The sequence below is a fragment of the Melozone crissalis genome, unplaced genomic scaffold, assembly GCF_028551555.1.
Source record: "Melozone crissalis strain CALT ecotype California unplaced genomic scaffold, PUWL_Pcris_2 ptg000016l_1, whole genome shotgun sequence".
NCBI lineage: Eukaryota > Metazoa > Chordata > Aves > Passeriformes > Passerellidae > Melozone > Melozone crissalis.
In genome coordinates, this window is record NW_026535794.1 from 50,087,280 (window position 1) to 50,207,065 (window position 119,786).

Genomic DNA, 119,786 nt, shown 5'->3' on the forward strand with positions numbered 1-119,786 from the left:
ATCCAGGGTTGAAGACAGAGTAGCTTTATTTTACAGTTTACTGGTTTGTGGAGCAAACTGGATACCAGGATATATATTATTTTCCTACAGTCACTGAAATCAAAATAATTATTTAAAAAATAAAAAAGTGATCACTGGGACATGTGCAGCCCTTTCCGTCTGTGAGGATGCCTGTTTCAAGTCTGCAGTGACAGAGACATGTAAGAGGAACAACTAACCTTGAAAAGACTCACCCAGCTCTCATCCTTGCTGGACCAAAGATCACTTTGTGTACACAAGCAGATCTGTGTCATAACAGCCCTCCTCGAGGTGCTTCTGTGCCACTTGGAGGAGAATCATCTCTCAGAATCACTAAGGCAGCAGTCCCAATTCTTGTCTGCTTTCCTGGGCAGTGTCACCTGTGGGTGTTTGTTTCTCATCCCACACTTACAGTTCCTCTACTATTATTCTGTATTATTATATGCTGGGGAGATGATTCTGCCTCTTTACTCCACTCTGGTGAGACCCCACCTGGAAAGCTGCATCCAGCTCTGGGTTCCCCAGCACAGGAAGGACATGTACCTGTTGGAGCAAGTCCAGAGGAGATCACCAAGCTGACCAGAGGGATGGAGCACCTCTCCTGTGAGGAAAGGCTGAGAGAATTGGGTTTGTTCAGTCTGGAAAAGAGGTGGCTGAAGGGTTACCTTACTGCAGCCTTGCAGTACCTGAAGGGAGTCCACAAGAAAGACAAAGAGAGACATTTGAGTATGTAGTGACAGGACAAGGGGGAATGGATTCAAACTGAGAGTAGGTTTAGATTAGATATTAGAAAGAAATTCTTTGCAGTGAGAGTAGTAAGATACTGGAACAGGTTGCTCAGAGAAATTGTTGCTGCCCTGTTTCTGGAAGTGTTCAAGATCAGGTTGTGTGGGACTTTGAACAACCTGGTCCAGTGAAAGGAGTCCCTGCCCACAGTACATGACCTCTGTGATCCCTTCCAACCCAAACCATTCTGTGATTCATTTCTGTTTGCATTGTTTGATGTCAAGTAAATAGAGTAAATTAAGGGAGAATTGTCTGAGATGCTATTAAAAAATCCCCAACCAATTATGTTTATTTGAAGCTTTTTTGGCTGCTCCATATTATTATCATTTTAATATTAAATAATTCCTTTTTGTTTCCCAGAATCTTGCTCTCTGATGTCCTGATTTTTATAGCTTGTGTGTTGCCACAATATTGTAATACGTTTTACAAGTATCTTTTTATAGAATGAGCTGGGTTTTAAAAAAAGAACCACAAAAATAACAAAGCCACCAATGAACTACTACTATTTGTCAGTAGTCCTTCCTTTTTCAAGCAGAATGGGTGCCCTCTGCAGGTAACTGTTTTCAGATGAGGATTTTGGATGTGTGCCTCCTATTACTTCTGAGTGTCAAGGTCTTTCCAGTATCAACCTGTACTATTTTGTGTGTTTTAAAATTGATACTGCAGTCCTGGCTGCAAATTCCAGCAAACAAATGGCACTGAGTGCACCAAGCAGCTGGTTTGCATCTGAATATGATTTTTCCCTAAAGTGTGGGTGTGAGGAGTGGTGTTGGAGTAAATATTTTTCCTGCAATTTGACAGTGTTTTCATCATTAGGCTGGGGTTTTTTTAATCTTGGTTCATGGCAAGAAGGTGACTGACTATAAGGTTGCAGTCTGCCTGCCACCAGAATGAAATGAGCAGGCAAAAAGGCTGCAATCTAAACACTGCTGAGAAGGCATCTTTCTCCCTTAGAGAGGTCTTTGTGTATTCCACCTTTTTTTTTTCTCTGCAGTCAGTAGTGCCTATGCAGGTTACAGTGTTCAAGGTCTCTAGACTGTGTGAAGGGGGAGCTGAGTGCCTCTCTGAGGCCAAGTGCAGTGAAACAGCCCTTACCCTGGCTCTGTAGCACAGGGTTTGCTCACTGACACTCCAGGACACTGTGGGGGGACAGGAGGGGAGAAACAGGGATGCTGGTGAGCTCTGAGCTGTGCTTATGCCACACTGGCAGTAGCAAAGCCCTGCAGCTGGGCAGCAGCAGGAGCACAGCGAGTCTGGGGAGCAGGAGAGCGTGTGGGGAGCAGCCGAAGCCATCAGCTGCCTGCCTCTTCTGGAGGGAGGGACAAAAGGCCTGAGAGCAACCCAAGTGCAACTGCAATCTGAATTTGAGTATTTGTTTTCTCTTTCCTATCTCCCATCACTGCAGCGACCATCTCCTAGCTGAACACAATGCTTCACCTTCACCTCACCCCAAAATGCTTTTCTGGCACAGCCAGCCTGAACATTATCACCACCACCAGTATCCCACCAGCAACAACAGCTACCTGCGGTAAGTGAAGGATGGGGGTGATTTTTTATCATAATAATTATAATTATAATGCTATAATACACAGGACTGCAGAGTGTATCTGCAACCTTTGCTAATCCACAAGCTGAAGCCTTCAAATAGAGCTGATGATTTGAAAGTAATTGGAACAGTAGAATCAAAATGGTAGAGGTCTACTTTGCAGTAGTCCTACAATTTTCACAAGCTACGTCACTGTATGTGCATGCTACTAATAGTGTTAGGAATGTTTTCCTGCTTAATATGATGTTCACAGGTGTATTTGGTTTGGTTGGTTGGGATTTTTTAATTACATTTGCAGTCTGTAGATAAAACTCCCTTTATATGAAATAATACAGACTTAGAAGTACCTTGATGTCTCATATCTGCTTTGATTATTTGCTGCAGTTCAACTGATCTGTGGAACGAGGGGTTTGGGCTGCTTGTCATATCAGTGCAGGGTAAATGTTTTGCATTGAAATTCTCATGCAATATACAGCTTATTGCATCAGCATATTCCTGTGACCTGTGAACCTACTTAACCTCTGCATGATTGAAATATTATTTGTGTACAGTATTCAAATTTTCTTATAGTTAAAAATTATTGTGCTTCAACAAGAGCTAGGCTCATAGATTACAGATAATCTTGATGTTAATTAAGTTTCAATTTATAATGTGGTTCACTCTTTGTATTAAACTTTAGCTTATTACTTTTTGGCTGAATAGAATGTACATAAACATAACAGTGTTTAATAATTTATCTTGATGTGGCTCTTACTGTATTGGTAGCCTTGCAACTATTGCTGCATCACAACATCACAAGTTCTCTTGCAGAATTGTTGAGTAGCATGTTTTTACTAGAAATGTGTTAAGTTTTAGATTTTAAAACAAGCAAACCAGCCAAAAAGAAACCCCAAGGAATTGAGGCTATATTTGGGTTCCAAAGCCTGAAACTAATGAAACTGCAGTGGAGTTTTATAAAATCAATCCATCTCAGTACAAAGGTGAGAGTGATCTGAAATTCAGATTGGTTAACACAGATAGCAAGCACAGCACTGTTTCTATTGACTCAAGCAATAAAGCAGAAATGAAGGATGGGTGCTCGAGTTCCCACCTTGTTTACAAGTGACACATGCGGCTCCAGCACAAAAGGAAGCAAGCCACAAGGGAAAGTGAGGGTGCAAAGTGTCACTCCTCCAGTCTTCCCTTCTTCAGCCACAGGGATGTTGGTCCCCTCACAGCTTTCCTCTGGGCCTGTTTACTCCATGTCCTTGCCTTTCCTTTCCTTGCCTTTGCTCCCTATATTTGCTTCTATTTTCCCACCCTTATCTAAAAATCTGCCATTTGAGTCCCTCTGAAGTTGCTCTTCCCACACACTGTTGAGCAGCTGCCTTTAGGTTTGGATGGCAGCCTGCATCTGTGTTGTGGGACTGAAATACAGCATAGGGGAGGCCCTTCCATCAATTATGGGCTGTGTGCAGGAGCTGATCTCTAATGAAATTGCCCCTCAAGGCCAACTACCTTGAGGAGAAAGAACACAAACCAGTCCAGGCACGAGGCTTCAGTCTGCTCTTAATCATTGAGTTGCTTGGCTCTGTCCTCAGTGCACCTTTAGTGAAACAGCACACCTCAGTCCCACATCTGGGCATCAGTAAGGCTGCTAGAGAAGCAATCGGCCTCAGGGGAGGATGCCAGCCAGCAGCAGTGATAAACAGATGGAGAAAGGAGTGTCCCAGGATCCCCATATCCCAGCAGAACTGCACTTGGAATGCTTTTTTGCAAAAGCAAAATTGAATTGGCAAAATCAGACTTCCACTGCCTGCACTTTCTCTCCATCACATCATGTCTCCAATTCCAGTCACTGGGTCTGCAGAAATGGAATGGCAGGGCCACAGACAGTGTTGTCTCTGACAAGTTAGACTTGTGGATCTGGCTTGCTCAGAAGCAATTTGCGTGCACTGCTGATCCTCAGCTGAGGATGTGAGAATGGCACTGATCAAGGAACCTGCCCCAAAGAAACACATCACAAGGCTGTACTTGAAAAACAGCAAAAACCAAACAATGCACACCTCTACAAAACTTCTTCTGAATGAGCCAGGGATACAAATAATGCTGAAGAAAAAATACTTTCCCTTTAATATTCATGTTTTAACAGAAAAAGGGCATTTTGTGTCCTAAAATAGGTAAAGATAACATCTGCAGAAAAACTAGCAGTCACCTTGTTTATCATGGACAAGCTACACCCAACTTTTAAAGACTGAAATGCAAGAGGATGGGTTTCACTGTGTCCTCTCAGGATGCCCTCAGGAATGATTGGAATTTATGTCACAAGAAAACAATTCCCAGTATCAAAATCACCAATTTATGATCTCGTAACTGCTGTGTAGCTATGTTAGCATAGGTCTAGTGAGCAGAGAAACCAGTTTTGCTATGCATAAATCAAACTGTATGTGGCCTCTCTGGTCTTATAGCCTGTCTTATCTGTCAGAAGTAGAAAGTGCACTACTTCAAGTTTCCCACAAATCTTCTTTTGTAAAACTTACAAAAATGGGGGTTTGTGTTGTTTCTGCTGCCTGGGTATTGCTGGCATCTTGTCAGGCACAAAAGAGGAATTTTGCCTGTGGTAATTTCAGTCCTTCTCACTCAAAGCTGTAACATGGTAGCTAGTGCCCACCTTAGTGGCTTGTCCATGAGCCCCTGCCTTCTTAATAAATTTCACTTTTTCTAAGCTTCTCCTTATATGCAGATGAGCTGTTCATCTCTGCCCAGACAGGCAAAGAACTGTTACAGCAATTACAGCAGGAATAACACCAGTACTTTTTTTTTTTTTTTTTTTTTTTTGAGAAGATGGCAGACATTTTAACTTACAAACTTTCTTTGAACACCATAAATCATGGTCGGCATACCTCTCTTTATCTTTGAGGATGCCATATGCACATTTTGAACAACAGCTAGTATTTTGTTCACCATTAATGAAGTTAGGGCCTGCCTTTATCTTTTGCAAAACTTGTGCAATTGTACTTAAAGCATGTTACTATAGGATGAAAATCCATTTTACAGTCTTAACAGTGTTCTGTCTTAATAGTTTTTACTCCACACATAACACTTTAATGAAATTAATAGTAATAATGAAATCCTAAAATTATGTAAGTATTCTCTGAACTGTTAAATATGAAGGGAATTTTTTTGAGAGTAGAGAGGGGCCCTCATCAGTGTGTATCACTATCTGAAGGGAGGGTGTCAAGAGGACAGAGCCAGGCTCTTAGTGGTGCCAAGCAATAGGAGGAGAAAGGCAATGGGCAGAAACCAATCCACAGGAAGTTCCACCTAAATATGAGGAAGAACTTCTTTACTATATGGGTGACTGGAACACATTGCCCACAGAGGTTGTGGAAGTCTCCCTCACTGGGGATATCCAGGAACAATCTGGATGCAATCCTGTGCCATGTGCTCCAGGGTGTCCATGCCTGAGCAGAGAGGTTGGATCAGATGACCCAGTGTGGTCCCTTCCAACCTGACCCTTGTGTTCCCCGAGGATCCCTTCCAAGTCGGAATATTCAGTGAGTCTCTGGGTTTTGGCTGTTTTTCCGGGAAGGCTCCTCGGTGTACTCTGGAAAAAGCAACGGTGCAGCGGTTTGGGTTAGGCCTTAAAGCTTATCCCCGCAGCCATGGGAAGGGACACCTCGCACCGAGCCCGGCTGCTCAGGGCAGTCACGGCCCCTGAGGTCGCTGGGAGCGGTCGGGGCCCGGCCAGCAGCGGCCATTCGGGGCGGGGAGCGGGACCCACGGCCCTGGAGGTCTCTGGGGAGCGGTCGGGGCCCGGCCAGCAGCGGCCATTCGGGACAGGCCCGGGCGCCGCCGCCCCTTCCCGCTCCCGCCCCTGCAGCCGCCGCCGCTTCCGGGGCGCGCTCCCGCCATGCCGCGGGCCCGGGGCGGAGCGCAGGCACGGCTCGCTCTCGTCACGCTGACGTCACCTGGCGTGAGGAAGTGCCTCCTCATTGGCCGGGCTTCCCCCTCTCCCCTCCGCGCCTCTCCCTGATTAGCCCTGCCGGTGGGGCCCAGCCAATCGGCGGCGCCGATGGCGGCCAGGCACCGCCCCGGCAGGCGCTCGGGGGTGGAAGCCGCCGCCATGTTGTCGTGAGCAGCGGCGGCGGCGGCGCTGCGGGACGCGCCGGAGCGGCGGGCGCGGGCCCCCGGGGCGGCCGTGACCTCCGGCGGCGGCTCCTCCCCGGCGGCGGCTCCTCCCCGGCGGGCGCCCGCGGTGCTGCTGCTGCTGCCGCCGCAGCCTCCCCCCTGCGAATGATGCGGCGGGAGGCGCCGCTGGGCTGGGTCGGAGCTCGGGCGGCGGCAGAAGCGGCGGCGCTGGGCAGTGTCCGGTCGGAGGCGGCTGCCGCCCGGTCCCCAGCGCCCCGTGGCGGCCGGGCGGGCGCAGGATGCTGAGAGCGACCCCGCGCCCTGGTCGCGCTGCGAGGAAAGGGCCCCCCCGGGGCTGAGCGCGGAGCCGCCCCCGTCCCCCCGCCCCGCACGTGCTTTTTCCCCGCTCTCCCCCCGTCTCCTCCAGCCCCCTCGCCCGCCCGGCACCGCCTCCCCGGCGGCCCCGGTGTGAGCGGCTCCGCCCCGTCCGGCTCCTCCCGCGGCGGGAGCGCGGCGGGGCCGGCGGAACATGGCGTGGGTGCTGAAGATGGATGAAGTGATCGAGTCCGGGCTGGTGCACGACTTCGACGCCAGCCTCTCGGGCATCGGGCAGGAGCTGGGAGCCGGTGCCTACAGCATGAGGTAGCGCATCCCATCCCATCCCCGCCGCCGGGCGCCGCGTCCCCGCCGGCCTCCTCGGGCCGCGCTGCCCTGCCCGTGCCGTGGGCACGCTGAGGCTGCGCGGGAAGCAGACGGAGTTTCTCCTTTCCCCCCACCTTTTTTCTTTCTTTTTTATTTTTTTTTTTTTTTAACTCCTTCGGCTTTTCCCGAGGCGCGGGCCCGTGCCGGAGGGGCTCCCGCCCTGCCCTGCTGTACTGGCAGGTGGCGGCTCGGGAAGGGCGGGCAGCCGCCTGCGCCGGGGTGCTGCTCCTTTTATATGCCAAATCCCTGCCCTAAAACTGATATTTCGGTGTCTCTTCGGGGTGTAACCCGACCCTGTGTTCCAAACTATGGTCGTCTTACACTCGGCAAATGTATTTCTGTCGTGATAAAGAATAGGTGTTTCCTGCCGGGTTTAAAAATGTTATTTCTCGAGCAGGTAAACGTTGTCGTTAAGAGTGGTAGTATGGTTGTACTTTATTCAGTACTTACTCTGTATTTCTGTGTAGTGATGGGGTTTTTCTATGTAGTGTGTCTTTAATGATGGGGTTTTTTTCCTTGCCGTGTAGGTCTCTGTTGGTAGCCAACTTGGCGGTTTCCTTACCTCTTGTTTGTTTTCCAGGTTTTACAAAGTTAGTGTTTAAGTAGCCTTTGGATGTGCCTTTTCGAAACGAAGTTAAAACTGTACTTGTTTGAGTAAATTTTAGCTTGCTCATGGGCAGAATGTGTGGATTCCTGAGTGACGACTTAGTGTGAAAAAGAGAAACTGTTTTGGAGGCAACGACAGACATTTTAAGTCCAAGGTTTTCGACAGGGTTTGTCGGTGTTAAAGGATTTTGTCTGGAGAAGTAAAACACTTGCATTTGATAGTTTTGATGGTCTAGCCTGTATAAAAGGCACGTTCTCTCTCAAGGGAAACTGGAGCTTGCAGGTGACCACAAGCTTCATCTATTATGTATGCTTTAAGGCAGGACATCCCAGGTAAAATGTTTGGAAGTGCAGTGTCTTTGCTGGAAGTTACAGAAAAGGGCTTCTGCTGGACAGAAATGAGGACACTTTGATAGTGTTTGGTATTGTGAGTTCGGTGGATTTATGGTGGGACATGTATTTGATGGGGGTTTTGTTCTGTGTGGGGTTTGGATTGTGTGTTGGTTGGTTGGTTTGTTTTTTGTTGTTTTGTTTTGGTTTTTTTTTTTTAAATTAAAAATAACATTGAGAACTTGCCAGTTCAGAGAGCGAAGTGATTCATTTCTCTTGATGAGAATATTCCTGATTTTATATTCAGCTTGTCTGGATTTTATCCCACTTCTGTCCCGTTTCTGTCTTTGCCTTCAGACATTCATCCCATGAAGTGGTGTGCCAGTTTTTGTGGGCAGCTATGTGGTTGTTGCCTGGGTGGGTTCTAAGTGCAGACATCAATGGAAAATGCATGTGCTCATGTTCAAGAGCTGCTCTTCTCTATCTTGATTCAGTGCTTTCTAGGATCTCTTATGATTAAAAGTTCTGCATTTTGACTGTTAGGTTTTTCTATATTTTCCTGTGTATTCCTAACTTCATTTCTCATCCTAGTAATGCACCTACTTCAGTTTCTAGGAACTGTAAGAAGTATCATCCTTATTGTTGTGGGATAGATTGTTTTTTTCTGGTCATATAATCCTGTTATGGTGGCTGGCTAATAGGCTCGCATATACCTGCCTATTAGGACATTTTGAATTACCACAGAAAGAGTTGTAGCCATTAAAAACAGCACTTCAAAAGTAATATTTTATAAGTTAAGCTATATATTAGTCTTGAATCTTGTTATGCACTTCCTCTGCAGAGTATTTTTGGAAAACATACAGAGTAGTAGTAGTATTTGTAGCTACAGTCACAGACCCTATAGTTCAAGAGGTCACCTAATTGCCATCAGTGTTTGTTGGATTCAGATTCTCAGCACAATGTAAGTAAGTTATTCTATATATTGGTTAGATTTCTACTTCAGAGAAATGATGGCCTGTCAAGTGATGTGAGAGGGGAAAACCAAAAGAAGTGGCAAAGCATGCACAGGAAGGATACTGCTCTGTCACTGTTCATTGTGCCACTGGAAGTTAATTACTTGTCACTTGCTAACAAAGCAAAAGAAGAAAATTAAATATTGCCTAGAGGAGAATTCTTGGAGAAGTCCTCAAGGTATATGCCCCTTTGATTTTCTTAGATCTGCATGTAATCTCTTTAACTGTTGGGGTTGTATATAAAGGAGTTGATACTTCCTGGAGTTGATGGTAAGTCAGAGCCCTTAGATAGAATTTATGGCATTACTCCTGTGTTTATTCTTCCTGGAAAAGTTGCACATGTTCATTGATCATCAGTCCATTATAGGACTTGTTAGAAGGCAGCTAAGTGCCTCCTGAATTTCCCTTCAGATTCACAGTTTTAGTTTTAGATACTTTCTGAAATTTCTTTATCAAGTCTCAATACCCATTTTTTTTCTGGTAGCACCTTCTCATGCAAAAAGAAACTACCTATAATCACAAAATTAAATTAAACTTATTGTAACAGTTGTCAGATGCGTCAACACGTTCACCAAAACCCATATAAAAACATTGTACCCTTCAGTGATACTGAGTTTTGAGTTAATTTAAGGAAGTTAATGTTTGTTTCTGTTGATAATGGCACCTATCATGGTTTCTTTTGAATCCCTCATAATATCCGTTATAACACAGAAGTAGTTGTGTATGTTTGAGGATCACTCATGGTTGCTATGAACTATTAAAAAATGGAGGCTGTTTAAAGTTAAGTTTCAAAGAACTGCCTGTCATCTTTCTACCAGAATTCCATTTTTTCTCAGTGAATTATTTGGTTATTAAATCACTATACATTGGGTTAATTGAGCATCAATAGACAGAAAAATACCTTAATGACTAAATTTTTATGTGTAATTTGAAAGCTTAGTATATGGATTTATTTAAATGTTTGCAATTCCAATGGTGTTTGTAGTGGTACAATTCAACCCTGTCATGGGGAACTTGACAATTATTTCAGGAGTAGCTGTTTTGGTACAAAAGACTGTATGAAAATACATGCAGGCAATCCTCCATTTTTGGAGAACCAAGTCAGTTTGCCTGTGCTGCATCTCCCAAACACTCAATTGTCTTTGGAGAATGCAGCTGTGTGCTGCCTTGGTTGAGGAGAGGGAAAGCCTGATGCAGTCTTCACTCTTGTCTCCTCACTGTGCTGTGGGGAGCCTTGGCTGGTGAGGGCACTTTGTGTACCAACCTCCAGCACTGTTCAGGCTGAAGGAACTCTGAGATGGTCAGTCAGGAAATGCTGTCTGTCAACTTAGAGCTCTCTTTTCAGGAGGAGAAAGGGAGGGTGTTCTCTAACAGCTTTTGGGTCCTGACAGCCTTTTCGGCTTCTGATAAACATGATTGGGTTGTGACAGTTACTGCCTTAACTAAATAATTGCTGGGCAAAACCAAAAAAGAGTTCTCGTTCAGGCCCTGGTTTTGGCTGCTGTTACATTATGACAGGCAAATTGCTGTTTATGTTTCCCCTAATGTCTCCCACTCTTTTGACCCTCTACTGCTGCTTATATTGGATTTTTGATAGAGGAATCTTTGCTGATGCTATCATGATTATTTTTTTCTTTTCTGCTTTTTTAGATGTACAAAGTATTTTCTGCAGAATACATTATAATGCTTCTCTTTTAGTGATCTGTTCTATTTTTTTATGCATTGCACTGTAGAAAAAAAAAATCACTTACATATACTCTCTAAAATAAAATGTCAAGTACTGATTGAATTGGAGCTCGATTCTTCGTGCAAGCACACAAGTAAGTAAATACCTGTGAGGAAATAGGCATTTGAAGGAAAAGTGTGTCCATAAACCTAAGCTTCCTTGTTCTGTTACCACAGATAAAACATGTTGAAAGATAAACCTCGTGTTCTAGATCGTTGACATTGGCCTGGGTTTGAGTTTTTTTGTTGTTTTCTTCCAAGTTGAGTGTGTGAATACATTACAGAAAGTCAGGGGGCAGTTTAATTTTTAAGGAAAAGACTTCAAAGCGCAGAACTGTCTTCTCTGTTCCTCTGTCACCTCTGATGTTGGGTGTACATAGCAGATTGAGAGCAGGGCAGCAGGTCTGCCTTCATGTGCTCTTCTGCATGTAGGAGCCATCTGTACTGGAGCCTGCTGTGAGTGAGAGCAGCTGCCTGACCTCCCTGTGTTGGAGGAGTGGATTTGTCATGGTGACATTCTTACTTCTTTTCCTTGGTAGGAAGGACACGTGATGTTGTTGGCATTTTCTTCTTTCTTTGATCGGTGGTTTCTTGTATTTTGTGCCAGACTGCCCTTAAATTGAAGCCTTTCTCCATCTGAGTTTCTGTGGGATTCCCAGGAACAGCATGACATTTGCACCTGTTTCTCCTGGGTAGGATTTCTCGGACAGCTGCTGCAGAGAAGATTGTTTCCCAGAAATTAATTCCAGGGGTACTTCCCCCATCAAACTTGCTTTTTAGGAAGTACCTGGTCTCCTATTGCCTTACATTTTCCTATGGCTTGCTCATACCTCTGAACAGTTCAGAGCTTGGCCTTGAGACCATAACTCTTAATTCAAAGACTGCTTGAGAAAAATTTTTCTTAAAGGTATTTGTGCTCGTAAAAAAACATGCTTTAAAGTTTCAAAAGGCCTTCGGATGCTTTAGTACTCACACCCAAAAGTATACATACATCCAGAAGATAGATAAGGCAGATGATTGATGGAACATCAGTTTGAATTTTGTGGACAGAGTAGTTCCTGTTCTTGTAAGGACAGGAAGTTCTTCATTTATTTTTTGACCCTATTATTATTATTATTAGGGAGGGGTTTTTTTGTATGTGTGTGTTAGGCTTTTTTTAAAATGCTTTGGACAATGTGTGGAAAGAAGGTTTTAAATTTTTAAGGAAGGTGTTTTGAAGGCTTACAAACACATTTCACAAGAATGGGGGGATAAATTACATTTTTCTTGGTCTTTTTGTACTATGTTCATCTAGGGTACATGACGTAGGAGAGCTTCTCACATGTGGTGCATCCCACTGGATGCTTTAGTTCAAGTGGTAACATTCACCTTACTTCCTCTTCTAAGCCTTCCTGCTTTTGTATAATGATGCTTCATGTATGTACCTCTGTAGCATAAGTAGTGTTGAGCATAACTTGTGTTGGAGGATAGGTTTGCTGCCTGCATTTGGGGTGTAATGAAGACTTTCTGTTGGGTTGTTCTCTGGGTAAATTTTCCTCCTCCCTATAGGTGCCTTTCATTTGAATGCTTTAGATAACACATGCTGAGGAACTGAGATAAGACTTTTCTTACTAGAGCTAATAGTTTCAAAAACTTGGTCTCGGAGTTCCTTCCATCAGGAGAGTAAATCCTGCTAGATGGACTTTCTCAAGTTATACCAGAAAATATAACAAAAGATGCTATTTGTCCTTCCCAAGGTTACTACTCACCCATACATCAGCTTGCTTGTAGTTCTAGAGCTCACTTAAATGAGACAAGTGAAGTAAATGAGTCTTTATTTCACAAGATCAAAAATTAATAATGGGAAAAAAAGGAACAGAATCAGTCTCTCTTCTCTGTTCTCCTGTAGTCTGAAATAATTTCAGCAGTAGCTATTTTGGAACACTTGGCTTTTCCTCCATGTGGGCTGCTCTGCCAGTGGGCACTTCAGTTTAGGTAAGAACTTTAAGTTCAGGTTCTTTGCTGTGTGAAATAACTTAAGCAAAGCTGGCACTACAACCCCTGTCTCTAATCTGTACTGGCCTAACAAAACCAAGATTTCACCAGGTGAGGAAGAAAATGACTGAAGGATGCCTACATAAGTGTATGTAAGCATGGAGGCTGCCAGGGCTTGACTGTGGGCAGATGATTTGTTCTGCTGGGACATTGGCTTATAAATGCAGAAATTGTAGTGGGGGTCTGAGAGGAAAAAGGCTGGAGCTGACAAGGTTGATCTGTTTTCTGTATTGTGTTTGTTTGTTTGTGGGATTTCTTTATGGGTTTGGTTTTTGTCGTTGTTGGGTGTTAAAATAGAATCAGTCTAAGACTAGAGGTGGTAAAAAGACTGATTTAGCGTCTCCATAGTTTCTGGTAATGTGATTGATGCAATAGCATATATTAGATGCAGTTTTTCATCTTTAGCTTCAGTAAAGAGCACTATTAAAAATATTAAGTTCCTGTTTCCTATTCTATTTCCCATTGTAAGCAGTCCTTGCATCTTTTCTTCACCTGTGCTGCAATGAATTTTTATTTGTAGAAGATGTTTGTTGCTGTGAAATTTAGCTAGTCCCTGATCCTTAAACTGATCCTTCAGGTCTTAATTTGAAATACCTTATTGACTGTTTTAATTGCAGCTTTAATCTCTTTTTAGATGGGGAAAGAGTGTATGTGGAAATGCAAAAAACACTAATATTTCATTGTTTGCAAGTGAATGAATCAAAATATTATTTAAATCGTATTTATATAAACATGGTCTAGGAAGGAGTTTACATTGCATTGGCTTGTCTTTTCCTTTGGAATGTATTAGTACTCAGAAGACTTTTAGAGGAAAAAATTGTCTTGTGCTGTCTTACAGAGTATTTTTTAGAATGGTGGCATTTAAGAATGAACATTGTGCTCTCTTTACAGCTAAATTGTAGGCTTGTAGAGCTGGATGTCTTTATTTTTCCTTCTTCTGCAGTGGCAGTTAGTCACTATGCTTTGTAAGTATTAGCAAAAGCTGGTTTAAAGCTGCCTAAATTGGTGTATTTGCAGGCTTCCAATGCAAAGTCTCTTAGCTAATTCATTAACCCCACATCACACTTTCTTAAGCCAGACCAGCTACATTATAAACTTCAAATTGTGAGTGGAAAATGAAGGCTTTAAAGATATTTTTCACAAATACACAAAAGACTTCTCTTTAATCATGTGTGTTATGTGAAGGCAAGTGCTGCAGAACTTACTCAAGAATTACAGGTAATTTATTTGATGAGATACTTCTCATGCCTTGCTTGTTGCACTTTGACTCGTGTGTATTTTAAACATTGCCCTTGTTTCCGTGTTGTTGCCATTTTAAAGTTCCTCCTCATAATGGCACTTGTGTTTTGGGTGCTGAAGTGTGTGGTGAGCGTGGGTTCCTGGTGCAGCAGTGCTGTCCTGAGAGCACACTTGCTTCCCTCTGCTTGTCACTGTCACAGCACTCCCTCTTGTGTTGGGCTGCTCCTGCTGCCCTCCTGATGACATCGGGACTTGAAGCAGCTCCTTCCTTCACTTTCTTCTGAGTCATCCTCAAGGAGCACTCACCCATCTGTGGATTTTTCTGTCCTACTCACGGATTCTTGTCTCTGTATGAGAAAACTCTTTTAAGGGTGTCCACTCTCTGAAGTGGTTATTTCGCATCTTCATTTGTAACTTAATTCTTCTCTGGGCTGCAGTTTGAGGAGATGGCATCAGAAGTAGCTAGGACATGGTTCAGTAGGCTTCTAATGCTTTTTTGGGCAGTGTCCTGCCTTGTCCTGCTCTCATCAGTCTTTGTAGCATCTCCTGTGGTTTCTTCCTAGTGAAGGGGAAACTATATGGGTGTCTTTTTTCGGTGTCTTTTTGGGGATTCACGGTACAGTCTCTCCAAGGCTTAGACAAACTTCTTAGACTTTTTCACCCTTCATAAATATTTTCTTGTCAATATAACGTTTTCCAAGTAGTCAGGGAGTAACAACCCTAGTGGAATGTGGCACTTGCCCTGAAAAAAAGTTGGGGTGCCCCTGCACTCTGCGTATCTAAGACTTGAGCAGACCAAGTCTTACATTCTAAGCCTATGTGACATGAAAACATTAGGTGTAATTTCATTTTTTGAATTTATTGTGATACACTTTTTTGATTCTTCAGATATGAGCTGGAATTCATTAGCAATTAATAGACTTTTCTTTAAATAAAGCAGACTCTTGCAGAAATGAGGAACAGTAAAAAAGCAGTTTTACTTCAAAAATTTTAGTGTACAACTTAGAAATAGTTGTGCAATACAGGCATTTATAACTGTTTTACAAAATATATCAAATCCATGTTTGAGATCAATGCAAGAGATAGAAACAAGATACATGTTGGTAAAAACTAAATTAACAGGTGAGGTGGTGTGAGATCTTAATTCACATTTGAAACCTTTTTAAGGAAAGTTGCATGGATATGCAGATGATGCATGAACCAAAATTCAGTGCAAGAAAAGCTCCTAAAAATCTAATTTATGCAGGATTTCTGTATACAAGGAAGATTATTACTAATACAGATTATTAATTTCTGTAGAAAGCAGAAGATGTGTTTGCTGGTTGTGGTGAAGCTGTCTCTCTTACCACAGCTTGTGGGCAACACGGATTGCTCTTTATTCTCTAGAAACATAGCATTTCCAAAGATTTTCTGGTGGTTATGCATCATAGATAAGTGAAGTGAATCCTGGCATAAACTTTTCATAGCTTATGTTTTGTGAGTCTGCTGCTTAATCATTTTTGAGCTTATCAGGGTGCCAAAGCCTAAGAAAAGTGTGAGAATGCCAACAGAATTAATAGCTTAACGTAATGGTACTAAATGAGGAGAGGGATACTTTCACAGTGTAGGTAACTCACTTTGAGAAATACGTTATTCCAAACAGAAAATTAAAACCTTGCTTTCGTTTGCATGTTTATTAGGCAAGCTTGGCTGTGTTGACAGGTGAAAAGTTAAGAGAGAACTGATTTTTTAAGTGGAGACAGGAAACAAAGATTAGATTTTCAAAGCATCAGTAAAATTATTTGTCTGCTTAAGTCCCATAGTATTTTGTTTATGCATCCTTGCCTAAAGTTCTGGTGGAAAATCTTTTTGATACTGCTCATATAGAATTTTGTTAGTCATTTTATTAGTAAAATCTATATGTATTTCACTGTGGAGCTTTTTAAGTCACAAATAACTTTTTTCTTTAACTTCAGTCAAAACAGGGCCAACAGTCTCAAAGTTGTGTGGTTTTTTTCTTTTCAGTGATGTTTTGGCGCTGCCTATTTTCAAACAGGAAGATTCCAGCCTTCCACAAGAAAATGAGACCAAGCATCCACCTTTCCAGTATGTTATGTGTGCTGCAACATCTCCAGCAGTCAAATTATATGATGAAACTCTCACATATTTGAACCAAGGTTGGTACATGTGTGTGAATGCAGCTTATGGTGCAAGCCTGATACTGGAGTGGTATTTCATGTTTTGATACGTGTGTGTCTGTATCCAAAATAAATGCCTGTCAGGAATGAGGTTGTGGATGTTGAGGTTGTAAAGATGCCTTGCTAGTAGTCTTTTTGTCCAGTTTGTAGGCTCACAGCTCTAGTATGTTGTTACTTTCCCTTTGGATTCTGGTAGGAGTGGGCTCTTTCTTCCTTTGTTGGTTTGGTTTTGGTTTTTTTTTTCCTGTTTTGTGTTGCCCCTCTTCATCCCCCAGTAAAATCAAGCCAACAGACCTTTTAGGAGACAAATTTCAGGCAGTAATAGCTGAAAATTCGTGACTAATTTGGCATTTCTGTTTAAATTTGATTGATAAGAACAAGTTAATTGGATATATGCATGAGGTACAAACAGCCCTCAAAAATCATAATAAATGTGAAAATGTCAGTCCCTGAGGTGGTGCACAGAAGGAACCACTGTAATTGCTCTCAAATGAGTTAGACATGTCTGTCCAGAACTGTATTATGTTTAAACACAATCACAAGTGCAGTTACCTTTGGAATTTGTATACATTTACCAGAAATTAACTAGATAAATACTTTATGTGAATCAGGATGGGTTTTTTTTCCTTTTTCTCTGGGTTTTAATTTGCATGAAAATTGATTTTTTTTTTTTTTTTTCTTAGAGAGACCACTGACTGCTGGGTAGAATAATCTGAATGTAGTCATTGCTACATGATAAAACCTTCCTCTGAGAAGATTTACATTGAGAATTACATTGGTGTCCTAATTTTAGCCAGCTAGTATTCTCAACTTAAAATCATTTATCATTTGTTTTGGATCATATCAATGACTGCATACATCATAACAATGTCAATGGCTGCAGCTCTTCTTCCCCCTCCTCTGGCTCTAAAGCCCTAGGATCTCCAATCCTTTATCTAGTTCAGCTTTCTTTGTCTCGTGGATTTTGACTCTAAATCTCAATAGACTGTGATGGAATATTTACTGTGATTAGATATTCAGCTGAAGCTGACTCTAGAAGTTCAGATCTTGGAGCAATGATGGTTGGTTGTTCAGGGGTTTGCAGAGTTCTTGCTGTGAAATCTGTTAAATGGGTCCGTTGGAAACGTACTGGGGTTGTGGGACAGTGTTTTGGGTTGGCTGCTGTTCAGCTAGATGTGTATGGAACAGCAGAAGTGGTATGGAAGAGAATTGCTTTTAAAAGGGAAGCATTCTTTGGGTTGGTTTACACAGTGCAGTAAAGCTTGGAGTTCTGTGAATGCAAAGAACTGCTTGGGAGAGATGGGATCCAGCTTGGAAAGGGCAGTGGAGGTATCTTAGCCAGCTTGTGGCTGACCTGGTAGAGAGGGCTTTGAAGTGGGAGCAGGGAGGGAGGGAGTGACTGACAGCAGCACTGTGAGGGAGTGATGGCCATGGCTGATAAGCAAAGAGCATGAAAGGGAACACAGCATCTCCAGCATTTGGATATGAGCAAGTGAGTGCCTGTAGAGCGTAATTCCAAGTCAGCATGGTGAGGTGCCTCTGAAGTGCACACACAGCAGTAGTGCAAGCAGCATGGGAAGTAAGCACGAGGATTTAAGACATCTGTGTGATTTGGGATCACTGTGACACGGTGGGATGGCTTGCAAAGTGCCACGTTACAGTCTGGGGAGATTAGCTCTTAAGGAAAGGCAGAGCAAGAGGATAAGGGAGGGGAGGTTAAGCATTATGTGGGAGAACAGCTGGAATGTCTGGGGTTCTGCCTAGGGGTAGGTGATGTTCCAATTGAGACTTTATGGGTAAGGATTATAGATGGATATTATGGATTATGTCATATGGATGACATTATAGTGGGTGTCTGCTGTAGGCCACCTGACCAGGATGAACAAGTAGATGAGATGTTTTTTGAAGAGCTGGAAGTAGCCTCACATGCACAGGCCATGGTCCTTGTAGGAGAACCTCAAGGAATGTGGTGTCTCCTGCAGGGACAGCACAGCAGGGTGTGACTGCAAAGTGCTGATTGACAGCTTCCTGATCCAAGTGGTAGAGGATGGCTCTGCTATACCTTGTGAAACAGGGAAAGGCTCATTGGGGTTGTGAGTATCAAGGTCAGTCAGGCTTGTTTGCCAAGATGGTGGACTTTATGATCCTGAGAGGAAGAAGCAAGGCAGAAGACCAAGATCACAGCTTTGAGCTTCAGGAGAATAGAGTTCCGTGAGATAAAGCTCCAAAGGGAAGAGGGGCCCAAGATAGCTGGTTAACATTCAAGGATTATCTCCTTCTAACTCAAGTGCAGCAAATCCCAGTGAACAGTAAGTCAGGCAAAAGTGTCAAGAGGCTTGCATGGGTAAGCCAGGGAAGTCAAATACAAAAGATAGGCATACAGAACATGGAAGTAGGGACAGGTAACCTGAGAGGAGTACAGAGATGCTGTCCACGCCTGCAGGGGTGCAATCAGAAAAGCCAAAGCCCAGCTGGAACTGGATCTGGTGAGAAATGTCAAAAGCAAGGTGGTCTTGTGTAAGTACATAAATAGCAAGAGGAAGACAATTGAAGTGGGCCCCCTGGTGAACAGGACATTGGCCATGGTGACAGGGGCCACTGAAAAGGCTGAAGTACTGAATGCCTTCTTGGGCTCAGTCCTTTGTGGTATCACTGGTCTTTAGGAATCCCAGGCCTTAGAGATGAGGGGAAAGTCTGAAGCAAGGAATGTGTACCCTTGGTGAAAGAAGAACATCAGGAAATACTTAAGCAAACTGAACAAACATAAATCCACCAGTCCTGATGGGAAGCACCCACAAGTGCTGAGGGCAGTGGCCTGTGTCACTGTGAGGCCACCATTAATAGTCTTTGAATGATCTTGGTGACTAGGAGAGGTGCTAGGGACTACATCAAAGCTAATGTTGCTCTGATCTTCAGAAAGGAGGACCCAGCGAACTACAGGCTTCCTGGGAATGTGAAGGAGCAGTGTTTCCTGGCAACCATTTCCTGGTACATAAAGTTCAAGATCATCAGGAGTAGTCAGCACAGATTTCCCAAGGGGGTATCGTGCTTGACCAGCTTGATGAACATCTGTGATGAGCTGGGTGGCATGGTAGACAAGGAGAGGGTAGTAGATACTGTTTACAAGTGATTTCCTTCAGTAAGGCTTTTGCTGGTTTCTCCCATGAGAGCTATACCAAGAAGCTTACGAGGTATGGTCTCAGTGAGCAGCTTTGAGACACTCAGAACCAGCCAGGCTTAGTGCCAGGCACTTGGCTGTAGGTGGCCTTGCCTTGAGCAGGGGAATTGCCAAAGATGACCTCCAGAAGTCCCTTCCAAAATTGAACAATTCACTCACAAAACAAATTGAACAATTCATTCACAAAAATCCAAATTTTGGGATTCAATTCAATTGAATTGAATCCCAAAATTGGGATTTTTGTGAATGAAGCTGCCACAGGTTCAGTGTGAATTTAGTTCACACTGGATTCACTTACTGTCCATAGCTGTGTCACCTTGCTCCTCTGGCTGTTCTCCAGGAAAGAACAGAGAAAGTAAGTGTATGTAGGTCTTATATAGGGATGACAAAGGTGAGTGCTGTGGTGCTTTAACGCTTTCAGAGCAGCTACATGTCCAAAACTGAATGTATCTATTCCTGTCTTGAAAATTTCCAGAGCTGTTTTTACATTTTCAAGTCTCTTATTCTTTGATTTTTATCTTTATCAAATCTACTGTCTATTTTGTACCTATGAAATGCTAGCCATACTTATTGAAGAAATAATCAGAATTTTTTCTTCACCCACTTTCCTACCCCTCCAAAAATGTTGAGAGAGGACAGAGAAATATTTGAGAAAGTTTATTAATATTGCCAGGTCCAAGAAATGCTGACTTTAAATATAGTTGAACTTACATGTGATAGCTGTGTGAGTAGAAGAACACTGGTAATTGAACAAATCACACTAACAGGAAAAGTTTCCTCCTGTTGAATACAGGAGGAGGAATTATATATTATTTACTCCGCTGTACCAGGTGAACATCTGTTTCATATGAATTTATGTCATCAATGACTGTATCAATGTTCACATGGTGCTTGGGTAAGGAAAGCCTGTACATGTGTAGATTGTATACATAAATATGCTTATTGTGTTTGAGCAAAAAAAAACCCCTGAAATGGTCCATAGTTAGAAGTAACATCAGTCTGTGAAAAGTGAAAGGAGATGAAGAAGTTATTTGCTCATTCACAGGGTTATTGCCTTGTAGGGCATGTCAGAATATCTTAAATGTGTTATACATTGGGCCATAAAGTTAGTTTGAAGGGCAGTGTAGGTGATGATTTTCCTTTACTTCATCTTAGTGAAGATGTTGAAATTTATTTGGTCCCATGTTTTAGTTAGGGAAACATGATTTTGCAAATGAATATGTGCTGCTTACTCTGGAAAGAAAAAAAATCCTTGTAATTAAATAAATTGCTAGAAGCTTTGCTTTTGAAGCACAGCAGTTTATCATATTCACTGGAAAGATAGGTTTGCTTATACTGTTGATATAAATGATAACTGTCTCTTTTAAAGGTCTATTTCTGAAATCATACAGAGCATAAAATCATACAAAGGCAACAGGTAAATGGACAAAATTAAACAGGGGAGAATAGTACTTATGTTTTGGAGAAAGTATGAAAACTCTGCAAGAGTTTGTTTTGGAAGACCAGTTAATGGTTCTTAGCATGTTGCCAGTTGGCATTTTTAAAAAAGAAGGAATTCGGCCTTGAAATGTTTTGTTTTCAGAAAAAAAAATAGAGAAGCAAGTAGTTACACTTTATACAAAATTAAATAATTAAACTTTGAAAATATCTGTGGTTTTAAGGGGACCAAAAAGCATCACTTTGTTTTGTTAATTTGCATGGTGTGAAGTGCATGTTGCTATCTGGATCTCTCAAACTCAAGTTTCAGGTAGTGGTATCCTGGTGTACTGTGAACCAAAAGCTAATCTAAATGCATTAAACACAAAATAACCTTGTGCTCTTGCTCTTTTACCCATGCAATTTTTTTCCTCTTTAAAGGTCAGTCCTACGAGATCCGGATGCTAGATAATCGGAAAGCTGGAGACATACCAGAGATCAATGGAAAACTGGTGAAGGTGAATTTAAGTTCACTAGATAGTGTTACTAACAAACCAAAGACTGTATGTTCTATGGAATTATTTTTTCCTGCTGTCACTAGGTATTGGTCAGAATATGTGACCAGTGATGTTTAAAATAAAAACATGGATATAAGTACCCATTGCAGACTTGTGTGCACTGCAGACCTAAGTATTTATGCAAAGCTAAAGATAGTTGTCTGTAGATTTTGTATCCAGTGTCTTCTGAGCCATCACATTGTCCACTTCAAGTGATCAGGAGAGGTGAGAGGAAGGCAGAGGATCATTTAGATAAAAGTGGAGGTATTGTGATCATGTTTCTTAAGTGTTACAGAAAGCACATGGAGCCAGCCTGTGGGTTTTGCAGCAGTGGGCTATTGGAGATACATCCTTAGGTGAATGGATCTCTAATTTTGCTGCTTGTTGAGCAGTTTGTTCCACAGCTGAGCCCCTCTCCTCAGTTCCAGATTTGTCTCCTTGTGCTTCAGTGTTAGTAGAAGTTACTGTTGATCTGAGATATTTTATGAAATATGAAAATGAGGCAAACTGAAAAATTAACCTGTTTGGAGCACAGATGATTAACAGAGCTGATGGAGGGGTTTGGATTTTTCTTCTGAGCACCTGACGATTATTGATTTTATTGAATTCTCAAAAAAAATCTTATTTGGGTATTAGGAAAGAAGGGAAAAATTTCAATTAAAGTCACTTTGAAAGTGGTGCTGATAAATGCACCAGAACAGTGTGCCTGTGGGAGGCTAAATCTTTACCTACCAGCTTTGGGCTGTGTAATTTGTGAATTTTGGCTTGCTTGCATAGTCCTAGGCCTTGTTTTTATTGTCTGTGGGATGCTTGTTTAGAGATCATTTCAGGAGGAGTTAAGCACGAGCATAAAAGTGGGATTTGAGAGTTCTGTGATTAAACTTTTTACATCCTGGCAGGGTGACTTGCTGTAATAAGAACTGTTTTGCCCCCTTAGCTGCTATTTCCTTGTAGCCTTGGGTGTCTCTCTTCTGTAATTTTCTAGCTTTGTGTGTGGGTGATGAGTCATTTAGTTGGTACAATAGGGCAAAGCAGTGTAAAAGTTTAGAAAAGTCAGTTTTACCATAGCAAGGTATTGTAATGCTGCATCAATGAATTTTCCATTTTGGACAATTAAATATTGGAATCTTAGTATTTTACCAAAGAAATAATTTCATGGAGGTGAAGGTGGCTACAGATATTTCCAAGTTCCAAATGTGCTGGTTTGCAGTGCAGAAGGAAGGGTTCCTTTGTGTGTGTGTGTGTACATGCACACACATTTGCTTTCCGTTATCTTTGAAATAAACACAAGGAAGTACAATTCTTCTTGAAGAGGTGCTCCATTTAAAAGTTCTTGGGTTTTGTGACACTTTAAGCTGCTGTTAATACAAGGAAGACTGTAGAATAATGGAAAAAATATGCAAATCTGTCTACATTATATTTGTTGGGTAACAGTCAATGTATACAGTATTTTTCCAGCCTCTTTGTAACAAATTGCTTTATCTGTGCATTCATTTAGCAGTACCAAAACTGCCCACAAAAACAGGTATTGTTAGAGAATTGCTTCTACCTCAATAAAATTAATCATGTTGTAGTTATTCTGGATGAATATTTCATCTAGAGTAGTTAAGAAAGTTTGGAACTTTTTAGTTCTACTAAGTAAAATCATAGATTTTTTGTAAATATCTTACAAGTGCTAGTAAAGGAATTTTCCATTTGATTTCTTAAAATATCCTGTACAAGTTCACAGAATTCTCAGTGAAAGAATGATCGAGTAATATTCACCACTTTTGTTAATAAGTGAAATATTTGGGGTTTGCTTTCTAAAATAATTTGGTGTTGCCTACAGTGATGATGCTGTGCTGCCAGTGTTGTGCAGTTCACTGCATGTAATTCATAGTGACCTTTTGAGTATCCTATCAGATGTAATTCTCCCTTTCATTTTTACCACATCTTCAAGTATCTCCTGCTGCTCAGTTGTATTTCTGTGTTCTGGAGTATTTTGGGATACTGATGCTTGCCAAATTTTTGCTGTAAATAATGTATTTATTAGCACTGTGGCTATTTTGGGATGGTTTAGTACTTTTATCTGTAGTGACTGTGTGGCACATCACAGGCTTGTTTTCTTCTTTGTTAGAGCATTATAAGAGTTGTGTTCCATGACAGAAGGTTGCAGTACACAGAGCACCAGCAGCTAGAGGGTTGGAAGTGGAACCGCCCTGGGGACAGACTGCTCGACCTAGGTATAATTGTTTCTGTTTGTTACCTCTGTATGGAATTCTGTTTCCAAATTTAAATTGGTCACGTTCACATTGATGCTGAGGCTGATGGAAAAGGAGAGACCAGATTTCTGGATGCTGCTTTGTCATAGTGTGTGTTTTGAATATAAAGGTTCTTGCCTCTTCTACGTTTTTTTCAAATTTTAGGTGCTATAAAAGTAAGATAGCATATCTGCAGCCATATACATTTAATATTCTTTCTGATTTTGATTGCTGAGTATTGCAGTGATTGGGAGAACACAGACAGAAGTAACTTTCTCTGTTGGATTGTGAAAACGGTGCCAACATGGTTTCTGTACTTTGCATGACTTGATCATTTTTGGTGCATAACCTCAGGGGTGGCAGCCGGGGAGGAGAATGAAAAAGCACCCAAAACCTTGAGCACTTTGTATGTTAAATCTACTAAGATTCTTTGTATCAGTCCTAAGAAACTGATCAAGCCACCAAAGCCCACATTTTTCCATCCTACCTTGTGTATGGTGATGGTAACCTTATATTACAGTTTATTTATAGTGTTCACTTGCTGTTTGCTTTTCTGAAATACATGCTACTTATTTTAATAGATATTCCAATGTCTGTTGGAGTCATTGATATCAAGACAAATCCAAGCCAGCTCAACGCGGTTGAATTTTTATGGGATCCAACAAAATGTACATCTGCTTTTATTCAGGTTTGAAACTTTATTTGACTGGATGTCTGTGTTTGGTGCCTTTCAGGTCACAAACAGCAGTGTACTTGAACTACAAAGTTTCTTGATTTATTATTTGTGGGATGGCCATTAAATACCAAAAAATATGGGCTCCAGGCTTATTGGAGTCCCTAGTTACATTCCTCTCAGTAACTCACTACTACTTTCAGCAGAAGCTTGGCTTAAGAATTCAAATTAAAAGTATTGACCTACAAGAAAAGAGTTGTAAATCAGGCACTCAAAAGATGTTTCTTACTATGTCAGTAGGCTTCCTTGTAGGAATTCTGTTATTTGTGTATTTGATATTCAAGGCAACTGGGCATGCTTTCTTTGGAAATTATTTAGATTAAATGTTCATATTCATATTGTTTACTTTTGTCTCAGATCTGACTTCATTGTAAAAAAGTATGGCTGTGAAGTTTCAGGTAGCAACTTTTCTTACTCTGGTTGTCAGAATAGGTTAAATTCCATATTGTCAGTAAATTAACTTTGATCTAGATAAAGATACTTTTTTTAGTAAGAGTTACATAATTGCTAAAATGTAGTTGCCTTGAAGGACTGTGAGATAAATTAGGGACTAGTTTTGTTTATACGTTTCCTTAGAAGAAATTATACCAGACTGAAAGTGGAACTGATATTATGCCACTATAGTTGTTCTACAGGGTCACTTAAAATTCCATAAGGAAGCAAAATAAATTGGGAGCGTTGTCCAGTGAGGTTAGTCATAATTCCTTCTATTGCACTGATTTTCTCCCTAGATACCCTTAAGGGGTCTTTATAGCTTTTAAACACAGTGTTCATTCTGATGTAGCAGCTGAAGCAATTACACACTGATTAAAAGGTCTCTGGACTTTTAAAGGAGTTGGGCATATTTGAAAATATTCTGAGATGAGAGTGCCTGAGATTAAAAACTCTTCTAGTCAGTGGCCTTCTAGAGCTTTGCTATATTTTTTTACAAGAAACTGTTCATGTGATGTGAGTAACAATAATAAAGTTCATGCCTGAAATGCTTCTGAAGGTCCTTCTGGTTTGGTCATTGTTTCTTTTCAGGTACATTGTATCAGCACTGAATTTACACCTCGTAAACACGGAGGGGAGAAAGGAGTTCCTTTCAGGATTCAGGTTGACACCTTTAAACAGACGGAGAATGGAGAATATACAGATCATCTGCATTCAGCCAGTTGTCAAATCAAAGTTTTTAAGGTAACATGAAAAAACAGATCCTTACAACTCTTAAGTTTTCATAAAGATATGGGAAACCATTATATTACTGCTTGTAATGGTTCATGTCTGAGATCAGATTTCAGTTATAAAACCATTTCCCACTTGTGTTCATGTTCACATAACTGTTCATTTTTAGCCCAAAGGAGCAGACAGAAAACAGAAAACTGACAGAGAAAAGATGGAAAAGCGGACTGCACATGAAAAAGAGAAGTATCAGCCTTCATATGACACCACAGTTCTCACAGAGGTAACAAAATAAAATTGCTTTTGCTGACTGAGGAGAATATGCATAGATACAGCACATTACTTTGCTGCAGTCTTGGAAGGGTTGGGGAAGGATTATTTCTGCATAGAAATAAACTTTTTATTTGACAAACTTGTCTAGCAAGCACAGCATTCAATTTTAAGATTTTGTTTAGTAAACTTGGATTTAGATACTCAATAGATGCTGTATTAAAACACACTTTAGATTGAACACTGTTTGACTGACTGTACTGAATCCTTGAGCCAGACTTTTGATACAGATTTCAAAATCTTGCGCCTGAAAAGCAAAAAAAACCAGAAAAAAAAGAGGGGGGACTCTTAAAATTTATTTACCAAATTTGAGGTTCCAAAGTCTGTTTTTCAGAGATTTTTTAATTTAAGGCCAGAGCCTCATTAGTTTTTTTATTTAAACATCAGTGAGTTCTGTGCAGTTTTCTAAATATTTCAGAAGTTTTTAAAGGCTTTTAGATCTTTCCTCACTGTATAATGAAAAGAAATTGATCCACATCTTTGGTGTTTGTCCAGATGAGGCTTGAGCCTATAATTGAAGATGCAGTTGAACATGAGCAGAAAAAGTCCAGCAAGCGGACTTTGCCAGCAGACTACGGTGATTCTCTGGCAAAGCGAGGCAGTGTAAGGGACTTCTGCTTACCTTTTGATTATGCAAGATACCTTGTGCAGTGTTAGATATAGGAGAAACTTCCATTGTGTAAAATAAAAATACTGTGATTGCTGTCTCTTAATTTTATTCACTTCTTTGTATCTCAATTACCCCGCGTTTGTTTTCAGCAAAGGAATCCTTCCTAAATCTAACACTTAAACTGTTGCAGAGGGGCTGTGTAACTTGAGTCAAGAGGTTTCAGTTTACATGACTTGAAATGAAATAGCATTTTGCTTTGCTATACATGTCTAATTAGTAGAAGTAAGAACAGTTAAATTTAGTGATTTGTTCCTATTTGTACTTATATTCAGTAGAAGTTTTTCATGTACATCAGTATTTTTAAAAAGTCATGTCATGTTGCAGATGGTTGTCAGTGATTTTTCCTTTAGTCATCTACATACTGTGCTCCAAGCAGGTTTAATGCAGTTCAGAAGAGTCAGCTCATTTCATGATCTGTGTTATGTTAACCCTATCTGTGCACCTCAGAGGCAATCTAACATATCCTGTGTCCTCCCTGACATATGTCCTGTGCAGTTGTCCTGCCAAGGATTAGCATTTTAGATTTCTTAAATATTGTTCCTTAAGGAGGAACAGTTCCCCATCTTTCATTGGCAGGTTTAAATGTCAATCAATAACGTGGCTGTGGAGGGCCATTATTTGACTGTTCTTTGAACAGCCATACTGTGCTGACGCTCTTTACCAATAGTGCTTAAGCATGATTTGGTTTGTATTTATGATCTGTGAAAGTGATGTGTAAAGTTTTATATTCAGGTTATAAAATGCTGCAGTGTATGCTTCTTGTTGTTTATAACCCGTGTAACTGGGTGGGAAGGAGCAAGCAATATTAGTCAGATGGGTTCTTTGGAGGATATTTGGATTTTTTGTTTCGTGCACCCAAAACTATTGTATGCGCTGAGCTGTCTGAATTTACCTTCTACTGTTCTTGGCTGTTGGGGGTTTTTTTTGGTTTTCGTTCTTTCTTTTAAAGTGCACCTTTATGATTCTTTGGCAATGCATTCTTTTACATGTTCCAGCTGGCCCTGGGGGAGAGGCAGGAGAAAACAGACTTTTATCACTTTTGCTTATAAAACATCTTCTGAAGCTTGTCCTTGGAGGGATTTCTGTGTTTTTCTCCTACTGTTAAAACTATTTCGTTGAATGATCGTTGCTTATAGGAAGAATAACAGAGAAGGACATTGTTAAACAGATAGGACAAATCCATTGTCCAGAGTAGGACAAACTGTAGCTAAATCATAACTAGAAGTTGTTTAACCTTTCCTCAACAATCTCTTGAATGCTAAGCTTCTATGAGTTACCCTAATTCTACACTACCTTAACTGTAGTGAAGAGCTTAGATAGGACATTATTGGACTTCTGATGTCTTTGCCAAAGCACACAAAGGATAGTGACCCACAGGCTATTTTGAATAGGAGCTATGTACAGCTTTCCAGTTCTCTTAATTGTGCAGCTCATTATTCCTGTTTCTTAATTGCCTGTAATGAAATGCTATCTTGAGATAATTTGGTCAGTTTGTTGAGACTATTTTGAATTTCGTCCACACTGGATGAAATCTTTTCAGCATTGCTAACTTGGTATTGTTTGCATATTTCAACACATGCTATTTCCATCATTACAATGTTTTTTATCATTAACAAAATTATTAGAAATCACCAAGCCCATAAAAAATACCAAGAAACACCTTTTCTTCTGTATTCATAGTGAAGCCTTGGATATTTCCATGCACTCAGTACTGGTTTTAGCTATAGAAGGTGAATGTAAAACTTGTTTGCTTGGTGTAGAAAAGGAGTATCTGATGTACATCTTGAAGGCCAATTCATTGACCTTTTTCTTTGGTCACCAGACATGCTTATTTTTGTGGGCCGTGTAAATATGGACAGGGATGATAAATGTTTCTACTTAAAGCAGTTCTGTCCTTGCAAATCTGTCTTCCTGAACATGGCCATCAGAAGCTTTGGCTGTTTCCAGACTTCCTCAGACATGCAGATCAAGTGTTCCATATTGAGCAGTACTGTTGTTGCAGTGGTGCTGAGACACAAAAAGTGAAGACCTGTTTCCCTATGTTTAAGTATGAGATGAACACTGTTTCACATGTTATGTGTTTCTATATGATAGATCTTTTTTTCACATGTCCTGTAGGAACTGTAGCTCTATAACAGGAAAAAAACAAACCAGAATTGTTTGGAATGTATTTTTAGTAGATGCAGTCAACACTGCTGACTTAGTCAGTGCTGCTCACTAGTTGCCCAGAAATAGTGCTCTCTTACTGTTTTTGAATTTTGAAATTCATGTTGATCCTGGCTATAATTCTCTTTGATTTTAAAGGTATGAGTTCTTATCTTGCTGCTACACCTAACCTAACCTCTCATTACTTGCTTTTTGCATCTCATTTTGTATGTTAGCTTTTTATTTTACCCCTCCAAGATTCTTATGTTCTATTTGTTAGATATTGCAATTTTTTTGCTTCTTTTTTTTCTCTCCTATGTGATTATTTCCAGCTCAGTCACAATTGGATTTGGATAGATTGGTTTCTTACTATGCTTCCTTCAGAAAACATTGAATCTAATATGTTTTCTTTCCAATTTAATTCTTATGGCTTTCTAACATAATGTAAGGAATTTGGTGAGGCTTCCTTTCTGAGTGGTCATTCTGCTCTTCTGTCCTTTCAAAGAACCAGAGGGGCTTTTTTTCTAACTGCCATCACCCATCTTTGCCTTATCACTTACTTTCATAAGAATGCCGTCTAGATAAGCTGTTCATTACTTCTCTGAATTCACTGGATGTATCAAAATTCAGTGCTTTCACTGCACTTCTGCAATGTTTATCTCAGTGTTGTCCAAACAGACAGGACACAGTTCAACTGCTCATTAAACTCTTCACACTATGGAGCTTTTACCTTAGCGTTTTCTGTAGATATAAAAGGCTACAAATTTAACCTTGCCTTCTGGACCTCAGAGTGGATGTTTACATACATGTGACCTTCATTCAGGGGCCACTTTGTGAAGGAGGCACTTTGTTTTCCTCTCTCTTTGTACATGAAAGTTAGTTCTTATCTAATAAAAAAGGGGAAAAGAACCCACTGTTTTCTTTCTCCTGCTTTGAATTTGTAAAAGTGGGAAAATTTGTGTTGCAGTAGTTGGGCCTTTGCACTTTTTTCTGTCTGCAGTATTTTGGTTGATTTTTATAGTATTGTGTTTTATATGTCATAAGCTTGAAAATATAAACTACAAACTGATTAAACTTGGTCAAATGGTCAGTTTTTGCAGATAGAGTTGATTATAGAGCACATGGAAGTTAAAAGACTTCCAGGTATGGACCTTGAAATAAATTGGAATGTTAAATTGTAGACATGAAAGGTTGCTCCATACCGTGTATAAGAAAATTGATGCTTTATTCTCTAAGGGGTGCTGTGTGTCCAAGTATAAATCTAAATTGGGGAATAAATTATACTTACTGTATTTTGGTTTTGTATTATGTTTTTATGTTTATTTGGTCTTTGAATATAGTATAGAGTTCTTTGTCAAGGTTCAGCTTTACTCTCTTGTAAGGCATGAATTTGGGCAGATTCCAGTATATTTGAGGCAGGAAGGGATATTACATTAAACCATGACTTAGAATAACTTGAGATTTTGCAATTCCTCTTAGGAATGTTCTGAGTTTAAATCCTAAATCTGATAAGTCATACTTAAAAAGATCTCTTACATTTCTTTTTAACTCAGTAAATCTTTATTCATGGCATTTTACAGAAGACTATTAAGCATCTGAAACCAAAATAGTTTTCTCCTGAATTAATCTCCAGTTGGAAATAAGACATAGTTTCTGGAGTATAGTAGTATCAGTGTGCTAGTAATGGAGGGCATTTAGGCTTGAGACCTCAAAAACATGAGCTTGGTAAATTCATCAGTGTATATTAACTGCTTATTACAGGTAAAGACAATGCCAATCTTCTTTCTGTTCTGTGGTGGCACTTAACAGAGCTGAATGCTTCCTTGTGACAGGGTGACATTTTCTCCTAGGTTTGTGTCTACTCCTCAGGGACTTCTGTATTAGAATCATTAACTTCCTGAATGTCCTTTGGTTAACTCAGTTTTGGCTTAGGAATGTAAGAAATCTGATGGGTCAGTCTACAAGGGTGAAGTCATGTTCTGTCCCTGACAGTGACAAAGGCAGGTGCTTTTTCAGGGAAGTAGTGCTGCTTTTTGTGATCCATTCCCCTTGTAGCCCTCACCCCCCTCAATCCAGAATCATCATGCTGGATGTTAGAAAAGAAAACACATCTTTGTTTAGTCTTTGGAGTGTTCATGGATTTGGTGTGCCAGGCATTTGCTTAATCCAGTTTGTGAAGTGCAGGACATTGGGGCATGAGAGTGATTCCAAAAGCATCATCAGCTCGGGTTGATTACTGGAAGACTTTCTTGTTCCTTGAACCTTTCAGAATTTAGTATCTCAGTGCTCAAATGCTCATTTTTCCCTTCCCAGCCTGTAAGACTGAAAGAGGGAGAACAGAGGCAAGAGATGTGTTGCAGAAGTATTACACTTACTATTGATTTTTTCTTTTTAACCAGCCTATTGAGTCTCAGTGGATAGTTAGTGGTGATTTTCCTGGAATAGGAGACAAGGCAGGAAAGCATGTTTATGGGAGAAGAAAGGCTGCTTGCTTTGGATTGGGATTTTTTTTTTTCTGAATACTTCAAATGTGCTTCTTCCTGGATTTAAACCCAGAGCTTCGTTGTGAAGAACTTGAGCTGGGTTTGAAGGACAGAAACACCAGCTGCAGTACCTACCTTGGGAGTGGCTCAAAAGGTGTTCTCTGGCACCAGTGCATTCTTCTCTGCCCCTGAATTTAAATACATGGTGGCTAGAATCTTGTATGGGAATGGTTGCCAAGGATGTGGAACTTGCATCTGTGTGTCCACATAAACATCTTGGATTAAAATTTAGGAGGAGAATGTCACAAAATTAAAGAATTTTAGTTGCACTTTCAAAATATTTCATAAAAACAAAGTTAATGTTACTATGTTGAGCTTTTATTTTAAAATTACAGTTTTGGATCACGTATTTAGGGAATGAACTTATACTACTTATAGCTACCTGATGTAACATCTTTGAGGTTAATATTAAATCAGCTTGAGAAGAGAGAAGCAGGTGGGAATATACAGGTTTGGAGGGGAGTGTGTCACCGTACCAGGTTATAGAGGAGCATGCTCTGTGTGGGGGCACTGTTTGCAGCCCAGAGGGTGGCTTTGACCATGTGATCAGACTGTGGACTCTGTGGCAAACACAAATGCTAAATCTCAGACAGATAAAGCAAGTTCTTCATTTTTAAGGTATTTGCATGCAAGACAAATTGATTTTAATTCCATGTGCCATCCTGGGGAACTTGCCGTCTTATGCTGACAAGTGAAGACTGGGGTCCAGCACAGAAATGTTGCTACCTCTCTTAGAGATGGTGGCAGCTGGTGTTGCCCTTATTTACTGTTTCCCCCAGATAAAGGAAGGATTTTTCAACACAAAATTGTTGAAACAAGTTTCTTTTGGTATTAAGTCATAGTTGTTCCCCTCCACCCTGTTCTACAAGGCTGTGATATAAATCTGGAAATTTCTTACAAGGTATTTAGCTGGTACATGATAAGTATATCAGCAATCTTTGTTGTCTTAAGAGGCATGGTCTTAGCTTACCTGATCTTGGGCTGCTTGCTTGTTTTAATCATGTCTTTGAACATATCAAAACTTGTTTGGTTTTTGTTTTTCTTTAAAATACTGCATTTTTAGTACTGTTGGAAGCACTAAAAGGCAGCCTTATTTCAAAAAGCTTTATCACAATGATTTTAAAAAATACCCAAAAAAACACTGATAAAATTGTACAACTGGCTTATCATATACTTTTGATGACTTAAGCTTGTTTAAAAAATTCTAGTTCACCAAGCAGTTCAGAAAAATCAGTCCATGTAAGTAAGCACAATTTTAGTTCTGCAGTAAATTATTAAAAATTTTGAATTCACAAAATTTCCACTGAAAATTCTGTTTGTATTTGATTGTTCTCAGGGCAGAGACATTAAATTTATCCACAAGGTGCAATCTTGCTTCATAGCTTTACTTAATATTACTGAACCCTTTTTGGCGTGGGGCAGTTTAAACAGCCCTTTCATCCTCTTCAGCATCCTTTTTCCAGCATGTGGCTATGGGGGCTGGTTGGTTTTGGTTTAAACTGAATAATCTGTACGTTTTTTTAAAGAGAAGACAGTATAAATAGAATTCTTCATAAAAGAACAAGAGAAAACAGAGCTGATTTTTACCTAGAATATCTGCATGTAATGTGTGGGATAGAGGGAGTCTTTATTTGGAAGTGCAAATCAGAATAGTCTGTGGATAAACCCCTGGCTTTAAATGAGAGGAGTGTACATCAGAGTAAAAAAGGTTTTGTCAAGAGAAACTTAAGTTTGAATTCTTTATCTTCAGTGCTCACCATGGCCGGATACTCCTACAACATTTGTGAACAACAGTCCTACTCCTGCTCCGACTTTCACCTCTGCTCAGCACAACACCTACAGTGTCCCAGACAGGTAGGTTTCTGTTCTGTGTCCCCATTAAAGGCAGCATTGTAATCAGGCTTATTCAGAACATTTTCTGGCTAAATTCAACTGTGTTCTGTTTCCCCTGGGGAATTGGGAGATTGTTTTGATCTGTATATTCATTTTAGAGTATGACATCTGTATCACATGGTTCAGTTATAAGGTAATTACTTCTGCCTCACCATCTTTCTTTCTTACTATACATTTTGTAAAGCAATTTCTTGTCCTTTGTCACATAGCAAATACTTTACCTGTTCACTATTGTAATTTAGTCCTTGTCTATGGAAACGATTTTTAGCTTTTTTCAGTAAGAAGAGTCTTCATTTCCATCATACACAGTTAGTATAATTTGCAAGAAAAAGACCCAACAAATATCTTCAAAAACTTTTAAACAAAAAATGCATTGGTGAAAGCATTTTGTTTTGAAATGTTAATTAAACTACTGTAACCAAACCTGCATTTCATCCAAAAATTATTGGCAGTGGTGTGGTCTGATCCATATACTGTGGAATGGTCTTTCTCTTAAGTTTAACAAGTTGCAGTCTTTTAATTCTTTCAATTGTGATATTTATTGTTTTGGAAATTTCTAGTTAATTTTCAACAATGGTTAAATATTTTGGTTTATAGAATTCCAGTAATACTTGGTTTTATTTTTTAATCTACAGCAATTCTTCCTCCCCAAATCATCAAGGAGATGGAACCTCTCAAGGGTCAGGAGATGTGAGTGTTTGCTTTCTGGTATTGTTCATATATTTGTATAGCTGTGTCAGAATATTTGATTTGCACTTGATGTTATAAGAAAGTGTTGAACTGAGGGAGATATTTTTTTAATTGCTTGGGTTTTGTTTGGGTTTTTTAGTATCCAAATTATCGTATTCAATCTTGTTTCTTACAGCAGCTTCATCCTTCAGCCACAATCCAGGAAACTCAGCAATGGTTGCTCAAGAATAGGTTCTCTGCCTATACAAGGCTTTTTTCAAATTTCTCAGGTATCTGTAGTTTACTTTTTTCTTTCTTTGTGTTACTGAGCAGGTTCTGTGTGGGAAAAGTGTTCTCTAAGAACATTATGGTAGCCATATTTATGCTTTTTTATTTACTAATTTGCTGGTTAAAGAGCAGTGCAGTTCCCACTGTATGTCTGAACACAAGACATGGCACTAGATGGACTGTGTGGGGCTGTTTGCTTTTTTAGTATTCCTTGGAATTGTGCAAAAGGTGGTATGACACGCTACTCACCATAAGTAAATTCCTTTTTCTTTGGTGACACTTGATGGGGACACTGTTGTGAATGATGCCAGCTCTCTGCCTCTTGGCTTAGCTCATGCTTCTGTCAGAATTCCTTTGTTACCAGGCTTTTTCTCTGGGTAGGTTTATTCTGCTGCTGCTGCTGGTTATTTTTTGACCTGTGCATCTTGTATGAGTATTGCTGAGCTTTCTCCATAAACTGTAGTACCAAATTTCTGGCAAAGACTCTTGGAAAATTTTTCTTCTTTTTCATTATTATCTTTATAAAAGTCAAGTATTAGCTAGCTGGCTTTTCTTTTGAAGCAAGAGGTGTAGTATATATGAATTTTATTATGCTACCTCGGGTCTGGGTTATTTTTAACTATAGTATTTAAGGGCTTTGATCAGTTATTTTTGCTGGCTTTTATTTGTGCATTCCTGGATAGTCTGTGGAGTATTTTCATATAAAGACTATTTTTTCCTGTTTTCCCACTCATCTATTACAGTGACTGATATTTCAGAGTGTTGTTTTCTTCTCTGACACTCATGCTGCTTCTCAAATAATCTGTCCTCCTATTTTTTGCTTCAGCAGCACCTTCTGTACTCAAGTGCATTGTTGTAATTTAAGTGCACAGAGGCAGTGATGGATGGGTAGTTGAATGTCTGGGATAATTCACTGCGTGACAAACCATGGAATATTTTTGCTCTATATTTTGAATGTGTTCAGAATACACTACCTGGGGTGCCAGTAAAAATCACTGTTTCTCTAGAACAGTCATCTCTCTCCACAGAAACTGTGTGCCTTGCAGACTCGTGCTGTTCTAAAGCTGTAAAGAGCATAAACTGTAACTCACCACCTTTGGAAAACAGGTTGATTTATTTGGCACTTCCTAGAGCCTGGTCTGAAGTTAACTTATTCCTGTGTCCCAAATTCTGTTTTTGTCATGGTGAAGTTTGCTAGTCTTGGTTTAAATGAACATACCATTTATTTTAGAAACAATTTATGTGCTACAGTAATCTTCATTAAATCCTCATGTGTTTGTCCAGGTGCTGATTTATTAAAGCTGACAAGAGAAGATCTGGTACAAATCTGTGGTCCAGCCGATGGAATTCGGCTGTATAATGCACTGAAATCCAGGTGATGTGCTCACTGAGGCTGAGTGGGTTTAGATGGGGGATTTTAGAACTGGGAGATTTGGGAAGTTAGTGTCAGGATGGGCTTGGTGCCTGTGTGATCTGCCTCAGGAGTTGGCAGCAGTGTTTAAAACTCTCCTGTGCACCCCTCCAGGGCACGCCCAGGTGAGGTGCAGGTGGGCTGTAAGGCTGCACCAGTGCAGTTGGGCCCTGACAGTTTGTTGGACATGGATGAATTTATTGCCAAGGCTCAAAACTGGTCATTTGGGGAGCTAAGAACAACCCCTGAGGCCTTTTGAGGTTACAGGTATTGAGTGCTAACACGGGCAGCATCCCAGGAGATGTGTGATTCTGTCTGAAATGGGTGTTTGGTACTCCTGGCCCTCCTGGAAGAATTGCTGGTGTTAGTTGTGATGGTGTTCACAGGGGCCTTAGGAAGAGGGGAGAGATGAGAATGTTGACTCCATGTTTCAGAAGGCTTGATTTATTATTTTATGATATATATTATATATAAAACTATACTAAAAGAATGGAAGAAAGGATTTATCAGAAAGCTAGCTAAGAATAGAAAAAGAATGATAACAAAGGCTTGTGACTGACCAGAGAGTCCGAGCCAGCTGGACTATGATTGGCCATTAATTAAAAAACAACTACATGAGACCAATCACAGATCCACATGTTGCATTCCACAGCAGCAGATAATTTTTGTTTACATTTTGTTCCTGAGGCCTCTCAGCTTCTCAGGAGAAAAAATCCTAAGGAAAGGATTTTTCAGAAAATATTATAGCTACAGTTACTCAAGTAGTCCTGTTACAGGAGTCCAACAAGCAGCATCCATAGGATGCTGAATCTGAATGGATTGAACTTTTGTTTAAATTCAGCAGCATCTGAGACCACTTACTTAAGTAGAGATTAAATTTTTTGGGCTCAGTGCTAAAAGCCATCTCAAGTGTACTGTCACCATAACAAACCTACAGTTGTGGCATATCAGCCCCTGTATTTGCAGGGCACATGCCTTTAGTGTGACTCCTTGTGATTTCCTTGGCCCGCAGGTCCGTGAGGCCCCGTTTAACCATCTACGTGTGCCAGGAGCCCCTCCGGAGCATCCAGCTGGAACGGCAGGACGCGGGCAGCACGGACAGCAACGGTGCAATATACGGTACCATGTACAGCTCAGGGGACACGCTGGGCTCGGGCAGGACAGCTGCAGGGCTGGGGAAGGGGCTCAGCTGCTGCTCCTGGTGTACAAAGCAACTGTGGGAAGTTAGATCACAGCACAATTGCTGCTTTAACAGCACAGAGCAAAAAGAACCTGAAGTCTCTCAAGGTTAAACCATTGAGCGTTTTCAGTCTGTTGATTAAAACTGTAGTTACGTCTGTGGTGGTGTTCGCAGGGATCCCAGGACAAAGGAAGAGATGAGAATGTTGACTCCATGTTTCAGAAGGCTGGTTTATTATTTTATGATATATATTATATTAAAACTATACTAAAAGAATAGAAGAAAGAATTTCTTCAGAATGCTAGCAAGCAATAGAAAGGAATGGTAATAAAATCTTGTGACTGACCAGAGTCTCGAGACAGCTAGACTGTGACTTGCCATTAAATAAAAACAACCACATGAGACCAATCAAAGATCCACCTGTTGCATTCTACAGCAGCAGATAATTATTGTTTACATTTTGTTTCTGAGGCCTCTCGGCCTCTCAGGAGAAAAGATCCTAACAAAAGGATTTTTCATAAAATATACCTGTGACATACATGGTCATGAATGAAGGAGTTCTGGAATCAGCTGTGCTTGTTGTTACAGACAAGGCATCAGCCATATCAATGTAGGTGTATGTAAAAGCTTCATGCAAATAAAACAATTCTTTCCCATTTTCTGTAAAATTTTGCTGTCACTTTGTTTGCAACTGAACTAAAACTGTAGAGCCTGGAAGAGGAAAAACAGCCAAGTAGTGAATGCGCTCTTGATTTTAGTATTATTTCCCTGACAACTGTTGATTCAACATGGATGGAAATGTAACTGTTTATTCGTAAATCCATGTCACTCTTACAATTAAGAGAATGAAGCTATTTAAAATGATTCTTTACTTGCTCTTGGCTTTGAGAGACCTCTCTCCCCAACTAAAATCTGCACAGGCTACTTGTGAATTTTCCATGCAAGAATTGAGGTGGAGGAGGGTTTGTAAATAAAATACTGCTGCTTGTCAAATACATGTTTTCTCTCAGGATATCTTCAGCCAGAAGAACGTGCAAACTTGGAGCTGCCAAGGGTTTGTTGCACTGTTAAATAAAGATACCGAACTGTAAATACAGCTTCAAATTAAACAGCTGCTTTGTCTTCCTCTTCTCTTTACTGTGTCCCATTCAGCTCTGAGATCATCTGTAGAAAGTTAATTCAGACAGTTGCAAAAGGCTTTATTTACCAAAACCACAAAATCTACATCTGTATTCAAAGCAGGAGCATAGGCACATAAGTGGGATGTAGGTATTACCTGATTCTTTAGACTGCCCAAAATTGCTTTCAAAACCATCTTTAGGTGACTCTCTAAAGATCCATTTTTAAATCTGTTTGACATGATTGTACCTTTTTGTGCAGGATACAGGAAAAAATGTGGAAGTTGCCTTCAGTCTTGGAGCAAATAGAAGCCTCCCCCATTAGAGTTGTGTTTATGACTTTTCCCTTGAAAGAAAAGTTAGGGAAGTTCATGCTCTTAATGAGAACAGGGAGAGAGTAATCTTAAAGTTTTAGGTTTTAAAATTTTTGAAAGTATAAAGTAAACAAATTCAGGTATTTTCATATAGCCATTAGTAACATGCTTATGTAAAGGATGTTTTTCTTGCAGTTTATCATGCAATCTACTTAGAGGAGATGGCAGCCTCAGAAGTCACACGCAAGCTTGCTTTGGCATTTAATATTCCTTTGCATCAGATCAACCAAGTTTACAGACAGGGTCCCACAGGCATCCACATTCTTGTTAGTGATCAGGTAATTGAAATTTTATTTTTTTGGCATTTTATTTATGACTGGGAGTGGTGGGTTTTCTTATGCTTGCTCATTTATTACTGGTTTTTCTGTTTGATAATGCAACCCTAGTGTTTGCTGACATATAGAGTATTTTTTCCTTTACAATAAAATGAACAGAAGGATTCTTTAAATGTGACTTTTCCTCTCCCTGACTAAACTGAAACTATGAGAAGACAGAGGCTGCTGGTTTATATAGTTCTGAGAAGCTGCAGCAGTTATTTAATACATATTTATTTTGAGCACACCCAAAGGCAGAGAGCATTTAAACACTGTTGAACTCTGCTTGTTCAAGTGTCTGCTCCACAGAGTTCCAAAAACACAGCCAGCAGTAATAGGCTCCCAGCTGTTTGTCACAAGAGTAAAAAGCAGTATTTTAATTTGGTGTATGCCTGTTACTTGCTGAAGAAAACCAAAAATACATGATTGCTCACAAAAGGCTGTGTTTAATATCATCGTTGTTGAGGGTTGTTTTTGTTTGTGTTTTGGTCATACTCAGAAGGTTTTGAAACTTTTTTTTTTCTTTTAGATGGTTCAGAACTTTCAAGATGAGAGTTGTTTCTTATTCACCACCATAAAGGGTATGTTGTCTTTTCTGACAGTCTAAAACTTAATCATTTATTCCAGCCAGGAGCATTCTTTAAAAATTACAGAAGTTTTGCATACACAGTAACAGAAGATATTCAGAGTTCTTCCTCTCCTAGCCAGATTTCAGCCTCTGTGTAGCATCTCAGGCTCTTCTCTGAGCTTTCAGTTCAGAACCAGTGCAGGATTCGGTAATAAACCTTATGTAAAATTCAGTCAGCCATCACTGGACAGGGATGCTGCTAATAACTGCTGAGAATGGTGAAGGTTCAAAATAGGTTTAAAAAAAATATCAAAAATCCTGGCAGTAGTACCTCTGAAGTTCAGAAACTGAATGTTAACTGAGTCCTGAGAGTCAGCAGAACTGAGCATAACATTCTGTTGTTTCTCTGCTAGTCAATAGTCAGCTTCATTATACAGGCTGCTGTTGAATCCCACCCTTCCACAGAACTCCATTTTATTTCTGGTACAGGGTGCCAGCAAATGGCTGTAATCAGTGGACTCTGTGCAGAAACTGCACCTACCTACAGAAACCGTCCCTCTTTGAAGATCCAGTCACAAATCATTAATCGTAACACTTTTGTTTAGCACAAGTAGGAAACCTTTAAGTTTTTGTTGTAGCTGAGTTTATTTTCAAAACCAAGTCCATACTAGGGTGTTTTGGTGTATTTGCTTGTATGTCCGTGATTCTATTCCAGAAGGACAAACAGACAATTCCTTTGGTTTTTTTCAGCTGAAAATGGAGAAGGCTTCCATATAATTCTGAAGTGACATCACACACTTGCTAGACTGATACTCCAACGCAGAATGAAGTCCTGCCTAAAGACTTTGAAGATCATCCAAAACCTTAGGATCTAACTTCACTGTATAAGATGTTTCATATTGAAAACACAAAATGACCTTTCTAATGAGCTGTTTGATAGGTGAACTTTCTTATCACTGCCATAGCTAAGTGTCCTCATGAGAGGTATAATGCCATGACAGCTTCTGTACAGGCATGGAAGACAATGTAAGCAAAGGTGCTTGCCCTTCACTGAAATAAGGCAAACTATGGCCAGTAGATACAGTTCATAGAAGCGAAGCAGTGCTGCTTTTCTATTACCTGTATCCAGTTGGAGATGAATGTAAACTTATTTTGGGGCATTTACCTTTCTGTGCCAGTTTGTCTGTTACGTGCTTGTACCTTAGGCTGGTTTTATTTTTTGATGTTAGCAGAGCACATGCTAATCTGTGTGGAGATGAGTAGTTAAGGTGATAGTGATCAGGTTGTCAGGTCTTTGAGAGTCAAGCTGTCAAAACAGCTTCCCGTGTAAATTGTGTATAAGAGTGTATGTAAGAAGTGTAAATGCCAGAACAGGGCTTTTAAGAAGCCCTAGACAGATGCAATATATGCATGCAGCAAACTGCATTATCAATAGTACCTTATTGGAGGGATTAATATAAATCCTATGGGGTACCAAGTAATTGTGTTTTGCTTTAATGAATTTAATGGAAAAGAATTGCCTATGCATCCTTTATGTTTAGTTTCCTAGGTTCTCTGCAGAGCACTGCTGCAGTTTAACTCTTTGCTTGTAAAATTGTGGGTTTAAAAATACTGGCAGTGAGAAGTGGGGTTTTCAGTGGAATTATGCAGATGAGGGAAGATGACCCACTGGCACCACAGGGCTGTCATAGCTTTCAGCAGCATCAAATAAATTGCTTGAGAAACACTAAATACACACCCTGTAAGTTCCTTCCCAGCAGGTGACTGCCCTGCTGGAGCTCCTATTCTGGACAAATCTCTCCTTACCTTTTCAGTTGCCCTTCCTGCACCCTCCATCCATCCATCCATACTGTACACGTGTTACAGTGCCTCTTCCATGTGACCAAATACTTATTTTCTCTGAAACAGGCAATGTGCTTTCTTGGTATTTTGGATGTGTCTTGTAAAGTCATGGCACAGCATTTCCTAGGCTAACATTAATTTTCAATTGGTCAGGTACTTAGAGGGGAGTATTTCCAGAGGTATTAAGCGACAGTTTCAGAGCTGTTATTCTGTGCCTTTGGAAAGTTCCAACTTGGATCTCTGGCTTAGAAGCTTGGGAATAGTTTGCTTTTTATGCTGCGGTGTTCCGTGTAAACCAATACTACAGCATGTAAAAAAGCAACTTGACTTTTTCATTTCCCCTTCCATAACTGGCTCAAGTGCTTAGCAGAAAAGCTTCTGAAAGCTGTAGCATTTTGAAAATTTAAATTCATCAAACCTAGAGTTTTTTTCCTATTTTTGGTTGGGTTTTTTTTTTTTCTGCACTGAAAGTAAAATTCTATGTACTTAAACATTTCTGCCTATAAGTTGTTCATCTTTGGGTATTGTTTGGTCCTAGTATTTTCCTGAACTGACACTTGTGTCTTTTTAGCTCACACCATATTCAAATCCAAATGTTTTATAAAAGTGGAAAAATCCTTGATTGGAAAGTATCCAAATATCTAATTTTAAAGAATATTGAAAGTTGTACAGTAGTTTGTCCAGCTCACTTGAAATTGGAATTAAATTATGGCACCAGCAAATGGCTTTTGTTTTTTAATAAGATGTACACATTTCAATTTAAGTATAATAAATGTTTTTCAATAATTTTGTAAATGTGCTTTTCTTTTTGTTTACTTCTTTTTTTCCCACACCCACATTAGAGACAGTCCATTGCTAAGATTTAGATTAATTACAAGACCTGCCCTAGCAAGAATAGTTGGTCAAGGTAAGGAAGTAAACCAGCCCTGCAGAATATCCTGCACACTGTGCATTCACATGGATCTTCTGCTTCTAGTAGAAATCTTCTTAGATTTGAAATAATTCCAACAAATTCAAGTTTCACATCAGCTGATTGTTTATTTAAGTGTCCTATATCAGAGTAGATTCCATTTGTTTTTGTACATCTTCAATGCAATAGACTTACAAGGTTCATTATGGTCTTAGAAAAAAAATGAGCCCACAAAAGGCAACACATATTGACATATTGGTACCAATGACTGCCCTGGTACAGTTGAGAATAAAATCTAGTTAAAACTCTCATGAGACCAGCAGTGACTGAATGGAACTCTTCAGTATGATTGTAACAGCACTCCACTACTGTGCTAAGGAAGCCCAGATTGGCTTACTTTGTACTGGTAAAGAAATTCATGTACTGTAGTCTAAGGTGTAATTTAGCCCCAAAGCTGAGCTCTTAATTTATTGTCCCCCTCCTCTGTGAGTCCACACAACCCAGCCACTGCTGGCCACAGAAGTTCATGTTCATGCTCACTCCTTCTTAGAAGTTGTTTAAAATTTGCAGGGAGGCAATGGCAGTACCGTCCAGTTGTAGCTTTTCCAACTGCTTTTTAATTTTCAGTAAACACAGGCCCTGAACTCTTAAAACACACACACAAACTTACACAAAAAAAGCTTTCTGAATTGTCAAGTAGTTTCTCTCAGTTAATTTAATTGCTTAATATAAAAAGTTTATCTAATTGTCTAGCACTGAAAAACTAAGGATGAAAGAAAGCATGGCCTTAAGAGTTAATACACAGATTTTTATCATCATTATTATCATTCAGAAGCTGACAGCTTCTTAACCAAATGTGAAGAGTTTGGCTTTCTCCATTTGAAAACCACAGGTTTGGTATGGTTCAACTCCTGCCTACAGCTAAGCCCATATGCTTGTCCCTAAAATAGGTGGGCCAAACTGAATTCCTTCCCCCATCCTGCCTTCTGTAGCTGAACCTGTTTTCCATTCATCTCTAGAAAAGCATGTGTGCTACACCTCTCCTCCTGGAAGCGCTGCATCCTTTCCTTCCAGCCCGCGGGGATGGCGTCGGCGGAAGCACCATGGCTGGCTGTGGCAGCTCCAGGGCTGGCTGTGCAGCTCCAGGGCCGGCTGTGGCAGCTCCAGGGCCGGCTGTGCAGCTCCAGGGCCGGCTGTGGCAGCTCCAGGGCCGGCTGTGGCAGCAGGCACAGCAGAGTGCACGGGCTCCACCACAGTGCATTTCTTACCCCGTTCAAGGCCAATGGCATCGGGCACAACCTGCGTCAGCGATCGCCAAGCTTTGTACGAGCAGAGTTCAACTGAACCAAGTCCAAAAACGTGGGAAGTACTTCTAGTTCTATGGTATCTGGAGGTACTACCTTACCTTTGACATTACCTATTATTTCCTGTTACATAATTAAATATGAAGCTGAATCATGAAAAAGAACAAGCTGCTGTTTTACTGTAAGAGCTTATGATTACTTTGCATTTTTTGGTCAACATCTGCTAAAGCTGATTTGTCTTTAAAACCTGATACTTGATCTGTGGTGTATATTACAGAACAGCAGGCTCAGTTCCTTGGCGTGGCAGCTCGAGCCCCACGTGACAGCGGCACGTCACACCGAGCAGTGCTGACAAATGCAAATGAACTTCCAAGTTTTGTGAACTTCCACCAGGTAGCTGCTCCGCTGCAATGCCCACACGTTTGACACGGTACCACAGTTCTCATGCCAACAGAAGGAAGGAGTTACTAATACAAACCAAAGCATCACCAACTTAATCCACAGCTGCACATTACATTAAGATTTTTACCTGGAAAAAAAAAAGCTTTTCTTGTCACAAAACTGGATGACCAAACACCCAAACACCACCATTAGGACTTGTCAGGAAACCGACTCCTTCTGCTGACTTGCCGTCCCATTCTTCAACAACAACATTTCCTGTGTGGCTGCTCTGGCTGTCAGAGGATGATGCAGCATCTGCAGAGGCGCTGCCCGCTCCCTCCCACCGACGGAGGGGGAGTCACTGGAGCAAAGTAAGCATGAACTTTCACGTGAGGTAGATGAGCCTGTGGGTGAAAAGGCTGCATTATAATGGGAGAGAAAGAACAGAACTGAAAAGAGAAGCAGCACACCTCACCTGTTGTGCCAGCAAGTGCTATCTCATTAAGGTTAGTTAGCTGTGAAGGAAGCCTTTATACAGTGGATACCAGCCAAGCTGTCTTCTCCTCACATGTCATTCCTCATGACCCATCCAGTAAGGCACACCAGTGTCTGGGCACTCAACCTGCACAGGGCTCCCTCTGGTTCTCCAGTAAAGCACTGATGAGCCCAGACAGTGCAGCAGGAGAGGCACAGGTTTTGCTATAGGGACAAGAGGGGTGGACCCTGGCTACTAAGAGACAACTTCTCTGAACCTTATCTCCCATATTTCTGCTGCTGTTCTCATCCTGGAAAGCAGCATGAAATAAAATTGTGCTTCTGCCTTCAATTTGAGTCACTATCAGGGATGATCTTTCCAGTTGCAAAAGTGTTTGGATGCAAATTTGGGATACGAAGCCGCAGACAAGTTTAACTTCGAGGCTAAAACACTGCCTCCACAATGCAGGTGGTCTCTGACCTACGGGGTGAGATACTCAGGGGAAAGGTTTGGGGCTGGGTTCCAGGGCCTGAGGCCCCACAGCCCATCAACTGAAATATCCATGCAGATGTTTTACTGTTGGCTCTGTGCATTAACATATATTTAGGATTTAGCATGCCACTACACCATCCTAAAAACAGAGGACTCTACTTGAAAAAAATACAGAAAGCTGAAGATAAGAGCTCATCATTCCAACAGCAGAATGTCACAAGTTAGAACTGACAATTACTGCTGTTCATAGAGGGAAGTTACACACTTGGGGACCTAACAGAAGGACAGTCAGACAGTTTATCCAGCCTTCCATGCCTGGGACACCTGTAGGACTCCTACAATCTCAAGCAGCACCAAGAGCTCTGGCATTTGCACGGGAACAAGGCAGGAAACACCTACTCTGATCCGTTTGATGCCAGCTCGTGTGACCTGCTGGCAGTCGTACAGCTCGATTCTCTCCAGGTTGTGGCAGTTCTCCAGGTGCTCCAGAGTCACGTCCGTGATGAGGAGACAGTTATCGAGCTCCAGCACCTGCAGCCGCTCGTGCCCACACGTGCTGTTGCTCAGATGAAGAATCCCATCATCAGTGATCAGTTCACAGTGAGATAAGCTCTGAAACAGAGAGACAAACAGCAACATCCCTCAGTTACTGGAGCCTCTGGACAGCAGAAGTCCTCTTCAACCTCCTTCACTCCACTGGTTAAACAGCTACAAATAATACACAGCTGAAACCCATAGGAGTAAAAAAAGAAACTGCTTTACTTAACAAAATGGCTGTACTTGATTTTAACTTTGCTTCAAAACAAGCTGAGTCCCAAAACACATCACTGGCAAAGCTCCTCAGCCCCTTTGCTCTCTATGAATGTGGGAATTCTTTTCCAACTGTCCCACACAGTGCAAACAGCTCTGTGCCAGGAACAACTTTAAAGGATGATCGAGAACACAGGGAATAGATGAGTATCTGCTCAGGGGTTGCTGTTTCACAGCTGCCATGGTCTCATACATACACCAAGCCCGTGCAAGTCCACACAGATGGAGAACAATCACAATAGACTGATTTGCCAAATAATGATTTCAAAGAAAAACAAGCCATGAACATTTGGCACCTCAGGCTGTACAGACAAGGAGCAATAAACATCTTGCACAGCTGCAGGAGCAGTCTTTTCTGCAACAGTCAGCATAATAAACCAAAAAAATCTGCTCCTCTTCAGCACATTTTTTTACTCCCTTGAATTTGAAGAACATGGAAAATGATGTTGCATCTCAGGCAGTGGCACCACATAAAGCACTCTCCTCATTTCTTCAGGGAATTCATGACTTTTGGAGAAGCACGGATGATGACAACAACAGGAAACAGACATTCCTCAGAGGCAGCTGAAAAAAACCCTCTTTGTCACCACTGAAATGAATGCTCTCAAGTCTCAAGTCTTCCCCAGTGAAATGTGCAGGATCTGTGACCTCCTCTACTCTTGCCCTGGGCTCTGAGCTGGTGCCTTGCTTTATGCTCAGCCCTGTGTTCTGCCTGTACTTGTACCTAAGCCTAACAGTGCCGGGTAATGAAGTAGCATTTCCTTGCCCCAAGTAGTTTTTTTTTCAGACAGTAATTGATGAAGAAACACTTGTAGCAGTCCAAAAGCACTTTTTAACTCAGAGCAAGCAAACAGCAGTGCCCAAAAGGACCTCCTGCCAAACCCCCAACTCTAACATGCAACGTTTCCCCTCCCTGGGTACAACATATCTTTTCATTCCAGCTTGAAAAGGCAACCTGGGGGACTTCCAACCTTGCTTCACCTCAGCTACAGTCAGAACATTTCCTTCCTGCTACCAGACACATGAGGTCTGTCCTGCTCTTTGAAATAATTTGGCCTCAAATTTTTTTACCTTTGCTCTACAGAATGAGCAGGGAACCCAGGAAAGGCTGGGAGACAGGCCTGCATCTCCCTGGAGTCTGACAGGAGCCACTTCAGCAGCTTCCCTTCAGCTCCAGCTGGTCCAATTTTACACACCAAGTGTGAGCACCCAGCAGGGACTCCAAGCAGCACCACGAGGGCAAACTGTCTCCAAAAGACAGCAGAAATGAAGTGCTTGCCCCTACCAACAGTGTTTTAACTCCTGACACCCATTCAGGCAGTCTCTTGTCTTCAAACACATCAGCTCTCTCCTGTATCTCCTTTCTGTGTGAGCTTGGTTTGGCTCAGAACCTGGGGACAGTCAGCAGCTGCAGGGTTAACCAGCGTTCACAGCAGAGCTGCTGTTCCAAGGAAGGACAGGAGGCTGTGTGAAGCTGTTGGCTAATTAGGAGTGTTCCATCCCAGGAAGTAAGCAGCTTATAAAATCAGCTTTCCTGGGACATGGTATTGGTACTGCAAGGACAATACAGGATGTACAGCTGAGTTCGTAGAACTTTGTAGAACAAATATGCCAAATTATACACACTTCATAGTAAACCACAGGATTTTTCTGACTTTCCAAGCCTACTAAAAAGCATTAATAATGTGGAATTTTACAAATACAATTGCTTGAAATCTTAAGAACAAGGAGATATGGTCAAATTCTTTTGTTGTTGTTGTTAATACATACTAAAAGCTGTGCATAAATCAAGTATGGCATGACACACCATGACAACTTCACATACTGTGAAAAATTCAATTGTCTTCTCATCTTCAGGACTATCATGAGTATTTCACAGTTTCTATACTAATTTAAATGTACAATTAAATATATTAACCAGAAATTGCTTCTTAAGTGCATTAGGCAATAAAACACTCCAATACTGATGAAGATTTGCCCATTTCCACCATGTACTGAGTCTCCAAACAAGACAAAAGCAAATCCACAGTCAATCTCTGCAACTCCAAAATGTTTGTTCTAACTGCAAATACCCTAAAGCACAGCTGCAAAGGAGTTTACAGGACATTGGGAGCACCAAGATTAGCTCATGCACTGTATTTGGCACCTGCCTGCCTTGTCTTGTCTTGTCTTTTCCTGCAATTCTCAGTCACTGCTGTTCACACACAATCTCTGAGTATGTATCCTTCCTATCCACAGTTTATATATAAAGATCTATATACACCAAAGAAATCAAGGTTTCTGGTTCCCTTAGGAAAGCTGTGATGTCTTACCAATGCCACATTTCCCTGTCTTTAGGCAACACAAAGGCCAGCAAAGAGGAGCAGGCTCAGAAAAAAAATGCTTGGGATTTATAAGGTTTTATGGTGTCTCTGTTGAAGCACTGACAGAACTGATAGAAAGATCTCTTTTGTAAGAGATCTTTTGTACCAGTTGAGCAAGAACTGGCTGCAACTGGGATTACAATATAAAAATGTGTCCCATATAAATGGCTCCTCACAGCTCCTGACAACTCATTTGGTTTTACATCAAGAATGATGGTCAGTCCAGAAATGAAACTGGACAGTTGATAAGAAAAAATTAAAAAACCAACAACATTAAATAGTGAACAAGCTCCTTTTAAAAGCCATCTCTCCTCATGTTGCTACCTTAGTAACACTAATCATAACACAATTTAATTAAGGAAGCAGAACACCTTCCTTTAATCCCATCTAAGAACAGATTATAAAGATACTTGTTCTCTCACGTAGATCTAAGTAGTTATAACAAATCTACACTAAAAGCACAACTGGCCTGAAATACAGGAGCTCCTACTGTAAGAACAATGCAGCAATTTTCAAGTACCTTTATTGAAGAACAAACAAATTTATGTTACCTCAAACTGGGTTTGATGATCTGAAAGATCTAAGCTACCACTCCCTAGAAAACAGTTCTTTGAAATCCAGTAAGCAGAGTACCCCACTCTCAATCCTCTCCAATTATGTTCAAAAGTCAAGTCCAAGGAAACCTTCCATAATTTATTATGCAAATGTAAAAAAGTGCTTGGTAAAAAGTGCTTGCATGCAAAACTGCTTACAGAGGGATTACATTTATCTTCTCTGGGTGGTTTTGTTTATTCAATATTTGATGTGAAGTGTCATACTCCCTAAGAAAACCATTACTGAACACTTGAAAATATCCATAAAGAATCTAAGTGCTTTAAGTTAAATCAAATATGAAGGATGTTAACCATAAAATAAAAGCTTTCTGGTTTTTACTCAGTGATTTGGTAACATTTTTTTAATCACACACAATGCATATAAATATTTTAGGATTAATGTGCTGCTTTTAGAATACTTATGAAACTTGCACATATTTTGCACAGTGTCACTGTACATCAGGAATTATTTCTGGACACAGAGGGAACAGCCTGGGCTTGTATTGCAGGAGTTGTCCCTGTGTGTCCTTCCAGGGGGAGCACCACAGGCCACAGACCAGGAGTTACACTTACCAATGCCTGAAGCTTGGGACAATGTATGGAAAGTTGTATCAATGTGCTGTCAGTTATCTGGGAATAAAAGAAACCAAACATCAGCCAAAAGCAACAGACAGCAGGAGAGGCAACCCTCCAACGAGGTCTCTCTTTCTGTACCAGATGAGGGCTCTGTTATTTGTGGAAAACAACTCCTCACCTGTTACTCTCCAAGTACTTCCCTGTATAGAATTTCCCAGTAATTATTTTTATTTCCTACCATAAACACAACACTATTTATAAAAACCAAAGAACATCTAGACGAAGTTGTTAATGTACTGCATTACACTAGACATTCAATATTCCTTTTCATATTAAATCTCACCAAAACACACTCTTCCAAGTCCATCTTCTCCAGCTCATGGCAATTCTACAATAAACAAAAAATGAACAGATAAACAAAAAAATAAAATAAAACAACATATTGACATAAAATTATGCACAGGGCTTATAATATGGGGCAGCACAGCTTGCAAGAGGAAACTGTGATCTAAATCTCTTCAAATATTTGATCACCATCAAATGACAAAAAAAAAAAAAGAAATAAACAGATGAATCAACAAGCAATACCCCACCTCCCTCTGAAACATCTACATTTCAGCCTTTCTCCTATGAAGGGAAATGTCTCCTCCTAGTCCTGTAAGGTTTGAACAGGACACAGTAGTGCTCAGCAGCCCTGCTTCCCTTCCCCCTCTCTCCAAACCCATGGTATTTACAGCCCATGCACTAAAGCCAGCTCCTCTGCACACACAAGAACACAACTTCTGCCTTTGTCAGCTGCACCTGACTCACCTGGAATGCACTAAAGCCATGGCACATTTCTCTTTGTTGTCATACATTAGAAAGAAGCCTTAAACCCAAACTGCTTTGGCAATAAATGCTGAAAATATGAAAATGGGGTCTACTTTAAGGGCAGAAGGAAGCTGCGTGTCACACCTACCAATTTTCTCTGAGCAACATTCTGAGACCCCCAGCAAGCTTTCAGAAGTGCTGTCAATATCTGATCATGACTCATTTCAAGAAAAGGATGTAACCTTGTGACCTTGCAGCAGACCACACAGTGCCAAAGCTCGGCTCAATTCCCAATCTGGTTTTTCCAGGAACAGGGCAAAAAGGGTTTAAGAGCAGGCTTGAGGTGACCACCAAGAGCCTGAGGATGCAGTGCTGGACAATCAGAAAACCCCTCTGTTTAACTACTGTGGCTACCAAAAAAACCCACCCCTTTTCATTCGCATTAAATATCAGCAGCATAAATCCCATTTACAGAGTATAATTTTCGTGTTCAGATTTCCTAACCAGCAAACATCCAAGTCTAACATGAAGCATTTGACACCACCAATATGCTTTCTGTATGGATTTACAGCATGAACCAGGGCACAAGTGCTTATAGTTTATAATGGATAATGTAAGTGATCTGTAATTTAAAGTTATCTTCAGAACAATCAATTATATGCTGATTTTTTTAATGTACATATCACAAGGGTGTATGCCATCAATATAAGGGAAATTTGGCTAGAATACATAACATGAGTCTAGAATTATGTTAAGTGTAATAAACACAGTTGAAACAAATGAAAAAAGAGAGGGAAAAAGTGAAAAATGCAATGATAGATGGCAAATTAGATCAAGTTGCAGATCTAAGTATAATCCAGAAATGAAATAGCTTTTTAGTCCCCTCCTCCACTGGCTTCTTTCTGCTTTAATTTTCCTCTTCTCATGTTGCTTCCCAGCAGGACTACATCAATCCACAGCTGCTCAGCAGCAATGAACCAGGGCAAGCTGTGACCTCCTGAAATGACCCTTACCCGTGCCAGAAGGGTAAACCCAGCATCTGTGAGATGTGAACATCTTGCAGCTTCCAGAATCCTGGAAAAGGTTTAAATGTTAAAGAAAACATTAACATAGGGAAAAGCAAATGCATTTGAGCTACAAATCTGTCTTCTGCAACTTAAAAGTTCTCAATAGTAAAAATATGCGTATATATACAGAAACACACACTTACACACATCCTCCCCCTATTTTTCACCGTGACTTGAAATGAAAAAGCAGACTTAATTCAGTTTATCAGAAGATCCTGACAGTCAGAGAACATTTAGTGGAAAAAAATTATGCACAATGAGGGTCACTTTAACCTCTTGTTTCACTAAAAGCATAGTGACCAAGTTTTCTCATGTGTTATCTGAGGAAAGCTTTGGGAAAATAAACCCTGAGTTAAGGAAAATGCAGATGAAGCCTACCTCTGTTATCTAAGTACAGGCTGCTGGGAAATGACAAAACTGAGAAAGTGCTCACTAGAAATCCCCTCAGAGCCTCTGCATGAAGCACAGTGAAGCAAGTTACCAGAAAGCATGGAGCCAAAACCTCCAAGCTGCAGTAAGAACAACAAACTATATCAACACAACCTTAAAGAAAACAAGTGTTTTGGAAAGATAATCCTAACACTCTTCCAACAGGCACTGGGAAGTAATACCAAGAAAAAAAAAATCCCAGAAGGTCAACTGCCCCAAACAGCACACCTAGTATGCACAACAGGTCTCCATCCCATTTGTTGTCTTTGTTTTCTTTGTCCTTTTTTAAGGAACACTTCCTTTGCAGGTGGAGTGAGTATCAAGATGAGTAAGGGGAAACCACAGTGCCATGGGATGAGCAGTGCAAACTAAGTGCAACTTACCACAGCAACCACTGCTGGGGCTGGCAGGGAGGAGGCAGGGAAAAGAGGCAAAAGAACTTTTTGTGGCAATACTGAGAAGCCTCCAGATCCTTCCACTGGTTTGGGAGGCCATTAGAACACTCTAGAGAAAGTGCAAAGGGAAAAGCCACACTGGGTATGTGAATGTATTCCAACCCAGTCAAAGGGGGGAATGTGGGGATGTGGGGCTCTGACTATGACTTTGCTGGATCAATCAATCCCTCTTCCAAGGCAAAAGCAAGAGGGCAGCAAATTTAGAGCTGAGCAGCCCCACAGGCTTGAAAAGCCACTTTCAGAGTTCCAGTCTTCCAACAAGGTTCAGAAGTATGAGGGAAATTTAAGCTAAGTACAAGACAGGCATCTCTTCCCAAATTGATGGTTTTAATACCTCTGGGTGTTACTTTACAGACTTATATTCAGGAATTCTGTGCCCTTCCATCAAGGGCAGTTAGCAGCCTATCACAAAATACTCTCAGCTACTCTGAAAATTGCCTGTGATACCAAATAGGAAGGAAAAAAAAAAAAAACAACACCACCACAAAAAACTCCCACAGTTCAGGTCACATTTGTCACCCTTCTAACTCCTTTCATCAATTACTTACTACAAACCCCATCTCATTACATGGCTGACTTTAAAGGGGGGTGGATAGGCAATGACATCTGCAATGATACCCAAAATAGTGAGGATACTACTTCCTGCACACCCAGTTGAAAGGACAACTATAGAAACAGAGGAATAAGAAACCAGAAGATAAGCAGCTCTAGCTGTCCTGAAATTGGGTGTGTAGATAGGGCAGGAGAATGGGGAGTGAGCTGCAATCACACATGCTGCATAAATCAGGCCCCAGAATGAAAAAAACAGGTGGGACGGCATTGGGTAGCATGGAAATAACGAGCAAAGTTCTAATTTTTGCTTTTATTTTAGTGATTGTGCTTAAATACAGAGGGTTCTTTTTTCCTGTTACAGCTGACATGAATTTCCCACCCAGTGACTTGTGAAAAAGTATCTAACACAGGAGCTGATGAGACAAAATTATATTCAAAGGGATTCTCCACTCTTATGAAGAAATATTCTCTGAGTCAGACTGAGGTGCATTCATTGCCTACAGCTGCTTTTTGGGCACACCTGGAATGTCTCTGCACTCAGCACCTCCCTACTCCTGTGGAATTAGCAGCTGGTGGGGCTGAAAGGAATATGATCCTGACTTTCACAGTCCCACCCAGACAAAGGCATTCATGGTTCACAGGTGCTTCTCTTGACAAGCCTTGCCAAAATACCTACAAGTATTATAGCATTAAAAAGTGCTAATAAAGAAAAAAAAAAAAAAAAGATGGTACCATGGCACCAAGCACCTGAAAGAGCAAATGTAAAGAGGAATGACAAGATATCTGTATGTTGTTGATGTGAGATAAGAAATATAGCTGAAGGGTCTGCTGAAAGCTTGACCTAAGTTTCTGTCCAAGGAGATACTTGTGACTGGTCACAACTGAGTCAGGGAAATGCAGCAGTATCATGGAAAGCAGCATAGTAGGACTTTCAAGATCCTGAACTGAAGTGAGAGTAGTACAGCACAGAAAACACTCAAAATTTTCCTGACAGGGTCAGCAAGTCCAACAGAGGCAGCAGAGTTTTCTTTCACACTTAACACTGAAATATTTAGAAGGTACAGAACAAGTGTGGAATTACATTTCCCTTTGATTTCCAACATAATTTTTATCAAGTACTTTCCATCCATGGTCCCAAAAGTCTAGATGCTGTAACCAGCTGCATCCTCTGTCCTCCCAACATGCAGTAAAATCCTCAGCAGCAATCACTGCAAAGGGTCATTTTCCTTCCCTGTGCTGCTCCTCATTACAGGAGCAGAGCAGCAGACGCCTTCCCCCTCGTGGCTGACAGATTTCCTAGCAAAGCTGAAACAATTCCTGCTGCACTTGTACTGCCCTTGGAAAGAACTGCACAACTAGGAGCAGTTTAGACCTCCTTTTATTTCCCATCTGAGATGCTAATTGAGAAAATGGGAGAAATGGTGGAAAAAGGCCAGCAGTAACAGTAGAGCTTTCTAGGTAACTCCAGTAACTTTGCCAAAAGGCTCCTAAGCTCCTAATAAGTATGAACAGGGACACAAAGGGGACTGTCAGCCTGGAACTGTCTTAAGGACAGGTCTTCTACAGTAACAAAAGCTCTTTTTCACTCATTCAGCTAAAGGAACACTGTGTGTCAGCATATGGTACACTGGAATTTGAATGCAGCATCCCCTAATTTTTACAGACTACTCATTCCTCCACTGTCTATGATTTAACTATAACAACTTCTGACTCCTGCATGTTCCTGTCATAAATGGCCATGTGTCATTCAAAAATCTTTTTATTTAATCTACATTAAAATTAGAAGTATTATCTGTCTCTACAAAATGTCTCCATAACCAGGGAGCTGCTGCATAACTGAGCTATGGTTTTAAAGCCCAACATAACATATATGTTTGCACAAATTACACCAATGGGGAAGCTTATATTATTTTTAACTGATAAGCCCCTATTGTTCAAAACATGTCTCATAAATATCAGTCCAAGCTTGCCAAAACATGAGCACACTTTATTTCAGAGTTTAAGAACACCAGGCTGTACTGCAGAGCATATTAAAAGGACTTTTATAATAAAATCTTTAAATATAATAATCAGATAAAAGATAATAAATCAGATAAATAGAATAATCATATATAATTTAGCTATTTTTCAAGACAAATGACTGCATAAAACCACATCACAGTACAAACATCAAAAGGAACAACACAACCACAGATCTTCTTAACTTTTAAAAAAGTAATGGGCTTTATATCTTTTTTTTTCTCACTTGTAGTTAGTACCTGAAATATTTAGCTAGAAGCACAGAACTGAACTGCTGGGTCCAGCACATCTTATAGGCTATATATTAACTCTTGCTTTTCTGATATGCAGTGAACTCCATGAATATGAAGCTACAGAGGACCAGCCCTCAAGTTTATGTACCTAATGTTGTGGTTGCAAATGCAGCTCATCCTCAGAAGTGAATTTCTTAGATCAGGCCAGTAAGAACATGACATACAACACAGTCATGACATACTCACTTCAGCCTTGGACAGTTCAGACCAAGAGCTGTGAGAGAAGCATCTGTCAGGTTGCTACAGCCTGAAACACAGAGTGACTGCAGCCTGTGGCATCCTCTACAGATTTTCACAATGCCTTCATCTGAAATTTGCTGCAATACAGAAGAAGGTTGAAGTTACTTCCTTACCAAGTAATCAGTCAAGAACAAAAATCAAGACATTGCCACTGAACTGCTACTGTCACACTGTATATAACCAAGGCAACCCAGATTTTCAACCAAAAAACAGTCAGGAAACCATATACAAAGATAACACTGAAGATAATCAACATTTACAATTCCTACTTAACTAGGTATTTTTCCACAGACCTTAAGTTCTGCTCTAAGGCAGTCTGAATCACAAAGTGAGAGTTGTTTGATGTTGTCTTCTTCTTTCACTTTGCTTTTTGTTTTGTAATTTTTCACTTTTTTTAAAAATTGTGCTCACTTCTTATATATTGGTGGGGTCCAGATCTTCTGTTCCAGTGACTGTGTAAGTTTGGGAACAGTGCAAAAGAGATTTCAAAGCCTCACAGCAGGAGAACTAGCTACCTGATTTTCCCTGGAGCATTAGAACCCTAGGGCAAAACCCTTCACCTTCTGATAATTTTTGAAGCAAGAGTTAGGGAAACAATTACACATAATCCATTTTTTACAGAAGGTAAGCGTAAAAGGCAGATCTGCCCTACCCTATAAAACCCCTTTAGATGAAAGATTTAACTCAAAAGACGCCTTTTAATTTCTCAAAAACGTTGTCGTAGATATTCTACAAGGAGTAACTCCAAATTTAGAATATGAATAAATAAGTTTTCTCTCTGAAACAGGAGCTATAAGGAATAGCCCCATTGCAGCTGCACACAAAATAGCAACAGGAACTGGATTACTGTGTGTGTGCAAATAAGATTTGGTTTACAAGTCTTCTACTCTGAAAAAAGCTCTCAGTCCTCCTCCTAACACTATGAATTTAATTTTTCTGCTGTGTGGAACAGATTGTTTTATTTCCTGGCTTAATAATACTCTTGCAAAAATAGCAAAGACCTTCCAGTATTTTTAATAGAAAGCCTTGTATAAGCCCCTCATTTTAGTATGCTCATACAACCGTAGCATATTTCTGATGCTATTACCACAAAAATTACCATTCCTGGATGAAAACAGGATGAGAAATCACAGTAACTCGGCACAAAGGGAGATTACCTTATGCTTCCCCCTCCCCAGCCCAGCACTTTTTAATATCAGAAGTTTAGATTTTGCAACAAATTCAGTCAAATTATTATCAGCAGAAAATTAAAAGTCTCTTTTTCTTTTTGGGGATCCAGAAGGATTTGTATAATCTACAGGTAAGAAAACACAATTTGGAGTTCTGTCCAAATCAGGTACTTCTGGATTTGACTCTCCAAAACCATGTTATTTTCTGGAACTGTTCTGTTTGCTTTGAGAAATACACATGATGCTGTTCCTGGAAAAAGGGATGGCTTTGAAGGCAAGGACTATGCTGCTGTAATAAGCCCTCAAGTCATATATGAAAATTCTCCACTCTGAAACTGCTTGTGATTTCAATGCCCATATCACTGTCAGGAAATAAAAGTGTTCAAAAAATGCCTGCAAGTCCCCGCAAGTTTCTAAAATCTTTCTCTAAAGATGGTACCTTTCAGATGTGCAGTTTCCAATGCTAATACAAGCTCATTCCACAGCTGCTGGAGCTGGCCTGGCATTTTACAGGGCCCATAAAACAGAGTCACTAGAATTACAGTGGGGATCATACAAAGCACAAGGACACCTGCTGTGTAAAAATCCCTTTGATCATATGGAGCCTGGATGCTTCTGGAAGCATGCTTCCAAGCCATAGCAAACAGGACAGACCTCCAGTGAAATCCAGCTTTAAAGCACATGTAATTAGGCAGGGCACACAGACTAGCAACTCAGAGAACTGAAAGGAAAAACTACTTTCCCTCGGGAGGGTTTTTTGTTTGTACTAAATAACAACAGACATCCTGACCAAAGGAAAGCTCTGGTCACTTCTGTGCCAATGCCACTGTGAAGTGGGAGAGATAAGAACTGATTATCCGCTTGAGATCCTTCCATAAAAACAGTCAGAAAAGGCTGGCCTTGATATATCTCATTAGTCTTGGGCAAAACACAACAGAAAAAGAAGTTGTGAGAAGGGCAGCAAAAGGAAGTGTAAAAGGGGAGGAAATTACATACTGACTTTATTTAAGTGTGGTTCTGACTAAAAGAAGGAACTTCACTGCTGTTCTCTTTCAGTGCCCAGCTTCAGTGGGCACCTACATTCACACTGAAAAATTCTCTTTCATTAAACATCTGTATCATGGAAGCTCAAGCTTTGTATTCTTATTGTTCTTATTTTCCGCAATTTTAATGTAACTTTAAATAATCCCTAACACTCAAAAATATTCAACACTTTTAAGAAATCTATTAGGTTCAATCTTAAAAAAATATTCCCATGCCACATTCATTCTGGAACAATCTGTTAAACAGATTTGAAAGGTATGCAGGTTTTTATGATACCTTCTAGAAATAAAACTAGAAAACTTTTCAAAAACAAACAAAAACATAATTTTATTATTCAACTCTGCATAACTGAAACACTGAAATTCTAATTGATTTCAATATATTTTAAGGCTTACTTGCAGGCAAAGAATGACTTAGCTATATTTAAAATCTAAAAGAAGGCCTTTCCCGTTCCTGAAAAGTCACATCAGAAACAATGAAAAGCCAATATAAACCAGAGCAAAGAAAATGTGTGTTCTTTAAGTAGAATTAAAAGTACATGAATGATTCCCAGTTATTTCATGACTAATGAATGTGTTCTCCATTAATATTGGAAAGGCATGCCCTTCTGCCACTTAGATGGTTCTGAATCATCTTCAGTTATGATGCCATTACTTTTTACTCTCTATTATGTAGCCCAGAACATGACTTCTGCTCAATTAGAAACCTTAGAATTATGAATAGACCAAAATGCTACACAGTTCATGAAAATTGAATTAATGCAGTTAATTCTTACTCCAGAGCTTACCACACTTAAAAGATGTAATGAAGGGGAAAAAAATAACCCAACACTTCAAGTCAAAACTCAGCTGTAGAAACAGCCACTTCATTTAAAGCTACTATTTCACACAAAATCCTGTAAACTCCAGAAAATAACTATCTTACTTAAGTGTATAGCAGATCAATTGATTAGCATTCAAAATTATTTCTGATTTCTAGAGAATGTACCTTTGGAAGCTTCAAATACTTACTGTACACGATTGCAAATTCAGGATTACAAGCTCATGACAGTGATTTTGAATGTGTTTCAATGCTTCATCTTCTAACTGTATTTAGTAATTAAATTGGACAGAGGAAAAGAAACAAGAAATTAAAAGCACAGCAAAGCAGCCCAAAAAATGTACACATCTTGCAATATTGAACAAAATACTATAACAAAAATGACATTTTTAATTCATGGAGATTTCAAAAACCCAAAATAAAATTTTATTCCTAAAGGATCACCCAAGCAATTATGTACCTGTGTGCAACCTCTAAGAAATAGAGCTTTTAGTCCACTACACCCTTTCACCAGTGCTTCAATACCATCCTTCGTAATCTGATCACACCAGGAAAGATTCAAATGTTCCAGATTTCTGCAACCCTCACTGGGAGAATTAAAAAAATACATAAAGTTAAATCCAGCCTTCAAATAGTCATAACAGTGGGAAACCCAAATTAAACACACTGTTAGAAATTAATGATAGCCAGTGGACTGTGCCAGGCCTCCACAGAAAAGTCATGAGAAAAGACCACACACAAGCACCACAGTCTACACCCCAGAAGCCTTAGATATAGAATACAGCCCGTGCTGATTCACAGTATAAAGGTTCAGCACCAATTTTTTAACTTCATTAAATGCTGAACAGCTCTTTAAACACTTTTCTTTAACACAGAACACTGAATCTTCTTACCTTAAGCCTTTTAAAGAGCTGTTTGTGATGGCTACGCAGGATGTCAGATCCAGATGTTTCAGCTTGGAACAGAATCTGCTAAGACTGTAACACGTGCTGCAAAACAGCAGACACACTAAAAATACCTTCAGCTACTTCTTTTTCCAAATTTTCCCATCAATCAAAAAACCTCTTTGACTTACCTGTCTGTGATTTTTGTGCACCCGTTCAGATTTAAGTGTTCGATGTTTCTGCAGTTCTGTGCAAAGGTCCTACAGCACAACAAAAAGCTGAATCAGTAAAATGTCCCGAGCGCAAGGCAGACACTTGAGCGCGCTCCGTCCCACCTGCACCTCCTCCCACCTTGGCCAAAAAGCCTGATCTTCAAGGCACAGAGTAACTGCAAAGCGTGCTTCAAACACATCTGTCTCAGTGGTTGCTTCTTCCTTTTCCTACTGCAAGTTCCTGGCCTTAGCAAAGTGCCATTTCTCCCACTTGGGCAAGGTGCTTATTTCTGTCATGTATCAGCCAGAACTTGCCGCAAATGCCGTAACAAAACCTCAAAGGGCACAAACAGAAAGCTTCAAGTGATACATCATTTAAACATTAGGCTTCTGGGAAGAGTTTCTGCACATCTCATTACTGAAGCCTTTGCAAGTCCTAATAAGGAGCTTGCTCCCACAGCAAATGGAAAGGGACACACCTGGTACAATAGCAAGGGTGACCTAAGTCTATTGAACTACCAGTGGAATGCCCTGTAGGCTGCAAATTGCTTCTTAATTATTTCAAAAATTAAAAAGCATCAGTGTGCACTACTGGGTATGAACTTTAAGGATGATCAGAGCTATTATACTGCTTGTATATATCATACTAATTAGTCTGAAGAAATACATACATTTTCTTTTCAGCTGTGAAAAGTAATATTTACAGCTACATTGCATTTCAGAACACTGTTTTTATGCCCATGTTTCCTTCAGCTGCATGGATTTTATTGGCAGGAGGGAAGGAAACACACAAAAACGGTTTTGTCTGGAGGCTTGCCCTGGTTAACAGATCTGACTAAACGCTCAGCTGGTAACAACTTCTGGCTCTACAGCATGGGTTGCAAACAATGGAAAAAAAACCCAGCAAGCAGTTATACTGGTGAGAGTTTCACACATGAATACTCAAAACAGCTATTCCAAAATTCATATACTGGAGGGAGATTTACAACCAAGACACTTTTCAAATCACTTGGAAAGATGCTACACTTTGGAGGAACAGTAAACTGCCTCTGAGATTCAAGCATGGGGCATGTCCTGACAGACCTGCCACAAGCATTCAGTGCTTACATGGCCAATACCTACATCAGTAATTGGCTATTTTACTCAAAAGTTGATGTAGAAAAAAGATAAATAGAGAAATTAGTATTGCCCACAAAACTAACAGATCTGGAAACAACTTAATGCAAATAGCCTCAAAGGAAAAATCACTTTCAGAACAAGTATCTGAAAATTAATGCTGCATTAATTTACTCTAGAGGCAAAAGTTAAAGAATTGACTTACTTATAAATTTTAGAAATAGCTAAAGGTCACAGGACAGTAGCTTAATGCCCACTGATAACAAAATCTTTGTGCTTATATTTTCCACCTGAGAACGGCCACAGTACTTGAGACTGAACCCCATTCAGCCCAGGCTCTAGGGAGAGGGGAGGAAAGCATAACTGCAAAAAGCAGACCCCAAGACTTCCTCCAAATGTTATTTGAGCCCTAAAGTGCTTCTGGTGCTCCACCTTCAGCTGGAGGTAGGATCTTAGGGTTTAAATACTCACAGAAATATCCACAGGAACCTGGCTAAACAGTTTGCATTGGAAAAAGCTCATATGGATTCAAACATTCTTCTGGGACCAAACTGCACAGTTCAGTTCATACCCTGTGTAAAAGAAGGGTCACTGTCCTCTCTAGAGCCTCCCACGATGTTCTTGTCGCCTGCCTGTTTGTATTTTGACCCAGAAAAGAATTCCAGATCTTTCCTGATTTTGAAGGCACTCAATGTAGGTACCAGTCTTTATCCTTCCTCCTATTTCTAGGGTCACCTCCTGTCCAGACTAGATGATAAACAATAAAATGACCACCAATCTTGATACTCCGACTATTGAAGAAAGCCAGAGTATAGTCTGAAAACATTTTAACCACTTGGAAATGGAGCAATATCAACATAATCCTCATGAAAGAAAAAGCCACGCTTCTGAAAAGCACAAGCTTTCATTTCTTAGTTCATTGCTAGAAAATCACAGAAGCTATATTTTGATCTCAAACTGATGTCTCACTTAGTCAATACTAAGGTATTTAGTACTTACCTAAGCATCCCACTTTGCTCATCAGCCAGGACTCAGAAATAGAAACAGACATAACAGTGATCCAATTGCAGTTGGTGCACACATTAGGAAACAAGGGATGTCTCCATCAAGGATTTTACTTACTTTAAAGAGGAGTCTCCAACACCAAGACATCCTCTCAGACTAAGCTGTCTCAGGAACCCACCACACCTTTTTGATATATTTTCCACAACACGACCCTTAAACCAAATAAAAGGAAGATATAGCTGAGTTTTATTCTGACACAATATTCTAACCAAGTTAAAAATCCCAGTAGTTAAGACTAGACCCAGCTGCACCCCACTATACTAAGAACTGTAACTCTTTGAATTTCTTTTTCTGCTTTAAGAAAGGACAGTTACCTGTTGGGAATCTCCACTCACACTCAGGTACTATTCAATTCAATCTTTAATTCTTTCTTCCTTTTTTTCATTCAATCACACACAGCTCAACTTTTTGTCACAGCAGACCCTACCCATTAAGATGACTAAAATGATCTTCAAGTTTTCTCAGATGGGTAGGGAACTGCCCCACAGGTGGAATGGCAGGCTTGGCCACTCCTCAAGGGTCCCAGCCACTCAACAGCCTCCAGCAAGTCCCTGTTTTACAGCTCCTGCCCAGGGATGCTTGCAACTGAAAGGAGCCAAACACCTTGGTGGGAGCAGCAACAACAGGACTAATCCCTAACAGCATTGTGCATTTTTTCCTCTCCCATTATTTTTTGAAAGAAGAAATATGTGTAGAATTACAGGCCAGTGGAATTTTTTTTGTTGTCATGTTGTTACATTTTATTGTCCTTCTCTAATACTAACGTCCTGGCCATCACTATGGGAAAATATTTTCTTATCAGAGCTTGTTTCTTGGTCCATAAGCAACATTGCTTATCTTATCACTCCAAAGAATTTACACCAAAACAAAGAAACTGAAAATCTGGTTTAATTTTTTTAAGCTTTTCAATTAATCAGTGTTATTTCTCAGCAAAGGCCAAATACCTTTACTGTAAGAATAAATTCTTCAATGAATAATATATGATGCAAGTTCAATTTACATTGCAGAAAAAAGCCAAATCCTAAAGAATTACTCCAAGAAAGTTTTCCCAAGTTTTCCCAAACTCATTCATTTCTTTAATCACGTAAAACCTCCCAAAATCCAGCATGCTAAAGAGGACAACTTTTGTGCATTCAAATGCATTTAGCTGTTTGAATAATTTGTCACTCAAAAAAACTAGTTTTTCAACCTACCCCAGCTTACAATTAGTTCCACATACCAAGAAATCATAAGGTATGTTTAAATTCAAGATCACACATTTTTGATATAAAACAAACACCTTTTCATAGGCCCCCCCCACTTTATTCTCTACCATGTGAAGTCTTAAATAAAGAAAAGTTTCACAAAACCTAATTTTTCATAATTTGATATTCTCAGATCAAGTACTGACTAAAAAATCACCAATCAGTACAACGTCCAACTAAGCACAAAGTTGCCAATTATAGTTGGGAACTTTTACCTGTCCTAAATTCACAGACAAAGAAATATGATACTAAAACAGCTAAAAAGAGTTCTTAGATACCAAATGTCAAACTCTTTTGTTGAAGAGATTTGTGAAATAATTTCTTGCTGAACACACTTTTATGGGTAAATTTAAGAGTTATGTATTACAAATGTACTTAAATACAATATACTGAAGTAACTGAATGCTCCAAACCACAACAGCTTTTTATAGCAATAGGACATCAAAACTTAGTTTCACTCCTTCTCCTGAATCCCATGTTACAAATATCTCAGCATCTCAGAGGGCAACACCACTAGGTAAAATATAGGACAAAAATATTGAAAACTTGAAAATACAATTCTGTATTTCTAAATACCAAAATGACTGCAAACACAGAAAAGGTCTATCAACAGGAAGGACTGCAGACCTGTGGGGTTTTACTTTATTTCTTAGCAAATGAGGAACACAAGATTAAGGGCAACTGAAAACATGGCATTAAAGCTCCAAGTCTTCTTTGATGCATTTAGATTAAGGCAGATGCCAAAAATCTTTCTCCTACCTCTGCAAGATCCTCTTGTTTAAGGTAAGTAGAGCACAGGAGTTGGCAATAAAATTTTAAAAGAGTGGTGAAAAAATTTTATTTTCTATGTTACTGTAAAACTTCAGGAACACTTTGTACCATGGTTAGCAAAATACAGCAAATGAAACACATCTGGATTTTATTCATGCAACTAAGAAGTTAAAACATAAAATACAGAAGCAAATCTATTATTGTAGTCTACATTTAATTTCTATCAACAAATAATAAAGCAGTTCAAACTGAATCAAGGAATTTTTGTTCCCCACTAATTTTTTTCTTCATTTTCAGATGTCATATTTTATTTTGTTACACACATCTATGATAGCATTGATGCAGACATGTTTTTCTTACAGAAGACAAGCCTGCCCTTAAACCTTTCATTACACACTGGGAAGAACTTTACTTCACATGTTCCTGCATTCACACAAGGTTTAAACCTTATGAAACAAATGGTCATAAAATGGTAATCAGATACACACAAATCAAATCTAGGCAAGCTTGCAGTAAGAAAAGTTGTCCAGCATTTTAATGCTTCAATCTCCAAATGATGCAGCCAAGTGCCCAGTGAGCTTCCAGCACTAGATGGCCCCCTCATAGAAGGATTTGGGACAAGCAAAACTATCTTCTAGATTGTAAAAGCAATTCCAAGAATCTCATTCCATCCAGAGGCACTGTTTACACTTTTCCTTTCTGGAAATGAGCAGGCTTGAATTTCTAGAGCCTTATATGTATATGATATATGAAAATCATCTGATACACAGCTGGCAACCAAAACTGAAACACACATCCAAGAAAAAAAAAGGCAAATACAGAGTTCTTTTTCATTTGCTCCTTCACAGTGCTATTTTTGTGATCTTAGTCTTTAAAATGTGTGAAAACAAGCACAGTATGCAGGGCACTCGAAATGGGCTATGCTCTTCAACATCTCAATAGGAATAAAAAATACCCTAAAAATGAAAAAAGACACTAACCTCTATATCTGTTTGGAAGTTAAAGAGGTCTATTCTTTGCCAGTTGCTTCCATCCAGAGCTAAAACATTCCATGCCTACAGAAAACAAATAAAGTTTATTTATTACTGCCACTGCCTGCTCCCTTCATTTTCCTCTCAGTAATGCAATTACAAACTTGACAATTTCAGGTAGCATTTTAAAAAAATTGTAGATATTAGTACTCATACATAGTTAAAAACATAGAATTTGAAGAAATTAATCTCAAATCTCCTAAATGGATTATACTTCAAAGGTTAACTTGTGGCTACAAAACATATGGCAAAGCAAGATACTAAATGTGAAGCACATACACAGAAAAGAGTTAACTCTCCACTCATAAAAATCTTTTGTAAAGTTTTCTAATTAGTTACTTTTGCTACATCTAAATGGAAAAAAAGTAGCTGCAGATGAGATTCCTTTCAATAAAACCACAGTTCCTCAACTTCACTAGTTACTATTCTGAGAAAACAGAAACCTTTCAGAAAACTGCTGACTTTCCACTATTAGGACCAGGCCTTTCCTTTCCATCTGCTAAGTTACATGTACATGTTTGAGAGCTTGTCCTTCACTGTCAAAGCAATAGTTGTTCAAAGTAAAGCAGAATTAAGAAGCCAGAGAAACACAGATATGTGCAGAAAATGAGAGAAAAAAGAATACCACATCCAACTGACAAGTTTTCAGAGAAAGATAGAATTTATTCAATCACTTAGGTTTTCTTATGCAGTTTTGCAGTTTTTAGATGAAACCTGATGTTACCTGACTCACAAGACTTACTGAAGTTGCAGGACAGGGTGATATGGGTAAAGAATGAAACAATTAGACAATTACACATTAAATCAACCAACCAATTAAATCCCAAACCAAACCCAACTGTAAGAGGAGGAAGAAAAATATGAAATTAAGTTCATTTATGTTGTATAACAATATAGTTCAATGTATGCAAGTGATGTAGAAATGGAGTATTATTCATTTTATTTCAAGAAGAAAAAATGAAGACAAGCTAAACATAAAAATTTAGCATGCCTTCACTAATATCTTGCATGTACCTTTTTCCTCCACTAATAGCCCATCTACTTAACATGCATCTACTTTTGTACTTGGCAAGAAAATGATGGATCTACTTCTTAGACACATGGTGCACATTAACCAAACTACATGGAATTTTAAGCAGCAATTACACCTGAAAAATAGGGTTATACAGGCACATGTTTTATAAAAAGCAAATGCCATTATGCCAAACTGGGCTTAATCCCTTCTCCAGATACAGAGCAAACAGGACCGGATATCTTTTCCACAGCCTTTAGTCAGAACTCCTGGACACAGCATTCAAGTCCACATCTACATACAAAACTGGGACTGCTGCTTATTTGCTTTAATAAGCTAAGAGACTGAGAATTATTTTTTTTTAACAGGAAGCAGATTGCAATGAATCCCATGATTTGGATGTAATTAAGAGAATGGCATAGGGAACAACAAAAAAAACCAAGAGGAATACATACCTTGGAAACTTGTGCACAGCGACACAAAGTAACTATGTCCAAGAAAGAAAATATTCTAGAAAGAAAAGAAAACAACTACAATTAAAATGTTTAATTACAAATTCCAACTACTGTATGCATTCATGTTTCTTTGGTTCTATGGAAAGACACCAGTTACACAAGAAACAGGTTAACTGCTATATGAGTGTTTTACCAAATTCTTTTTGGTTATTGAGACTTACAGAATAATATCATAGCTACCATCTAAAGACAGTCAACACCAACATATGAGAACCCAGCAGGTGCTGCTTCTGAAAATCTATTTTCTGTTCCTTCTCCCTACTATAACAGATAATTTTTTCTTCTTAACTCGGAGAAACTAGCTTATATTCCTTTAATTGTGTTACAATGAAAGAAATAACTTACACAAATACTGATGAAAATTTCAGAGGTTGGTGAAGAGTAAGAAACAGATAACACATCGATAAATCCAAGTTCAAGAATCTAAGTATTAATACAAGGGACAATGATCCAAATTTGTGAAAGGATTCACAGGGACTACCAAGTCTAACACAGTATCTTTTTTTAAAAATTTACTCTACAAGAGACAACTGCAGCGGAAAATTCAGATTTACTATTCTGATCATGGAACCAATTTCTCAGGTGTGTCAACTCTTAATAGTTTACAGAAAGAAATCTTTGTCAAAATGAATTTTGCTAAATACCATTTCCAAGCACCAACAAAATTGGTTCAGAGAATGTTCTCAGAGAAAAAGAAATAATTAGCTTACGCATAAAATAGATCCTATTAAAAATAATTTCCTATTACTGAGAATGAAAGCTATGAAATATATGAAAGATGTTCCTGTAATTCACTGATAAACTGCTACCTGATTGCCAAAGAACTTTTTCAGTGATCAAAATCATGAACACTAATAAGAACAATTTCATATTATAGTTAGATGTTAACATTGAGGAGCAAACAATTGGTAAGAGATGTGGAATTTAATCATGTAACATTCTGTTTAATGTTTTTCAAATGTAAATCTGAAGCTAGAGCTCAAAATGGATGCCTACATCTTAAGCACTGTTTTAGCTGTGGTAAGAGCAAAAAACGTAATGGAAGTACTTCTTAAACATAACAACCTTCTGGACATTTATTATGATCACTTCAGATAGTAGTCTTCCAATATTTCATTTGACACCTGGAAAGTTTTTCTTCTCTTCTTTACATTAGAGCAATATACTTTCTCAAAAAAACTAACAGTCAAGCAAACAGAAGGAAAGATGTTTTCAGAAGCCATGAAACAGTTTATAAAATCCTGTCAATAACATTTATTTTGACAGCATCTATTTTGACATTTGAACATCCTTTCTGAGGCCTGTCCACTTCAGGAAACTTAACAGCATTGAATGCACACAGTACATAATGTGCTCGGAAAATCGCTGGACTGTTCAGGTAAACACTGGAAAGTGTTCTCTCTCTTTTAAGAGCAGCATAAATATCAGCACCCTACCAGGAACCCTCTTCTGACATCACCCCTCTCCCTACCATAAGGGAAATGTCAGCAGATGAGATTGTCAAGATTACACAAGAGAGAGCTGCAAAAGCTTCCTGGCTTGCAGAAGCTTCCTCACAGAACCACTGTGAGAGTGGGACCTGAGGGTTATCTCAGATTTACAGAAGCACAAAAGACAGATTTCCATGCTATTTGTAAAATGAAAGAACTTGTGACACAATAATCTTGTTTAAATAAGAATGTGACATGCTTTAGAAGTGAGGTATCCAGTTCTACCAAAATAACAAACAACAGAGGAAACTGTAAAATGTTAAGGAAAGGGTATTTTATATACCCCCACCACTCTTGAGTTGTCTGTCAGTCTATCTTCACGTTTCGTTGTTTATTGCTGTTAAGAGATTAACGCTGATGCAGGATTTCTGCTAAAAAAAAAGAAGTTAAACTAAAACCAAATGGAGAACAGATGTATTTATTTTTGCTTCATTCTGTATGAAGTGACTTTTCAAAAAGTTAAAAATTGGAAGTGGTTATCCTATATTAAGAGAAGAAATATTTTAGCAAGTGTAAATATTTGTGATGCTTTTAGGGCTTTTTTTGGTTTTGTTCTAGAGAAGAACCTTTCCTGCAAGGCAGCCCAAGCTGTCCCCATCAAAACAGGTAACAACATTAAGATGCATTACCAGCAATCCGAAGCACAATTATTACCCTTCACTTATACAGTACAATAGGCAAGAGATGCCAGTAAGTACCTTTATAATCCCAAAGAGGCATCTTGTACATGTGCTTGAAAACACTTTTTTCCATGCTTTTCTATTTATTTACCCTCTACAATACAGTCTTTCATGTGTACCACTAACACACACTCGCTTGTCTCCTTGCAACCCCACAGAATCACCAGCAAATCCTTGCCAGTCAGGAAAACTGGTCAAGAAGGCACAAGACTCTGAGGTCTAAAGTCATTTCAAGTCTTTAAAAGGCTTCAGAGTCTTTAAAGACTTTAAATGCAACCAACAAAAAGAGATGGGAACAGACAGTGACATGGTCTGGCATTTGGGTGAAGGACCATCAGCAGACACTCGCAATTTTAAAAAGTGGAAAAAAACTACCAAGCAGGGCAGCTGCTGGTTGTATAGCACTTCTGTCCTCTATGACCACAGCTACGTAGGTGGAAGCAGCCAGCAGCAGGATTCATTTTCACTTCAGTCTTTGGCATGTATTAACACAAGGAAATGGAAATGAAGTTAATGAATTCACAGTAACGTTTAGGATCATGCGGTCTGAGCTCTAGTGTCCCAGGCTATTCAATTCTCCATAGTTCGCCTGTATTGAGCTCAAGAAGGAAAATACACTTACCAACACTTGGAGCCCTTCAAGCCTTTTCATCCCTAGGCACACACCACTCTGGACACGTGCCTCATGAGTTTGGCCTTGGAGACCTTTCAATGTTAACACTCCCTGCAGCACACAGCTTCATGCCAAAGGCACAAAGAGTTGTACAAGCTCAGAGTTCCTCAACTCCCTCACGGCAAATGAGCATTTGGCTAAAGCCTAACTTACAGAAAAGGATCTATTCTTTATGTGAAAGCCTTCAAGACACGGAAAATCATCACCTCCTCTGGTAGTTTGTTCCACTGGTTAATCACTCTGTCAAAATGTTTCCCTTATTTCCAAGGTGAATGTCTGACTTCCAGCTCTATGCTGTTTTCTACTTTTCTTCACCAAATTAAAGAGTGCTTTAGCAGTTCATACTTTATCCTCACCAAGTTTAAAAGCCACTTATCATGTCATCTTCAATTCCTATTTTAACAGTTGTTTTACTTCAGTTCTTTAAATCTCCCTTTCTCTGCCCATTACTTTTTCAGTATGTTTCTTCAAATGTAGACATCAGAAGCCTGTGCAGCATTAATTCGTATCAACAAGGCTGTACACAGACATGAAGTATGATTTCATTACCCCCATTTTCAAAGCCATTTCAGGCCATTGTAACAGCCTTTTTGACACAGCATCAGACAAGAATCGTACAGAATCTCACCCATTTCTTGCCTGCTTAAAAGTGCTGCAGTTAGGATTCAAATGATTCTACTCTGGATTTTGCTTGATACTCAAGACTCACCAAAACTCAGCATAAGACGGCCACAGATCTTTTTGAGCCACTTTCACTTCAATTTATATGGTTCTGCTGACAGGAAGTGGTTATCTACAGTCTCCAGCATCTTCCCATGTATTTCCACATGTGCTTTTTTATTCTCTTGTGCTATAAATAGGCTGCCCAAGGTCTTTCCAAACACAGAGACAGCTGACTCCTAACATTGTTTCCTTCCCTAAGGGGCAACAGAAAGAAACAAGCTATTTCTCAAAACCCCAACACTGTACAGTGTACCTCTTACAGAGGAAGAAATCAATTTGTGCAAGAGTCAAACTGCTTCTCTCTTGCTTTTGTAAGGCCCTTCCACATTTGATCACATGAAGAATAAGCTTTTGAAGTAATACCCCAGCAATTACTCATTGTAGATATTTTGATACAATTCTATAAGGATTGATAAAAAATGGATAATGAGATGCATGCAGTGAGTATCACACATAGACACTTTACTGCCTAGTAATTCTGGCCTTAGACCCAGAATTTGGTATGACAGAAACACCAGGTAATTTCTAAAAAGCTTCACTAAAAACCTAAGATATGGGTTTGTTTACAACTGACTTGTGAATGGAATTCCACAACCAGAACTTTTGATTTTCATGCTGCTTAAATTTATACTGGCTTTGCACACAAGGACAATAACAAACTTTATCAAAATGAAAACAAAAGTAACATGGATGAGAAATGTCTCACTTAAGACAGCACATCAAGTAGATAACTTGCTTAGAAGATCCTTTCAACTTTGCCACACTGTCCAGTCGTTACAAAACATGCACACAACAAATCTGTTATGTCTTTCCCACTTTAGACTATGGATTTCCTACTGACTTGCAAATCTGCATAGCAAATCTGTTCACACTAAAGTCCTTCACATGCAATACGGAAGAGTAAAACCTACGTGCATGGAAAAAGTATCAGGGAGACAAAGCACAGCTTCCACAGCTTTGATTTTCTTTTTTTCGTAGTTTTTCTCAGCATTTTCTCCATGCATGCCCAAGCAACAGTGGAAATGGGCATCAGACACTCTTAGTTCACTATTTGTGAACACTAATTGTGTCTGAACACACATAGTGTCAAAGTCTGATAACCATCACAGAAACTGTCTTTTATTTCTTCTAAAATGTCATACTTAGCAGATAGAAACCATATTTACAAATCTTTATACATGGAAGGTTTCTCTTCACCTTCTGTCCTCCATTTTTCCAAACATCCTACTGAGGTATGAGGCATCTCATGGTTAAGTGTAGTCCAACAGTGTGTACAAACACTAGAATAAAAAATATGCTAGAAAACATACAGGTAAGAGAAATAACTCATAGCCTTAATTCAGAAAAGCATAATCTTTAATGAATATTAAGTTCAACAAATAAACTTATATTCATATGATTAAATTAGCAAAGTTAATGCTAGTGTACTTCTGAACTTCACCAACTTTGCAGCTAAATCCTGTAATACCTCATTCAATAAAACTACAAAATAACACTTGTCCTGGAAAGATAAACACATTGCGAGGCACATTTAGATCTTAAGAAATTTGACTATTCTCTATAAAAAAACAAGTATCTTATCTGTCAGGACTGTTTCAATAGCAAAAGGCTGAGGAACACCAATTGCTACACAAAGCTCTCATGCATTGACTGATCTAACGCAGGTCAGTTATTAAAACAAAGCCATTTTCACTGTAGATGAGCTATTTCATAAAGTAAAGCACTTCAACTAGGAACTCTGTTACATGCTCCAAAATTCTCCAGTAATTTAACTCTGCTGTTTCCACTTGTAAACAACTCAGATCTTTCTCAGGTGATCTCCATAGAAAGTCTTTCAGTAAAAATGCAAAAACCACTTCTTTACAAGCCAAACCTCCTTTTCTTTCACCAAACAGAAAGTTATGTCCAGAACACTGACATAAGCATTGGCAATTGCAAAATACTAGGCAACTACAGGATGTCTGACATCTATTTTCCATTGCAACAGAAATCAGCTTTGCTGGATTCATTTTAGAAAGGACAGCATCTAACCTTTTATGGTCTACATGTTACTTGCAAGACAAGTGGATCCTATTATTCATTCTTTGAAAATGAGTTTCATTTATTTGTAAAGTATGATCAAATATAACAACACAACTGCAACCTTTTCAGACACTCTCAGTATCTGAAACAAAATGCCCTATGATAAATTCAAAAAAAGCCAGTTCTGTTTAATTTTCCAGCCTCAGCTAGTCTATAATTTTTTTAATATAGATTTCATTTTTATGAAGTGATTTTATGAAGTACAAATTTGGCAACTAGAACACATCTTACTAAATAAAAGCAGTCAGCCTAACGATTAGTTCATAGTGGTTTAAATTGCAGCCCACAGTCCTAATACAACCCACTGGCCATTCCAACTATCCTACAGTCTCTTTTTTCTCAGGAGTGAAGGGATTATAATCTGGGCACCAAACAGCCAAAAATCCACCATACCCACCCTGCACATTAGTGCCAAGCTAGAGAAGTGGATAACTAACATGATGCACGGGTGACATGCAGCTTAGGGACACTCCATAAACCACAGATGTTATGTGCTTTGGTTACTTGCTGGAGTAGGATTCAGTAGATCTGATCCAAACTGTAACTCTGCTACTGGCCTGGAAGATGACCTTTAACAAAAGACTTCTTTTCCTCATGTCTGTGTTTGCATCATGAAAACACAGATAATAATGTTCACCTCTTCTGTAAGTACTTCATGAATTACAGACCAAAAAGTCTCAGGTATTTTCATGGTTTTCTATTTAAACTGTCTAGTACCAATATTTAAATTATTTTTTTTTTCTTTTTAGAAAGCAAGAGTATCTTTTGACTGCCTTTTTGTTCTTTGATGGTACTTTTTACATGAAAATGAGGAGGAACATTTCCCCCTCTGCCTACATATAAAAACGAGACTTCATTATATCACTAATACTTCTGAACATTTAGTTCTGATAATGAACAAATTAAGAGACTGAGTCTAAATAAACTCCAGTTTCAAGGTAAATAAAGCCCTACACTGACTTAAGTCATCACTAAATATGAGATTCCTGAGAGGTTTAGTAGCAAATAAAATAAAAAATGAAACAAAATAAATGGTAAAGTACAATTCCAAAGGCTGTGAAAATCACTGCTATATTCCTTTCAGCTGTTACTCCTCCTTCAAATACTTATTTACTTTTGTTTTGTTTGTTCCAGTGTGACTAATCCTTTATCACAAGCATGTTCTTACTGAGAGATAATACTTGTAACTTGAACCAAGTAAAGCCAAAGCACTCCATTTATAAGGAAGCCTCAAGCAGAAACATTAAAGAAAATATTTGCTTTTCAAAATTCACAAATTTTACTTAGTACCTTGACACAATAAAAGCCCACTTCCATTTCCATATCTCCTCTTCCTCATTAACACAGTATACAAGAGCACTAGTGTGAAATTTTCTGCATCTGTTCTTCAAGCCTCTCACTCACATTTTTAAAGGAATTCCATCTGAAATATCGCTGCCCAAAACATTCCTTTTTGAGCTTACACTGGCACTTGTTTGTGAACAAAACCAAATCCCTTAAAAATACTAAATAGAGGATGGCAGCTACCTACTCCAATTTCAAACTGAATTGTTCATATAATCGTTTGCAAATGTTTAGCATCTCATACAAAGAAGGCAGAAAATGCATACAAAGTGCCAACTGGTGAGGCAAAGAATTGGAAAAATATAAACTTGCATCTGGAAGTGATCTTGGGAAGAATTTCATAAGCAGACAAACAATGCATGCAGCAATGTAAAAAAAGGTCAACATGAGACCTTCACATTCTGAAGGGGGTATAGTGACCAACAAGCATTGATTCAGCCTTCAGTTTCTTCAGGCAGAGCCCAAATTCTGTCCTGAACATGAGATAAGTCACTGGGAAGTTTTAGAACACTATCCCTCTTCAGAATAAAAGGAAATTTTTCTTTTAAAAGCTGATTAATGAGAAAATTGCAACTTACTGCATTGTCTGTGTGTATTTGAAATTACATACACTACCTTGAAGTCTGAAGAAACAGAGAAACTAAATGACTATACATTGTAATATTACATAAATCATGTTATAACAAAAATAGCATTGATAATGTGATATTATTTTTTAAATTGCTGCCAAAGCACATAAGGATTCTGAAAGAACCCTGTATATCTTATATAGTCCTAAAATAATTATAATTCTGTTGTTTTTCTAGCTAAAGATCAAAATATTTAACTAATTTCCAAAGCCTTTATCTTGTCCATGACCTGTGTCTGTGGCTCATTCAGATCATTTACTCATTTTAACTTTTGATCACTTTTTGGGAGGCAAGGACCACTGGAAATGAATATATGACTCCACAGAAGTGAGTCAGGATTTGCTATTTTGCTGTCATCTGTTGCATTGTTCCTGCTTGCTTCTTGTCAGTGTTAGTCTCCACATTTCTAGTTACACACCATATTGAGTAGTGCAAATTAGTGCTGCTCTGCACTAACTCTTTGGACAGATGTATTTCAGGCATGTTAAATTAAAAGACTTAATGAAAATTACTTGTTATGAGGCAATATTAAGATTTGCTTTACAAAAACCATAGGTTTGCGAAATATACAGAAAAGAAGTCTTACTTTCATAAGAAACATAATCCCTTCAGTTAATAATCTGTGAATAGTTTACATACTTGTATCAATTTGGCTCTTTCTAATTCTAAACAGTTTAACTGTAATTGTTTGGCAGACTACTATAGAGGACTTTGAAGACTTACAAAACACTCTAAAATCAAAATAAAAGATTGGATGCGCATTATAAAACTGGACTGTTTCCCTGAGACTGTCAAACACTAAGCAACAATCTCAGCTATTCAGGGTGAAATATTTCCCTATTTAATTATACAGATACTTGTGGAGGGGAAAATGAATCATGTCTGAGATGACAGATTGTTTTTTCCTTTCCCCTTCAAAACACATATATTGTTTTTTGGCTTACAAAAATCTTACCAACCAAGAACCGCTCCAGACAAAAGGTTTATATTTTTCAGGTCTCTGACTCACTAGTCAGTACTCTGTATGCTAAGATAAAGCAGCCAAACTTTACAGCAATTGTGGGCCATCCAAGTACCTCCAGGTCCTAGCTAAGAAATACCCATGGCATTATGACAATTTCTTATTGTAGCCTTTGCTGTACTTCTTTTCTATTTCCCTCACAGTTAAGCATACAGATGGTAAAGCATCACTTCAAATCTATCAAACACTATGTTTGACTTCACCGGTTTCAAGCTTACAGTAAATTTTTCTCTACAGCAATGAACACACTAAAAGCTCAGCAAAAAGCAGCATGCAGTAATAAAAACAAAAAAGAGAAACATGAAAACTTTATTATAATGAAAAACTTCATCAAAAGTTTATTACATGAAAACTTCAACTCTCAAGCTGCATATTATTGCCTACAAGAAGTGCTGCTGCTGGAATGCCACTCCTGGGTTCCTCTCCTAATTTCAGTCCCAAAACTTTACTTTTCCTCTTCTAAATCTGATTGCCCACTCAAATTTTGAGACTGACAGCAAAGATCTACTTTTAAGTACATGCACTCAAAAAGTATGGTTTACAACAGAACTCACAATAGTTTCTATATTTGAGGTACAATTTATGAAGTTGGTACTTTGTAGGCAGAAAGGAACTGAAAATGGTTTAAGCAGCTGAAAGGGACAAATATCTCTGCTCCTTAAGCTTACTACTTCTGTAAAAAAACTTACAGTTTTCACAGAGCATTAGTAGGTAAAATACAAATTAACAAATGTTTCTCATCTTTCTACATGCCAAAAGAACTGGCTGTATCCGCCTTTTCAAAAGTGCTTGGTTACTTTTTATCAAGCAAAAAAAAATCAGGACATTCTAACATTAATTACATAGACTTCATTTTCTTGGTTTCAATTTATTTTCAAATGCACACTGTAACTGTAATAATCCATTGTTTTAGGGTTTTTCCCCAGCAATTAAAAAAAAAACCAAAACAAACAAACAGGAGGCGATTTAAGGCAGGGAGATCTTACTAGGAAAGTTACCACTAAAATTGTACTAGCCTGACTTGAGTTCTCATTGTTCTGATGACAGGTAAGTGTTTATGAATTTCAGACACCAATTCAATTCTACAATGAATATCCTGGTTATTCAATTGATGCTTTCTCATAAACATATAGGTTAACAACAACAACAAAAAAAAGCTACAATCATCCAAAACCTGTTTCAATTGCACAATTTATAATATCACCACACAATTCTTAAACATCATACAAATGAGCATTTATTCAGCCTTTTACTCTTGCAATATGTAACAGTAGAGGGGAACGAGCATTCCTTGCCAACTGGCAAACTAATAGCACTTCAACAGCTAACAGGGGTGATAGTTTTTCCTTTAGCCTGAATACTCCGAAAAAGTTTTTTTAGAAGCAGACTATTTCTTTCACAGGTAAAAATATACTCCAATATTACAAATAAAAATGAATGTCCATAAACCAGAAAAAGTTACACATTAAATACCTCCCTTTCTCCACTCCAGCTATACCACCAACCTCAAAATATAACTGGCCCCTCCAAACAAGGGTCTTCTTCAAAAGCACCACTGCCCAAATTAATCAGATATCCTCTTCCTCCTCTGCCCAGTTATCTGAGTCTGCTTGAGAAAAAACAAATAATCTCTCATTTCTTATCCTTCCAAACGAGTTTTGTGCTTGGGAAGTTTGGGGTCTCAACCATTTACTTAGAAGCATACTAGATACTCCACAGAAAATGTGCAACAGACATGACACTGGCTTGAAAACCTTCCAATATAATTCTGGTTGTTACATTAGTAATTGCAATCATAATATTAAAAGCGGTGATGATGATGATGAACTGCAGTAAAAGACCAAGCGATAACTTTGTTCAACTTTAGAGTATGCAAGTGTAGCAACTCTATTCTGTGAATAAATTTCAAAGTGGTTTTATTTTTTAAGTCTACCATCAGGAAAAAGTTTTTCAATTTTAGAGGAAAAAATGGGACTGACTGCTTGTTATAGCCAGATTACATAAATTTAAATACTTCATGCAAATGAGAACAAGACCAATTCTGGAAATAGAAGAAATTGTGTTTACATTTAATTTCCAGTATTTGTAACAAGATATTAATCACATTTTTTCCATTAGTCCAATAGGGTTTTTTAAAAGTGGGCTGTAATGCTAACAGCTTTCATACATATCTGATACAAGCAAGAAGCAAACTAAGTACATTTGATAACACTTTCAGTGGTATTTACTGTTCAGTTCCAGCTCTCTGAGCAAAATGTTTCCACTTCAACTGGTTTACTCTCCTTTTAATTAAAAGGTAGACTGCAGAGCTAATAAAGGAAAAACAATTAGAATATTAATTACACCCAGTGCAGCAATATTTAAGCTCTCCTGTCATTGTCTTGCCATAGGGCAAGGCAATTTTAAAGCATGTTGCAGCATGAACAGATAGTGTTTCAGGAGTCCAAAATCATTCAGACTCAGGCTTACAACAGCCTTTAGGTGAAGGCTCATAAAACAAATTCTCCACTGATAAAGCTTTAGACAGGCAGGTCTGTGCCCTGAAACTTCCTTAGATATCCACATCCTGCAGGGATGAGATGCATAGATGCATGTCCCTCTCTCTGACATGCTCTGCCATTGGCCTTATGAGTTTGTCCCTGCAGCAGTACAATTTCAAAAGGAGATTTACAGAGCACCTCTCTCACACTTCTCCTTCCATTCCATTTCAAAACTCTGGTGATCAGCAGTCTTGTGGGTATAATGAAACATGCACTTTCTTTCTCTCTGGCAGAGCAGACCCATGAGATCATCATGTTCTTTATGGAGAAAGCTGACAGTCCCAGTTCAGTTTCTCAAATCATCAACTCTTCCAGCTACATCTGCAACACTACTTTAGTAAATCACCATGCAATTGCAAAAAGGACGTTCATGCACAAAAAATAGATGGTTGGCTGAATCAGTTCCGTGTATGCTTGGCCTGGGATATTTTATGTTCTTGTTCCAGCCCCACAAAGCCTTTCAACCATGCAAAAGGCTTCTTTAGACACTGCTGTAACAGTGTACTGGCAGGGATTAGCTGCACCACTTCCTCAAATCCAAGATAAGCCTCAAGTTGCTTTGTACAAAGCTAACTTGAATATAAGAACAAACAGCTAAGCCGCTGGCAGAATCTAATTACTTGGACTTGTTTGTTTGGATTTTATTCCTGCTGAATTCTTTAAAATCAGAGAATCACAGAATGGGTCAGGTTAAAAAGGAACACAGAGGGTCATGCAGTTCAACCTCCTTGTTCAAGCAGGGTCATCCTGGAGCACATGGTACAGGATTGCATTCAGACGGTTCTTGAATATCCCCATTGAGGGAGACTCCAGCATCTCTCTGGGCAATCTGTCCCAGTGCACGGCCACCCACACAGTAAAGAAGTTCTTCCTCACATTGAAGTGGAACTTCCTGTGTCCCAGTTTATACCTGTTGCCTCTTGTTCTATTGCTAGGCACCACTGAGAAGCACCTGGCTCCATCCTCTTGGCATCCTCCTTTCAGGTACAGATAAACATTGATGAGGGCTCCTCTCAGTCATCTCTTCTTGATGCTGAACAGGCCCAACTCCTTCAGCCTCTCTCTTAGGAAAGATGCTCCAAAAGAGATTCTTACTATCTCAGTGCATGATACTTTTCACTACTTAAACCATATAAACAAATTATAGTCAATTACAATTACAAAATACTTAGCATCCATAACAGTGAAAAGGATAGTAATTTGCATAAATACTGGGGAGTCCTAATGCTTGAAAAGAAGGGCTTGCAGATCATGATTTTTAGCTAAGGAGGCAGCATCCTACATTGACTTTTATCTTGTGGCTCATGTGTGACATTGAGTTCAACAAAACAAAAGGTATGAGAATTCCTGTTCAGGGCATCCTTAAGTGACTGTCTCTTTTAATCACATTTTCTAAACAGTTCCAAGAGTCTACAGTCTGCCACCACATGGAATATATCTCAACAAAAACGAAAAGCCTTTTAAAATTCAATTCCTTTAACAACAGTCTGCTTTTTAAATATCATTGTGAGAGCATTGTGATAGTCACAATGATTTTAGGAGCATTTTCTTTGAGTGCAAGATGCAAAATACCATTGAGACATTCTTCCACTCCAAATCAGACTAAAGCAGCGACATACACACAAGCTGACCCAAACATCTCTTCAGTATATTAGGAAAAAAAATCATCAGCTCAATTTTAATAACACCACTACTAAAAACTGTAATTGCACCATCCTAACCAAATATTTTTTCTTTTTTTTCTTTCACCTTAAGGATTAGCCTGTAACAAATCCCCTCTGTAGGTACAGAAGACGTTGCTGACCTGGTTCAGTTCCAGCTCTGCAGTGGCCACATCCATCCAAGCAATAGCTCCACATTTGGCAGTTGGTTTATTCTATGCATGAAATCAACTTTCAACCATATGAGAGCATGAAGACATCCACCAGTCATGGGCTGAACTTACTGATCTTGGTCTTCAAGGCAACTTTTGCAAAGATGATCTATTCACATACCAGCAAGCTGATAAAATTTATGAGTAACCCAATGACTACAGTAAGAAAGATCCCTCTGTTGGTTCTACCTTATACAACACAGACTGGCAGTAATGGTAATAGATAGAGCTTTTCACTTTATTATTTAGATAGAGCAATGACTTTTTTGGAAGCTCTGCCATTGAATTTTCATTTTATTTTGTTATAATAAAGTTCATGGCACAAAGAGTGTGAACTACGTTAGAGAATTAGGTTCTTCAGACAGATGTAAAACATTGAGAGTCTGGAACAGCTGACTACTTGGTACACCAAAGTTTTATGGACATTTTATTTCACTTCTGCTTCTGACATGCAAGTCAAAAATCACAACTAAATTACATCTTCCATGGTACAGTATAACTTGAACACATTAAAACAAATCAAGGTAACAAGGTCAAGAATTCCAAGAACTAAATCAGGTGTGTTATTTATTTCAAGAGGATGTAAGAAAGAATGAATAGCACTTGATAGCTTGTAAAACCCAAAAGCAACATACAATCCTCAGGTTTTTACTCCTTAAAATGTTATGTACAATTACCTTAACAGAAGTTCTTTGGGTAGTTTTTTGTTAATAAGGGCTTCATCATTATTTGAGAAAACCTAGAAACAGAAAGAAAAAACACTATTTTTAAAACCAACAAGAAAAACATCTTTTGAAGAGGCTATTCACCTTCTACTTAGGTGCTTAATTGTCTTCAATTACTGTTAATATCAAGTTTTCAACATGTCAATACTATACAATTATTTCAATGTACAGAACAAAGCCACACCCCCATATACACCTGCTCTTCCCTAGTGCTAATTTAACCCCACAGAAATTGTGGAGCAAGCTAATAATTACGAAGCAAGCACACTTACACTGCACAAAGAAGTATTTCAAGCAGTAGGGAAACTTCAAGCAAGACAGGTACAAACACACAGTGGTTGCACAGTCCTAAAACTGTCCCATTACAAAAAAAACCCTGGACACTTCCCAGTTATTCAGGTCCCTCCTTTCACCTTCTACAGTGTAAATACTTTGGCCCAGGCATGTGAATATGGATAAAATATAAATATCTGTACATTTAAAGAATTTAGTGCCACGGATAGGACAGCAACTGCTATGTAAGCAAAGTAAGCAGATCAAAAAATGCTACATGGAAAATTGAAAATACCTCTCACCCAAACTTTATATAATTAATACTTATCCTAAGAGGGAAAAAAAAAAAAGAGACTAAAAGAAAACACCCAAGGAAAAAAGCAGGCAATACTAAAGTTATATAGTCAACAGCTAAATAGAAAGGCTAAAACAAAGATGCTGACCAGATTTACAACTTAGTCTAAATATTTAAGTTTGAGAAATTTTACCACAGGAACACAAACACTAAACAAAACAGAAGGTGAAATGGAATTTAAGGAACCATAGCAAAACTGGAAGATGTCAAAGTCACAAGCAATCATTTCCTGTGTAAAGAGAAGAGCTTTAGGGAGTTCATTTGTTGTCCATAATACCAGAAACAAAAACTAGGAAGAAGGATCCAAACCAGATGAGTTTTCTGAACACTAAAAGGTAAACATGAAAATCACACAAAACATTAAAACAACTGGAAGAAATCTTCTCCCTTTATTAAGCATATGCTGTTCTTGATATCAGGATATTGTTGCTCATCCTACTATCCACACACATTGAATACTTGGAAACTATTTGCTTTGCTTGTTTAAAAAAAATGAAAAAAGTAAAAAGGTCCATAAAAGCAAAGAAAGAAAAAAAATGCTGAATATAAGCTTGGTTATGTCTTCATAAAGGAAGGGAGGCAGCAAAAATTACACATATGGGAATTTTGAAAATATCTCCCCAAAAAATATTGTAAGATTTGAAAACCTGAACCTCCTTCTGGCTGCTGCCAAGAACCTTTTTACTCTTCCAGTACATCCTAGACTGATTTTCAGTTCAACTGCATACTACTGTTTCAATTTTGACACAGATTTCTTCACCCACTACCTCTGTGCATGGCTATCCACAGCTCTAAAGACAATAAAGCTGTCAACTTCCAGTAGGTCTGACAAGTTGAATCAAGCTTCCTTTTCCAGCAACTGGAGCAGCACATTTATTCACAGACTGGGTACTACAGATATTCAAAGCATCAAACAACCATGAACACATATTTCAATAGGACAATTCCAGCTCCTTCAGAGGAGAGGCGTTGGCTTTAAGCAGTTCCACATGGCTGACCATAGGCTCAGCTTTGCTCTGGCTGCTTTATATCCAATACCCATTGCTGCTGATACTTTCAGCCTTTAGGCTGAAATATACCATGTACATCAATGACATTTTTAGAACTGGTTGAATGCTTCTGACTTTGACAACTCATAGGTTTATGAATTATCCACATGTGTGCCATTTTTACATTATACACTACTCAAAATTTGCAGTTTGGGGCCTGAAAACAATAGCATATATTGGGATTTTTGTTTTAAAGAAGACACTGTATGCCTAATTGTGTTTACAGCAGAACTCATCCAGAAAAAAGGGGCATATATGCCATCCTCACAGAAGTTAGGATCACTAAACAGTCAAGTAAGGAAATATTCCTGTGCATTGTAGGTTAGGAACATAAATCACAGAAAAAGGATGTCACCTCCATGAGAGCATGCAAAGTGTGTGACAAAACAGACAATTTAACTTACATCTCATTAATCCTGGTTGAGAATCTGAACATTCAGTATCACAGAACTAAAAATCCTCTTTTAATGTAAATTATTCCATAGCTGCAGATAATGCCTCAAAAGTTATATCATCTAGCAGACACATATATGCATAAGCATATATTTTTAAATAAAGCTACTTTGCAGAGTGCTACTAGTTTACATGTGTGCTGTCACTTTGCCTGTGTAAAAAAATCTAACTACCCTTTTTTTTGCACCACAGATTTTCAAGTACACAGTAACATGGAGATATATATAAAGATATATATATACACACTTACATGTATATATATATGCTCATTGTGTGAGGATAGCAAGGATTTGAGTTAGTAAGGTATGAGGCCAGTTGCTGTAAAGACCTGAGCATGCATTATAGCTCTCTGTGTTAAATAGTATTTTCAACTACTCCTCAACAGAAGTGAATTGGCCACAAATCACAGCACTGTAGTAAGTATTGTCCCTCCAAGGCCAAGCTGAAAAGCTAAACCCACAACCAAACCAGCAAATGTTAGGAAAAAAGCTTATCATCTTTATGTTTATGTAAGAATATTTTTAAGTTAAAGTTGGATGGACAAACTATTTTGAATACATGACAGCTTATTTGATCAATATGGTTCATTTAGGAATCCCAGCTAAAACTGGAAAAAGCACAGCTTTTATTGCATAGTACAAGACGTGTGTGACCTGCCCAGCCACACAAAGTACCACACCTGTTACACCAGCCACAGATGAGGCCACAAACACATTCAAAGGTGTTTTCCCTCAAACAGCAACTTTTGTGTGTTCTTCTATGTATTAGCAGCAGTTCTCATATAATAATGTATTATTATTATGGAATAAGCACATTTAGAACAATGGAAGTGTCTCTTTAAAGTACCCTTTACTCTGTGAAAATTTATCAGCCTCCAGAGCCATATTGCATTTGCATCTCAGAAAAAGAGAGAGGCTGCTTTAAAGGCCCCTCAATAAGTTTTCCCCTAGCAGAGAACAGACACAGGACAAATGGAGGAGTCATTTTCATGATAAACATTTGTAACATAATTTCAAATGCATGCAAGCAAAGAAAGAAGATAGAAGGTGCAAATCACAATAAATTCATTGTTTGAATAGTTTCTGATTATTTAAAACTTCCATTACTGAAGCAAGAACCCTAGTACATTCATGTATTGTTATTTTTATTTTTTTACTTATTTTTTTAATACATAACCTATAGTTTTCTGTTTCTATTTATAAAAAAAAAAAACTCACCAAAAGCATTCCATTAAGGAAATATCTGATCACTGTAACAATATTATTCTTGCCAAATATCCTTTTTTTCTTTACTTACAGATCATGCTGACAATGACATGCCCTCAGAATACTTGCACGCAGTAACCCAAAGCAACAATTAAGAATACCCTGAATGTAAAAAGAATATTTCTCCTCTCGTTGCTTTAGTATTTGGTAGCAAGTTTGATTGTGTTAAAGATAGGGTATCTCAAACTCTACAAAAGTATGGTTTTAACTGTATAAAATCCCCAAATACACACAAATCTGTGCACAAGGAAAAAGGATGTGATTGAATATGTGCAATAAATGTTACTCCAAAATCAGTTTCAAATTTCCTGTAAACACAAGAAGAGTTACAGAAGATCTCTACATTCTAAAAGAATTGCAAGAACAAATAACACAAAACAAAATCCACAAGAGAAAACTGTAATTCCTTATTACTTGACTCTTGAGCCATTTCTTCCATTTCTTAACTTGATCTCTCTTGGTAATATCTTCATTGTACTTTTGGAAGATTGGTTATGAGCTAAAAAGGAAGTATTTTCTTTAAAAATTAACTGACAGCTTCTTACATTTAATTTCTTTAGCAACTACATTTTTAAAATTTCTTTATAATATAAACAAAGCACTGGTTATGTAAATCTGAAACCCAGAAAGGATGATTTCTCCATTTGAATTCCCTTTCCATATTATTAAACATACTAATTGCCACTGGTCCTAGAACATTTCTTCTTAGCACACCATACTTAGCATGCCACCATTGAAAACACCACATTAATCTCTTCTGGTCTAGCAGCTAGTGATAAGGGTCTCCTGTTTTCATCAGAATTAATGGGATGAAGAAATCTTTTCTGATAGAGTTATTTCAAGATCAAAATAAGGTTATACTACTAATTTTGGTGACAGTCCTTATATATATATATTTTTAAGCATGCAATTTCAGTTGTCATTCAGTCTTCTATTGAAGAGGACTATTTTCTTAACAGATGAAACAGTTTTGGTAGCAGCTCATCCATTATGGCTCAGTTCCACTGAGATATTTATGTATCTAATTTCCACTGAAATCAGAGTAGATAAGGACTTTCAACCTGTCAACTTCTCAAATCAAAAGTTATTAAAAACCCAGACTCTCAAAAATAGCCTTGCTTAGTAGCATGCTAAAGGAATTATGGGCAAAAGTAGGTTTGGGGAAGATGAAGTGTGAAAGACTCTAAAGGGCATCAGCAAAAGGCATATATACTGAAAACAAGGCTGAAGTATTATCAATTCAGGAATAAAACCAACATTGGGTCATTTTCACCAAAGGAGAAAATAGGCTGGAATTAAATCCATATATTTCCATCCCTTCTATGGCTGACAGAGCACACATGCTATTTAAATTGTAAATACAGCCATATGTATAAAGCATCAAGTCTTTCAGGTTTTCACAGGCAAGAACAATTTTTTACTAGGTATTATCCATGCAGTAACAGGCATGGTAAAACCAAATTTTAAAGGAAAATCCTGAGAAAATAAAATTCAAGTTTTATTCAGTACCTTGATACGCAGATTTTTGTTGCCAAACAAAACCCAGCAGCTTGCTGCACATCCCTCCTCCTCTATTGAGACACCTAATTGTTGCCTGTGCAATTTTATTTTGCTGTGGTACTGAAAGCACCTGGTGCTATAGTGGTAGGAAAGCCACCAAATTGGCTTTGCTACCCAGAGCAGCTCACAAGCAAACTAAAGTAATGAATGGCACCCTAAAAAGCTCTCTATTTAAATACACTACAAAAATGGAGGAGGAAGAAGAGGCAAAATAACCATAAATTTCAGATTATCCCATGTTACACTCTAGCATAAGTGTATAAAATTCTCTAATGCTCAGGGAATTGCTGCTAGCTAGGGCTTCCTCCAGAAATGTACAATCAATGCATCAGACAGGCAGAACCATTTAACACCATGCAAGTGGCAAAACGTCTCCAGGCAACAAAAGGAGCGTTAGACAGGATATACATTGCCAACAGAACTGAAGAAAGTGATACTGAAGACACAACAGCTGATGACACAGGACTGCTGCTAAACTAGAACCCGTGGTAAAGCTTTCAGGATAATCAATAAAAATTACAACAAAATGAACCTTGAAATGCAACCCCATCTTGAACCAAGCTTGTCTACAGCACACACAGACTGGCAAAATCTTTTGTTTCAACAAACAGATACTGTCTGCCCTCCAGGCTCTTGTTCCTATGCTCCAGCTGTTCACCCTGCTCTGGCTCAGGCTATGCCTTTGTGCATGTTAAAATTCAGCCTTCCTGGCCTGCTGTGGTTGCTAACATTTTCTTCTCTTTGGACACACACTGCTAGAGCCTAGGGCATGGTCTTCAGTAGCCTTACAGCTTCCTCCTGGCTGCCAGATACCCTCTGGATCTTTTGTACTGGTCTTTCCTTGGGGTATTTTCTCTTCTAATGTTGTGATGACAAATTGACTGAACAAAAGCAACACCCCACATCAGAGACTTCTGTTCTTATTGTGCTGGTCATCTTAAAGAGTTAAGGCTGATGTTCAGAGAAGATCAAATGCACCTGAGCATATCTCTCTGTTTTTCCTTAATGTTTCCCAATGACCTAAGGCCGCTTATAAGCACCATAATGCTTTTAAAATTTCCCCAGAATAAGTGCTGTTTAACATAATAAAACCTTCCAGGCAGAGGCAGCTGGCCACACTGCCCACTTTGCTGCTTGATTCTCTTCCAGAAAAGCCATCTTTCCTGTTTTGCCAGCACTGGTATTCATACCACATCATTCACATTTTACTGGAGGGCATCAGCCTGGCTCCCAAGGCCCTGTTCTTACTGGGTGACAGAACAAGGTCACTTGTGAACCTCAGAGTTGAAGTCCACAGCTGCACAACTCTACCTCGAGGCTTCTGGTTGCTCCAACTCGAGTGCCTCTCAGTGCAGAGCAGGAGGTGCTTGGAGCTTGTCTTTCCTGCTGCCTCGAGCACACCAGCCCATTGTTTGTTGCTCAAACAGCTCTCAACACCCTTTCCTGTGTGTTTTCCTCAGGGGCAGTCACCTATTGCCAACAACATATTTGGAAATCACTGTTCAAGCCTTTTAGAGAGTACAGCTTCATTCCTGCAAGCAGCCAGGGTATTAAGGTCTAACAGGTTAACCTGACCTGCTGAGATGCCCATACCCTAATGTAAGACTCACCCTGTCCTACTAAGCCACCAAGGAGCCAGCAATCCTCTGACTCCAGTGGGACAGCTCCTATTTTTGCTGGTTAGAAATGGGAAATCCAATGGTTTGCAGATTAGTGATTGACCTAATTACTTGCAGGCCTAAAATTCAGTTGAAAGATAGCATTTTATCAATACTTGCTATCATGTAGCTGGTGTTTGGTAGCCAGCATGGCAGAAAACATTATGCTCAATCCAATACCTCACTAAAAGAAAGAGGCATTACACTTTATTGGCAAAAAAGGTGTGCAAGCTCTGCTTTCCCTATGCTACTCTGAGATAGGAGCTACATGGAAGACTTAATCCTTCATTCAGGTGCACCCAGCTCATATTTGCCTTTCAAGGCACTTAGTTCTAACCATTACCAGAGACGGCAGAACAAACCTAAACCACACAGAGAAATAAACTACTCCTTACCTAATCTTCCATGACTAGAGACTAGTTCAGATCAGGAAAGAAAAATAAATTTAAAAAAAAAAATCCAACAACTACCACATAAACACTAAGAAATCTGGAAAAGCTGTTTATTGTATCCCTGTATATTCTTTAAACATATGCAGAGAGACAGCTGAAAAAACAGGTTTGACGAAGTTTTATCCTCATCATCTGTTAGTCATATACTGATTGGCAAATCTTTCTTTCAATTTGCTTTCTCTGAAAAAAAAATAATGACTGAACATTTCCTTTTTCAGATAATTATCCATTACTTGTCTTTTAAGATTATATCCTTCCAAACAGTCCATGATGATGCATTTGGACATAATTCCTAAAAAAACTAAATTAAAATAAAGCATTTAATTAACAGTCCAATGTATAAAGTACTTTGAAGTGGAATATGGGGAAACCCACATCATCATCTTTATGGGCTTGGTAAGCAATAGACCCATTAATTAATGGGTTAATGGCAGAAAATTAAAATCAGATGGACAAAGCAGTTGTTGCCTGTAACCCATCACAAGGGTACAAAGTAGCCCCTCACAATGTTCATTATATATCGTACAGATTCTCTATTTCTTGACCAGGTAAATGACAAATCCCTCTTTAAGCATCAAGCAGAGTCTCAAATGGAATTTGCAAAAGCCTAAGTTTGAAACACATGAGAAAGATTCTTTTCTTTGACCACCCAAGTAACTTTGAGACTCTAAGCAAAAATACTGGAGAAGATTCTAAGGTACTTTCCATCACAACATCTACAAGGACTGTGTGCTCAAATGAATAATTGTGTAATCACAAAAATAATCCGGCTGGTGTCACGCCATTTTGTAGAAACAGCTATAAATACATGTTCTCAAAGGCTTCCAGAACATGATATGTTCCTGAACAAAATCACTCCAAGAGAAAAGTGTCCATTCATTTCAATGTAGCAACATTTGCCTAGGGACAGCCATGTCGTTTCAGCCATCCAAATTTAATCCACATCACAGATTCAGAGCCCTTAGGAGAATACCTATCAAAACTTCTCTGAATCCCCACTTCTACATATAGCTGTTTTTATTGACATACATATGGCTAAGTTTTATTCCCAGTCTTCAATATCAGCACACAAGCTAACAGGCTGATGGCACGACAACAGAGACCTGAAATCCTCCTGGAGTGTTCACAGGGAGATTCTTCTGCAAGTCCTTTTCCCCAGGAGTTTGCACCATTCTAATCTGAACTGACAGAGTCCTCCCCGCAGTCACGCAATCCCATATCCAGAAAGGCGATTCTCCTTATTGCACTCAGCTCAAACTGTAAATGAAATCACAGCTTAAGTACTGACTGCATGGCTGAAGCAGTCAGAACCCTTGTTCTAAGCACCTGTGCAACAGAAATTTTGAGTATGAATCCTCCCCCTCCACAACTGCTCTTCAAAAGCACATTTGAGACATAAAAGGTATGGCTTATTACAGAAATGGCTCTACAGTTTCTACAAAGCCATTTCAAAGCTCTGCTTGATCTGCCTCATAAACACTATGCCAGAACTGAGGCTTTTCCTAGTACTGAGCATGAAATCTTTACTATGAAGGGCAAATCTTCTCTGCAAGGCAAATCTCCCTAGAAAATGAACAAGAAAGAAACAAGAAAAAAATCTGCTTTGTGGCTACATATATATGCCATATATGTATAATTAATAAAAGCTACCATACATTAAATGCATTATTAATAATAGTTTTCAATTATAAAAGACAAATCTAGGTACCTCTTCATGGTTACAAGCAGTACTTACACTTGACTTCAAAAGAAATAGCATCATAGTAGCATTTCCAAAACACCTTTTTCAAACTGTTTCAAGAAAGGTAATAGGTCGAGATTTAGAAGAGAAACTGGAGATTCAGTATTTGCGAAAATGTACATTTCTGCAGAAATACAATTAGCTTGATACTTTTGTTTCAGAAATAGTTCTGAAAATAGCCTATAATCTGCAAGCACACTTAGACATTTGCCCCTTAATATTTATATAACTACCATGTAACGTCAAGCTATGATATGGAAATGCCTTTTCTCTGTGAAGCTCTGACCTCAATTTCAACCTCTGACGACTGACAAACTTGACATACTGGTAGAGTTTCACATTTATGCAGATTTGATTATGTCCTTGTCTCCTTGATTTAAATTTACAGAACATAATGGGTAACCAGCTGAACAGCAATCAAATCCAATGAAAACCAAATTTACTGTTTCCTTCTGCCTACCAAGGAGAACACAGGAAAACAATAGAATAGAAAGAGAAGAGTGTAACAAGAATTAAGGTAAATATTTTGAGTGCTGCAGCTCAATACTAAATATTGAGTACTTTCTTGTGGGCTACACAGCAGGAGTTCATAGCTCCAAACAGTCAAAAATGTGGAAGTCCAGAAAAGGGCAAATTTCCAGTCCTCCACCAGTGGCTCCTCCAATGCAAAGATAAAAAGCCAGGGGAAATCCCTCAAGAAATTGGCTGTAGTTGATTTTGTCAGCTGAGGTGCCCTTGTGTCAACTATTGCTGCATTTCCATTGCTTCCCAGTACCAAACAGAAATTATTCTACTCCATTTAAACATTTAAATTCATGCTGTAGTTTTGTTTGGGATGGGTTTTGTTCTGTTTTGGTTCAGGTGGATGGGGGCAGATGCATAAGAGGGAGGTCATTTGAGACAGCAAAAATTAAGCATTTACAGATCCTGTGCTTACTTTTCCTTGACCAGGTACATAAAAAAATCCCTCCTTAAGTATCAAACACTCAAAGGTAAGTTGCAAAAGCCTAAGTTCAAAACACCTGAGAAAGATACTTTCTATTGACCTGTCAGGAAACTTTGAGACTCTACAGAGACATACTGAAATAGAATCTAAGACAGTTTCCACCCCAAAATGATTCACAGAGACTACAGTTGCATTAGAATTAATTTTGTCACAAAAATAATCCACTTGGTTTCACACAGTGCTGTAGAATCGCGCTATATACACAGACTTTCAGATATTCAGAGTACAGCACATTTCTTTGAAAAATTAGGCTGAGAAAAATGTTTGATCTTTACAAACCATTTGTTCTTCAGTCTCAAGAACAATTAGTTTAAGCTTTGAGAGATATGCAAGTCATTTATTGATCCTGAAAAAAAATGGAATTGACAGAGATACCAGTATATGGCGAATTTTAAGTTCATCATTATACACTTTTAATGCCTCATGTATAAGTTTTTCTGCATTTCTAAGAATGCAAATCTGCTTATCACCATATAGAATTTACTCTGTGTTTACAACCTTCATTCTCAGAAGCTTTACAAAGAATGAGAATGTCCTACTCTGCATTAAAAGTTCAAGTGGGAAAGTTGTTTTGTAGAAGCTCAGGGGAACAGCTGGACTCAAGCTCCATCACATTCACATCAAGTATGATGAAAATTTTTAACAGTTCTTGCATTGTCTTAAAACACATGGAGGGGTTAAAACAAACCAAACCAATCCAAACAAACCCAACCCCACAAACAAACAAACAAAAAAAAGAAAAGCAGAACTCTATGGAGAATATGGATCACCTTCCTAAAGAGACTATTAGAAAGAATGAAAGTGGATGTTGTGGCTATTGTCTAAACTAGCTTGAGGGAGAACTCCTTGGTGTCACAATTTCATCTGGTTTTGTCCTACTTAGCATATCCCACTTATGTGCATTTCTAATTCAGTAGAAAGACTACCAGAATTGCCAGCTGATAACAATTTACACTAAATTAAAGCAGTTATTCTGACTTCTAAATGATGAAACAGCTGAAGTACTGTCAATGTGTAGCCTTCTGCTGGGATTCAGATCAATATTGTCCCAGTGCCAAGACTAGTACTACTTTTCTACACCTACCTAAAAATAGTTGCCATGCTTCACAGCAAACCTGACTTTTATTAGCAATTTTCCACATCTGCTAGCCCCATGTTATCCCTCATTTTAACTAGGATGACCAAATATTCCAGTCTGTTGTAAAATAAGCAAGCAGTAAGCTAATAGTCCTTCTGATTTTTAGGAACATTGATATTCCCTGTACTGAAAGGTCTGGTGTTAATTGCTCAAAATTAATTCTATGAAGCTATGAAGAATTAAGAAGGAAAGAACAATTTGAATAGGATTAACCCTGTAAGACAGGAAAATTCGAATTACAAGCATGCATTGAATAAAATACTTGAAAATTTTTAAAATAATACCAAAAATGGTGGTTACCAGCTTAACAGCTGTCAAGTGCAACTAAGAAGCTGCCCAATACAAGAATCTGCAGAGCAGATGGTACAATTTCTGAGATCTCCCCTGTGCAATTACAGCACCAATGCTGCTTTGCAGTATGTCTGCTGAGTTTAGACTGCTAAAGGTATCTCATTGGGAATGTCAAAATGGACCACAAAGAAAATCTCCATGCCTGGAATTTGGTGAACGGAAAATATTTATTTATAGAATAATAGAATCATTAAGAATGAAAAATATCTCCAAGATTGAGTCCAGCCTCTGTCCGAATACCTCCACATGGTCAATGAAACCATAGCTCTAAGTGCCACAGTAATTTCCTGAACACCTCCATGCATGTTAAGCATTCCAATGCTTAACAACTCTTCCAGTGAAGAAATTTTACCGTATGTCCAACCCGAGCCCCCCCTGGTTCAGTTTACAAACATTTGGTTAGTTGTTTTTGAGTCTGTAATCTATCTTAAATTTAGAAGATGAGAGAAATCAATTTTCTTGAACTGACTTAAGATAGTACATCTTCTCTGATGGAATATAAATATGAAGAACATGTCACTGAGTCACATCACAATCACTCCACCATGCTACGCCATCCACAGCCTCATTCATGGAGGTTTACTCCTCCTTGTAGCAACAGATACATCCTAAGACCTTTGCAAAGCAAATCCAAACTGATTCTACACAGAAGAATACTGCAATCACGCACAGTCTATCCATATTTTTATTCCACCTCACATTTTAGTTTTCAAGGTTGCTTTGTTTGGGTTCAGAACATGCAGGCTAAAATTGGGAAGGAACAGAAGGCAATGTGCAGGGGAAGAAAGAGAGAGTGCATGAACAAGCCTTCATGTAAAGGACAAAAAGTTGCAACACCACGGGAATACAGTTCTTCCCTTTGTGAGGCTGAGCGCTCCCTCTGCTTCCCCAGAACCTGATCCAGAAAACCTACTAGCACTACACACACGGAAATACAGACATGAAGTGACTGCCTTAAAACACTGTGTACTTCCTCATGTGGGAAAGGCCAGCAACTGTGCCTTCCTGCTGCATCTACTGTTGTAACTATCACTGTGAAGCACTAAGGCAGCAGACAATTAAGTTGTAATTGAAAACAGGGCTCAAACCAATCATCTTCCCAAACATGCTGTGCCTGTCCCTACACTCTCCCCCTTACGTGCCTTGTCATCTTCCTTTCACAACCATCTGATGCATCTGTGCCCTGCCACTCGTGTCACATCCCCACAGAGCAAACCACAGCCGCTCTTCCTCCCCACTGCAACCCTCCTCACACCTGTGCTCCGTGTCCTGCTGTCCCCACATACAGGTGAAACAAACCTTGTGCCCGCCACACTCACCCCATAAATCTATTATAAACGCAATAAATGCATCCGTGCACACACATCACAACATCACAGCCACGCACGCTCACACACCCAAGCCACTGCTGCTCTGTACACACAAATGCCATACCCTGTATCTGCTACGTATGCCCAGGACTACGGATAATCCTTGCCCCACCCATAGCATACGTGCCTTTAAAAATATCCACAGATTATGCCACACCCAATATTCACTATATATACACACAGGAACAAGCCCGTACCAGACAGCAGCGGGCAGACACGGTACATACATACGGTGCCATGTCACGGCCCTGCACACAATGTCACATCTCTGCTACAACACAAACACACCATACCTGGAGCCCAAATCACAGCAGATACACACAGAGGCACAGCATTACGCTCATTGTGTATCTGCTATGTGCACACATCGCAGGCCACACCCTGACTCACGGCACATGCATACGGATACAGCACAGCGCCCAAACCCAGCATCCCGCGCATCCCCACGGTGATACCCCATCCCTGCCCTGCGCACCGACACACGCCCTGGCTTTTCCTCTCGACTTTATAAGGGGCACGACACACCTCCATCATTGCCCGGCCGCCCTACACACCCATATAAACACACCATGTAAACACACCATCCCTCCTGTGTTATCCAGGCGGACAACACACCTGACTCGCGTCACACGCCAGGCAGAGCCCTACCATGGCTGCTCCGGCGCTACACGGGAGGAGGAGGAGGAGGAGGAGGAGGCGGCAAGGCGCCCGTCACACCTCGCCCCAGACACGCAGGCATGTGCCACAGCGAGGGGCAGCGCGGCCCCACCTGCTCTGGACAGGCACGCAGACAGAGGGGCAGACAGACAGAGGGACAGACAGACACTCTCTCTTCGTCTACAGCGCGGGTGGGCGCAGCCCGCGCCGGGCCGCACGCCCAGCGCCGCATCCGCGCCCCGCGCTCCCCCGCCCGCCACCCTCGCCTCGGGCTGAGCCGCCCGGCCCCGGGGCCGCTCCGCACGGCCCGGCCGGCACTCGCTGCCCGCCCCGGGCGGCCGGGCCGGGCCAGCCCACTGCGGCGGGGCCGTGCCGCGGGCTCCTCACCATGGCAGAGGCGCGGCGGCGGCGATCCCGGTTGTCCCGGCGACGAGGAGCCCCGAGGAGGGCGCCAGGTGCCCCCGCCGCCGCCGCTGCCGCCGGAGCCGGGGCGGGGCCGGCGCGCGCCCGCGTGACCGGCACCGCCCCTGCGCCGTGAGGCCGGCCCGCCCCGCGCCGCCTCCCGGGGGAAGGCGCTGGCGGCCCCGAGGGAGCGGCCCTGAGGGCGGCGGAGGGGCCAGGGCGCTGCCCGCCCTCCGTTCCGGGACTCTGCGGGGTGCTGCCGGCGCTGCCCGGTGTGGCTGCGCCCTGCGCCGCCCGTCTGCAGCCCGGATTTGTATTGGGCACCGTGATCTCCTGGAGACACACTGGAGACACCGAATCGTGGAATCGTCAAGGCTGGAAGGGACCTTAAAGATCATAAGGTCCAACCATCAACCCAGCGCTACCACTGGAACCTCTAAACCGCTAAACCACATCACCCAGATCCAGACACCTCTTAGACACCTCCAGGGATGGGGACTCCACCACCTCCCTGTGCAGCCTATTCCGATGCCTGACCACACTAAGAGTGAATTTTTTATTTTCTAATGTCTAGTCTGAATCTCCCTGGTCTCAGCTTCAGGCCATGACACCTGGTTGTCTCACTGCAAGGAGGTAGAAGGGGCCAGCTCCCACCTGGGTACAACCTCCCCCCAGGTAGTCATGGAGAGTGATGAAAAGTTCAGCCCGAGATGCCACCGTGGAGGGCTGCAACTTGCAACCACGGCTGTAGATGACCGGGGTGCGATAACATCCTAAATCCTACGGAAAAATCCACAAAAGCTGGCCTGTCAGCCAGCCAAGAGTTTTCAGGCAATGCGTGCTGTCAGTAAGAGCACGGCTTGCTTCTGCAAACACTCTCTGCGTAAAACCACTGTCAAAGCCAAACACAACATTGTTAGTAGCGTGCTTATGGGTCACATCTGTTCAGCAGTCACAATACCCCATGCAAAAGTGAGGAGATGGGAAAAATCGTGAGGAAAAAATTGCCCCAGCAGGTATTGTTTTCTGTTGATTCAGTCCTTCAGGTTTCTAAGAATCATAAGTAGTTGTTGCAGAGGAACAAGAGTTTGCTCTTTGGAACCGGCTGCATTCATTCCTTTAAGGAATGAAACATTCTGGTTTGATTAGCAGTAAAAAACGGTTTCTTATGAAAGTGTCCTTTCTCAGAACCCGCACGGAAATAGTTGGTACATGCACATATCATTTGTTGGCACATCTTTGAATCTGCTGTCTTCTACTCTCCAGATTTTGGAGAATGACCTGGTTGGTACAGCTGATCTGGTTTGTATAGTAGGGAAGAAAGCCTCAAAAATGTGAAATATGTATAAACAATTTAGACATGTTCAGCTGAATTGCAGAAGGCCCAGACTAGCAGTTTCTAAATTCTATTGATTCACATTTAGAAAAAGGAAAAGATTACTGCCCCATGATACTTTTTTTTAAAATTTTATTTCATATGGCAAATGTCTGGGCTGTATTGTAAGGATAGGGACAAATTTCCCTATCACAACAGTAAAAATAAAGAAATCTAGGGAATTAGAATCAATTATAGTTGCAGCAACCTGAAGGAAAAAAATGATCTTATTTTGCAAGAAGAAGGGGCATTACAAAACATCCACCATCTTTGATGATGAGGAATCCAGTATAATTAGCTAAATTTGGATGTGTTTTTGCAAGAGATGCAAGACAGGAGGCAAACGTGTGAGCAGGCTCTCCATTGCCTCAATCAGTTCTCATTTGATTGAAAACTGTCAGAAGGAGCAAATTGTTGCAAAATAGATTTGAATCAATATTTTATGTATTAAAAAAGACTATATGAAAAAAGGTGTCTTGTTTCATCCCGCAAGAAGGAAAAGACAGCCATACATTTGCCACCTATGGATATATTTAGGATGTGAGAGACAGAAATCCAGCCTTTTGGGTCTGGACCAACTAGTGGTGTTATAGCACCACACTACTGACATTTTGGACTCCTTTTGTCCATATTGTGGTATCACCTGAAAATTCAAAAAAATTTTAATCAAAAAACCCCTGCTAGATGAAAAGGTCCATCAGCTGGGACAGCCACAATCTCATAGCTAGAAAAGAGTTTATATAAGAGTTTTGAATTTAAGAGTAAATTTCTTTCTCATTATCTAGGAGATCCCCAATGCAGCAGCTGGGCAGAGGTACCCAAGCAGAGACATGGGCACCATTAAACTCGATCCATGCTAGAGGATCACTTGGCTGCTGTTCACTCAGGCTCATCAAGAGTTATTCCCAGCTGCAACGTCAATTTACAGTCCTCCTTGCCAGTTTTCTGCATTTAAGTCATTCCTGCCAGCTCTGACAAAGTGGCACGGTGCATCCTCAGCCACCTCAGCCCTGGATCATGAGAAGTGTGTCATTGCTGCCAGGCAGGGCAACCACTCAGAGGGGCCTTTGCAAGCTGCAAAAATGGTAACCTCAAATGCTGATGGGAATCTCAGGACACTGAGCAAAGGCAAATGCCAAATCCTGCATCTGTGATGAGGTATCCCTCTGCAAGAGCACAGGCTGGGGCAGCTCTGTCCATCTCTGGTGGACAATGAGCAGAACATGAATCAGAAATGAGCTCTGCATTAAAAAACTGCACTAGGAAGGGAGTAGCTTGGAGGCTGAGAGAAGTGATTGCATCCATCTATTCAACACCCATGAGACTGCATCTGAAGTGCTGTGAGCACCTCTGGATCCTCATCATCAGAGAGGTGTTGACAAAATGGGCAGAATCACGTGTAAGAACACTACAGGTTTTGGGGGCTGCAGACTGTGCCAAGCAAGAGGAGACCTGGTGTTCATTTAATCTAGACAAGAATCCATGAGGGATCTAATTGCAAACTTCCACTACCTGAAATGGGGGTTATAAAGAAGATGAAGCCAGACTGTCCTGTGAAAGACTGAGATAATGGTCACATGTTGCAGAAAGGGAAATTCAACTGGATATAAGAAGGTTTGTGGCAGTAAGAGTGGCTGTGCTCTAAACCAGGGATCACACAGACAGTGTTGTCTCCGATGTTGGAGATTTTCAGCACGTGGCTGGACAAGGTCATGAGTAACCTGTGCTTTCTTACTTACAGGACTTACAGGAAACCTTCTGAATGTCAGCCAGGCAGTATTTTCAGGCACAGATAGATGATGTGTGAAAGCTTTGTGTTTGAGACATTTCCCATAACAGCCATTTTTCCTAGGTTTGATAGGTCAAGGTTGGTCCTTCTTTTGTGTTCTCATTGTTCTAGAAAAATTCAAAGTGGTGTTTTTAGACTCAGTTTTGTGTTAGTGAATCTCTGCAGCAGAAAATTACTTTATGCAAAAAAAGAACAAAAATTCAGCCAGACAAAGTCTTTGAACTTTACCACAGTCTCTCAAATAATAATAATGAGCTGGCAAAGTTTGACAATTATCATCTGTGTGAGAGACTTTGATAAGCCATGGCATCAGTCCTGTAAGTGTCTGTGTGATTGGTTACCCTCACCTACTGATATAATTCAGTAAGCACAAAACCAGAGGGTTCCCCCATATCCAGCTCCAGACTTTTCTCACTATGTACTTCATCTAATATGGTATATTTAAATTGCCTTTCAGAGCACACGTTCACTTGCCATGCAGAAGGATCTCTGCTTGGGTGTTTTTAATTTAATTTCCAGTTTAAGTAAGAGGTGTTGAAATTTCTATCACATTTGCCCTTAGAAAATATTTGTTTGGGAGAACTAGTCTGATAAAAGTTTGGAAAGGTAACTTGGGTTCCAGAGAAGGACACAGTACATATGTTTAGCTGCTGTTGCATATGTCTGTCAACAGCACAGAGGGTACAGACATTTGGTAGCACTTTGACCATGTATGGTTTCCCCAGTAGCCTAGCATAGTTGGCTTGGAGCTATGTTTTAAAAAATGAAGCAAAATTAGGGGTATAAAAAGTCACTGTTGTAAGATTTGTGTGGTTGCAAATAAAAATAAAGCTTAGGTTCACAAGCAGAGTGGTATTTTACTGCATGTCCTAATGTTCTGTCTGTGTTATAATAAATGCCAATAAAACTTACTGTTTAGTACTCCTTTGAATTAGTTCCCATTTGTTGCAGTCATGTGAATATATCGGGCTGGCAGAAGCAGTGATGGAATAGGATACCCTTTGCAAAGTACAATAAAACCCTTTGTTTATACACTGTGCTGCAGTGCTTTTTGGTTTTTTAAATCTTTTTAATTTAAAGACATTTATAAGCCACTTACTAAAGAATACAAATGTGAACTCTTAAAGATGCTTTACAAAGCCTTTCTTTCTCAAGCTTTGCATTTTGGGGGAATATATGTATATTTATTTGCATAAAAGTACCAGAAAAAAATTCTCAGCTTGTTACACTCAAATTATTCATAACATTTAGCAGACCTAACATTTGAATTTAGATTATGTGTGTCATAGCTTCCAACAATTCAGCTGTTTGAAAATTATGTTTGATAAACCCATTCTATGCTGTAAATAATATATTGGAATTTTCCAATAATGTTAGTTTGCAACTGTGAAATAAAACCCTTTTAATGTAGTTAGTTGTTGGTCACCTAAACTAAAAATCCTTGCATCTGTTTTATCTTGGGAGGTAGAAACCTGAATGGAATTTTATTAAATAAAAGCAAAGGAGGAGAAAAATACTAGAATTTTAAATGAAGAATGAAAATTATTGTGGTCAAATGTCTATGCAGAGTATCTATTTTCTCTAAACTTTGAAAACATTCTGTTGCTTTAACAGAAGAGATATTTTATGCCTCTGGCATTTCCAGTATCGTATAGTTCTTATTTGAGATTCCTTAAATTTTAAGAATGTGCTTGGTTCTTTGAAAAGGAAACATTGTGAAACCCTAGACTCTTTGAATTGGACTTAAATGCAGAGAGGACCTTCTCATCTGGCTCACCAGCAAAAGGTTGGAGCGCAGTAAAGAGCACACATGAAGAGATAGCAAAGATACCTAACTTATATAGTTATTGCTCCTTTTGGTAATGATGCTTTCCCAAATTGCCAGTTTGAACTCCATGCCTGAGGTTTTTCTTTTGTTGGCATTCAGTTGCTTCAATGCACAGTTTTGGACACAGCTGAGTTTTAAGCATCAAAATTAGCTGCTTAGGCTAGAAGAGCATATTGTCTTTATAATGACCTGTGAGAAGTAAAGAATCCATGTGCTCCCTGTTGACTGTATAGGGAGCCTGGAATTACATGCCTCAAGATGCAAACACAAATATATGTACAAAGTGAAGCATAAATATTAATGCTGTCAGGATGTTTAGTGTTTAGGGTTATGGGCCCCTGGGTGGGACCACTGTATACAGAAACAGTGGGAGTCACAAATGGGATGCCCATTTAGATGTCCATATAGAAACTATATGTAGGGTAAGATTTAAAAATTTTTTTTCTCTTAATGGATTTTCAGAAGGGTACATTTCCACTGAAAATTTCAATGTACTTGTGTCATTGGCACTGTTAGTTCTCAAATTATCCGATGGAGCATTTTGTTCCCAAATGCCCAGGAATAGTTTTTGTTTCTGTTCTAAATTAAGATAAACTGCAGCATGGCCTGGTATGACCCCTGTTCAATGTCACACAGCTGGGCAGAGGCAGGGTTAGAACTAGAAGGAAGGCATTACTGAACATGGTGTGTACACTTCTAGCGTGAAACATGGCCTGCCTGAATGTCTTCCCAAAATTAAATGAACATTTGCAACCTCATCTCCAGTCCTCCAGACTCCCATTACTGGGTAAATTACTTGTACTTTGATTTCTCAGGGACTATCAATGGCAGCAAGCACTGCTTTGGATAGCAAGTCTTTGCAGATGGATCCCCAAATTGCCTTCTGTGGAATAAAAATGAGAACGAGGGTTTTGAGGGAGGTTGAAACAACTGCTAAACCTATTACTAATGGTTGATTGGAAATTTTGTAACATATCCAAAAAAGCGTGCAATAATATCGAAGAACATGCAAAATATAGGCCAAGACCATATTTCTAAAGAATTTCCATAATTTCTACATTTTTATGTAGGAGATATCTCTTAAATATTGGATACATAAGAGATAAAAATAGCTTTCAGTTTGATTTGCATGAAATGGTGACAAAATCCTAACAGCAACGCTGCAACTGTCTGTTGTAATAAGCACATTCATGAACAGAATAATAAATTATGAAGGATGAATCACACTTACTTCACATTGAATATGTTATTTAGAAAATATAGGGATCTATGTACAGAATATATTTTTGTGTCCCTTCACTGCCAGAAAAATAAAGGCACACCAGAAAAATACAAAATGTAGCTGTTTCTTTCCTCAACAGTCACAGAATTAAATTAATCTGCATTCTAATTCTACTGGCATTCATGAAGATAGTTCAGGAATTCATACTCTGCAATTCCCTTTTATTTTCTTTTGATTGTACTTTATTTGGAAAACAAAAATTTATGATGCTGATTTAGTTTTCTGAAGGACAAGATCTTTGCAGGAATAGAGATTTTCCAGAATTACATCAAATAACAGCCACAGTGTGCCTCATACAGAGAAAACATTTCAGAGATACAGAATGGAACAAATAATCACTCTGGGGTAAAGATCCCAATTTCAGGAAGTCCGTTGGAGAAATGACAGACATCAGTAGGTCAAGGTTTGGCATGATTTAGGATTTCCTTGGAAGTCCATGTACATTTTACATCCAGTGCTAAGTGGTAGAAAAGCATTTACCTCGTGTGTGGAGGGACCCTGATCCCTTCAATAATCACTGTTGGTCCCATCTGACACGGGTGTGATGTCCGATGGCTCCATGGGAGGAAGTAAACAGATGTTCCCTGAGTTGTTCCTTGCAGAGCCTGAACATCCCCTGCCTCTGTGGAAATGTAAGTGACATCTGCAGACAACACACAAGTTGGATGCCAGGTCTCACATCCAACTGCAATGTCTCCTTTCTTATGCCAATTAATGTGTTATTTAAGGTCACTTGCTGGAACGTGCCTTACCTCCTGTGTTGTTCATCTATAGGATTTTTACAAAGCCTGTGCATTTGTTGCATCTCTTGCATGTGTTTTCTGCAGCAGACTGATTGACCGTACATGCTTCCCCTTCCTGCCAGTCACAGTCTGGCTAACAAGGAAGGCAGGAAGCAGACAGAAAATGAGCAGGCTTGGGATCTCTGAAACTGTGGGGAGAAGAGTCAGAATTTGGAGGAGAGTGAGGATGGATGAAAACCAGATGTTTTGCAGAGGAGTGGTGGCAGCAGGGTGAAGCAATAGCAGATTTCAGGCAGAGAGTTATCATTGTTAAAAGTGTGAGTTTGATGTTAAGCTATTAATACCAATAATGTATAGTGTGACTTTTTGTAGTGCAATCTTCTGTTCTGAGAAAAGGTATCAATCCTAAAGTGGCGGTGAACAAGGTCATCTTATGCAAGGAAGGTAGAAAAAAAGATTTTTACATACCAATTAAATGACTTGGCTTGGAAATTATTTTATAACATTCTGCAGCGTTATTATTTCTTCCTGATGTTTTCCCTCTGATTTTATGTGGTTGCACTGGAATTATCCGTGGTCATCCTTCTGCTGTATTCCTGGCATTTGCAGACTACAGCAGCAGAACAGGGTTGAGGTGGGGATTTGGGAGATAGGGTGTTGGAAGAAAAAAAGTCAAATGGAAACACCAGAAATCTCTACATTTCCCAAGAGTCATCTCTATAGAGGTTATTAATCAGGAAGAAAGGCATGGTTTTGGACTATTCTGAAAATTCTTCAGAGTGCAACCCAGCATTCTTCCGAGTGCAGAATGTCAGACAGGGTAAAATCAACACATAGGAGGTTAACTAAAGTGTCCTTTTCCAGCAGCTGTTTTTCTGAACAGCACACATAATGATTTAGTATTACAGAATCACAGAGTAATTCAGCTTGGAGGGGATCTCAGGCAGTCATCCTGTCTGACTTGCTGCTCAGAGTAGGATTGGCTCTAAGATCAGAGCAGGTGGCTTGGGACTAGCCAGTTTGGTCTTTAAAACCTCCAATGAGGGAGATGGCACAGTCCTTCTAGGTAACATGTTCCACTCCCTGATTACCCTAAGAGAAAAAAAGGATTTCCTAATATTACCTAAAAGCAGGTAAAAGCCTGCTTTTTATCTTGTAACTCTTGTCTCTTGTGCTTCCATCCTGTAATACTGTGTGAAGAGCCTGTGTCTATCTTCTCAACAGCCTCCCAAGAGATATTTGCAGTCTTCTATTAGGTCCAAATTCTTCCATCCTCTAGACTTAACAAGCTGTGGTCCCTTGGCCTTTTCTCACAGCACAAACACTCCAACTCTCTCTAACCATTTTGGTGGCTTTTCGCTGAGCTTACTCCAATTTATCTTGTACTGGGGATTGAAAACTTTCTGCAGTACTCCAGATCTGGTCTAATAAGTGCTGAGCAGAGGGAGATAATAACTTCTCTGAAGCTACTGAATGTGTTCCTGTTAACAAAGCCCATGATGCTGTTGGATTTTGTTGCTGGCTGATGCTTTGCCTTGCTGCCTCCCAGGAAAAGAGACCTGTGACCAGAGGAGGGGATGCTACTTTGTTTTGGCTTTACCACCTTCTACCACCTACCTCTTTTGTTTGTTGGCACGGTCCTGGAGCCTGCAGGTTCCAGCTGTCCTGCAGATGGATGAATCAAAAGGTGTTTCTTCTCAGAAAAGGTAAGAATTGTCTAGGGCTGCACATACTGCCAGATGAAGTCAGACTTTGTGTAATGGACATCGTAGAAGTACATGTCTTGCATGTGCTGGCTCTACAAACACAGTGTCTGTGTTCCCTTTGTAATGAATGGAGACAGACAGGTTCCTTGTTCGGTGAGGCAGGAGTGAGGCACTGACTCTCTTAATTTTTCTCAGCAAAAGAAAAATTTGCTCCTATTATTTGCTCTTATTTTTTTTATTTTCCTTTGCTCCTATTATTTGATTTTCCTCAGCTGATCAGAAGCCTGGGAATCTTAATTTCATACCCTTGTTGCAAATCTGAGATCACTAACAAAAAAACACCAGTTCCACTTGCCTTATCAATTTTTTAATTTTGCAGACATATTTGTTTGTCTTCACTTGTCCTTTTACCCTTTCCAGATGAAAATAACACTTGGCAGCAAGAATGGCCAAGCTGCAGAAATGAACTAGGAATTCATACTGAGAGGTAAGGCATTTGTATAAGCGTATTTGTAGAGAACTGGGCTTTGGGTGGGTGAAATGTGCCTATTGCAAAGGTTCTGTGGTAAAATTTACTGGAGCATTACACAGAGGATCTGAAAGACACGGATAAGCCAAACCAACGTATGTGTTTGTGTTTGCACTGTTTAGAGTGACATTTACAACACAGGGGGGTAAACCAACCTCATTGCAAAAGGAACCAATTCTCCAGGCACCATGTGGATCAGCAGGAAGTGAAGCCTGTGCTCAGAAAAAGGCCAGAAGAGAAACTAGTACATTTTGATGGACTACCCAGCACTGCACTGGGGTCATGACAAGAGTGAACAATGAAGGAAAAGCTGGAAGTCAATGTACTTAAAGATCAGAGAAAGAAGAGCAGTTCAATTGCCTTTAGATCCCATGGTAAAATTTTTCACCTACCAAAAATGTATTTCTCAGTAATATTTAATTGAAAACAGTGAAGTATTGTGATCAATATCCTTTAATAAAGTTATTTCCTGCCAAAAACAACGTGTTTTCTGACAATTTTTTGGTAACCAAAGAATAACTCAGCTCTTATGTAGCACTTAGCCTAGTCAGATACCAGAACATACCATACTTCAGCTCACACAAGGTGTGGTCACAGGTAGATGTAGCTGTAATATGTTTTCCTTGAATTTCACCAATTTAAGAGCACATGATTTGGCATTCACAGTAGCTGTTTATTTAAAATATTACTAAAACTACTCTCATTCGCTATGCCACAACTTTACAGCATGCATTCATATTCTCAGAGATGCTATTAAATTTATCTGCTATTATTTTCCCTGTAGTTAGAAGTAATACAGACAGTCCAAACATCTGCTACAAATTATGCATCAAATTACCTAAACCTGTCATTCAAATAACTCTTTCAACTTTTTCAAACCAAACAGTTTTATCTGATCTGTGTCCAGTCTGGGGACAGCTGTACTTGCCCATAAGATTGCATGTGCAGCAGCTGTGTGTGGACATTTAGGCTGAAAGTTTTAAAACAGGAAAAATTACGAAAGATATTGAGACCTCTGAAGTTTGGAAATCAGTAGTAGGAAACTGAGTAGGTGCTGACTTATGAGTCAGCCTTCTGACTCCTCCTGCTCATTGTTAGAAAATGGTTTGTTGCTGGTGTTTCCACAGTCATGATTTGTAGTCAGTTCCAAAGTGCAGCAGAACCTACATGCACACAAAGAGAGTTGATTTTACAATGATAAACAAAGTGAACAGCTACTTCAGACTGGTGATTATATTGCACTGCAAGTCTAGGAAGATAAAAAGTTGACTTCCTAGCACCTCTATTTTCTTTCAGAACAACCAATTTTTTTCTTGCTTTCACACTTTCTAATCTCCAAATTGTTTTTTGAAATGGCACAGCTTATGTGCATGTAATGCTTTTCACCCAGAATAATGCCAAAGTACCATACAGACCCAGCATTGTATTAGGAAAGCTTCACAACAAATGCATGTTTCTGTATTGGCACTCTCTAGAAAAAGGGCCCTGTGTACATGACAGAAAGTATGTCAAGAAGAGGAGATGGTGTATATCCATGTATGATATAAATTGTGATATAAAGAGTGAAGATTAATGTACAACCTTCAAAGTTGTGTGTATTTACTCTCCTTTTAATAGTTCAAGCATATTAAAGACACAGTTAGTTAAGGTTTCATGATTTTTAGAATAATCAATAGATATTCCTAGCTTCTCTAAGTTAAGGGAGAAAATGAAGTAAAAACCATAAAATGTACTATTAAAAAAAAAAAAGAAAATTGGCATTCTGAATTTAATCTCACTATATAAATCGAGTTTTCATTTGCCTTTCACTTCTTCTGGTTTTTTTTGACAATAGATGTCTACAACTCTTCTTTTTCTGTAAAGGGCAAAAAAGCACAGATTTTATGCTGATTGTTTTATAAGCGAAATTAGAATTGAATACTTTTTGTTTTACTTTTAGTGTCCAAAACATTGTCATAATGTGTACAGCAATTTTGAAAGTGTATGATATTACAAACCATATATTATATATAGCTAAGGCTTGCATTTTTTGAGTGTTACCTATATTTCCCCATAATGAGTTATAAACCTTGCCCTTGGTAAGTCCTCTGGGATATAAACAAGCTGAACTTTGCAGCTATTTATTGTCTCTACAGGAGATTTAATAAAAATCTTGCATAAAAGCCTCTCAATTTCAGGGAATTTGAGTTCTAACTTTGACCCTAGTGTTTCAGCAAGGTCCAAACCAGGCTGAATATCTCTCTCCATAATTACAGTACTACAAAGGCAGCTCTATGCCCTTGTGACGACGTGAGACTCTTTCTCCTTTGCTTGTATCTCAGATCACCAAACTTTTCATAGAAAATCTACTTTGGAAGGAACCACTGAACAGACCAACCTTGCCAAAACTGCGGGGACCAAAACATGTAGCACCTCTGCAACTTCCATTTCGTCACACAACAAGAAATGGCACACACTGTATCTTGATATACTCTCTGAAAGTATTTCTGAGTCCTGGGTCTGTTTGTACATCCCATCTAATTGTTCTTGCACACCTCTTGTGTCTCCCCTGTGCCACTGTGTGCCCATGAGAACTGGCCATGAATAACATATTTCCACTCACTCCCTTACTGAGACACATCAAAAATTTAAATAGGATCTCAACAACAGGCCTATCATACTGGAATGAATTTTCCCAGCAATGCCAATTGCCAGGCAAAACTCTGAACTCCTTATCCATAGCGATAGCCCTGTTGACACAAGTACAAGGCCAGGCATTCAGCATTGTTTCCTCATCCTCGTAAGCAGAAATGCTCAGTGGTATAAAATTAAATTCCCTGTCACAAGTGTGACAAAACTGGAGCTACTCTACCATTCTCTGCCTTGTGGTTTTGATTATTTGCTCAAAACTCTGGTGGCCTTTGCAAGGGTAGGAAGTTGCTGTACCATGACACAAAGGCAGCGATCACCATCATCCTTCTTAGTGGTTTGCCTGGAAATTGCTTGTAGTTTAGGAAAGCTTTCCTTTTAATTTTCTGCATATGTGAAATAAATTATACTATGGAATGGTGCTGTCAAATATTTATTTAGTATCTCAGTACTTCAACTCACTTGCCAATCAGATAAAATTAGTTTTGAATTCTTTTGTACTGACATCATTTTCCTAACTTACAAATTCCCTCTCAGACAGAGAAGTAACAAATGTTTGCATTGGCCCGTTGTGAATAGCAGCGATGTTTAGGAATTTTAATGTACAGTTCAGTGTTTTCATAATGTCACTGTGAATCAGTGCTTAATTTTAGCTGGAGACAACTTTGTCCTTAAACAACTTTCTTCGTGTATTTTTCTATTTTCTAATTCAGCCTGAGTGTTAATGTTGGCTCCTTTTAGATGATTTGCATGGAGTTTCAAAGGCATAGGATTTCCCAAGACATTACTAAGCAGCAACAGTGGCTGCAAAGCCAAGTGTATATTGCTGGATCAACAAGATTGGCTTCTAACAATCAAATAAAAAACATAATTGAAAATAATGACTAGTATTTTGAGAATTGTTTTACTGTGTGTGTTACAGTGCCAGCATCTTTCCACGTAATCCTGCTGATTATCTCTCATATAAATAGCATATTAACTTGTGGAGTTCATGAAAATAAGGTCTGCTCCAGAATGTGTCGAAGACCATGAAACCAGATTAGTTTTTCTTCTCTGATGTTTTCTTCATACAGGAAGATAAATTGTTGTCTTATACTTTAAGCCTTTAAAGTATAAGACAACAATTATACTTTGTTGTCTTATACTTTAAAGTACTATGCAGTACTTAAAAGTACTGTATAGTACGACGTACTATACAGAGGTTGAATCTTATTTGGATCCACTTTGTATTGCTAAAGGTTGTTCAAAATCCAAAAACTAAACACAGACAAAAATTAATCCACATTGTTTTGCTGAATTTGCTTGCTAAAATGTAGAAAATCTTGAACACATAAATGCTCTAATAACACTGCATTCCTACTGTGTATTTACCTTTTTTCTTTGTGCTTTGCATGACTGAGAATTTTGTTGCTGTCAACTTTCAGTCAGAGAATAGGACCTATTTGAATAAGATTTGCATGGCCTACATTAAAAAAAAAAAGGAAACTGTGCATGATATGATGGGAAACGATTCATTATGAAACTCCAGCTTTTTGGATTTCTAGTTGGATTTTGCACCCTAAAGTTTTGCGTCTGTGGCTGCCTTACTTACGCCTACGTCACTAGTGAGGGATCACCAGAGCAGATGGGTTCTTGGGACTGCTGGTGGGAAGGTTCCCGAAATCAGCAGTGGTGAACAGTAGAAACACAGGAAGGTAAAAACAAAAACATCTCTGCCTCTTGTCTGCCTGGAGAGAAAGTGAATCTCTCAGTATATATGCTGACTGACAAAGGTAAAACTTGAAAGATTAGGTTAATTGCGTGGCTAGTAAAAAAAGTTACTTTCTTAAGTGTGTCATTTTTTAGAAAGAGGCATCACATCAAGTCTGTAATTCTAGCAGTTATTTTACTCTTCATTGATCAAAAGTCCTAACTGTACTTTTATAAGGACTGCTTCTGTTTAACTGAGCCATATCAGCTGTGTACTAGAAGTTGTAATGGAAACAGAAATTAGATATAACTTGGCTATACGGCCTAACCTGGTAACAGAGCCCAGCTTTTGTGGGACCATTTACATCTGCGGTCGTATGGAAAAGTCTGTTACAGGATTATCCAAGAACAGAGTGAGCTTAGGCTGAAGAAAGCCCAAATAGTACTTTTGTACTCAGAATTTCTCAGTCATAACCAAGCATGTAGCTTTTTATTTTTTTTACAATATGTTCTGCACAACCAGACCATAGAAAATATTGCTTCCACCATTTACGGTGAAGAAGGCCAAGAAAAAAAGGGGCTGAGGAAGTGAGGAGCTGAAATTGTGGTGTATAGATGGACTGCTGAACTTTTTTTTTGTGTGGTTCATTGAAAAAAACGTTTAAGAGCTGCAACATTGTAGGTTGAGCTACCAGCACTGGAAGGGAACTGGGTCTGCAAGTAGATATATTTCCTTACAAAGTGGTCTGCTGACTGAAAATCTGGAGCACCATCAGAGTTCAACTAATTGAGCCAGACAGCTTGTTAGACTGTCTTATAAAAGCTGGATGTCTGGCTAGATAACTTTTGGCACTTTGAAGAATAGGGAGGCAGATTTATGAACTGGACAAATGAGTGTTACAGTCAGGAATTTTTCTAACAGCTTGGCTCTATCTCTGAGACCCTTTGATTCTCGAAAAGGTGCTGCTTCAAAGGCCACTTTCTGCCAGCTTTTAAATGCACCATTCAGTCTTAGATATTACTGCAGATTTTAAGCACCTTATCCTCCTGCGCAGCTCAGGAAAGGAACAGGGTAAGTTTAGAGCCGGTTTTATTCCCATTCACTCAGTAACATGGAAATATAGAAATGGCAAGAATGTTTAGGAAGGAGACAGGTGTGCCTGCACACAGGAGAGGAACAGGGTGACATTAACATGCAGAAACAGCTTGGTGCACTTCAGGAAAGGTGAACCTGAATCTGTGATAGCATTGCTATCGCTAGCATTGCTTGGAGACATCTGCCTTCCTCACACCATGTGTGCAGTCATGGCAGGCACACAGCCCTGCAGTGCACCCACAAACCCCCCCTGCTCGCTCCTGCTTGGACAGGAATTGCTGATCCCCTTCCATGGCTCTCTCAGCAGCCGAGCCCTAGCTCGCCCATTAGCCTCCATATGCTCGACCCCAGCAGGCAGCCAGCCCAGCACTGCCAAGATTTCTGCATTTGCTTCTGCCCTGATGGTGCTGCATGTCATTCCAATCCAGATCCATCAAACTGGCCACTGCAGAAACTGAAACACCATGGGCAGAGGAATACACAAAATAAGAATTTCTTGGAAAAACCCCAGTTGCTATCATTGTAAATAGCTGTTTTTCTTCTTTGCGTGCTATTTCCTTTATGGATTTCACAGTTTCTGATTTCTGAGCTTTAGATCAGCTCGGAGTGGAAGAGATAAATTCATGCTTGGAAGGGACTGAAAAATAAGATAGCAGCTGCACAGAGAGGCACATGTCATGGGGTATTTTCAGTATGACCAGTGTGCCAGACACCTTGTCTACACAAACAGAAGGAAAACAACTGAGAACTGGGAACATCATCACAGGCTTGTAATTTTTCTGCTCCCTCTTACAATAAAACAAAATAAAAAATGCAAAGGTTGATGAGAGTTAAACACCCATCACAAAGAACTTGTCAAGTCTGGAGAAGTTTTTTATGTAAGCTAAGCTCTTACTGAGACATCTTTAAGGCTGTTAAAAACAAAGCTAAGCAATACCCTTCACACCCAAGGTGCAGATAGATGATGCTCTGCCTTAGCATGTTCCCTTTTCATTCCTGAGAGCAAATCATGCTCACCACTTGCCAGTGTTGTCACACTGCCTTCCTTTTTTTTCATTATTTGGTCTTTGTGATCACAAGATGATAGGTGGCCTAGGGGACCAGTCACAGAAATGAGGCAGAAGAGTATTTTGTTTTCAGAGCCAGACTCAGAGCCCATCCACACTTGGGAATTGAGAAAGGAGGAAGCATGACAGTCACAAAATTCCTCTATTCCTTATTTCAATCACCACTTCTTGTTTTCACAGATTTTCAGGGTACACACTGCTGTTTTGAAAACAACAGATTTTAACAGTCAGTCCTAAAAAATCCTGCACTAAGATTTAAGGTAAGAATAGAAGAGGAAGCAAATGTATGGAGAAAGCTCAGACCAATTTTTGGCAAATCCTCTGCTTGATCTGTGCTGCACTCTTGCCAGCTCTAAGTGTTCCAAAATCATACGTGATGAGGGTGGCTTAAAAATAATCAATTTGGAGTTACTTTTTATTTGCCTTCTGGCTTAAAAATAATCAATTTGAGGTTCCTTTTATTTGCCTTTGGTTTCTTAGCCTTCAGAGTACACTCAGATAATGTTTTCTCAGAAACCATGTGTGCTAGAAAGCTGCTTTCTCTTTTCCAAATAAAAATTACTATTTCTCAAGTCCAGCCCTAGCCCTATGCTAAGATTTCACGTACCAAATAGCATAAGATGTGTGATAAACTAACTGCAGGCAAAACCATTCATCTTGTTCACCTCATGTTTTGCTTTGTTTGCTGTAGTCAAGGGCAGGACAAAAGAAGAAGAAAGTGGACAAGTTAGTATGAATAAAAGCATGAGAACAGAGAGCTAGGGAAGGAGAGGCAGCAACTTAGAGGTAACAAAAAAGAGAAAGGAGGGCAAGGGTGGAAACCAAGATGAGGCAGGAAGATGGAAATATTCACCATGGGAAAGGTTTAGGAGGAGAAAGCAGAGCTAACGAAGAACAAAGATAATTCTGCCTATACCTGTCCTTTAGTATAACAGCAGCTTTGGAGCTCTGGAATCTATTAGGGCCATAAATAGCTATATATCTGTAATTAATTATTTCAAGTTGTGCCAATATTTAACTAGGAATTAATGCTGCCAAAGCAAAAGGGCAGCAGCAGGTGGACCTTTGGAGACCAGGTATTTTCAAACTTCTAAGCGCTGCACACTTGTGTAGGTTTGCATTTATGTGTCTTCTACAGGGCCAAGTTACCATGAAATTCAGAGACCTTTAGAGAGTTGGGTTGGAGGGACAGTCTTAGAATTCTTAGGTCTGAAATTGAATCTGCAAAATTTGCTTTCTTTAGCAGGCAGCTCTGGCGAGGGCTATCACAGTCTGATTTTTGATAGCGTGAGTATATGTGATACATGACTTGCCGAAGATTTGAAGGAACAATTCAGCAAAACACAGAAGTCTGGATATTTCTTCAGATGAAAAGCTTCTTCTCTATTTTAGAATAAGCTCCCCCTTTTACTTTTCTGTATGTTTTTGCTACTGTGTCTCCTGTAGCATTCTTACCCCTTGCATGTGATGTTGAATTGTCTTACCGTTGCTCTAACACTTTTATGTTTCTCTCTCTGGCCCAAAAATTGGAGATGTCCTACTTAATGCACATTGAACTGCCTCCCATCTTCTTTTAAATATGTCAGTGAGCTTGCAAGATTTCTGTAACGTGAGCCATACCATGTTCTCTTTGCAACCATCTACTCTTAGAGCTTGTGAAATAGGTGTGTCACATTCAGTACCTGCTTAGCCACTCCATGTGTCCTGTATCCTTATGGAATGAAGAGTAATTAACATGGTATCTAGTTAGGGAGGTTGGATTTAGCTTTGTTGTAGTTGGTGAGCCATATTTAATCTTGGTAAATGTCAGAACTTTCCCCCCCTCCCAGATTTCAAATGCAAAGGCAAAATTAGAATAAGGTTCCTTGTACACAATCTACCTGGAAGGAGGTGTTCTCACTGAGTGATGAATACATAACCAGAGAAGCACTGATTCTGTGACTTAGATGAGAAGATAAGATGGCTATTGTGATACAACTCTGACCAGTAAAAGGTTGAAACAAAGAAAAAACTTGAGTTTTCATTAACTTCCCTCTATTTCACACAAAGGCATAGAATATTTGCACTTGGCATTCACATGCAAAGCTCTCTCTCAAATCTCCTCCCTTAAGACTGCTTGGCTTAGTACTAAGTACTGGTTGTGCTCTGCAAAGGCAACAATTAGACTGAAAGAGACTAAAAAAGGTGAGGCAAATAAAAAGAAAAGATGGATTGATAAATATGCTATGACTAAACACCAAACAACATCAACACAGGACTTATTTCAGGCATTATGTGTTGGTCAATAATTTATTGCTGATTAAAAATTGACATTTAGTAAAGTAACTTGGTCAGCAATACCTCAGCTACTGAAATTAGATCCTATTTATTATATAATTAAATGCTGGTTTGTTTATCAAAATGAAGTTTGTTTAAAAATTTATTTATTAATTAGCTTGCTATTTAACCTTCTTATTCCATAGACATTTTTTCTTTTGCAAATATTGAACTTTAAATCTAACTTAATTTGCTCCTTTAGAGCATCTTTTTCATACATTTAACAAAACATATCACATGCTCATGAGGCACACAAGAAAAATACAAAAGTCCTCTGGGTGGGAAGCCTTAGCCACATATGCCATTATCAGCATTTGATGAAGTCTGCACCATTAGATCCATGCCTGGAAATCACCTATTGCCAGGTGCTGAGCTGCACAAATAAAGAACCAAGGAAAATATTTCTCCTTTTTTCTCTCCCTCTCTCCCTCCCTCCCTCCCTCCTTCTCCTACACCCACAGGAGCACACCCACCCGCACGTGTGGGTGTGCGTGCATGCATGCACGTACACACAAAAAGCTTCTGTTTTGGTTCCCTTCTCCCAGCTTCTTTGTACAACTACAAACTGCAGATGTTCCAAACTTCAGGCAAGAGCTCAGTTTTGTTTGCCAATAAAATATATGATTAATATGTTTAAAAAAATTGCTCATCTTCTCAAAAGGAATATTCAACCCTTGAACTGGCCTAGGAATACAGAGTTATTTCAAATTTCCTTCTACTTATGGAGTTTAAATGATCAATTATTTGAGGACACACAGTGTTGTTTTTTATTCCTTTTTTTTAACCAAATGAGGGATAATAGGCCTTTTTTTTTTCTCTAAATAAATATTTTAACATCAAAAATATCCTGGCTACTTCCACTGCTAAAAGAGCATGTTTTGATGTCCATTTAAATTTAATGTAACAACATATTTATATTTTTATGGGTTTTTTTAGCTAATAATAATCCACTACTATTTTTGTAGTGGGTAATAAAAATCAGTGGTTGCAATGTTAGTAGCCAGGCATTTGTGGGCACACCAATTACAGTTCCTTACATTATTCAACTAAAACCCATTTGCAAGAGCTGACTAGTTCCAGGGGCTGACAGTAACTCATAGACTTTTAGGACCATATTTTGGTACACAAATTATGTTATTGCCCAACCCCCACCACCATTAGGGTGTTGTGGGGTTTGCCTTAACAGTTGTTCAATTGTTAGTCAGCTCCTGATGACTGGACTTAGTGCAAGGATGGAAGTGTAGTGAACTTCAGGTGTTTTGGATGGTATTTGGCAGGTAGTGTGAATGTGGTTTGAATGTTGTGTATCCATTTTCCTGGCACAAACTGAAGGGTGCTTTGAAAGGGAGGAGATGCAAAGTGATGCTCCCAAAGTGAACCCTAACTATTGTAAAGCTGATGGCTGATAGATCTGCTGATGTAAGTTGCTTGGGTATTTGACATATCCCCATGTCCACACATCCCCCCAGAAGAGCTGAGTGTCACCATGAGAATCAGAAGCTGAAATGTTGGAGGAAAGATGCAAAAAAGATGCAGGAGAAGAGATTGAGAGGAACCTGATAAACAAATGTTCTGAAAAGATGGAGTTGGGGGAATTGAGAAAATAGAAATTAGGCTTCCCTAGCCTAGGAGCAAAAGGGCTTGATAATTTTCCTTCTATGCTCTTCTCCATGCTTCAATTCTCCAAACTCCCACAGTGGCTTGGAAACCTCTGCTTCTACATGAGTTTTCTAATCTACTCTCTGTTATACTAATTCTTCCAATGATCTTTACATATCACTCCGAAGACTTATGCTCCCAAATGCTCAGTTCTATATTTCTCAAGTACCTGCACATATTGGAAAGATCACAGAGAGGTGTGAAACAAGTCTGACCTTATAGTATGCTGTGTGGAAAAGGGAGGATGGGGAGTGTGGAAGGTTATTTTCTTCCCAAGTACAAATTAGCAGCTATGACAAGGAAGACTCAAATCTTCTTCAGCGTTTCCCATTTTCCTATTCTTTATTGTCTTACCAAAAATTATAGTGACCTTAGTAATGACATGCTTGTCTTGTGCAAGGAGGGAAGGCATTTCAAATATTGATATCAACAGCCTTTCTTTCAAATCCCTGTTCTCAGTTCTGCTGAGTTAGGAAACATGACAGCTTTATCCTAACTGCTACATCACATTTCACCAATGTCATTTTCCCCAAGTGGAATTAGGAAAACACAGCACTTTAGAGTCTGCATAAAACTCTACTTAAAAATACTACTGGCTTAGTGCAAAGCACTGTCACAAGTTCTTGCATAAGGTTTGCAAACTGCAAAGCATCCAGGCCAAAACTCACTTATATTTCCTGACTGTACCATGGCTGGTGGCTGTGACAGTCTGCCATAAAAACCTTCTGCTTCAGCAGAGCCCTGGACTCCTTTTGGCTCAGCTGTTCCTTTCACTGGGACCTTTAATTCCAGGCACTGAGGTGAAGAACTTTCTCAGTTGCCTTTGCTCAACAGAGCACTTGGTGACACCCCCAGCAGCCAAGAACCTGTGGGGTGGATCAGAGCCACAGGTTGAGCCACTTAAACGTGCAATAAATAGATTTTAGTTGAACCGGTCTGTGCTGTAAAATGCTGGGGTTTAGGCAGGCTGTGTTTAAGAGGTTTGCTGTTTAAATGATTAGAAATAGACTGGTGACCCACTCCCAGGAGGCAGTTTGTCAAGTCAGTTTAGTCAGCTTGTAAGTTTTTGGTGGCTTAGTGTTTGACCAGTCAGCTTTGAACACCAGCCATGGCTGTGTGACACACCACCCTGTGGCAGGCACAGCACTAGAGGGCAGAGCTAACACCTGACGAGAGACATGGGTGCCTTAAGGTCCAGGGAACATTCCTTAGACTGCAGTTAAGCAAACTCCTAGGAAATAGCTGGAGAAAGAAGCTGAGACACAAAAGTTGAAATATGAGGTGACTGGTAAAATAAATGACAAATTAATTGCTATGCTGGAAGCATGACAAACACTATAACCACGGCCTTGTGTATTACCCACAGCTGCTTTGGAGCATTTGCAGCTCTGAGGGACTCTTCCTTCTTCCATATTTGCAGGGATCTGTTTGCAAATAGAAGGACTGGACGTGTCTCTTTGAAAACCAAAGCAGAGGTGCTGGAGCACAATTCTGCAAGGGGAAGGAAACTCCATGCTATGAGCTGTGTGCCAGGGAGGTGGCAGTTTTGCTGGGACCAAAGTCCTCCTGCCACTGGCCCTGAAGTATTCCTGGGTCTCCATGCAATGCTCACAGGTGGTTGGAGGCAGTTAAAGTGGGAGTGGATGGAGACAGTGTGAGGTTTTGTGATAAATACTGAAGGTCAGCTCTCATGTGTTGGTCCCTGTTGGCCCTGTGTGTGCAGGGGATGCAGCAGAGCACCTGCTGATGCAGGTGCAGGGGCTGGTGAGGGCAGCCTGCTCTGGAAGAGACTCACAGCATCAGTGAGAGCTCAGGAAGGGACTGTCTCTTATCTGGTTGCTGCCCTGGGACTGTGAGAAGATGAGCCACATTCCATACTTGCTCCTGCCATGCCATATATCCACAGTGTGGGGCATTCAGCAGCTAGACTGGGTAGATGGAGGCAGCCTTGAATTTAATTGCTCTCTCTCATCTAACTGCAGGTCATGGCTGGTGAAGTTTGGAGAGTGAGAAACTGGATGAAATAGTGAAATGGGAGTGTTTTGTCTGCAGGCTCAACATAGAAATCTAGGCAAGGTGATAGATTATTATCCACCTAGACTTTTACTTATCCACCTAGATGTCCACAGAGAACAAAGATAAACCATTTGGGTAAAACGACAATTTTCTACACTGCTACATAACTTCCATCCTTTAAACTGATGCAAGGCCTCAAAAAAAGAAGAAAGTAAAAGTTACCACATTCCCCCAGCCAAATAACACCAACCAAGAGCAGCCAAAACTTTGGTTTACCTCTGTTTGTCAGAAAAAAGAATTGAATTAATTTTGTATATCACTAATATTGCAGTTGCTATTTTATGACCAGATATCTTCATTCTTTTATTAAGACTGCTCACTCTCCAAGAAATGAAGTGTGATTTTTACGGTTTACATGGCAATGATTTATATGAGGACCATGGCCTGTCACATGATAAGACCTGACCCCACACAGCATGATGTAAGTGTAAGAATCACACTCTTTCTTAGGGTCAGCAGCTCCCTGACACAGATCCCTGTGTTCAACCCACCACCCACAAAGTAGGGGAAATATGTCTTTTCCTTTTTTAAAAAATTTTCTCCTTTTTTGTCAGCTCCCTGAATTACTTTCAGGTAGTTCTGCACATTTCTACTTTTTCATTTAATTAGGTGCAAACACTCAGTATAAATAAAATAAAAAAGTTCTCTGCAGCTAGTAGACTGTTGCAGACTGCCAGACACCGAAAAATGTTTGTCTGTGTTGCCATTGCCTAATAATTCACATTTTATAAACAAAGAAATCTTTCTCTCCCACTTTTTTCTCTCACATTTCCAGTTAGCTTTTGGGGGTTAGAAGCTTGGATCCAGCTGCAGAATAAGTTTGGATCCCAGTATACAGTAGGTGTACTATCCATGGAAACAATAGGTGTACAGTACTACCAAGGCTCCCTGCCTGCCTTTCAGTCACACAGACTCCATATCCTTTAGGAGATGCCATTGCAGTGCTTGTATGTAAATGCTACATAATCTGTTAGGTATTTCAGATCCCTTTCCATGGTCCTTGGGAAGCCAAGTCATAATTCTTTATGTCCTTTTTCTAGCAGAAGGCACAAGGCATAGACTTCCCCCATTACAATGATGCGATACTATGGAAGTATCTACAAAGAACTTATGTTGATTCACTAAAAGCATATCAGAACGGTGTGTAAAGTTGGTTATCTCTGTTTATATGCGAAGAGAGAGAGTCTGGAGAGGCTGTGCAGGCTTATGAGTTGATGTGCTACTAAACTGCAGAACCCAAATCCTCTTGGTTTCCAAAGTCCCCCAGTATCTACAGAGAGCCATGGTCAACACGTCTGGCCATAGGAAACCAGTTACTTGTTTGCATTTATATATGGATCAACTGGTATCTGAAAGCTGGGAACTCATACCTGGGCATGGTATCATTGCAAATAGTTATAGAGTTATCCTCTAGTGCTATAATTCTGTGTAGATGCTGCAGCTGAGTGTAGGGCACTGATAAAACTGTATGCCTCAATTATTTGTGTATTTAGCTCCTTTCAACTTCAGCTCAAGACAGGACTTCAGAACTTCCAGACTGTATTATAAATTCTAGTAGTCATGCTGGTTAGAGTAATTTAGTCACCCCCTTGCTCTCTTTCTGGATCTCTTTCTTAAAAAGAAAGCAGTGAAAATTTAGGATGCTTGGTAAATCTGAAGCCTATATCCCATTTAAATTCAGTTCTTCAAGCTAAATTGTGCAGACTGTCAACACCTATTGAAGCTATTGCATTATGCAGAGAATCAAGTTAAACAGAATCTCATGCTTTGGTGATGGAAGGGAAAGTTATCTTTTTCTGAACAGAAACTTTATTTCTATTGTGCTTTATTCTGATATGAAAAGTGACCATTCCTATGACTTTTCAGCATTCTTTCTTCAAAGACCAGTTTCTTTGCCAGCTGCAGCACTTCAACAAATCTCCCAACATCTACCCAAATTGGCTTGAGATAGCAATTTTTTCGGAGTGTCTACTTGCTCAAGACTTTAGAACCCTAGTCCTTATCTTGAAGAGGCTCAAGACCATGTGTTAGAATCTGCAGAATTGGAGCAATGTTTACAGAATAAAAATTTTCACTGTCAGAAAGTAAATATTCCTAATAGTAGATATGAAGAGACCAAATACAATAATATGTTATGTAAATAATTGTGTTGCTGTTTGCAAATGTGTTTTTATTCACTTTCATTTATTTTAGGTGCTTTGTTTGGTCTTAACAATCCACTCTAACTTGAATGACATATTCCAGATGTAAATGTGCACGGATGCTGTTCAGGCTGTAGATGTCCAAACCTTTATTGTGTGCTTCACAGCACACAAGTGTCTTGTGTGTGTGCATTCATACATGCATGTACATGCTTTATAACCCAGTGCCTTCCCGTGTCTTACTCACTGCATAAAAGTTTGCACACAGTAAAACACTGTTTTATAAAATATCCCCATTGGCTAACCTTCACTGCTCCCAAGGCAGGCATGATCTATCAGTGGTGTAAAGCTGCAGGCACAATTAATCTTTTGTGATCTGTCATAATACATTGTATTTCATACACTGAATAGTCTGATTGATGTTTAAACTATAGTGCCATGAATGCCAGAGGTTCTGAACAAAAGTTTATATCTGTTTCTAAGCATCTTAACTTCCAGATCTCATTTTGAGATTTTGGTTCCAAGAAGGATTTGGTTCTAACAGCAGAATTTTTTTTCGTCTATTAATGTTGATTTCAATGCAAAACCATGCATATCTTCTAAGTATAAAACCTACTCTGCCGAGTTCTATAAAAATCTTCCAAAATACACTAAGACCAGGAATTTTTGCTGGAATCTAAGACTGGAAGGACAACTCTTTGGCAGTGAAATACTTACCTTCCAGGAATTCATAACTGGTAAATATCCTTACCTTTCCACACTTACAGACTTCCTTTACAGTTGAGATGGGAAGGCAGGAAGAAGCCAGGTCATTCTACAAACTGTTCATGCCTTCAAAAAGGAACAGATCTTGTGGTCTTGTGGTAATTCTTTAAAATCAATAAGATGTTCTACTCAAGAATACAAGCTGAGATTTTCCAAGACAGAAGCCAGAGTGGCAACATGCCTTTACTTATATCAACACAAGGAAATGAGCCAATTATAGCAAAACTAACCCAACAGACCTTAGGAATTTTAGATGGAAATCCAGAAGATACTGCTCTCTCCTCCACCTGCTTTGGCCAAACTCATGAGGACAGCAAAGGGCCAACAAAGTCATCATCTCTCTGACAAGTGTCAGGGAAACCTGGAGCTATTGCTGTGGTCATGGTAGGTCTCTGTTAATGTCTGTGAGTCTTGCTGTAATTACTTACTCAATTTCATAGAATCTCTTTGCTGTCTCAGTGAAAGTGTCCACCACTTTTTAAAATAGGGACAGAACAATTGGTGCATCAGAGGGTTAAAACTACATTTTATGCTATTAACTACATTGCTAGTAAAAGAAATATAATCTCAATGCATGTTACAATTTTCTGTTTCCCTTTCTGTCATGTTGTGTGTTCATTCCTGTTACACAGAGCATGGAGTTTCTGTTGAAATGAAATGCACTTCTGGAGTTGTGTTACACCAACCATCCTAGGTTAAGGATGAAAAGAGAAAGAAACTTCCTATCCTTCTAATTTTGGGGGCAGTCCTTACGAGTTAGGCTGGCAAGGCAATGCAAAAACACCAACCTTCCTGCCCTTCCTATTCTCTGGCTAAACAGAAAATTCAAAGCTACCTAAAACCTATCTGCAAGTTTTCAGCCTGTAGATTCATATGCCAGTTATGGGTATACAGGAGAGGAAGAAGGCTACAATTCTTTTGAAGTCAACAGGATAAGAGCATCATCTTCCCAAATTCTTCAAATGAAGTTGTTTTAAAAACTTCTACTGCTATGGTGTTACTTACTTCCTTGAATTTCTTACACAGGAGTTCCTGAGCTTGAGTCATTTTTGTGAGACTGAAACCAACACTGCACAAGTTCATCATTCTCAGACCATGGCTGTAGCTGACTACACCTGGCCTTGGAGGACACCAGGACTTCTGGCAGTGAGAAGGGTCAGCTCCTTATTTCTGCTTCTGGTAGCTCATAGTTTCTTGCCAGACTGAACATTTCTGCCCAGCTTCAAATTTCTAAGGGAAAAAATTTTAAGAAGCTGAAATAAAAGCAAAATGGGATGGGAATATGAAAACAACATTTCTGAGCCCTGCTGAGTTCCAACAGCAACACAAAACTATTCCATTTACATATTTAGCTAAATAAATCCTGGCATCTCCACTAGTATGTTTCCTCTCATTGTGGGGGTTTCTTTTGACTTGTGTTGGGACAAATATAAGACGAATGAGAATGAGGGACAGATGTCAGTTCTGTAAGTGCTAGTGGGAACTGGGGACTCCCTTCAACAGCTGCTTTCAGAGTGTTCAAACCGGACCAAGCCCATTTATCTGGAGCAGGAGTGCTGACAGAGACCAGCTGATGGACCTCAGCTTCAACCTGCAGTTCCTCATGGCCGCCCCAAAGCTGGAATCTGGAACAGCAGGATTAATCCTTCCCCGTGCTGCTCTTCAGGGACGCTTGGTCACCAGGGTCGCGTGCCTTTGTCACTTGTCCTCAGCCCTCACCTGAGCACCATCCCTCTCCCTGCAGCAGCCCCTGACCTCAGCAAGGCACTGCTGGCTGATTTTGTGTTGAGGAGAGGAAAATGCTCCCCACGCCTGCGCCCACCCCTCTGGAGATGCACAGCTGAGCCACAAACTCACCGGGAACCAGCACCAGCTATGGAGCAGCCCTTCTCCTCTCACTCAGGGACTGCTGCTGCTGTTGCTTGTCCTTTCCCCCCTTCTCCCTCCCTGCTGGCTTTTGCCTTTCCTCCACGGTGATCCATTAGGTATTTACGGGCAGGATAATGTGACTTTTCACACG

The 119,786-nt window shown here is 39.6% G+C and overlaps 2 protein-coding genes across 5 annotated transcripts; one reads left to right on the forward strand and one right to left on the reverse strand.

The window, feature by feature from the left end:
• Positions 1 to 6,929: 6,929 nt before the first annotated feature.
• UBP1 (upstream binding protein 1) lies at positions 6,930 to 41,702 on the forward strand. Of its 4 annotated transcripts, none has more exons than XM_054273602.1 (16): positions 6,930 to 7,102; positions 16,114 to 16,265; positions 21,322 to 21,398; positions 23,554 to 23,659; positions 24,259 to 24,365; positions 25,434 to 25,586; positions 25,744 to 25,854; positions 26,397 to 26,504; positions 33,010 to 33,113; positions 33,788 to 33,842; positions 34,018 to 34,111; positions 35,394 to 35,484; positions 36,533 to 36,627; positions 38,328 to 38,470; positions 39,036 to 39,087; positions 39,825 to 41,702. In XM_054273602.1, exons 1-16 carry the CDS (start codon positions 6,990 to 6,992, stop codon positions 39,860 to 39,862), a joined length of 1,599 nt encoding a protein of 532 aa, XP_054129577.1. In that variant the 5' UTR covers positions 6,930 to 6,989; the 3' UTR covers positions 39,863 to 41,702. The 4 variants fall into 4 exon arrangements, with proteins under 4 accessions (XP_054129577.1, XP_054129576.1, XP_054129575.1 ...); XM_054273601.1 differs by having other exon boundaries at positions 34,021 to 34,111; positions 36,533 to 36,639; XM_054273600.1 differs by having other exon boundaries at positions 6,931 to 7,102; positions 36,533 to 36,639.
• A 1,280-nt stretch (positions 41,703 to 42,982) lies between these two features.
• Positions 42,983 to 93,159, reverse strand: FBXL2 (F-box and leucine rich repeat protein 2). The gene is made up of 15 exons (XM_054273361.1): positions 93,063 to 93,159; positions 79,300 to 79,361; positions 65,508 to 65,562; positions 63,990 to 64,064; positions 61,052 to 61,146; positions 58,793 to 58,861; positions 58,611 to 58,706; positions 58,178 to 58,304; positions 57,909 to 57,983; positions 54,632 to 54,762; positions 50,644 to 50,704; positions 49,164 to 49,208; positions 48,818 to 48,874; positions 44,878 to 45,090; positions 42,983 to 43,915 (listed from the first exon to the last, which is right to left on the reverse strand). The coding sequence occupies exons 1-15, from the start codon at positions 93,063 to 93,065 to the stop codon at positions 43,808 to 43,810; spliced, it is 1,272 nt and encodes a 423-aa protein (XP_054129336.1). The 5' UTR covers positions 93,066 to 93,159; the 3' UTR covers positions 42,983 to 43,807.
• Positions 93,160 to 119,786: the final 26,627 nt, after the last annotated feature.

Bases quoted from the DNA above. Each gene is read 5' to 3' on its own strand.
- UBP1 (XM_054273600.1), top strand. From the start codon at position 6,990: ATGGCGTGGGTGCTGAAGATGGATGAAGTGATCGAGTCCGGGCTGGTG. The intron at 25,855-26,396 runs GTAACAAAATAA...GTGTTTGTCCAG, and splicing joins ACACCACAGTTCTCACAGAG to ATGAGGCTTGAGCCTATAAT. The intron at 34,112-35,393 runs GTATCTGTAGTT...GTGTTTGTCCAG, and splicing joins GCTTTTTTCAAATTTCTCAG to GTGCTGATTTATTAAAGCTG.
- FBXL2 (XM_054273361.1), bottom strand. The intron at 65,563-79,299 runs GTAATTGTACAT...TTTTCTTTCTAG, and splicing joins CCCAAAGAACTTCTGTTAAG to AATATTTTCTTTCTTGGACA. The intron at 45,091-48,817 runs GTAAGTGTAACT...TCTCTGTTTCAG, and splicing joins GTCCCAAGCTTCAGGCATTG to AGCTTATCTCACTGTGAACT.